Raw genomic sequence first — 144179 nt, forward strand, 5'->3', positions numbered from 1 at the left:
TTCATTTACGAATGTGATTGCACTTTAGTTTACATATTTAGAGGTTCAGATATTAAGATTTGAATGAGGCAAAATAACATTTTTCTCTCAAATATATTATAATCATTTGTTTCAGATGTACTGTAATTGTTTTCTGTATAAAAATTAATTTGGTGTTCAAAAAGTCTTTTTTCAAACGAGTTTTGAAAAAGAGGGGGTCGTCTTATAATCAGGGTCATCTTATATTCAGGCCAACACGGTAATAATGATAACCTGTAACCTGACAAACTGATAAAATGTCCACTGTCGTAAGCACTGTCCCTGAAAGGGTTAAAGGTGTCCTTTTTTAAAAAATTTATTTCATTTTGAAGTACTTTTTTGTGTGAAACTGATAGGATGTTTAGCGTGCAGTGTTCATTAACACAAAAATATATAATATTAATAACACGTGCAGACACACACACACGCACACACTCAAATATTTCTTTTTTTCCCATCAAATGTATGCGGGACATACTGTTCACTGTATATTTGTTGGTTATTGCACTTGATAAAGACCTATCAAGTATTGCCACATATCCGTAATATATTTGCATTGAGCGATATTTGTGTGTGATAGTCACGAGGTACTTGAAGTCAGAGCTGTGAGAGTTCTGGAGGTGAAACACAGGGCCTGTGTTGGACTGTAATTCCGAAACCCAAACAGATGGGCGGGCGGATTTCCGAGTGAAGTGGGCGGCAGAAGACACACGAATGCTGAAGATCAAGTGCTCTGTGTGTCGTCAAAGTGAGGCATCACCAATTCAGGAGTGCTACAGTCAAGGACTATCTGCAACCGCTGTAGTTGAATGCTTTAGTCGTATGAATCACAAGTAAGTAGTATCACCAAATATTTCATCACATAATAACAGTCTTAAATCCAGGACATCCATCATGCAGCATTACATCCGGATTCAAAAAGTCTGTTGCAGTTACCAGATGCATATGAAGCAAATATATTATTTTTAAAGCTCCAGAAACAGATTTATTTTTGCCTCTTCTGATTCTATAAATTCGATAACTCCCAATGCATGTACAGATACCAAGCTGATGTCTTTTTCCCATCCATGCATTTCTTCTCGATGGAGGTCACAGGTGATACTCACCGATCCCAGCTGACTTTGGGCAAAAGGTGGAGTGCACTCTGGACACGTCTCCACCCGACTATATAGACAAACTTCAAATGACTATTTAACATCATATTCAGAGATGCTATTGCAGAAGGTCATACCTGTCTGTGTATGGTAAGTTATTGACTCATACATAACTACAGTACTCTGAAATTGCACCCCCCACGCCCCTAAAAAAATTATTCTGGTTTGAAAAAAGCCACTCTGCAAAGCAGTGATGGTGCAAAAAGCCTCAGAAAGCCCAGTTTTTTCTTGAAAAGTACCCTTTGAAAATGAATTTTCAATAATGCTCCGATATAGTCCTCCAATCGTAATTCAAGCTTTGGCTGCACATTGAAATGAGCCAATCAGAAGCAATAATGTAGTAGTTGCACCAATGAAGGTACGGATAAACTCACTCGGCACAGGGCCTGCGGGATGGCTTTACGGAGGTGAATCTACAATCTGATTGGCTAAAAGAAGAACCAGCGATTTCAGTGGTGTTGGTGTGGTCGACCCCAGGCGGGGTATACCCTGAACTGGTTGCCAGCCAATTGCCTTGCACATATAGACAAACAACCAATTGTGCTCACAATCAAACCAAGAGACAATTTGAGAGTATTCAATCAACCAACCATGCATGTTTTTGGAACATAGGAGGAAACCGGAGTACCCGGAGAAAACCCACACAGGCTTTTTGGTTGGAGAACGTGCAAACTCCACACAGGAAGGCCGGAGCCGGGATCGAACCCACGACCTCTGCACTGTGAGGCAGACGTGCTAACCAGTCGATCACCGTGCCGCCCGATACAATACAATACTTATTTATTTATATAGCGCTTTCACAACAGCTGCAGCTGTAACAACATTTAACATAAAATAACAATATAATACAACAGAACACATAACATTAAACATGGATAATAATACAATCGTAACAGCTATCCCTGCTTCCCAAACATCCATCCATCCATTTTCCAACCCGTGAAACTGGAGTACCCGGAGAAAACCCACTCAGGCACGAGGAGAACATGGAAACTCCACACAGGAAGGCTGGAGCCATAATCAAACTCTCCAACTCTGCACTGTGAGGCGGACGAGCTAACCAGCTGTGCCGCCCAGATGAAGCATATCATATCAAAGTAATTTGATTTGGTTTAGTGGTGTTTGAGAGTGGTTTGTTTCAGGGAGTTTTATTAATTTTACAAGTTTTACAAATTTTACTTCTATGTACTCATGCATTGTTTTCACAAGACAAACTGCAATCAATACACCGCACAGCATATTTTGATCCTGTGTCAAAAATGAAAAGACAATGCTTCAAGTCATGATAATAAAGTAGAACAAGGCCAAGATCAGATTTCCACCGCATCTCATCGAAGTGTAGACGAAGGATTACCAAAGAATAGTGGAGAGAATTCAGTTAAAATGAACAGCCAATGACAACTCCCAGAATTCATCGAACAGGATTCTTGTGGCTGATGACAATGATAATATGGGGGGGAAGAATTTCTGAAGGATGATGGCGGTGGTAGCTATTAAAAGACAGACAAGAACGGAAATTAACCTCATCTCAAAGGTTTTTTCTTTTCTTCCTTTTCATCACAGTATGGGGTCACTTTTAAAAACGAGTTATGATATTAAAAATCTGTATGTGTGTGTTGCACTTATTGTGCACAATACTGAGAGGTGTACAACGAGCATTTCAGCGGAAACATAATCTGATACGACTCAGACAGAATGAAATACGCAGCATTCTGGAGAAATTAACAGAGGAATTACATGAAAAATCCAAGGCACTTGATGTTGTGACTACGAGTTGAAACCCTTCAAAAAGGATCCATGGTGTAACCATCCAGTGTAGCCTGGTGCTATACCCAATGCTGTCAATCAATCATCTGTAACTGTCAAGTCGGTGTTAAGGTTTGGATGTGACCCCAATTAGCACGACAACAGGCAGGGAGAGTTGAAGCCAACACTTGGCGTAGTTTATTAAAGAGTCTGAGCAAAGTCACTCAGGAGGAAGCACGAAGAAGCCACAGGGAAAATGTCCACAGAAAACGAAACCCTCACTCAGTGAGAAAACTGGGACTTACTGAAACGCTCAGGGGGAAGCACGAGGAGTCCACAAGGGAATGTCCACACATGGAGCAAGAAAACTGCAGGTGATGCCAACAGAGCTCACTGAGGTGGTGACGGCACGAACTGGCACTGAGGAATGGTTTGAGAGCCAATTTATACCAGTCCAAACGAGTAGATTGGCAACAGGTGGGTGATGAGCTGACGAGTATCAGGTGTGAGATGCAGAGCACCCTGGCTGAGGAGGCTGCCTGACTGGCCTCTTCCTATACAGTACCCCCTCCCTTACGGGAGCCACCTGGCGACTTGCCAGGTCTGCCGGGATGGTTGCGATGAAACTCAGTGATCAGGGCAGGGTCCATAATGAGCCGGGAAGAGACCCAGCTCCGATCCTCCACGCCGTAGCCCTCCCAGTCAACCAGATATTGGAATCCGCGTCCACGGCGCCGGACATCCATCAGTTTACGGACCTTCCACTGGGAGTGTCCGTCCACGAACTCAGGTGGAGGCGGGGCCGGGGTCGGAGGCAACAGGGGGCTGACGGAGACAGGTTTAACCCGGGACACATGAAAAACAGGATGGATCTTCATGGAGGGAGGCAGCTTCAGACGCACCGCTGCAGGACCGAGCACCTTTTGGATCCGATAGGGCCCAACAAACCGGGGGTTGAGTTTCTTGGCCCCGGCGGGGGACACCATGAACTGATCATAGGGCATACAGAGAATAACAACCAATCACACTCACAATCACATTTAGGGACAATTTCGAGTGTTGCATTAACCTGCCATGCATGTTTTTGGAATATGGGAGGAAACTGGAGTACCCGGAGAAAACCCACTCAGCCTGCAGCCTCTGCTCATCTGACGAGGGTTCTGATAGTGCGGCACACTGTCCATCACTGGAGCAGGGTCAAGATGTAGATGCAGGATGTCTGCTGCCAGAGATACATGGCAGGATAGTCCGGCGGGCAAGTCTTCAAGTGTTCGGGTAAAGGCCAGGCTTGATGTGGGTGGGGACTGGTGAGGGTTGGTCTGGCCATCAAGTCTGGATTTGGTTGGACAACTGTCACGGTGTGGTTGGAGCCACCCAGTCTTAATGCAATTGAGAGGCTGACTTGCAATGGGCCAGAGCTCGGGCCGCATCAGTCTGATCAGAAGGACACCAGAAACAAGAGAAAAATGAATGCGGGCACTAGAAAGGGAAAGCTTTGAATGACTTGGATGCAGGTTTGGAACGACATGAACTGGACACAGATGTAGATGATGATGAAACAAATGCAGAACAATGTGACAATTAGACATGTAGCAAAGAGATGGCGAGACGGGGTGGAACGATTTGTGGAAATGGTTACAGAAATTGTGACAGGACCTTTTATTTGTGCCTCTTTGTTGGCCAACTCACAGAGTTCCTGGATCAAGGCCATACTGTGAAGGGTTAGTGAGTAATGTTTCTCTGAATATACTGTAAGTTTTGACCTACTGTAGATGCTTGTGAGTGTTTCGATTTTGTATTTGTGTGGTTGACTGATTGTCCCATCCAATGTACTACTGAAAGAGCATTGGCGACTGTCGCTCCCCCCCCCCCCCCCCCCACTTTGCTCTAGCAGTAGCGTAGTTGGAGCTTGCTCTTCATCCAAATTTTGGCCTGCAACACAGGGCAAACAAATCAACTATGCGAAGGCTTGTAACATAAAAAAGGTGGGGAAACTCATAAGACAAGGCATCACTTTCCTGGGTTTGAGTGTAATTTCCAATTCTTGCCAGCTAACAGCTCTAATATGATTCCCAAGTTCAGGGATGGGCAACTGGTGCCCCCCAACCACACCTGGTTGTTTAATTATTTTTTAAATTAAAAAGTTTATTGTTGTTGTGCCGTTTTGAGTTGTGATATCAGTGTTCGCCACTAGGTGGCGTGCATCGCATACCCCATGCAGGACAAACATACGGGAGAACCAAAAATGCACCAAATGAACTCGTGCACGAATGTTGATTTGTTTTCAATACTTTTGTGACATCTTTGATTGGGAATTTTTATGCTCGAGCCCCGAAAACAAGTGCTGTTTCTTGACCCCCTTTAGATGGATGCCCCACTCTTTGCACGGCCCCCCGTAGTGACTTGTGTCTTTGGGTTGTGGTTGACTTTTTTGTTTATGCTACACAAATTCTTCCGAGCAGCAAGTGGCAGAACAAACACGCGGCGCAACCAGAAAAACGAATGCAGAACTTCATTATTGGCGTTATTACATTTTGCTTCCTCCGTTCGATACGTATGTTTTCGGTTGGAATGATAATGAAGGAATACCATTGTTTATAATGCACGACTTCTATTTTTGTTATTTAAACTCCACTGGTTTTCATTCGAATCGAAACGATGACGAGAAGAAATGTGGCGGCTGGAGAAGCCGAAAAAAAGGAGGAGGCGGAGGACGACGAGGAGGAGTAAGCAGCCTTCGGCAGACAGCGGAGCGCAAAAAGACGCAAGAGAAGGCTCATCCGTTCGCCTCCCCATTGACGTCAGTCCAGTATCACATGAACCGGCGGCGACCAATCGGCGCGGCGCTGCTGGAGAGAGCTGGCTCGTTTACAGCAAGATAGGGGGGAAAATACGGAATAAAAGGAAACCGAGCCAGCGAGCTTGTAATGAGCACAAAATCCCCGAGAGGAAGCGAGACCCGCCGCAATTGAAGCTTTCTTCCCCTTTCGTCCTTCTCCCCGCGTCTTTCTGTCGCTGGATTATTCGTTTTGGCTCGCTAGCGGACGGAATGGATAAGGCCATGGCCCTAACATACTGAATCGCTCTTTGGCAGCGGAGGGGAGTCGAGAGACGCGCACCGCGGACGCATTTCATGGGCCATTGTGCGGGGAGTAAAATGGTGGATTGTTTACAGTGTGTCATCAAAACCTTCCCCCGTGTGGATATCCTGCCATAAAAGTGCTCGGAGGCGTCTTAAACGCCCGTCTCGGCCTCGTCTCTCTCCAGTTATTCGTCGTGTTCGAGCACCACTAGGTAGGTACTGTAGGTACCCCCTCCCCCAGCGCGACCAGACACTGCTCATTTTTCATATACATGTAGGTGTCTTGCTGTGTGGGTGTTTTTGTGTCAAGCGATCGCGCCCCTCTCCTCATTTCGGGAAACACCGCTGGGTTACTGGATTATGGATTTCAACAGCGCCGGCGGAGGCAACGAGCTGCACAACAACCAGTTTTATCAGTGCGAGGAGAGCAAACCTTTACTGGGGGACATGTCGGAGGGGAATAATAACGCCAAAGTTGCCGCGGGGCCGTGTAAGAGGAGCCTGCAACACTGCGGCAGCAGCGGGATGCGCTACAAGCTGCTCCACGAGGGCGACATCCAGGTGTGCGTGGTGAAACACCCGCGCACCTTCCTCAGTAAGATCCTCACCTCCAAGTTCCTGCGCAGATGGGAGCCGCATCACCTCACGCTCACGGACAGCAGCCTGACCTCGGCCACCGTGAGAATCTTCATTTTCTTCCCTACGTGTGCGTGTGTCATTATAAATATGCTCGTTGCTGCGTCTGGCATTCCACAGGCAGCGTTGGTGTTTGTCTTTTCTTGTCTGGACGCAGCAGACGAGCGCCAAGATTGTGCACAATCTGTTTGACGCAGTTGGCGAGAAAGCAGTGTGTGTCAGCATGTTGATAGCAGTGACATTGTTGTTTGACAGGCGCCTTCGTCAGCCCACCTTCTGGTGTTAAACATACCTTGCCCATACCTGTAGCCCACAGGTATTAAGCTTTTCAAACCGGGCTGCATAGTACAATGTTGCCTTGGGTTGTCTTGGCAACCTTTGAGCAGTGTTCTTCCGATAGGTTGCTGCCATTTCCTTTATGGTCTGTGGGGTAGATGAGTGGCACATCCGCCTCACAATTCTGAGGTTGGGGGTCAAATCAGAGTTTGAAACGGTGCTCTGGCCTTTATTATTATTATTTTTTTTTTATTGTGGGCATTTTGTATGTTTGTGGATTTTCTTGGCATAGTCCTGCTTCACCCCCCCCCCCCGCCCCCACCCTCCTTCCAAACACAAGTATGTGAGGTTGATTGAAGACTCGTAAATTGTCCTTTGGTGTTTGTCTGTACACACTCTGCAATTGGCCGTTGACCAGGTCATGGCCAAAGTCAAATGGGGACTGCTCTAACAAATGAGGATACACAGAAAGGAAGACGGGTTGATGGTTCCTTCATATGAAACCACCTAACTAACTTAAAGTAGTTATTATACCTCTGACAGAGTTGCATTAATACCTCTATTGGACATTGTAAGACATTGGCGAGCATTGTGAAGAGATGTAAATGATATGTAAGTTAGCCATGTCTACTCCCTGTCATTCATTTCCATACCACATGTCTTGTTCAGGGAAACCAGCGCCGATGCCCCACTGACGAGTGACCATTATGGCCACAATTAAAATACAGAATTGAGTGAGTTTGAATGTCCATGAAAAATAATATCATTGAAAGTCCCTGTGACATTATACAAAGTTTGAACATCAACACTGCATTTAAATGTAGAAAAAAAGTATTAAAAAGTTAAATAAAACTGAACTGTCCAAGAGCAGTGATTCTTCCAAGTACCACGAGTGTAGCACTCGTGCTGCACCACTTGTGGTATGAGTGACACACTTTGAGAATCACTTGTCCTCATAAGTGTTGCAGGTAGCCTGAGGCCCGTCCCATTTGACTTTGGGGTTGAGTACGCCCTGGAATGGTTGCCAGTCAATCGCAGGGCACATGTTAAGGTTGGCCTTAAAATAAAGTCTCCACCCCTTCCCACCCCAACAAACAAAAAAAATCATATTTCCAACTTCAATCGTCCCTAAGTCGATTCATCCCCTCTGTTGCAAAATATAAAGGGTTTCTACGTTTCTACACCATCAATATTTGGATTAAGATCAAAGTTTCGGTTTCGGAATAACCTGTTCACATGCCTGAGTGGACAGTTACTCTTGTATACATGGTAATTGTGTTCAACTGGAAAACCGAGATCTAAAGCGCAATGTACGGATATCGTCATGACGCAAATAGAAGTCATATCCGCTCATTACTTTCTACCGTCAAGAAAACAGATTATAGTCATATATACAGATTTCTTCTGGTGGCACACGCCACCAGAATAAAGCAGTCAGTTTCCTCCTGGCTCCAAAAGTGTGCTGTGTCTGAGTGTCGCTGTCTTTGTTCATCTCAACTTGTGTATTTCCGGTGACTTGCGCAGCAGACGAACTGACTTATAGTTGTGTGTGTGTGTGTGTGTGTGTGTGTGTATACATTGTGTCATTGTGGCCAAAGAGACAGAAAATTACATGAAAATACCACAGAGAAATCAATGCGTTGAAATTTGGCTCACTGCACATGGCAACGTAAGATGGCCGCCAGTGGCATCACTTCTCACTATGGCAAGGAAGGGCCATCGCCGCACAGACAAGTGCTTACTGTATTCAGAACAAGATTCCTTGCGGCTAGAGCGTGCACAGATCACAAGCCGATGTTCGCCTCAAAGGCGGTATCACAATTGTGTTTGTATGACCAAATATTCAGGTTAGAAAAGGGGAATTTGCGTTTTTAAAAATTCAAATCTGCGCATATATCGGGTTTTTGGACATGTTTTGCGGGGCATTCCAAAAGCCAAATATTGCCAATATTTACTAATTTAATTTAATTCTACAGTAATTTGACTACAATGCTCTGTGTAAATATGACTAGTCTTTACCTTCGTGTTTCATCTGTGTGTGTGTGAGAGAGAGAGAGAGAGTGTGTATATATAATAATAATAATAATAAAACATTTTATTTATAAGCGCCTTTCAAGACACCCAAGGACACTTTACAATAACAAAATATATACATATATATATATATATTTAAAAAAAAATCCTTGTCTCACCCCCCCCTCGGGTGGTGTCCGTCCCTCATTCAGCTCGGGTCCTCTACCAGAGGCCAGGAAGCTTGAGGGTTCTGCGCAGTATCCTTGCTGTTCCCAGCACTGCACATTTCTGGACTGAGATGTCCGATGTTGTTCCCGGGATCTGTTGCAACCACTCATCTGATTTGGGGGTCACTGCCCCGAGTGCTCCGACCACCACAGGCACGACTGTCACCTTTACCTTCCAGGCTCTCTCCAGCTCCTCTCTGAGCCCTTGGTATTTCTCGAGTTTCTCGTGTTCCTTCTTTCTGATGTTTCCATCACTTGGGACCGCTACATCCACTACAACGGCTTTCCTCTGCCCTTTATCTATGATCACGATATCTGGTTGGTTCGCCATTACCATCTTGTCAGTCTGGATCTGGAAGTCCCACAGGATCTTCGCTCTGTCATTCTCCACCACCTTCGGAGGTGTTTCCGATTTTGACCTTGAGGTTTCCAGTCCATACTCCGCACAGATGTTTCGGTAGACTATGCCAGCCACCTGGTTATGGCGTTCCATGTAGGCTTTCCCTGCCAGCATCTTACACCCTGCAGTTATGTGTTGGATAGGCTCAGGTGCCTCTTTGCACAACCTACACCTTGGGTCTTGTCTGGTGTGGTATATCTGGGCCTCAATGGCTCTGGTGCTCAGGGCCTGCTCCTGAGCAGCCAGGATGAGTGCCTCTGTGCTGTCCTTCAGGCCAGCCCTCTCTAGCCACTGATAGGACTTCTTGAGATCAGCCACTTCAGTTATGGTCCGGTGGTACATCCCATGTAGGGGCTTGTCCTCCCATGATGGTCCCTCTTCCAGCGCCTCATCTTCTGTTCCCCATTGTCTGAGACATTCTCTGAGTACGTCATCCGTTGGAGCCTTCTCCTTGATGTATTCATGGAGCTTGGATGTTTCATCCTGGACAGTGGCTCTCACACTCACTAGTCCCCGGCCTCCTTCCTTTCGGCTTGCGTACAGTCTCAGGGTGCTGGATTTGGGATGGAACCCCCCATGAATGGTTAGGAGCTTTCGGGTCTTAACGTCCGTGGTCTGAATCTCTTCCTTTGGCCACCTTATTATTCCTGCAGGGTACCTGATCACTGGCAGGGCATAGCTGTTTATTGCCCGGGTCTTATTCTTGCCATTGAGCTGGCTTCTTAGGACTTGCCTCACTCGCTGGAGGTATTTGGCCGTAGCCGCTTTCCTTGTTGCCAGTTCGAGGTTGCCATTGGCTTGTGGTTTACCGAGGTACTTGTAGCTGTCCTCAATGTCTGCTATTGTTCCTTCAGGGAGTGAGACCCCTTCAGTGCGGACTACCTTTCCTCTCTTAGTCACCATCCGACTACATTTCTCAAGCCCGAATGACATCCCGATGTCGCTGCTGTAGATCCTGGTTGTGTGGATCAGTGAGTCTATATCCCTTTCGCTCTTAGCATACAGCTTTATGTCATCCATGTAGAGGAGGTGACTGATCGTAGCTCCATTTCTGAGGCGGTATCCATAGCCTGTCTTGGTGATTCCTTGGCTTAGGGGGTTCAGTCCTATGCAGAACAGCAGTGGGGAGAGTGCATCACCTTGGTATATGCCACATTTGATGGACACTTGGGTAAGTGGCTTGCCATTGGCTTCAAGTGTGGTTTTCCACATCCTCATCGAGTTCGCAACGAAGGCTCTTAGGGTCCTGTTCACCTTATACAACTCCAAGCATTCAGTGATCCATGTATGTGGCATCGAGTCATAGGCTTTCTTGTAATCAATCCAGGCTGTGCACAGGTTGGTACGTCGGGACCTGCAGTCTTGTGCGACTGTTCTGTCAGCCAGGAGCTGATGTTTGGCTCCTCTGGTATCTCTACCAATGCCCTTCTGTGCTTCGCTCATGTATTGATCCATGTGTCCACTTATCTTAGCCGCAATGATGCCTGACATGAGCTTCCATGTTGTGGATAGACAGGTTATTGGCCGATAGTTGGATGGGACTGCACCCTTTGGTAACTGGGTTCTGTTCAGGGAGGTTGCTGTGCTCTTCTCTCAGGGTCACCAGCCATTGTGCACTGCTGTTATGTGCAACCTCCTTCTCCCATATGCCTTTCCAGTACCTTTCAGTTTCCAGTTTTGGTGGGTCAGCTCTGTTGTTGTTAGGACCCTGCCACTGAGCGTACACTTTTGCAGGTTGTGTTGCGAACAGCCTGTTTATTCGTCTGGCCTCATTCTCTTTCGTGTACCGCTTTAGGCGGCTGGACAAGGCTTGGAGCCTTTGTTTGGCAGTTTCGAGTGCTTCAGGTATGGTCATCTGGATGTGCCTCTCGGGTATCGGCCTTTTCATCACACCTCTCTGGGCCTCCGTCAATCGACCCTCATCTTTCCGAGCCGCCTTGATCTTAGCCTCCAACCGTCTTTTCCATGGTGGGTAACGTATCTCATGGCTTCCATGGTTGCTCTTATAGCCAATCATCTCTAGGATCACTGATGCTGAAGCGTATATCAGCTCATTGGTTTCCGTGATCGTTACGGTAGGGATCGCCCTCAGTGCTGCATTCACACTTTCCATGAGACTTTCAGGTGGTACTTCACATAGCCGTTGTAATCGGTTTCTAGGTTGCCCACCTTTCATTCTCACCATGATCTTAGCTTTCAGGTCAGTTGCTGCCTCGCTCAGCATTTCATTCATTGGGGCTGGCCTCCCAATCTCATCATCTGCATTCATTGGGGCTTGCCTCCCAATCTCTGGTATGACCTCCTCCTCTGATCTGACAGCCTGGGGCCCTTCACCATGGAACCTGCGTTGTACCTCATCAATCTCAAGTTGTGACAGCAGTTGCCGTTTGTGGATGTTGGAACACTGAGCTACCAGTTGTTTTGTGGTCAACCGTGACTGTGGGTTTCGAAGTAACCATTTAGTCCACATTCTCTGCATGTAACCCCCCTGACTAGGGTTGCTTGAGTAGTAGCATTCCAACAGAGCCATGTTATCGCATCTCGCCCATCTCCGCTTTGTTCCAGTAGCCCATTTTTCAAGCAGACCTTGTTTGGCCGGGCGACGTATGAGCCAGCATGTCATTCGTTTTATTGTCTCTCATCATTGTATGAGGTTGGCATTTGCGTGAAGGACCTTGCCCAAGGACCCACACTGGATGGTGTTCTGTGATCATTTTTGCCCCAAGGGAGATTTGAACCACCGTCTCCCGTACGCCAAACCAATACCTTACCAACTGAGCTATCCAGCCGCTCTATATATATAAATATATATTCATCCGTGGGGCGGCCCGGTCGTCCAGTGGTTAGCACGTCGGCTTCACAGTGCAGAGGTACCGGGTTCGATTACAGCTCCGGCCTCCCTGTGTGGAGTTTGCATGTTCTCCCCGGGCCTGCGTGGGTTTTCTTCGGGTGCTCCGGTTTCCTCCCATATTCCAAAAACATGCGTGGCAGGCTGATTGAACACTCTAAATTGTCCCCGAGTGTGAGCGTGGATGGTTGTTCGTCTCTGTGTGCCCTGCGATTGGCTGCCAACCGATTCAGGGTGTCCCCCGCCTACTGCCCGGAGGCAGCTGGGATAGGCTCGAGCACCCCCCGCGACCCTAGTGAGGATCAAGCAGTTCGGAAGATGAATGAATGAATGAATGAATATTCATCCGTACATGCAAACAGCTATTTTACTTGGAGAAAATAATGATCCCATGTTTCCCTCTATTTTTTGACCCGTGACAGACCAAATTAGTAACAGAATCATAACTTGTGTGAGGTGAGTAAGTAGGACCCCCGAGCAAGAGTCACTCCAGTTTTACAAAAATATGCACCAAAAGCCAAAGATGATTCCAATAAACGTATGATTTTAACTGAATTAATTCACTTCGACACACTTGGTTCGTGGATGTCAGGCAGGTGCAGTCCCCAGAGTTTTGCTAATATTACCACTTTAACAATGAAGAATAAGCGTTGCTAAATCTGAAGTCTATTTGCAGAATGTATACTTGAGGGAATGGGAGCAGGGAGCTGCTATTCAGAGAAATTGGTACATTAAATTCTCTGCGTCATATCCTGGTAACATTTTGGAGAAAATAAAAGCCTGTCGCTTTGTTGTGAAGAAAGAATGTGGAATATACTGTGTTGCAAACACACGGAAGGGTGTCCATGTGATGGAACACAATTTCATATGGGGCCAGACAAAGAAGCATCAAGACTCCACCGTAGATTTGAAGGATTAGGAGACGGTTGACTGGTGGTCGCAGTACTCCGTTTTCCTTTTTCAGATTCTCTGGAATGTTTATAAGCTGAAGAGAAAAAAAATGCCCCTTCAAATCCAATACCACTTTGCTCTTTAGGGTCGGCGGTTCGCTGGCCAAGCCCAACTGACTTTGTACAAGTGGTGGGATACACCCTACAAGTGTCACCAGCCAATCGAGGGGCAAATATATAGACCAGGTATAAACAAATCACCCTTTACAGTTTTCACACCTGATTGACCATTTTTTAGTTTTCAAGTTAACCTAAGACCAACTTAGGCATGGAGAGAACATCCATACTTTGAAGCCTTGAGCAGAAATTTGAACCATGAACTTCAGAACCGTGAGGCAGATATATATATTTCTATTTATATTTATAAATTACAATGTCTGGAAAAAAAATGCCAACCAATGTCTCGAATGGGTACGACGTTAAACTGCATCCAACTGGTCCTCCAGGTTGGGGGTTGGGCGTGAGGTCAACAACCTCACCCTGTAAAACAAAACCTGTTACAGAAACGACGAGAGGAAGCCATTCCGGTAAACCACGGCGAAGAAGAGACGGCACATCCTTGGATGTATCTATGACGGGGCCGGGTGAAATCCAGCAGGAAGCCCGACCCCTGATGACCCCGATCTTTGGAACCAAAACCAACACCAGAGTAGGCACCTGGAATGTGCGCACAATGTTCCAGTCTGGTCGCATGGACCAGGTGCTGAAGAATATGAGGGACTATCGCCTGGACATCTTAGGCGTTAGTGAAATGAGGTGGACGGGGCAAGGGCGTCTCGTGGTTGATGGAGCAACTTTTCTGTACTCTGGAAAGCAAGACCACCATTCCCATGGAGTCGGCATCATCCTCTCCAATAGTGCAGCAAAAGCATTGATTGGATGGAAGCCGGTGAATGAACGGATTATTACAGCAAGGCTCTACACCAGATATGCCAAAGTAACCATCGTACAAGTCTATGCCCCAACCGAAGCTGCCTCAGCGGACGATAAAGACACCTTCTACAACCAGCTCCAGACCGTGCTTGAGGAGATCCCCAGACATGACATCAAAATGCTGATTGGAGACTTCAACGCAAAACTGGATAATGACAGAAGGGGCCTGAATGCCACAGTTGGACCACATGGGTCTGCAGGCTCTACGAACGACAACGGGGAGAGACTGTTGATGCTAACCAGTACCAACGGCCTCAGCATTGGCAACACCTTTTTTGAGCACAAGCGGATCCACAAAGTAACCTGGGTTTCACCTGGTGGCGGAACCCAGAACGAACTGGACTACATCTGCATCAACACAAGGTGGCGCTCGTCATTGCTCGACGTTCGCTCCCACAGAGGTGCAGATGTGGGTTCAGACCACTTCCTTGTGGTGAGTAAAATCAAGCTGAAGCTGAAGAAGGTGAAAAAGGTGCAGCCCAAGAGACCTTACGCAGTGGACAAGCTAAAGGATAACAACATCTCAGAAAGCTTCTGTGAGGAGTTGAGTAGGAAGCTCAAGGTATCACAACACCTTGCAAACATTGAGGAGCAGTGGAGTATGTTCTCTTGTGCCATTGCTGAAACTGCAGAAGCAGTTATCGGCAGAAAGAGGGGTACCAACAAAGAGAGATGGATAACAGACAACACCTGGAAGTTGATTGATGAAAGGAAAGTGGCCAAGATAAAAAGAGAACAAAAGAGGAGGCTCCGGAGCTGGAGGATGGAAGACGAGGAGTACAGGCGCTTGGACAGGGCAGTGAAGAAGAGTTGCAGGAAGGATAAAAGACAGTGGCTAGAAGAGAAAGCAAGAGAGGCACAGGAAGCAGCCGAGAACAACAACACGACGACCCTATACAAGATCGTGCGGGAGCTAACCAACTCCAGGAGCAGCTCTAGCGTGCCAATCAGGAGCAAGGATGGCAGGACACTTCTAAGCGACGAGGAGCAAGAAGCAAGATGGCTGGAACACTTCAGGGAGGTTCTCAACCAACCAATGCCTCCCGTGCTCTTCAATTTCGATCAAGAGACATCAGCTCCAGCTCTAAATATTACATCGAAAGAGATATCCGAGACTGAGGTTGCCAGAGCAATCAAGGGCCTTAAGAACAACAAGGCACCGGGACTCGATGAGGTAGCTGCCGAGATGTTGAAACACGGCCAAGACACTGTTGTGGAGAGACTTACCCACCTGTTCAACCTGATTTGGCATGCTGAAGAGGTTCCTGCCGACTGGAGACGTGGGGTCATTGTCACGCTTCCTAAGAAGGGAAACCTCGCAGACTGCAATAACTGGCGGGGCATTACACTGCTGTCAATCCCCAGCAAGGTATTCTGCAGTGTCCTGCTACATCGCCTTAAAGATGAAGTGGATAACATCTTGAGGGAAGAACAAGCCGGTTTCAGGAAGGGAAGGTCTTGCGCCGAACAGATCTTTACCCTTCGAAACATCATTGAGCAGTGCCAAGAAGTTCAGACACCACTCATGATCAACTATATCGATTTCAAGAAAGCCTTCGACAGCATCCACCGGGAGTCACTGTGGCAGATCGTCCAGCTGTATGGTGTACCCCTCAAGTACATCAACATCTTCAGGTCATTGTACCACAACTCAACCTGTTGTGTCAAAACCAACAGTGGCCCAACTGATGATTTTGACATTGTCACTGGTGTAAGACAGGGTTGCATTCTGTCACCCCTACTCTTCATCATCATAATTGACTTTGTGATGAGGAAGTCCATCACAGGGGAAAAAGTTGGTATCAAGTGGGGAGGGAGCAGACTAGCTGACCTGGAATTTGCAGATGATTTGGCTCTGTTAAGTCACACCCAGCCCGCACTCCAGGAGTTGACCAACAATCTGCATGAGCACGGAGTTAAGGTCGGTTTACGAATTAGCCAGGAAAAGACCAAGGCCATGGCCGTCGGACAGCACCAACACCTTCAACCACTCACTCTACACCAACATGACATAGAGTACATTGACAGCTTCACATATCTTGGGAGTAACATCTCAAATACAGGTGGTGTGGAGAAAGACGTCAACAGTAGACTTGGTAAAGCTGCGGGAGTGTTCCAACGCCTCCGCAACATCTGGTCATCGAAAGCCATCACTACGACCACCAAGCTACGCCTCTATATGTCAGTGGTTATCCCAACAGCGATTTACGCCTGTGAGACATGGATGAAGACAGCCAACATTACCAACAAGTTAGATGTCTTTCATCGGCGTTGCCTGAGATCCATCCTGAGGATCTCATGGAGAGACCACATCACCAACGAGGAGGTGATGAAGAGGGCAGGAGTGGCTGAACTGTCAGACATTGTCTCTGAAAGGAGAAGGAAAATGATCGGCCACGTACTCCGGCTGCCAAGAGAGAGACCGGCAAGTGTGGCCATGGACTGGATGCCAGAGGGTGGAAAGAGGAAGAGAGGTAGGCCAAAGAAGACGTGGAGACAGACTGCCAAAGAAGACCTCAGTGAGATGGGTGTCAGCTGGCATGGAGCAAGAAGGGTCGCCAGTGACCGGAACAAATGGAGGAGGCTCGTCGCCCAATGTTCCAAATAGGAGCGGGCGGAACTAACTAACTAACTAACTAACTAATGTCTCGAAAAAATATATTTCAGGAGTTTTGAGAAGTTGTTCCAATGAGTGGGCTATGCTTTAAACCTGTCACATTGCGCAGTGCCATGAACTAAACGGCACGTTTAAAACGCCACCAAGGCAAGATTGACATCAATGAAAGTCGGAGGGGCATAATGGAACACAAACATGTTCTTGAAAAAAATGAATGCAGGAACTTGGTCAATCTGATCACGTGATCTGAAGCCTGATGACATCTTTTTTTAGTGTCGTTTTAAAAACATCAGATTATTATTATTATTTGTTAAAAAAAATTGTGGGTCTCATTATATCGAAAAAATAAAAATATTCTTATGTACATAGAGCTTGCCAAACGGAACAGCAATAATTTAGTTTTTGGTTATTGTTGCTTTTTTTATTTTTTATTTTTTTTAACCAAAATTGTAAGAGTGACAGAAACTGCCACACAGCCTGCACTCTGCAGCACAGATGAGTGGCGAAGGCTGGTTAATGTTTGTGCATGGCTTGAAAGTTGTTTTTTTCATCAGCCTTGATTCAAACAGTTTCAACGGTTGCAAACCGTTTTTCTTGTCGGAAATAAATTTTTGAACATGTTCACAATTTGATGGCGACAAGAAAAAAAACTGTTGCGAACGTCTGCAACCTTGAACGAACCTTGACGGGAAAACCCCCCAACATTCGCTACATGAGCAAAGACTCGCAAACCTCCGCTCACTGAGATACGGGCTTGAGTTGGCAAGGCCTTTGTCCTCAAAATTTGCATCTGGAAGGAGAAAGAAATAAGCTTTTGCGCTGGTTAAGAAAAAAAAAGTATGGACTAAGATATGGAAACATTTTGCTTAACACGGCTGGCAGTCTGGGCAAGCCACAAGATCCGACAAACTAAGTCTACAAATCCTGGGAAGGGAAACGCTCCGGCCAACCTGCTTGCTGACTGGCATCATCAAAGACAAGTGACTAAGAGGTAATTGTTGTGAGCCGATACGGGCATAAACAACAGCGGTTTTCAATGAGAGGCATTATTATTCATCGTGATACATTTTTTTGGAATGTACTGTAATTCAACACCATTAATAGAAGACGTGCAAAGGTGTCTGCTAAGAATGGGCAAGTACTGACACCAAGAATCAGTATCGGTTTGATATTGGTCCTGCTTTAAGGTATCGAATATTCATGAAGTCTGCCGATACCAGCGACCATTGGGTGAAAGTTAAACAAAGAAAAAAAGAGAAAGTTGAATAAGTGCTCCTCCCTAGTTCGTTGTGCCACAGTTGCAAGCACCTAAGAAGAATTTTGTGTACAAAAGCTTGTAGGACGAGGAAAAAAGTTGGGAAAACTGCTTTGGGCTAGCGTCTTTACAATTGTCAGCAAATACACATTTATGTCACTCAAAGGGGAGCATGGATGTACCGTAAACAACATTGCACTTTCCACCACATTGCATTGTCCATGACCACAGTCTTCAATCTTTTAAAACCATTTTCGCTATCTGGTAATTTAAGATATTTTTCGTTGGATAGTTGTATTTTATGGGATTTTCTCTTTAACCCATTTTATGTTTTTTTTCTTATTTTGAAGAGTTAAAAAACAACAAGAATCAGCAAATCTGAGATACTTGAGAAAGATTTTTCAGCAATACACCATCTCCCATCTCAATTTTCCAACTTCTCATGCTTGACAGGTACATAGTGAATCAGTTTTGTTTTGCACTTCAATTTATTTTGAACAAACACTCAGCAAGTTGTTCCTTTTACTTTGTACTTTTGTTAATTTATTACAAATGAATAACACAATTCAGAGTCAGTTGTTAGTTTTTTATTTTGTGAGGAATGTCTTTAAAATTATCGGTTATTGGTTTAACTGTCATTTTACGTACCAAAAGTATTTACGTTATCGGTTACTTGGTATCCGTATTGGTAAGCGATCAGGAGGTATTCATACGGATATGGGTCTGAAAAAAGTGGTATTGAGCATCCCTAGTGTCCGATATAGGGACACATTAAATATTAATCTTAAATGCTTAAATGTAATTTGTTGAAAGTCACTGATGGTATCCGGTACTGTTTTTCAAGAGGTCCTCCAACATTTGTTCTAAGGTTGTTGTTTTTTTTTTTTTTTTGGTGGGGTTCTTTGCAGAACAATGCTGGCTGAATGGAGCATGAAAAAAACAAAAGCAAGTCATGTTTAGGAAGGAAGCGCAGTCAGAAGTGGACATCCTTCAAAGTAAATAGTCCGCAAGTTATTTATTTTGAAAAAAATCTGTGGCCTGGTTCCAATTGATCCTCGCAAGAGTTGACACCCACTGGTTGGGAATCGCTACTGTCGTCTGCCACGGGAGTGTACTTTTAGCACATGAGAGTTAACTGAACACATACATACCTTTTACACCTAACTAGCTCAAGCTTGAGATGTGAGCACAGTTCACAGGTAAACAGTACCTGTCCATTTCCAGGTTATGTTGAATTTATGTCAATTTATTATGTTAGGCATTTGTTGTAGTCCGTGGTCGAGTTGCAACTTTTACCATTGTGAATTTTCGAGTGCAATGAATCACATTATTTTTTTCGTTTATTTTGAGAGGGTCACATGTTCGATCTATATTGAAATTCCCGTGTGTGTGCGCGCTTTTTACCGTCGTTTCTCTTCGTGTTTGTATTTTGTGTCAGCCAGTCTGCACACAGTGATGATGTGCCTTTGTGTTGACTTATGAACGGCATCACTTATTCTTGGCTCAGCAATGGTTGAATTCTGTTGGAGATGATCGGATTTAGGGCGTCGAGTTGAATTGAGAGGCATGAATTTGTTTCTTGAGAGGTTGCTTTGTGGGCAGAAACACAACGTTGATCTGTTTGCTGTGGTATCTTGAGCAGTAGCTTGCAGTGAAGAGGTTGCACACTCGATTCTAAGCCAGGGAGTGTTATATCTTACCCGTCTCAAGTCATTGACACGGCTATCTAAAACCAAGGGAGCTTTCACAAGAACGAAAATGTTCATGCTTTTCACATTTAGCTAGCCACCAAACCAAGCACAGTGTTCATGTGAAAGCTGCACATGTGAAAAGCTTGTCAAGTCAGTCATCAAAAACCAAACGTGCATCACATTTACGTGAGCGTGATAAAGCGAGCACACACTTCCTGTGTTGCGAGTGACCCGGCTATGGCCTGAGATGAAAGGAAACGGGGTGCGGCACATGTTTAAGGGCCTCATTGTAGGCCTTTCACAAGGCCTTCACGGACATTTTTTTTCATTTCATCATTACATAGCACATTTTGTCAGTCAATATCATTTTTTAAAAATTGTTGTTTTTTTGTTGCTACTTGCAAATGTGTATCCACAATCAGGTGTTTTGCTTTCAATCAGATTTCTGCCTTTTTTTTGGCCACATCATTGACAAGAGGCTAATTGCATCTGAGTCTGTAGCCTCTACAGTAGTTGTACCATACACTGTAATGCTTGGTGTGTCCATTATGTAATTAACCCCCATAAAAATCAATGCAATGCAAAAACATTGGACCTTTCTCACAAAGCTGCAAAATGCCACCAATTTCGGCTTTTTAGGCTGCAATAATGAATAATTTAAAAAAACAGCTTGCAAATTCCTGGAGCGACTGACCATTTTTATTATTACTGAGCATTTCTTTTATGAGATGTCATAAAATTGTGCAGGTTTAAGTACCTACGGGTGTGTACTGATGTGGATATTCTCCGGGCACGTCCTCAGACATTTGAAAAACACGCATATTAGGTTCATTCAGTCCTTCTCAAATAATGGGGTGGCAAAATAATGTTTTTTTTTGTTTTGTTTTGTTTTTTGCCATAACAGAAAACAAGTGTAATTGTGCATCCACTACAGTAGGTGGCAATAGCGGACTCACTGTCAGTGTGTGCAGGAAGCATTAGCTCGAAGGCAAGGATAGGGAACTTCGGTTCCTCGATAGCCATATGCTGCCTGTCTTAGATCTCTCCCTACTCCAACACACCTGATTCAATTGATGATGATTGTTTCAGGCTTCAACAGAGCAACCTGATGAGCTGATCGTTTGTATCAGGTGTGTTTAAGTCCAGAGAGATCAAAAACAGGCATGAAATGGCTCTTGAGGAACGGAAGTTCTGCTCTAAGCTGTAGGTTATTATTATTATTTTTTTTTTGCATGCACACACATATATTAAGTGCCGGTCAACAAACCCTTGAGAGGCACCATCAAAAATATTTACCAGGGATGGTAAATGAGAAGCAGAAGGTGTATGTTTATATATATACTGTATATATAAACAGTGATCCCTCACTTATCGCAATTAATGGGGACTGGGACCCTGCCGCGATAAGTGAAAAATCGCGAAGGAGGGTTGGCTCCAAGGAATTTTTGTGTAAGTGTATGTGGTAGCAGCATGTTTAAAATATGCAAACAGTGATTATACTTTACATATTTGAGACAAAGACTACAGCAGTAAATGTACTGTATTTACTTAAATCTTCAATTATAAAACCTTATACAGTAATTAAAATTCATCAGCATTGCATTCTGAGAGAGACAAAGAGTCTTGTGTTACTCTCACATTACGGTCTGACGGTCTAACCGCCGTTAGCCTCCAGCTCCTGGCCAGCTATCCTTGCACAGCCGAGGTGTTTATGATAAGACAATTCATCGGTATCGATGAGGAGGAGGCGAATAGACATGTGCTGCTTTTTTCTACAAGGCCAATCTCTCTCTCTCTTTCTCTCTTTTTATTTCTTAAATTCACATTATGTATAGCAAAAAAACGTTTTTCTTATCTAAAAGCAAAGCTTGAATGATTTTAAAAAGCTCTATGTAATTTTAGAAAATAAAATGTATTATTCATTAAAAGTGCCTCTGCTTTGAGCAGCTGATCATGCATGGCGTACCCTGCCTCCGGCCCAAGGTCAGCTGGGATAAGCTCCAGCTCAGCCGGGGCTGACTAATGAGGGCAAGCAGTATACAAAATGAAAGACTGGAAGGTTTGACCGATGCTGCCACGCTGACGATAATCCATCCATCCATCCATCCATCCATCTATTTGTCCATCCACCCACCCACCCACCCACTCATCCATCTATCCGTCCATCCATATGTGTGGGTTTTCTCAGAGTACCCCGGTTTGGTTTTTGCGGGTAGTCCGGTTTCCTCTCGCCATTCCAAAAACATGCATGGGAGGTTAATGGGACGCACTAAATCAGGCATGTCCAGCTCCGGGCCTGGAGGGCCACTGTCCTGCCTGTTTTCCAGCTCTCCGGGCTGCAACACACCTGATTCAGATGATCAGCTCATCAGCCAGCTCTGAAGCAGCATTCGAACGATCTTGATTATTTGAATCAGGTGTGTTGCTCCTGGGAGAGCTGAAAACAGACAGTACAGCGGCCCTTGAGGACCGACTTTGGACACCCCTGCACTAAATTTTTTAATGGAACACACGATATATATTTTTTAATTACTCTGTATAAGGCAGGGCCTAATAATTTCTTATATTGATGGGTCCATGAGGCCTCATGAGGCGTGTCGACACAATGACACACTGTGTTGATACTGTACTGATACTGTGTCGCTGACCACTGCCACCTGCTGGACCTTCAAAATCCCTGCAGCCAACCCACTTGACAGACTGAACAAACTGATTTGATGATGACGTGTATACAATGCACTACCTCACTCTACCCACAATAGCCACAAGCGCCATTGTTTATGTTGTTGTTTATGCTGTTTATATTGTCTATACTGTTCAGATTACATGTCTTTTTTATACAGTGTAGCTGCTATCCTTTCTTAGCTGTGTGTGTTTAATGCACAGCATGTTTGCATGCATATATGCACTGAGGATTGAGAGGAAGAAATTTCATCTATGCTGCATGTCATACATAAAGCATATTTGACCATAAAGATGACATTAACCCTTGACAATATCATTCACATCCATGCATTCATATTGTATCATTCAAAGTGTTTCAATAATGTGAAAATCGTGTGAATGAGGATGCTTGTGGGCTTTGTCTTCACAAATTTTGATTTAGAAAAATAAGATGCTCCAGTGTTTTAAATTTCAGTCTGTTGCGTTTAATGCATGCTATTTCCCCTGTTGTGGAGAACACACACACACAATGGAATAAGACATATCAAAAATCCGGGAGGCACTTGGTGAGACAAGGAGATTTGAATAAGTACCTTATTCTCCAAAAGGAGATCAAAACTGCTCTACACGGCGGACAATTTGTATTTGTCCGGAAGCTGCTCCATAATATGCACGTACTGTAGCAACGTCACTTGAGTGAAGCGCGTCTCAGCAGTCGATAGTCTGCTGCTCTCTGCTGTGAGCGCGAGCACGTACTCGCGCCGCCGACCCAACCCACGCCACATATTAAGCTTTGAACTACGACAACAGCTAAGCTAGCCTAGCCGATGCAATGATGGTCAGCAGACAAGGTTTACGTTTTATGTGACTTTTAATAACAACGTGGCAAAGTCATCAAACATGCGGTGTGCTCACTCGCAGTCACTTTCTGGAACTCCCCCTTATAGGCGGGACCTCTCAATCAACTGGAGTATGACGTACAGTACAAACGTTCATAAAGCACTTCTCATATAATAATAGCCTATTATATGACAGCCGACATGACGCTCGAAGTCAGACGGACACATTTTTTTCTGATAATCATTGTGTTTTCCGTATTGCCCAAACATATATTTTTATTCGAGCGAAGGTGGGGTCTGGCTTGTTTCGGCAATCGGCATCGTGTCGCCAGACGCACTTCCTTAGATACACTGTGCAGGCTTTTGCTGCGACAACGCCCCCTGCACTGAGTCGACGCCCCCTGGACTAAGTGGCGCAGCCTGGACTGTGCCAAGCAGCCGATGCAGTCTAAACTGCGCCGGTGCAGTTCACGTGTCAATCAGCAGCCTGGACTGTGTCAACGCAGCCGATGCAGTCTAAACTGCGCCGGTGCAGTTCACGTGTCAATTAGCAGCCTGGACTGTGTCAACGCAGCCGATGCTGTCTAAACTGCGCCGGTGCAGTTCACGTGTCAATCACGTGACGTAATGAAGCAGCACATGCACCGACACGTGGTTTGCTGTGTGAGCCCGGCGCATGCGTCAACGCATCGGTGTCGCTGGACCCATCACTAATTTCTTAATAATATTTCTGTTGACTGTTGAGGATTGATTTTTGATCTCTCATGTAATTGAGGAGTGAACGACTTGCACTGTTTATTCAGTCTCGAGTAGCTTGTGCTCAAAAGAAGAAAAGTCCGCTGTGGAATGAGCTGTATCGATGCATCTGACCCGCATTATTCTGCTCATATTCTGCCCTCCCTGAGCACACTGACTACAATTTGGCAGATAGCAAACAGTCCCTGAAAAAGAGTTCTGGTTTCAGGTTGTTCATTACACCCCAGTTGATGTTACACTGTAAAATTAAACAGAAAACAAAGACAATGAAACATAGTGTACACTCAAATAGAGTTCACACTTCATTTTGCTTAGCTCCAAACGTACAGTGAAACTCCTCTAGAACGAAACCTACATGGGCGAAAATACCCCCTAATGTGAAAAAGTCTTCATGCATTAACACCATTCCCATACTCCTGCCCCCCATACGATGACAAAAAAACCCTGTTGCGTTATACGAAATCACTTTCTCTGCTCTAGCCTCGCGAACACATTCACTACGACGAAGTCTAATCCAACAGCGACTTCTACTGCTTCGTTCGGAAACGGCAACAGCAATCACCACACTGGTTTACGCAGCTCAGAGTTTCCTGAACGCAACATACTCATAGCTGCTCTGCCATTGGCTTACCGATCATCATCCTGGCCTCTGATTGGCCAAGAGGGACCTCGCTGTCTATGTGTGTAGATACTGCAGCTAGATCCGTGGAAGATTGAATGGAATGCATCCGATTAGCTGCTCAGAGTAAATTGCTTATGGCTCGACGGACATTCAAATAAACGAACGTTTCCTCGAATGCTTTACTTGTTATCATGCTAAAAACCTTACGCTAACTGGAGCGCTAATTAGAAAGAAGGGGAGTTCCATCGCGCTAACTATGGCCATAGAGGACTACGAAGCGTCTCGTGGCTGGCTTAAAAGTTCATTGCATGACATCAGCTGAGCAACGCTGTCTTGGGTGGCGATCGAGGGGAGGTCGAGTTAGAGACAGTGAGATTGTGGAAAGAAAAGCCACCGGGTCCAGGAAGTATCTGTTATTGTTAGATTCAGATGCAGCATGAACGTTGTATTGCTAAAATGGCTACAAAACGGACCTTTGGATGTCAAGCAGCTAAGACGAGAAGCGCTCTGACTTTGGAAGAGAGGGTAAAAGTGATCAAAATGAAAGACGGAGGAAGCAAAATAAAAAACATTATCTAAGAAATTGATGTAAGTGAAAGTGAATGCTGATCGTAAATTTCGCAATTTCTTTCCCTTTTTTCTTTCTACACTAACTATATGAAGTGTCAAATAAATGTGTGCTCATACTTATGCACTATTGGAATAAAAATAAAGAGTACACATACGATTGTGTGTGCGTGTGCACATACGTTTGTGTGTGTGTGTTTACATCTGAGATCAAATTTGCTACAGTGAAAAACCCCCTGTTGTGAAAAATGTCTTGCTGCAAACATGATTTCGTTGTAGAGGAGTTTCACTGTCTTTAGCACAAAGCTAAAAGACTAAAGAAAATGCCATTGACCCGGAACAAAAAATAGCACGTTAGTCATGGCACTCGTATCCCTCAAAACAACGGGTATTCATACACAAACGCTGCAGGAACGTCCACAGACAAGCAACCCAACAATATTCACAAGCTCTTCCTACTCTGCAGAAGCGTGTGTATTCACGAAACTCGATCCCAACACTCTTGTACTCCTTAACAAGGGTGTATTTCAATGCAAGGACACACTGCCTTTAAGTGGTCAAGGTGTGTACAGCATGAGCAGCGCTCCCCAACGAAGGCACATTCAATACATTCATCCACCCATCCTTTATCTGAACCACTTTCTCCTCCCGGGGGTCGTGGGCATGCTGGAGCCTGTCCCAGCTGTCCTCGGGTAGTAGGCAGGAAACACCCTGAATTGGTTGCTAGCCAATTGCAGGGCACATATCGACAAATAACCATTTGCGCCCACAATCACACCAAGGGACAATTGAATGTGTTCCATTAACCTGCCTGTTTTTGGATTGTGAGTACCCAGAGAAAACCCACACAGGCACAAGGAGAACATACAAGCTTCGCAGAGAGAGAGAGAGAGAGAGAGAGAGAGAGATAGAGAGAACGCTTACAAGGGCACTTACCACAACTATGTGTCCTGACGTGCTGCCTTTCCTTAACAACAATAATACTAACAAGAACAAAATGTCTGAGTCCGAGAAAGAAAAGAAAATGTTTGTGCTTTGAATCGTTTTGTATCCATTCTAAAATTTAGTGCACTAGAAAAGCTTATCTTTGTGGTATTTTATTCTGTTTGCTGATTATTGTCATTGTTTGAAGAAAAAATTAATAATATATATTTTTTTTACGTTCTCTTTTTATTTGAAAAAGTATCAAAACACATGTTGGTAACGTGACCGATACTAAATGTTGGTAACGTGGCAACCCTTTGATATACTATTCATACAAAATAAAGTGCAGATTACAATAATAATCCAAACAAATCTGCATCTTTACAAGATATCCAATTACAGAGGTACCTCTACTTACGAACGTCTCTTCATACGAAATGTTCAAGTTACGAAAGGCCTCAACAGGAAAATGTTGCCTCTTGTTTACGAAAGACATTTCAAGATATGAAAGGTGAAAATACAGTATGGGCTGCTACTCGTAGCTCTAAGTTTCCCGAATGCAACATACTGCTCTGCCATTGGCTGCTACTGAGCATCATCCTGCTACTGGCATCATCCACCATTGGCTAAGAGGGACCTCTACCGTATCTGTCTATGACTGCCGATAGATGCATCAACAGATCTGTGTTTATGCAGTGTCCTCGTCATTCGCCTCTCGGGCCATGAGGCGTTCCGTTTTACGTAAAAATGAATCACCCAGAAAAAGTGTTCACCAGTTGGGCGATCGCTCACTCTGCTGACATACTCTACGTCTCATGAGATGGAAACGTCTCACCGAAAATCACGCACACCTTGCATGTCGGGCTTTAATTATGGCATTGACATCTCTTCCTAGTCTGAAGCCCAATGATGAATCAAATCGCAGACTTTACAATTAGCAAATCACATTTGATCATGGTCAAACTTTTACCGCGAATGCTATTACGGTGATCGTTCAGCCATACTACAAAATAATATTATGTTGTTTTTTTTTACAGTTGATCAACGAAATGTAGTCAAATGCCCATCCTGACATGGCTCGCAGCACCCACACACACAACTCAGTCGAAAGTCAAGAGGGATAAACACATAAATTCTGGTGGTTAACATGAATCGCTGATGAAAGAAAACGAACTTTCGAGGAAATATTGTACTGTATATTTGTTCATGTGAAGCATGTTTAGGACCATAAACTTGAAAATTCTGTTTGAGGCACATTTTCCAGTACTTCCAGGACCGGATTATTACTGCTGTACCGGTTTTCTTTTGTTGTCCTTCTAATTTTAGTACTTTTTTTCCCAGTAGTTTTGTCTAAAATTATATATTTTTAAAAAAACTGTAAATTGATAGAGTTATTGGATAATAATAATAATAATAATAATAATACATTTTATTTATAAGCGCCTTTCACATCACTCAAGGACACTTTACAATCAAGAGCAAACAATAAAACCACAGATAAAATTATAAACAAAAGATGGATTTAAGTTGAATACGCAAATTTGAATAGGTGGGTTTTGAGCTGCGATTTGAATGTGGGAAGAGAGTCAATATTACGGATGATGGTGGGAGTGAGTTCCAGAGTTTGGGGGCAGAGCGGCTGAAAGCGCTGCACCCCATTGTGCTGAGGCGGGCAGGGGGTACACAGAGGTGGAGGGAGGATGAGGACCTGAGGGAATGAGACGGAATGGAAATTTGAAGCAGATCAGACAGATAGGCGGGGGCAAGGTTATGGATGGCTTTGAATGTATAGAGAAGTAATTTAAAGTTGATTCTAAGTTTGACCGGGAGCCAATGGAGCTCTCAGAGGATGGGGGTGATGTGATGAAAGGAGGTGGTTCTCGTGATGATCTGGACTGAGGAATTCTGAACAAGTTGAAGTTTATGGAGGAATTTGTGATGGATACAGAAAAGAAGTGAATTGCAAAAGTCGATACGCAGTGGTGTGAGGGGTGAGAGAGGGACGAAGACGATTGATATTGCGTAGGAGTTTTGTTATTGATGTGGGAGTGGAAAGATCTATCGAGGGTAACACCCAGGCTCTTAACCTGAAGGGAAGGAGACACAGTAGAGCTATCGATAGTGAGGGAAAAACTGTTGACTTTGTGTAGGGTGGATTTGGTACAGACGAGGAGGAGTTCTGTTTTATTGCTGTTAAGCTTGAGGAAGTTATGGGTGAACCAAGATTTGATTTCTGAGAGACACTGTGAGAGGGAGGAGGGTGGGAGGGAGGTGTCGGGTTTGCTGGAGAGGTAGAGCTGGGTGTCATCCGCGAAGCAGTGAAAGTGTATACCAAAATTACGGAAAATATTGCCAAGGGGGAGAAGGTAGATGATGAAGAGGAGGGGTCCCAGGACAGAACCCTGGGGTACACCAGAAGAGACGGGGAGGGATTGTGAAGTGAAGGAATTGAGTTGGATGAACTGAGAGTGGCCAGTGTGATAAGAGTGAAACCAGCGTAGGGGGTTGTGGGTGATACCTATGGTGGAGAGTCTATTAAGGAGGATGGGGTCAGAGATGGTGTCGAAAGCTGCACTCAGGTCGAGGAGGATGAGGATGGAGATTAAACCAGAGTCTGCTGCCATGAGAAGGTCATTCGTGATTTTTATGAGGGCTGTTTCTGTACTGTGATGGGGACGGAAACCAGACTGGAATTGTTCATAGAGACTGTTGTAGGTGAGGTGGGAGTGAAGCAGGAATTTTGGAGATGAAAGGAAGGTGAGAAACGGGGCGTAGGTTATTGAAATCATTGTGATCTGAACCAGGTTTTTTTCAGGATTGGGGTGACAGCTGCAGTTTTGAAGGGGATAGGAACAATTCCAGTGGACAGAGAGGAATGAATAATGCCTGAAATGAAGGGAAGCAGAGAGGGTAAGCAGAATTCGACCAGGACTGTGGGGAGAGGATCCAGCTGACAGGAAGAAGTCTTGGATTTGATAATGAGGTCTGAGATTATTGAGGGATGGGGGAGTTCAAAAGAGGATAACAGTTGACAAGGGGTAGTGGTGGTCGAAGGAGGGGAGGGGTACAGAAGAGCCCAGGTGCTTGTGGATTTTATTGAGTTTTTCATTGAAAAATAGGAGCAGAGCGTTGCAGGCGTCAGATGAATGAAGGGAGACAGGGGGTTGAATGATTTTGTTCCAGAGAGAAAAGAGAGTCTTCGTATTTCCAGTATTGGAGCAGATGGATCACATTGGTTACTCTTGGAATCATCTAAATGTGGGCATGTGAAATGAGATGATGCATGAAAAATTAAGAACTTGCGAGTGAAGTTTTCAGAAGTGCTCATTGTTCTAATTTCAACACTTTTTTTCATCTGGTCAGATGTTTAAAATTACTGAATGGTTTTCACTGTGGATATTGGAACCGCTAAGAATTTTGTGACGTGAATGATTCAAGAACTGAACATTGTTGGCTTACAGGCTCTCTTGACAGAAGCAACCATAGCAAAACCTCAGACCACAGTCAACAAACTCACAGCTCAGAAGCTGTTTTCTTGTTTTTAGGTCTTGCAGGTCACCAGCGTGTTTTCTTCTATGTTCACGAGCAGCAGTTTAGTTCCTCATCTAATGCAGAAGTATCATTCGGGGAAGTGACACATAAATGCCACACGGACGTCATATTAAGGAGTGCAGCAGCCACGCGCGTACCAATGTATAATCAAGTCTCGAAACATATCCCAACTCAACTCATCTTAACGTCACGTCCCGACCATGTCTGATCATTGTGTGCCTCATTGTGAGTGTCTAAACAATTTGAGACCATACTATGAAAATATCAGGTCGAGAGAGTTGCACTTGTGATTAATTGTAGATATGAAAACAAGGCAGCCAAGGTGTGGAATCATTATACTTGCTTGAGAACAGGAACGGGAAGAACGTTACCCATGAGGAAGATTGTGGTTTTTATTGTGTGTGTGTGTGTGTGTTGCAAAACACAGTGGCTGCAGAACAGCCCGTGTGTTTGATGTGTCAATACATGTGACATACAGTATATCACCTCAATTCAACGAATACTCAAAAAATATATATATACAGGATATATATATATATATTTATGTATAAAAGCAGTTGTGGAGAACATGTTCGAGATTACATTTCATGAAAAATGTCAAGGTCATGTGAGCCACAAGGTCAGTTTCAAGTTAAAAATCAACGTCAAGTTTCTAAAAAATTTCCCCAGTGTGGGACAAATAAAGGTTATCCTATCTTATCTTAAAATATGCATCAATCTGAATAAACATTGTATATTTGGAATCAATGTTGGATCCTTTTCCAACAATACCTTGTTTGTGGAAATTGACCCAGTAGTTTCTGAGATATAAGGGTTCAACGTCAGGTGGCCATAGAGGTAAGATCGGGCCGCTTGAGCCCGAGCCCGACCCAACCCGACCGGGCCTAAAATGTCAATCATTGCTTCGGGTTCGGGTCGGGTCGGGCTTCTCTCTCGCTGACTTTTCTTTTTTTAGTTTCGAGGCCGTGAATAGTTTTGGCCACGAGAGGCCGTGGTTCGCAAAAAAACAGAAGTCGCCTCATCACAACACGTATTGTACTAAATTCTTGCAATGACAATTCAAAGAACTCCTTCCAGTCTCTGTCGAGTATCCACCCGTCATTGTTCGTCTTTGTCTCTCTGCTTCTCTCTCTTAAAGTGCCGCGCTAGATTCTTAAGGACGTACTGCTGCTGTTGTTTACGGCCCAATTTTCAACCAGTCAAAATGACGGAGGCCTTAAGTTTTCCCCGTCCACTCTTAAAAAAAATCCATCAATGATGGAAAATTGTCGGTTAATCTAACCTCTTCAGAAACAGAAATATAAAATATGTTAATGTTTAGACAGTCTTGTTTAACTTAGATTTCGTTACAAAAGGCAGGCTTTGTTATCAGAAATCACCCCTCCTTCTCCCGAGTCCTCACAAATAACAGGAAATCTCGGGTTTGCTTCAGGCTCGGGCATACAAATCAAGTTAAGTGCTCGGGCCAGGTCGGGCTTAAATACCCTCGGGCCGGGTCGGGTCGGGCTCGATTTTTTTAGGACCGATCTTAGCTCTAGGTGGCCACGCCCCCTTTTGCCATCACTCCCAAACCCCTACGTCGATTGACTTAAAATTTGAGATTTTGTGTTGTGACGTCGCTATCAACAAGCTCAGCAAGTTTCACAAAAATTTTAATCAGCATGGTTAAACCCACTCTGTGATTTGCTCTGGAATGATAATATGAATGGTAGATTAAATGAACACTCTAAATTGTCCTTAGGTGCGATTGTGAGTGTGAATGGTTGTTTGTCTGTGTGTGCCTTGCGATTGGCTTCACAACCAGTTTAAGTTGTACCTCGCCCTTTGACCGCTGGAGTAGGCTGCAGCGCAACCCCAGCCCTCCTGAGGGTAAAGCGGTTCAGATAATGAATGAATGTACCTATGTATGAAATAGCAGAGCTTGTGGTAAAAATGTACATAAATGACAACTGTATCGCGCCAGTTACATTCAAGTGAATTGTTCGCGATTCCTTTGTCTTTTGCTAACAGCTATTGAAGAACATTCTATGGTGACTTTGTGGTTTAGCTGAAGGAAATATAGTCAGTACCTTCCCGTCCTCACTGTAGACAGGTGGAGCGTACCTACTTGCCTGTTCTCACCGGACGTCATCGTCTCAGTGTGTCGGGTTTAAGTGATGAGCTAGCAGGGGACAGTCTTAGCCAAGATACGATTTGTGGCAAAGCAAGACAATTGTATGGAAATTTGATAAAAAAGGATCCTAGCATTGCTCCTGAAGAGTTTGATTTTAAAGCAAGCAGAGGATGGTTTGAAAAGTTTAGGAAAAGAAGTCAAGTCAAGTCAGCTTTTATTGTCAAATATGCTCTATGTGTAAAATACAGCACAGATTAAATCACTTTCCTCTCTCAACCACAGTGCAAACATGTAGTGCATTGAACACACACAGCTAAAATTTACGTAAAATTACAAAAGACATCAGAAGTGGGTAACACTCTGTGATTCATCATGGGGAGGAAGCCAGTTCAGACAAGGAAACTGCCGAAAAGTTTAAAGTTGAGTTTGAAAGTCTCATCAAGGCCGAGGAATATCTTCCCCAGCAAACGTTTGTGGATAAAGCGGTTCAGAAAATGGATGGAGGGATGTTTCCTCGTACCGTAGCATAGGGTTGCAGAGAGAGTCCATAGTTGCAGCCATTGCGTTAGAGTTTATTAGTTCAAGGTGTAAAATAATAATCTACAATTGTCACGATGGGAGAGAGAGAGAGAGAGAGAGAGATGCTACTTAAATATTTATGTTACAATGTTAATGTTTATGTTAAAATTAGTAAAAAAATAAAACATACAAAATGTTTGTACAGCATTTTACAGATTACCTGCCCTCTTATTACATCTGTATACAGTTTATGGTGTAAAATAGTAAAAGAAATGCTTTAAAAAAAGTTGTTTTCCAGACTTGGAACGAATTAAAATTTATTACATTGATTGTGATGGAAACATGGTTGTGGTTTTCGGACAAATCGGTTTTCGAACAGCCTTCTAGAACGGATTATGGTCAAAAACCGAGGTATGGCTGTATATAGTAATAAGGTCTTCTTCTTTTTTTTTTAAGATTCATCATTTAGCCACCCAAGTGCAGCTCCTCAGTATCACCCTTCTAGTAAGCTGTCACGGGACAGATAAATCAATGTCTCGCAAATGTATCAAATTATCCAAATCTATTCAGTTTAGGGTGCACTAACCTTAGGTTGCAGTGAGATTGGCAAGAGCAAACTCTAATTAGAGTAAAGGGAAACCTCCAACAGAAATAATACACACTGGCATGAAATTCAGAAAAAAAGGACAGTCAAACCTCGATTTTTGACCATAATCCGTTCCAGAAGGTTGTTCGAAAACCGAACCATGTTTCCCATTATAATCAACGTAAAAATGTTTAATCTGTTCCAAGTCTAGATGATGACAATTCTGTGCAGTCATGGGACAGTTATATGGTTAAAAAAAAAACATTGTCTTTAAACTAACCATAACGTTACCAAAATGTTATTAACGTCCGTCAATACTTCCACCGAAATTCTTAATGGTGGCATTTGGGGAGGGAATACAGTTGTTGTTACAAGTTTTATTGGATGTGCACACGTAAATCATGCTGCTTCTTCACTGCTGAGTGCTGGCTTTGCTCAGTTCTGTTTTACTTGGCTTCGTTTGGAGTAGTCGGTTTTGCCAAAATATTTATAGTACCAGGGGAAACTGCGAAAACTAAATGGCCTTGAACGCATGAGTTGGAGCGAGGCACACCATCAACAGCAACAATAGAGGTCATTTAGGGTCTTCTGTATTTACTTCTCAGTGCGTGGATATGCCAGCAAGGACTAACTTGATTTGACGGGAGAATGAGGCCAGCATGAAAATGGATTGGCTGCATTCATTGTCATTACTAGCCTTTTTATTTTCATCATTATTTTTTTTCATCAAACGGTACAGTGTTGCAGCGATCTCTTAAGAATTCGATTCGGTGAGAAACCAGCAGTGGTTTATGTTAATCTTGGTATCCGCTCACCGTGCCCACAACCCTGATTGACAAGGTACTGGAAATATGTAATATAGTCATCCCTTGTTTACCGCGGGGCTTACATTCCAGAAAGTACTCTTGATAAGTGCAATCCGTGAAGTAGTCACCTTTTATTATTACGTATACAATACAATATAGTGGTGAATCAAGCCAAAGATTACACCTTTTTTCAGGCCCAAGCATTAAAAAAAATATATATATATATATAGAAGTTTTCTTTCAAACAACGGGCATTTTTGAGAAATACTGTCCACAACGCTTCGTCGATATTGTGGGTTTTGTCATGGAGAGAATTTATTTGGCAAGCTGTATACCGATAAGGTGTGGAGGCTGTTGACATCGGTTGACAGTCCCTTCGCCAATCAGGATGCAGAACACAATGCACTGTAAAAAAAAAAAAATAAATAACCTGCATGAAAAAAATCCGTGAAACAGCAACGCCATGAAAGGGATGACTGCCTGTTTTTAATTTTCATAGCTATAAAACTTAAACAGCTTCTTCCCTCTCGCCATTAACTCACTAAACGGTAACTCAAATCTACCTGTATAGTGGCTCTTTGCAATTTTGCACAAACCTTCGGAACAGCATCCCGTTATAGTTATTGTAGCTCCAGCTCTGTACTCACTTGAACCACTGTCACTGATCTATAGTCCACAGCACCAGACACTTTAAAGCGCTCAAGGACATCTGCATAATTGCACACTTGTTGTACTACAGATACTGCTACTGGTCACTTTAAAATGGTTCAATGATTTTCTGCACCAACTGTACAACTGTTATAGTATTTTATTCTACCACTGATCACTTTAGCTCTGCTTGATACTTTGCACATTGTCTCACAGTTGTCACTGGGTGGTACCACCGCACAACGGTTCACTCACATTACGGAATGTCCTTCCATACTTATTTGTCATGTCTTTGTTTATGATGATACTAGTGCAGCGTGTTCTACCAGAGACAAATTCTTTGTGTGTTCCACATACTTGGCCAATAAAGATGATTCTGAAAAAGATCTCAATCGAAACATCTTTTCAGTTATCTCATTAGTAATTGACTGTTTGTTTATAGCCATCCATGTAAACATACTAAATAATATGAGTGACCTTTTCATGGCGCAGGACAGAAGCAGCATAGTCTCAGGCAGCTCCCAAGAGTCTCTTTAACCCTCCTTCAGCTGTGTCTCTTATCTAGCTTCCTTTATGACCCCACTTCCGCTTTCCTTTGCATTTTCACTTGTTTTGTGTTCTGAGTTTGTCAGAGCATCCATCAATAAATTAAAATTGATGATTGGTTATGCTATGGATGAAGGCACATCCAAAGCTTTGACTTGAACTTTGCAGCGATGATGTTATATCAGGCTGGGACTTTTTAATACATCAATTTAATGTGATTAATTCTCAAGAAAAAAAAGGGCTTTAAAAAAAAAGTATACTTTCAATGGAGCTTTTTTGCTCTGCTTTAATTCTTCACATATGGATGCACAAAATGCATTGACTGATGCCAGAGTAACAAAACCTTCGGGTACATGCTGAAGGGAATGCCGCTTTTGTTTTGTTTTGTTTTTGCTTTATTTCCTTAAACTTCAAAGTGGGAGCATTGCATAACTTACAGCAAACCACTTTTGTACATTGCAGTCTGCTTGTTGTGAGGCCATTGGAGTTTGTTGTTATTAATCACACTCAAATGTTTAGCAAACTCTTATTGCCGATATTGCAACAGTGATTTTCGCACAGTACAGTTTTTTTTTTCACAACAATACGGTGCACATTATTAAAAGATGTAGTGTCAGTTACGGGTGCTATTTCTGTATTTAACACAAACACAAGAAGCATTGTATTGTTGGACGTAAAATGTACATACGTAAAATGTACGCTAGCTTAAAAAATACGGTGGCATGCATGCACACTAGTGTATGTTTTTAAAAAGGCAGCAGGAGGAAAACTGATTTTGGTTGTACTTTATTGAAGTATTCACCAATGTAGTCACATTATTTATTTATTTTTTTAAGCAATCCACATCCTCAAGTCCATCAAAGTCCGTCCTCATCTTCTGTACCCAAAATGAACAGCAGGGCAAGTTCACAATCAAATATGCCAGGTTCCCCCGCGTCATTGTCAGAGTGTGTCTTGTTGCCGTGAGACTTCTCAGAAAGCTCAAACAGCAGTGCAAGCAGACATGTTAGCCCAAGCATCCAGAATCCATTCACAAATTGTGGGCTAACTCGCCCGGCGCTGCCTCCCAGTCTTCGTAAAGCTGTGTTTGCCATCGCTCCCACGCCACTCGCGACTTCACTCTGGCCGTTTCTGTCCATTACCATGGCAACCAAGCACAACAGGGGATGGTTGAAAGAACAGTCTGTAACGGAAGCCAAGTGAGGCCAGCGGAATAAATGATTAAAATCTCCAAGAAAACATTTAATGTAACGCAGAACATGACACTTTTTACTGCAGTAGGAGTGGAAGATCACCCTTGATTTTCCTTGCAATCCGCTGGATATTGCTGCGCCACGGCCGTCCTTGCATGAATGGCTAGATGGCGCCGTTTCATAAAACGAAAGCACCAAGTCCCATGGATTAGTTGATTTTGAATTCTCCCGCAGCTGTTCGATTCCTGTGGTCCTCCGCGTAACTGATAGCTGGCAGTTCAAACTGTGCTTCTTAAGCGGGTCTCTTACTATGTGCCATTTTCGGAATGTTGTTTTGCACAGTGCCCATACTATGTACAAAATACACTTAGTGGGGGCGTGCCTTGAGCATCCGCTTCCCAGTTTAAGATCTGCATGCTGTACTCAGTTACGTCTGCCTTTCCTCTATATAAGCAACATGTCGGCACAACATCAGTCAGTCAAGCGGACCCAGGCCTGAGGATTTCACAGTAATGATCGTTACCGGTAGCGTGTCGTTTCCATGGGATCATTTTTACGGTACCGAAAAATCTTTCACCTAAAAATCACCACACACGAGTTGACTGTACGCGATCGAATCTCTCCTGTGTGATCAACGCGATTTTACTGTGCCTGTGTGTGTGTTTGTGGTGTGGTATGAGTGTTTTTCTTCGATTTTACTTTCGTTTTGTTAAATCGTGGGGGGGGGGGAACTTTGTGCGCATGCGGGTTGCTATTTAGCAATCTCTCTCTCTCTCTCTCTCTCATCGGGACAATTGTAGATTGCATTCTTTTACACCTTGAATTTATAAACCCTAAAGCAGTGGTGTCAAACATACGGCCTGCGGGCCGGAACCGGCCCGCAAGGAGGTTCGATCAGGCCCGCAGGAAAAAAAGTGAAAAAATGCACAAAAGAAACGGAATGAATATTTTTAATAAGGTGCAATTCATGGAGTATCCGCTAGGGGACACATTGTTTTGATCAGAGAAGACAACAGCAGCCTCAGTCCGTCACTGAGACTCGCCCAACACAGCAGATGCTATCAATAGCACTCTCACATTTACACATTTAATAGCACTCTCCTTAGTTTGTAATGTGTAGGCAGGGATTAGATTTAGATTTTATATGCACGTGTAAATGGTTTAAAACTTCCTTTCTTTATAAATCTCGTTTAATCTTAAAGTGCATTACTATATTTTTCAATACCAATTACTTGTTGAAGTTTGTACAATCAGTGGGATCAGTTGCAATGCATATATGTTAATGATAAAAGTAAATTGCACATTTGTCGAAGGAAATGTAAGGTGCCTCATAAAATGTTTTGTAAAAGACATGTTCATTAAATGTCAACATTTTCCGAATGTTCTTGTGCTTCTTTAGACCAAAACAAAGGAAAGACATTATTTTGGTTATTTACAGCTAAGTATCATTTTAATGGTCCGGCCCACTTGACATCTACCGAGGCCGTATGTGGCCCACCATGTGAAATGAGTTTGACACCCCTGCCCTAAAGCAATGGCTGTAACTATGGACGCTCTCTCTGCAATCCTACGCTATGGTCCCTCCATCCATTTTCTGAACTGCTTTCGCCACACAAGTCCAGTGTTGTCCATTTTAAAAGTTTGCTGGGGAAGACATTCCTCAGCCTTGATGAGATTTTCAAACTCAACTTTAAACTTTTCAGGAGCTTCCTTGTCTGAACTGGCTGCCTCCCCATGCCGAATCACTTCTTTTCCTCAACTTTTCGAACCATCCTCTGCTTGCTTTAAAATCAAACTTTTCAAGAGTAATGCTGGGATGTTTTTTTTTAATCAAATCTCCATACAATTGTCTTGCTTTGCCACAAATCATATCTTGGCTAAGACTGTCCCCTGATAGCGGTTTCTCATTTATGAAAATAAGCAAAGGTTTCTCCACTTCCTCTAATATTTGTGGCCTTTGTTTGCTAAACACACAAGATCCTTTAGCCACATCACTGACTTTAAGATGGTCTTTCTTTTTTAGGATGCTGCTGATTTCGACATGCCGAACTCCTTAGCCAACACAGACACACGCACACCTGATGAATATTTCACAATCAAATCTTTCTTCAATTCAGCAGTTTTGCTCTCTTTTTTCACCAGTTCTACTACTTCCACTTGCTTTCTTTGGTGCCATGCAGACATAACAGTCCAATTTGCGTACTCAACAAACATGTCAGCTTTTTTCTTGTCTTTCTTGCACACGTCTGCTCACAATGGACGCTCTTTTTTTCCATCTTTATTGAACACGTCTGCTCACAATGGAGGTGTCACTTCTTCGTCTACCCGAGGAAGCATCACTTCCTCATGTAAGGAAGTCGTGAGGAGTTGAGTGGAGCATTCAAGTGCGCTCAGTTTGGTCGAGAACCGGAAGCTGAGGGGAGTCGAGTGACGTATTCAGATTTGCTTAGTTTGGTCGAGAACCGATTTTCGGTCGGAATCCAAGGCATAAAAAACGAGAAATCTTTGGTCGAAAACCAAACAGAGACGTTCGAAAACCGAGGTTTGACTGTATATCGAGTAAATATTTACATAAAGGGTAATCAGGCAACAAAACTGAAGACACTCCGTTGGCACGAATTTTCGCCAACTCTGAACAAGAATTAAAAAAAGCAAGAAAAACGCGAGTTCAAGGTTAAATTGTTGTCTGTTCCTATCAGGGTTGGTATCAGATCTGACCCATGAAAAAAAAACGTCTGAGATCTCAGACAAAAAAAGATACTGGGTTCGTCCAAAAAAAATTGGGAATCCTTTTAAACTGTCCTACCACCCTCCAGGGAAACGGGTGGCCATGAAGTCCAAAGTGTCCTTTGTTGACGTCCCACGTGGCATCCAATCCACAGATGGTGCAGTTCAATCCTTTGATGATTCTATCAGTCCAAAAAAACAGCCTGCACGAAATGCCCAAGGCATTCACTCAATGTGGCGAATTCTCTTAAACAGCTTCTACTATGAAACAAACCAATGTGGCAATAATCGGTCAGGGAAAATAAACGATTTGGTAAACCGAGCTCGCGTGAAGGCCACAGCGTTATTCGCCGTAAGCATGGTAGCTTAGCTCGATGCTAATGCTCTTGCTATCAAGCACACATGTCGGAGTAATGGTTTACCCCCCTTTTTTTCTAACAACACGGTTATATTTTACTTCAACAAAAAAAAACAATCTCCCATTTCAACAACTTCATTCCTGACTGCTTTTTTATGTTACAAATCAAATGCTAGGAATGCAGATCGCACATATTTAACTAAAAAAAACTCACCAGGAACATTATCTCCTCTAAACGCTTCTCTCACCTTGGCAAAAAAAAAAAAGATTGCCACTTGATTCAACTCCACTACCTTGCACAGGTAAAGGTTCAAGGACCAGCTTTCGTTTATCCCTAACTGTTTTTCTTTCGACCCGCATGGGAAAGTGCTCTCTCCCTCACAAACTAAGTCTTGCTCCTCACACTGCGGTGTATTCAAGGTCCATCGGAAACATCAGTATCGCTAATAAACATCACCTTAACAGAAACTAACAATAAAATAACAGTATTAACAAGTCTGGGTTACAATCACGTGATTTTAATCATTCAATTGCTATTACATGCTTTTGCAGTAATAAAGGGGGTGAGTAGCCATTGATATGTTTATTGACATACATAGTACACACACGTATAATCATGTTAACGGTGTCAGGTTTACTTATGGCCCATGATATATAGCCAGGACTGAAGTATTGTGGACACATCTGTGTTTCTGATGGCCATAGTATTTCACAGTAATTGATATATTAATGATTACCGGTAAATTAATCTTTGCAGTGTGACACTGGAAAAAATACTCTGATATTCTGGTATGCTGTATTCATGATGCCATATGAGTACACCATATTTTGATCCATTTATTTTGTTGAATAAACCTGGAGTACACAGCTGCTGGTGTAATTATGTTCATTGTTAGTGCATAGTTTTCAAACATTTACCCTTTAAATATTATACTTTTGAATATCAGAATTCTTGAAGATGAATATCAGTCAAAATAGAATAATTGGTTCCCATGGTGAACATTTATGGAAACCAAAATTAGTTACCATGGTTTCCCATCTGGTGATCCAACGGAACTGAAAAATGGTTTCTGTGAGTAAATGAAATCCTCAGGCCTGGGACCCCTTGTCAAAGTCACACAACAGCATGTCAATGGTGCATTTCACTTTTTATTTTTCCCCATTTGCCCATCCATTCCATGTACCGCTTAATTTTTTTGGTTCATTTGGATCATGAAAAATGGGTCGAGATATTGAACTGTTGGGCCACTTAAGGTGTGTTCACACGTCAACTTTTTGCTGCGGTGCAGCAAAAAGGTACCGCAAGTCTACCCCCGTAGAAAAAAGAACCAACACGACAGCTCTTTGTTTTATTTCCGTATTAATACTGTGGTATTGCACGGCCGCAGAAACTGCCGTGTGAACGCAAGTGGGGCTGCACCGGGGTAAACACGCTTCTCTTTAGTCAACAGCTTTTTACGTGTTAACGCTCCACAAAATTTGCACCGGTGTAAGATATATCGCAACAAAATACATCGGTGCAGCACTGATGCAAATGTGTGCCGTGTGAACACCCCTTTAGTGAGCGCTGTTCGAGAAAGCCAATGTTTTACCTGACCAGAGTGCTACACAATCCAAGTTCCTTCTAAAGTGATATTAACACAGGTTACGATCCATCCATCCATCCAACCATCCATCCATTTTCTGAGCCGCTTTATCCTCACAAGGGTCGCGGGGCATGCTGGAGCCTATCCCAGCTGTTGGCGGGGGACACCCTGAACCGGTTGCCAGCCAATCGCAGGGCACACATAGAAAAACAACCATTCGCGCTCACAATCACACCTAAGGACACTTTGGAAAGCCCAATCAACCTGCCATGCATGTTTTTGGAATGTGGGAGGAAACCGGAGTGCCCGGATTAAACCCACGCAGGCACGGGGAGAACATGCAAACTCCACACAGGAAGGCAGGAGCCGGAATCGAACGCGGTACCTCTGCACTGTAAGGTCGATGCGCTCACCAGTCGACCACCGGGGCACCCGGTTACAATACAGTCTGGAAATATAGTTTCCTTACTTTAGCACATCAGTGCTTCTCTGCTCATGTTAATGTCTTTTTCTTTCTCGTCTTGACTGATTTTCTCCCGGGGGGGAGAAAACCCAACATACACACATCTCCATCCTCTTGTTTCTATGGAAACACATCACCAAGAAGAGCAGGCAGCAAGATTATGTTGCCTCTCCTTCTTTGATGGAAAGCCACAGGAAGAAATGGAAGGAAAACACGCGGCAAGCTGTGTCTTGAAGAAAAAGGTGGAAGAAAGGACAACATTGTGAAGGTGGTGATCCAGAGATGGAGAGGAGGAAATATCAGCAGACAATTGCCACATGTTGTTGTGCAAAACGGGGTATCTATGGTAACCTCCACTGGTTGTCAGAAAATTGAAACCTCATCTGTTTTCTTATTCCACTCTACCTCTTCTTGTGGACGAGCATATCTCTATTCATCTGACAATTTGATATGATACTCCATTGATTCATTTGAGATTGTGTTGCAGTACACTCCACAGTAAACACTGTAATTGTCTTGCTGTTCATGGGTATTATACATCCTCCGAAAAATGTAACAGGGTTTATACATTGGCTGATATACATTTTTGGTGATCAAATGTTTGCTTTTGAGAAAAAGTGCAATACACAATGACAAAAGAAACACACAAAACATTCATATCACCGACAAAGACCTGACCTGGCTTCACTCATATCTCACAGACAGGAAACAATTCATACACATCAACTGCTCTTCCTACACTGCCCCACTGTCCCAAGGTGTCCCCCAGGGTTCTGTGCTTGGTCCTCTTCTCTTCATTCTCTACCTTCTACCCCTCGGCCAAATCATTCGTCATCATGGTCTCCAGTTCCACTGCTACGCTGATGACGTCCAATTGTACATGTCCACCAAATCATTCACCCCAACAACCCACTCCACCCTGTCTAACTGTCTTTCAGATATCAAATCCTGGATGCAAACAAACTTTCTCACTCTTAACTGTTCTAAATCTCAACTGCTTATCATCGGTCCTCGGTCCCTCACCCAAACAACCTCCAACTTTAACCTCACTATTGACAACTGCACCCTGTCCCCCTCCTCTCACTGTCGCAACCTCGGTGTCCCTTTTGATAATAACCTCTCTTTCGACCAACACATCACCCAAATCACCAAAACTGCTTTCTTCCACCTCAAAAACATATCTCGTCTCCGCCCTTTCTTTCAACGCTGCTCAAACCCTCATCCATGCCTTCATCACCTCCCGCCTTGACTACTGCAATGGCATTCTCTACGGTACAACCTCCAAACTCCTCAATAAACTACAGTACATCCAGAATGCCACCGCCCGCCTACTCACCCACACCCGCACTCGTGATCACATCAACCCAGTCCTTAAAAACCTCCACTGGCTCCCCGTTCCCCAGCGTATTCAATTTAAACTGCTCCTACTCACCTATAAAGCCCTTCACAATCAGGCCCCCTCCTATCTTTCCGACCTTCTTTACCAATACACTCCTTCCCGCAATCACCACTCCTCAAACACAAACCTCCTCGCCATCCCCGTGACCAAGCTCAAAACTTGGGGGGACCGAGCCTTCTCTGTCGCCGCCCCCACCCTCTGGAACGCTTTACCACAACACATCTGCAACTGTACTGACCTCCAATCCTTCAAATCATCTCTTAAAACTCATCTGTTCTGCAATGCTTTTAACACCTTTTAATCTCTTTTACCCATTTAGCTTTTTGTTCATCTAAATGTGCTTTTGTAAATTATGTATGCTTGTTTTAAGTGCGCGGCCCGGTAGTCCAGTGGTTAGCACGTCGGCTTCACAGTGCAGAGGTACCGGGTTCGATTCCAGCTCCGGCCTCCCTGTGTGGAGTTTGCATGTTCTCCCCGGGCCTGCGTGGGTTTTCTCCGGGTGCTCCGGTTTCCTCCCACATTCCAAAAACATGCATGGCAGGCTGATTGGACGCTCTAAATTGTCCCTAGGTGTGAGTGTGAGCGTGGTTGGTTGTTCGTCTCTGTGTGCCCTGCGATTGGCTGGCAACTGATTCAGGGTGTCCCCCGCCTACTGCCCGAAGACGGCTGGGATAGGCTCCAGCACCCCCCGCGACCCTAGTGAGGATCAAGCGGTTCGGAAATTGGATGGATGGATGGATGTTTTAAGTGCACATTTTTATCCTGTGTTTTAAGCTCTTGTAAAGTGTTTTTGAGTGTGATGAAAAGCGCTTTTAAATAAAATGTATTATTATTATTATTATATCTAAACAAACATCAACAACACATACAAACACAACAACTTCCCCAACCGAACCCTTGGGCTGCAAAACCTTTTGAATGTGAACTATGAACTGCCATAAAATGTGCACAATAGACAACATCCCCCCCACCCACGAACCCCCCCCCCCCCACTTATAAGTCACACTGGAGTACAACCCGCATTTTGGGGGGGAAATTAATTTGTTAAAATCCAACACCAAGAACAGACATGTCATCTTGAAAGGCAAATAAAATTTAAAATAAAATAGAGAACAACTGGCTGGAATTAGTGTACGATATGCTAACGTTACATGACGCATAAACACCGAACTGAGAATGTGCCTCGAATGTTCACAAAACATATTAAGAGCTCAGTGTTACCAAACCATCAGTGTCACTCCAAATCACTAAATCCAATGAAATCTTCATCCTCAGTGTCACTTTTAATCAACTCCGCCAACTCCGGAGTTAGAAGATGCTGCGCTTCCTCTTCTATGTCGCTTACGTCAGACTCTTCGTGGATTTATCAACACATGCCTACTGCACCCTCTTGTGGTTTAATGTGAAAATAACATGGGAAATTACATAATCATGTTTTAATAATTTCACACATAAATCGCTCCAGAGTATAACTCGTTACCTAAAACTCTCAAAAGTACATTTTTTTTGTTCAGTCTTAAACTTAGCGAGTGCCGAAATGTCACACTGCACACGAGTGGGTTATGTTCTCACTGTGCTATTTTAGAAACCTGTCTTGGGACTAAGGCTGAAAACTAGCATTTATGCTAAGTTCGGCGCATTTACATTGTTTATTATTGTGTTGATTAATGTGCATTGTCCCAATGAAATAAATAAATAAATAAAATTAATACCAGAGTGGGCTTCAAAAGAGGCGATTTCTCACTTCACAGCAGTGAGAAATTCACTCATGCGCCAGCTAGCCACGATTACACCTGCACGTGCTGCACCAGCGGCCAGAGAGACTTTAAGACCGTTGAAGATGAATACCCACCATTACCCATCACTCCATCTAAACCCCCCACCCCCTGAAGTAGAAGGCGAGTGACACGATGATGAGCATGGCGAGCTCGGAAATGGATGCATATTTTGCAGAGCCGAAAGATTTGATTAACCTCAGATGTGACTCCACTGATTGCAAAATAACTGCACTGGAAGAAAAATATCTCTGGCGATTTGAAAGCTGTTTCTGCCAAAGTCACTCAACAGGAGCAGAGAGCCAAACAGTGCAGCTCCAACGAAGCAACAATGATTTGGAGACTCAGGGTAGGAAAATTAACCTCAGATTGATGATGGAAGGAGACCTGAGATGAACCAGGAGGATGTTCGCAGCAAAATGGTGGCGAACTGCCGAGAGGTGCTCCCTGATCTGAGGGTCTGTCGCCGCCCCCACCCTCTGGAACGCTCTACCACAACACATCCGCAACTGTACTGACCTCCAATCCTTCAAATCATTTCTTAAAACTCATCTGTTCCGCAATGCTTTTAACACCTTTTAATCTCTTACACCCATTTTTTCTTTTTGTTCATCTAAATGTGCTTTTGTAAATTATGTATGCTTGTTTTAAGTGCACATTTTTATCCTGTGTTTTAAGCTCTTGTAAAGTGTCTTTGAGTATGATGAAAAGCTCTTTCAAATAAAATTTATTGTTATTATTATTATAATTGACTTGACTTATTTCAAAACGAGTAATCTATTCATTTGTTGTGTACAAGTGATAATTTTGTGCTTTCACTGTCATAACAGCCCTCCGAGGGAAGGTGTAACTCCAAATTGGCCCGTGACTAAAATGAGTTTGACACCCCTTTTCTAGAGCTATGTAAGACCAACAAAAAGGCGCTGACTGCTTTTTCCAAATTGGCTTGTGTTGATTGGAGCTTTGTGTGTGGGTGTGTGTGTGTGTGTGCGTGCGTGCGTGCGTGCGCGTGTGTGTGCGTGCGTGCGCGCGTGTGTGTGTGTGTGTGTGTGTGTGTGTGTGTGTGTGCTGGAAGAGGTCAGAGATGGTATTGTTTGGAGAAGAAACAGAGGCACCGGAGTGATACCAAAACAACCCGTAGAGGCCTGTTTAACTAAAAAAAAAAAGACTACAATGACATTACTGCATCATACAATCAGAGTGCATAATTATTGCATTATTATTACTGTATTAATAGTATCTAAGCCTTTCTTCAAGGCCGTTTAAGAAAAATATTTACCTTTTGTCCTGCTCCCCGTGTGTAGTTGGAGTTCTGTGTTGCATTTGTTCAACGTGCATGCTTGAAGCTATTCTTCTGGTGATCTGATTGTGCTTGTTTATTTAGCTTTACTGTTTTCTTGCCAAGAAGTAATAGTTCAAGTCACACAATTTTTAAAGGCCACGTGCCATTCAAATATTTGTTTCTACTGTTTTGTGCACAATATCCACAAGGTCAAGGTTTGTCAATTGCATGCAATAGCCTTTGAAAGGCAAAGGTGTGCAGAAAGGGGCAGATCCAACTTCAGTGTAACTTGCAAAAAGATGACATTGTGCATCCCGATGAATGAGAGGGAAAGTCGGATGAAGCGGTCAATTGAAGGACTAAACAAATGCCTTCTCAAACATTAATATGCTTAGTGGGACTAGGCGAAATGGCTGACAGATGTTTCACAATAGTCACTCAATATATTATTTGTTTTTACCTGTTTAAAAAAATTAACTGTGTTAGTGTACATTGAAATGTGGTTTAATGAGCAATGTTGCTCCTTAAGCTGTGCACTTTAAATGCATTCGATGAGGGGCACCTAAGCTTTTTTGACCAAAGATCTACTTTTTAAGCAGCCAGTCTCCCACGTTCGACCCATTACCGCACAAACACACACACACACACACACACACATGCAAGCCCTCATAGCCTCGCACATACGCATGACATGATGAACAACAGTCATAACGGACTCTCACATGAACAAACAGAAAAATAAACTAGATGCAAGACCAGACTGAGTTTGTAAAAAGGGAACAACTGTCTACCTTAGTGGGAGGCAGGTGCATATACATCACTATTGGAGCTCAAGCCTGCCATTTTTAAAATGTCTCTACTGGTGCTCCAGATTACCATTCTTTGCCATCGGTGAATTGCAGATGAAACAAATTTGAATGAGCACAAAAAAAAAAAAAAAAAGATGTATTGTAATAGGTCTGATCGCAAGCTGCAATTGCTGACTCCTGGCCGCGAACAACTTCCGGTGATGGAGATCATGCGCCACTGTAGGTTAAAGGTGACCTGCTTTTTTATTTTATTTTATTTTTTAAAATACTGTTTTGTGAAAGGGTGCAGTGTACACTAACATAAAAATATATATTTATAATATGCACACCATTTTTTTATTTTGGTTGACATGGGACCCAGTCCAATGGTCGTGCACTCCTGCATTAGCTGCTACCCCAAAGCAGCATTGCTACCCCAAAGCAGTTACTTTTTTTTACATTGATAATAAGGACCTGGAGAAAAAAGACTGAATTTAGGTAACTTTATTTGACCATATATTAGTAAGGGCTGTTTCTGTAATGTGATGAGGTCGGAAACCTGATTGGAATTAATCAAAAAGTCTGTTTGAGTTCAAGAATTTGCATTGTTGATGAAAAGCCATTTTCTTGACAAATCTTGCATGAGAATGGAGGGTATAAGATGGGTTTATCTATAATTGGCTAACAAGGGGACTTAAAACGTTCACTTTTTGAGAAGGGCCTTGATGGCGTCTACTTTTGGAGGTTTCGGAAGCTCGCCATACTAAAGTGAGCTGTTGATTATTTGCTGTAACTCGGTTTGAACAGATTTCACAATCGTTTTGAAAAAGCCAGATGGTATTGAGTTAAGAAGGCTCGTCGATGGTTTCAACTGCTGAACCAAGTCCGTCAATAGTTTTTCAATCCACTGTATTGAATCTTGATTGTGGCAATTGAATTATTCCTGGGTGATTTACAGTGTTGCATTCTTTTGTAATTCATCATTTATCATCCAATGGCATGCTTGGTCGGAAAACTTAGAGTAGTTCAGTTATTGACAAAGTTTTATGACCTTTAAAGAAAGCATTCTCTATTGATTCCGGATTTCCTTGTGGGGGGGGGGGCACATTCTTATAAATGCCATAATGTTCTTCATTGCAAGCTAATTAGGGCGTAAATGACGTTCGCAGGGCCCATTCTTGCAGCCGTACAGTAAGTCTCCCTTCACACGGTGACGTGAAAGTCGAGGAAATCAAGTGATTCATGTATTGTACTTTCTGCATATATGAGAGGCACATGCCTTCCGGTGGAGCCTCTGTGGCATGAAGCATTTTTCCTCAAACCGCAATTGGGCCTCACAAGATGAAAAATGTCATTTTCTATTGTAGGGTCTCTCTGTCTTTTTACAGTATTTATCTGTTCAGATTTTCCTCACCCACGGTTGCTCTGTAACGAGTCCTATTGTCCACAGTTGGGAAACTTGGGGGAATGTGTCACTGTCTCAGGGAGAATTGGGAAACTACAGTGGTGAACAGGTTGTGAGCTTTTCCTCAGCCACCACTTCCAGCTGGCAAGACGACACGGCTACACACACAATGGTTTCATAAATAATGTGACCATAGTTGTGGGATGAATTCAATTGCTACATTTCTTCCAGCGTGAGATATTTCAGTGCTAAATTGCTCACTACATTTAACATGATCACAAGTGACGTAGACAAAACCGCATCAGGATGTTTTGTTTGTGTCTATTCAGAGCAAGTCAGCCCAGGGGACATTTGTTTTTTTGTTTTTCTTTTTTTTTTCCTTTTCAGATGACAGCCAGCAAGATTCTGTGTTTTCAATCCAGCTCCACATGTGTTGTAAAGTGTCCATTTTTCTCTTGTCCACAGCCTACCGGTTACATGGAGACATCGTTGTCCTACAGCTCCATAGAGGACTTGCAGCTGCTTTCATGGGACAATGCACCAAAGTACTGTGTCCAGCTCAGCTTCCCTGGTGGCACAGTCCTGCTGCAGGTAAAACAGGTCTTTAGAATGTGTGTGGCATGTAGCAGCATCCGCAAGGTTACATGATTTGAACACCTCTACAAAAACTGAAACCTCTAAAGCTAACCACAATCTGTTCCATGATGCATTTGACTTTTAATTATTTTTTTCAGATTGAAACTGTCTCTGTAATTGAATCTTTATAAACTACCGTATTTTCTCCACTATAAGGCACCTCGGATTATAAGGCGCACCTTCAATGAATGGCCTTTTTTACAACTTTTCAAATACAGGGCGCACTGTATTATCAGGCCCTGCGTGGGTTTTCTCCGGGTACTCCGGTTTCCTCCCACATTCCAAAAACATGCATGGCAGGCTAATTGAGCACTCAAAATTGTCCCTAGGTGTGAGTGTGAGCGCGGATGGTCGTTCGTCTCTGTGTACCCTGCGATTGGCTGGTAACCGCTTCAGGGTGTCCCCCGCCTACCGCCCGAAGACGGCTGGGATAGGCTCCAGCACGCCCCACGACCCTTGTGAGGATAAAGCAGTTCAGAAAATGGATGGATGGGTGCATTATCAGGTGCATAGAATAGAGGCTACAATAGCGGCTGCGGTTTGCATTCACTAGTGGAGCTACACTAAAGGGAATACAATACAGCTTTCTTTTTATCCATCCATCCATTCATCCATCCATCCATCCATGTCTATCGAGCCCTGGCTGCAGTTGCGCTATGCATCCAATAGGTCAGGGGGTCCCCAACCGCCGGTCCGCAGACCGGGACATTTGGTGCCGAGCCGCACAGAAAGAATAAATAACTTGCATTCCTTCCGTTTTATTCATTTCGGAATCTGAACAATGTTTTATTTTGAAAAATGACCAGATTCTCTGTTATATCAGTCTACAGTATGTCACTCTTGACGCAGGTGAATGCGCGCTTCTTGGTCACATGATAGTTTACCGCATAAAAAAACAAACGTCTCTGAAAATTCTTTCGGGAAGGGGAAAAGGCCCGCCAGACGCTCCCAACAAACCCTCACAATACGTTTGGGTCTGCCAGGACGGACCGGCATCTTCCCCCACCATCGGAGCATACTCACCACCAGGTGATGATCAGTTGACAGCTCCGCCCCTCTCTTCACCCGAGTGTCCAGAACATGCAGCCGCAAATCCGATGATACCACTACAAAGTCGATCATCGAACTGCGGCCTAGGGTGTCCTGGTGCCAAGTGCACATATGGACACCCTTATGTTTGAACAAGGTGTTCGTTATGGACAATCCGTGGCGAGCACAGAAGTCCAATAACAAAACACCACTCGAGTTCTGATCGGGGGGGCCGTTCCTCCCAATCACGCCCCTCCAGGTCTCACTGTCATTGCCCACGTGAGCATTGAAGTCCCCCAGCAGAACAAGGGAGTCCCCAGCAGGAGTACTCTCCAGCACACCCTTCAAGGACTCCAAAAAGGGTGGGTATGCTGAGCTGCTGTTTGGTGCATATGCACAAACAACAGTCAGGACCCGTCCACCCACCCGAAGGCGGAGGGAGGCAACCCTCTCATCTACCGGTGTGAACCCCAATGTACAGGCACTGAGCCGGGGGGCAATGAGTATGCCCACACCTGCTCTGCGCCTCTCACCGTGAGCAACTCCAGAGTGGAAGAGAGTCCAACCCCTCTCGAGAGAACTGGTACTAGAACCCAGGCTGTGTGTGGTCCGACTATATCCAGTCGGAAATTCTCTGCCTCACACACCAGCTCGAGCTCCTTCCCTGCCAGAGAGGTGACATTCCATGTCCCAAGAGCTAGCTTCTGCTGCCGAGGATCGGGTTTGTTGGGAGCGTCTGGCGGAATCCCCTGTCAGAAGGAGTTTCAACTCCCACCTCCGACAGAGCTTTTCCCATGTTACGGGGGAGGCGGGGGACATTGAGCCCGAGTGGACCATGTTCCGTGCCTCTATTGTTGAGGCGGCCAATCTGAGTTGTGGCCGTAAGGTGGTTGGTGCCTGTCGTGGCGGCAACCCCCGTACTCGCTGGTGGACACCAGCAGTAAGGGATGCCGTCAAGCTGAAGAAGGAGTCCTATCGAGCATTTATGGCCTGTGGGACCCCAGAGGCAGCTGACGGGTATCGACTGGCCAAGCGGAACGCAGCTTCGGTGGTCGCCGAGGCAAAAACCCAAGCGTGGGAAGAGTTCGGTGAGGCTATGGAAGCCGACTTCCGGACGGCTTCGAGGAAATTCTGGTCCACCATCCGACGTCTCAGGAGGGGGAAGCAGTGCACCACTAACACTGTGTACAGTGGGGATGGGGCGCTGCTGACTTCGACTCGGGACGTTGTGAACCGGTGGGCAGAGTACTTCGAAGACCTCCTCAACTCCACCAACACGCCTTCCTTGGAGGAAGCAGAGTCTGAGGACCCTGAGGTGGGCTCTCCTATCTCTGTGGTTGAAGTCACCGATGTGGTTAAAAAGCTCCTCGGTGGCAAGGCCCCAGGGGTGGATGAGATCCGCCCGGAGTTCCTCAAGGCTCTGGATGTTGTGGGGCTGTCCTGGTTGACACGCCTCTGCAACATCACGTGGTCAACAGGGAGAGTGTCTCTGGATTGGCAGACCGGGGTGGTAGTCCCTCTTTTTAAAAAGGGGGACCGGAGGGTGTGTTCCAACTACAGAGGGATCACACTCCTCAGCCTCCCTGGTAAGGTCTATTCAGGGGTGCTGGAGAGGAGGGTCCGTCAGGAAGTCGAGCCTCAGATTGAGGAGGAGCAGTGTGGTTTTCGTCCAGGCCGTGGAACAGTGGACCAGCTCTACACCCTTAGCAGGGTCCTCGAGGGTATGTGGGAATTCGCCCAACCAGTCTACATGTGTTTTGTGGACTTGGAGAAGGCGTTTGACCGTGTCCCTCGGGGAGTTCTGTGGGGGGTGCTTCGTGGGTATGGGGTACCAAACCCCCTGATACGGGCTGTTCGGTCACTATACCACCGATGTCAGAGTTTGGTTCGCATTGCCGGCAGTAAGTCGGAATCGTTTCCAGTGGGGGTAGGACTCCGCCAAGGCTGCCCTTTGTCGCCGATTCTGTTCATAACCTTTATGGACAGAATTTCTAGGCGCAACCGAAGCGTTGAGGGGGTCCGTTTTGGACATCATCTGCTTTTTGCAGATGATGTGGTGCTGTTGGCTCCTTCAGGGCTCTCCAACTCTCACTGGAGCGTTTCGCAGCCGAGTGTGAAGCGGTTGGGATGAAGATCAGCACCTCCAAATGTGAAACCATGGTCCTCAGTCGGAAAAGGGTGGAGTGTCTCCTCCGGGTCGGGGAGGAGACCTTGCCCCAAGTGGAGGAGTTCAAGTATCTTGGGGTCTTTTTCACGAGTGAGGGCAGGAGGGAGCGAGAGATCGACAGGCGGATCCGTGCAGCGTCTGCTGTGATGCGGACGTTGTATCGGTCTGTCGTGGTGAAGAAGGAGCTGAGCCAAAGGGCAAAGCTCTCAATTTACCGGTCGATCTACGTTCCAACCCTCATCTATGGTCACGAGTTATGGGTCGTGACCGAAAGAACGAGATCCCGGTTACAAGCGGCCGAAATGAGTTTTCTCCGCAGGGTGTCCGGGCTCTCCCTTAGAGATAAGGTGAGAAGCTCGGTCATCCGGGAGGGGCTCAGAGTCGAGCTGCTTCTCCTCCACATCGAGAGGAGCCAGATGAGGTGACTTGGGCATCTGATTCGGATGCCTCCTGAGCGCCTCCCTGGTGAGGTGTTCCGGGCATGTCCCACCGGGAGGAGATCCCGAGGAAGACCCAGGACACGCTGGAGAGACTATGTCACCCAGCTGGCCTGGGAACGTCTCGGGATCCCCCGGGGAGAGCTGGAAGAAGTAGCTAGGGAGAGGGAAGTCTGGGTTTCCCTGCTAAAGCTGTTGCCTCCGTTGGATGGATGGATGGATGGGAAAAGGCCCAGCCAGGAGACAGAAGAGGAGCCTATGACTTTCAAGAAACGAGAAGGCAACATTTAATAGACCGTATCGGGAGTCCTATTTCAAATACGGCTTTATCTCAACGGGAGATTCACACGCACCAAACCTACTCTGCATAATAAGCGGCGATGGTGAGTCGTATTTTTCATGCACTTTTTATTTGCGACGTATCTTATTTTGAAGGCACGTTTAAACGTTACCATAGTGACCACAGAATGTTGCGGCCAGATAGGACGTTCCTGCTTTCATGATTCGTGTTTATTGTTATGTTTCCAAAATACCACACTTTTCATACAGGTTAGATCATATTATATTGTTGCATCTATGCGGCCTTACAGGCGGTCCCTGAAAATATTGTCTGACATGAAACCGGTCCGTGGGGCAAAAAAGGTTGGGGACCTCTGCACTCGATGGAGCTATGCTAAAGGGGAATACAATACAGCATAATACAGCTTTTTTTAATATAGATCATTCACATCCACTGCAGCTATAACAAAGTGCTTTACAGAACTTTTAAAATACTACGTCCAAGAAATCAGAATATTGATCCATATGTAGTTCCCTCAGGATGTAGCATGAAGCACGACATGAAGTTCATAAAAATTCAGGGTTTATTCCTTGGCAAGCCATGAGAACGGGTCACAAACACGGATATGAAACATATAAATACAAACAGCATTACGAAACAATAAATGAAAGACAAACATTATGAAGACAATTGATTCACCAAAAAGGCACACAAACCTCGTGAGCTCACAGCCACAAGGGGCTAAATATCCTTAGAAATCTTGCTTGTTTCCTTTTTCCTTCCTTTAGTCAGTAGTTTACTGTATTTTTGGTATTAGTTTCGTTTCATGATGGCTACGCAGAGCTCACAATGTAGTTGTCTATTTGAGTGTGTGTTGGCGAATGCGCGTGTTAATTCGTGTTACTTTTACATTCGAATTGGTTACTGCTAATAATGACCACTCGATAGCATAGGAACACTAAGCGAAGGACTTCACTAGTTTGGGAGCATTTTGAACAGATATCTCCCAACACTGTGAGAGGGTTTTCTCAAAGGCAGGGGAAATCATTTCCAAAAAAAGGAATCAACTGAGCCCCAACACAGTCTAAATGATTTTATTCCTTAACAAAAATCAATAAAATACACCATTCCCTCTATCCAATGTGTGTCCCAGTTACACAAGCACATCAAGTAACTGAACATACAACTGACAAATATGCAGACAATATTTAATGGACAAAACTTCCATTATTTTGTGCAGATTTACTGGTTTGTTGCCTGTTAACCACATAACATCTGTGTTACATCAAATGACCAGCAGATGTCAGCACTACTGAATGAGCTATTAAATGGGGCCTCGTTTGATCAGCCTTTTGGTGAAGCAATTGGCCCAAATGACTCGATACATTCACGGGGCTTCATCCCGCCATCACTAGTACGAGGGAGACGTGGTTAAGATTGCACGGCTGTCAGTGTTTTTATGTCATGTGTTTTTAAAGCGCTTTGTTACAGCTGCAGCTGTTGTGAAAGCGCTATGTAAATCCGGATGTATTGTATTCTAGTTCGTTGCAACACAATATATAAGGCGCACCGGATTATAGGGTGCACTATGGGCTTTTGAGAAAATTGGATGCTTTTCGGTGCGCCTTATAGTGTAGAAAATAAGGTAGGTCTCCAGTCTATTTACCTAAACACTGAACATTCAAGGTAAAAACGTGATTTCTAAAAAAAAAAAAAAAAAATCATGATTTCGACAAAGTAACAAAGTAAGTTTTCAGTTGTTGCTTACTTTTATGTGCAAAGATGAAAGAATGATGTAAAGTCAATATAAGGGATAATCTGAGCCATGGTCTTGAACGAGTATAACATCCATTCCACGATTCCCCATAGAACCTTTCTCGATTATTTGGTTTGCTTTCCCTTTACTCTGTGGCTTTGCTTGTGTGTGATCCCGCAGGCTGCTAACAGCTACTTAAGAGACCAGTGGTTTCACTCCTTACAATGGAAGGTAAGCATTTCAGTTTCATCGATAAGCTAAAACATCCTGCTGCAGCCACCTGAAATCATTTTCTACTGTGTGATTATTTCCACTGCAGCTTTGAATATATGACACTGCTGAATATATGACACTGCGTGACACTGCAATGCTATGCTTGAAGTAGCTTGACCAGGAAGTGGGCTTGAAGGAGTTCTTTATGTGTTTCTCTCTATATTCATTCAGACTCAAAACGGTAAAAGTGAATATTCATTATTCATCAACTCTAATTCTTCAACAGTATTTATTGACAATTTTGCCAGCTGTGACAATGTGAAGTTTTTGTGAAAAAGTTCAAATCTAATATCTCATAACTCCTGAAAATGCAAATGAAGACAGCTTTCGATTAATTTGATCCGTGGTGTTTCATACACACATATAATTTATAAGACCACAGCCACCGATGGAATTCAGAGACCATCCAGTATTAGAATGTGGACTCTTTCATTTATAGTGAGCTTGACACGTTTTTCCATTTTAAACAGTAAAGTCAAACTGAATGCACTTTTTTTTCTTTTTTGTTCAATGGTAATTTAGAAAATTCGAGATTAACTGCAATCATTAAAACTGGCCCCTTTACCCAGTTTTTTACGGTGAACCCTCGAAATGACCACTCTGCCCATTTTAAATGCCATAGGCAAAAAACATTCGCATTATAAGGTCACCCATTCATTTAGGATACCTTCTGGGGTTCTTGAGGAGAAGTCCCTGTTGGAGCTGCTGAAAAATCAAAATGGGTGAATTTGTTCCATTTGAGATTTGGGTCCTTGAGACTTTATTGTGTCTTGTTGAGACCACATGTACAGCAAATGTTTCAGTTGATGGCTGTGGAGGAAAAATAAACTTTTCCGGGAGTGGTCGTGTGGGCGCTGTTGGCAAACCTTGTGCCTGCTCAGACCACGTCAAACAAAGACGCAGGGTAAACGGCTCGACCAATGCGTCATACTTCATTCAGAACTACTGGAAAGGAGTAGTGAGCATGAAATCCTCTGAATCATTGTTTTACATTTGGATTATATCTTTTTAAATAATCCCACTGGGCTGGGTGGCACAGCTATGGGGGGGGACAAATAAACTATCACTACACGGCACAGATGTGATTTTTGTACATATATATATATATATATATATATATATATGTGTGTGTGTGTGCGTGTGCGTGCGTGTATATATATTTAATAAAATATTTAGTATTAAGTATTTTTTTCTTTTTGTAATGCCATGGTTTTATTTATTAATTTAATGACATTTGACAATAAATTTGTAATCAATTCAGTTCACTTCAATTCAATGGTATCGACATGATCAACATATTGGGTTGATGCGTTCTATATTTGTGTATTAACAACCCTAAAAGAAAGAGTTTGGGGTTCATTTCAGGCACCTTTTTCATTGGGACAGCTGCTGGAGGTCTGTACTGTTTGCACACAAATTTGTATTTTAATTTTTTTCATGACTTATTTTTCACGTAGAAAAAGATCTACAAATACCGTAAGGTGTTGAACAATCCAAGCCGCTGGGATGTTGTGCTGAAGGAGATCAGAGCACTCGTGGACATGGCCCTGACCTCACCACTGCAGGACGAGTCCATCCATCAGGCCCCTCTACATATCATCTCTACTTTGCTGGCTGAGGTAGCGTTAATCTTGTTTGTCTGGTTGTATTTGTCATTTCCTCAGAGGCGGACTATTTAAGGGAAGGTGGCATATCTTGGCACAGTCACCACAATTCCTTCCTTCCTTTCTTTCATTCTTTCATGTCTGTCTGTCTTTTGTAAAATCTGTCATTCATTTATATCGTGTCATCTTTTTGCCCTCAGAACTCTAATCTCAGCACACAGGATCACGAGAACATCATCGTGGTAAGAGCGAAGGTCACACGTTCACATATTTTATTTTCTGGGGGTTGATTTCAGCTATTTATCAGATTTAGTTTGGAGGTTTCAAGATTGCAGTCCAAAATGCGTGACAGGTGTTTCATCCCATGCTACATTTCATGTCACTGGAAAATGATTCGTTGAGCGAATACTACAGGCACAGCTGAGTCATCGAACAAAGCTGAATTTATTGATGAATACAAAGCAACACTTTACTTTAACAACAAAAAGTCATGCAAAACATACTGATGTGTTTATCACTGAGTTATTGTACAGTAAGAAAAAAAAAGCATTTTGGGGAGGCGTGGGCGAAACCGTAACAAGCACTCGTCATTCCCATCAAACCCGTCTTGTGAATTGGGCCACAGGTTCTCTTCCACATCTGCAACAATGCTTTCCTTTGTCAAACAACAAACAAACAAAGTACCGTATTTTCACGACCATAGGGTGCACTTAAAAGTCTTAGATTTTCTCCAAAATGGAAGGGGCGCCTAATCTATGCACAGAGTTCCAAAATCTGTAATTGTTGCTGTTGAGCGCTCCGCTTGACTGTCTGATAATATGCGGACACGCTCTTTATGTTGAGGACAGGCGGACGTAACTGAAGACGGCATGCGGATGTTAAAGCGGAAGGACGCTAAAGGCACACCCAATGGTCGGTGAATATAATGCCAGTACGTTTGGGCAAAACAAAAGACCCTGGCGGCACCTATGAAGAGACACGCCTACAACGCACCGTTCAAACTTCAAGCGATCAGTTACGCGGAGGAACATGGCAATCGAGCGGCCGCAAGGAAATTTAAGATAAACGAATCCATGGTTTGCAAGTGGAGGAATCAGGAGAATGAGCTTTGCCAAGTCAAGAAGATGAAGCTGAGTTTTCGCGGAAACAAGGCGAGGCGGCATGTGTCACGTTTGCGAGGTGGTGGTGGACCCCAAAGAGCAGGCAGGAGGGAGGAGCAGGGTGAACTTGACGAATTATATTTAATAAAACAGAAAACTGAATCCAAAACAAACAAAGTGCTAACAACCAAAACTAATCCAAAGTAGCAAAGCAAAACCATGACTGCAGCAAAAAAAAATAACAGGAACAGAACCATGACAGTTGCAGGCGAACAGCAACAATGACCCGACAATGAGTGGTTGGGCTGGGAGTCCTTGTAAAGCCACTGATCTAACGACCAACAGGTGTGCAGCTGCAGGGAAAAGCCCCACAGTGCCACCTGTTGGTCACAAACCGAAACATGACAGTACCCCAACCTCAAGGGACGGATCCCAGACGTCCCAAAGTTGTCCAGAAGGCTTGCCCCGCCGGGGAACGGGAACTAAAAGCGACGGCGACCTTCGCCTCGCTGGAGAACAGGAACAAAAGCGACAGTGACCTTCACCTCGACAGGGAACAGGAACAAAAGCGACGGCAATCCTTTGGCTGGGCGTGGCCTGAGCTCGACGTAACGGGGGACATGGGACAGCCGGACGTGAACAGGGGCTCGGCCTGACGTGGCACGGCTCGTCGTCGACGTGAATGTGACTCTGCTTGAACAGACACGTGGCGAGCCTCGGCTCAACGTGGACGCGGACGGGGCTCGGCCCACCGTAGACGCGGCTTGACGAGACGAAAACAGGACAGCCGCATCACCAGCGCTGCCTGAAGGGGAAAAGGGTGTCGGCCGCAGACGTGCTCCGCCAGGCACATGGTGGAACAGGGACCAGTCCTTAGTACCTGCGGGGTCCAGGTGGTCGGGTCATTCTGTCACGTAGCGAGGTGGTGGTGGACCCCAAAGAGCAGGCAGGAGGGAGGAGCAGGGTGAACTTGAAAATTTATATTTAATAAAACAGAGAAAACTGAATCCAAAACAAACAAAGTGCTAACAACCATAACTAATCCAAAGTAGCAAAACAAAACCATGCCTGCAGCAAAAAAAAATAACAGGAACAGAACCATGACAGCAACAAACATGACAGTTGCAAGCAAACAGCAACAATGACCCGACAATGAGTGGTCGGGCTGGGAGTCCTTTTAAAGCCATTGATTATCTAACGACCAACAGGTGTGCAACTGCAGGGCAAAGCCCCACAGTGCCACCTGTTGGTCACAAACCGAGACATGACAGCATGAGTTGGAAGACCGACTAAAGCAATGGATTCACGTTTTACCATGCCTGCGTCCAATAATGCAGTGCGTGTTTTGTGTGTGCTAAACACAGAAATATCACCTGCAACTGACACTCTTAATGCAGTGTGCTGCATGGTCGTGAAAATACGGTACCTCCGCGCATGGCAAATCCAGGCCTGACATTGGTCTACTGTACACAATAATTACTAATTTGGGGGTTCTGACTTTGTGTGTCTATTCCTCTGGCCCTCTTTGGAATATTGTATTCTTTTTACCTATGCCTGTATCTGGGTATTTACAGGCAATCGCACCTCTTCTAGAAAACAACCACCCACCCCCAGATCTTTGTGAGTTCTTCTGTAAGGTGAGGTGATGAAATGTTCTGAAACTGTCACGGCATTGGACATACAGTAGTGTTTGATTACAGACATGAATGTCCATTCGGATGTGTCATTAGTAATCCCTGTTTTGATAACCTCCGTTGTCATTTGGCGCCCGATGAATGAAAATGGACTTGCCCTGACTTTTTGCAGCATTGTCGTGAGCGACCGCGTTCCATGGTTGTTATAGAAGTTTTCACGCCGGTGGTCCAGAGAATCCTCAAACACAACATGGTGAGTCATGATCCCCGCAGAGGCTGCAGGAATGATGGAGATCAGTTTCTGTTCCCTTACCGTCCGGGTCCGAATGGGTTCTATTCAGTCAGATTACCCAGGTTTTGTGTTCTGTGTGCTTTGCAGGATTTTGGAAAGTGCCCTCGACTGCGCCTCTTCACTCAGGAGTACATCCTGGCACTGAATGAACTGAATGCAGGAATGGAAGTTGTCAAGAAATTTGTTCACAGGTGAGTAATATGAATACTTGTACTCAATTTTACACTGCAGTGGGTTCAATAAATGAAATATTGACTGACTTTATCGAGAGCTGGGTCAAATTGACTTACACGCTATTCGGTATAAATAACAGAATCACGATAGAAATCTATATATGAATGAAAGCACCTAGCTTAGCGCACGAGGTTCAAAATAATTTACTGCCGAGCTGGTCTGGTGAAATGTCCCCAAAGGAAATGGTTTTGTTCCACGGTTTTTTTCCCTCTTTAACCCTTTCATGCACCCCATAACCCGATAACATGATTAGCTGTCCACCGTAGTAACCGATGTCCCTGAAAGGGTTATTGTACTGTACAGTGGTTAACTTCTCTTTTTATTTGTGTGACAGTGAATGGTAAAATGTTACTTAAAAAATGGCTTTTACTGCGTGATGGCGGCCGTTTGGGCCCTGAAATTTGAGCAATTTGGAATTCAGTCACTGTCACAGAGGGGAAAGTGTTTTAGAGATTTGAGCGTATTCATCTCATTTATCTGAAATTTGAGTAGATCATGACCATGTGTTGAACCTAACCTGTGTTGCAGCATGCACGGGCCAACAGGGCAGTGCCCTCACCCACGTGTCCTGCCAAACCTGGTTGCAGTCTGTCTTGCTGCCATTTACTCGTGTTATGAGGAATTCATTAACAGGTTAGTCAGACGTGCACACACGCACGCACGCACATTCACGAGTTTGTATCTCCTCTCCTCTGCATGGTTAGAGTTGCAGAGTTTCCGTCACTCTTTTTTATGGGTTTGGCTTTTGAGTTGCTCAGATATGATGAGCCTGAAGGTCAGTGTCATAAAAGATCAATAGCCTACAGCTCATACTTTTGAGGACCGTTCTCATAACACTTCAAGACAGCACCACATGCGGAAATAAAAATATTTTCTCGTCCTACATACACGAGACCGAAATTAAAATATACGCTCAACTTAATAACAACCTTCACTGACACCGACTTAGTAATTTCTCTCTTTCTCTCTCATTTCTCTCTGTGAATAATTCTACAGTCTATCCTACAGGTAATAATTTAAACTTGAATTATATTTACATATTCATTTTTTAATAACACTGGTCAACAAACTTACCATTTTTCTTCTTATTCAGAGCTATAAGTAAACTTTTCTTGATACATTTTTGGAACGGATTCCAAATTTGCCTTTGTTTTTTTCTCTATCACCTCAGGCTTTCATAATGTATTATTATTATTATTATTATTATTATGCGGTCCGCTGCTCCAGTGGTTAGCGCGTCGACCTCACAGTGCAGAGGGCAGGGTTCGATTTCAGCTCCGGCCTTCCTATGTGGAGTTTGCATGTTCTCCCCATGCCTGCGTGGGGTTTCTCCTGGTCCTCCGATTTCCTCCCACATTCCAAAAACATGCAAAAACTGTCTAAATTGTGGTGTGGGTGTGAGCGTGATGGTTGTTCGTCTCTGTGTGCCCTGCGATTGGCTGGCAACTAGTTCAGGGTGTCCCCCGCCTACTGCCCAAAGACAGCTGGGATCGGGTCTGGCACGTCTGCGATACTTACACTTGTGAGGATCAGCAGATTATTAAATGGATGGATGGGTAATTTAGAATTTCATCTACGCAAGACGACAACGGCGAGACGACCTGACTTGATTCTCGGGGATAAAGAAAAGATCTGTATTTGTGAGATGGCATGAGCTCAACAACGCAACATTGAGACCAAATGTGGAAAAGCCTGATGAAATACCAACAGCTGGCGATCGAAACGAGAAAAAGACGACCTGGTTACAAAATTTTTGTCGTACCTGTGATAATTTGTGCCTTCGGTCGTGGCATCAGATTAGCAATGAACGATTTGGGAAAAATGTTTGAAAAGGAGGACCTCTTGAAAAGGACTGTCTATGAAGTGGAGAAAACAGTATTAATGGACAGTGAGACAACCGCTCAATAGGTGCCAATCATTTTTGTTCTTTCTCATTTTTCTTGCACTAATCGTGGTTAGCACGTCGGCTTCACAGTGCAGAGGTACCGGGTTCGATTCCAGCTCCGGCCTCCCTGTGTGGAGTTTGCATGTTCTCCCCGGGCCTGCGTGGGTTTTCTCCGGGTGCTCCGGTTTCCTCCCACATTCCAAAAACATGCATGGCAGGCTGATTGGATGCTCTAAATTGTCCCTAGGTGTGAGTGTGGGCGTGGATGGTTGTTTGTCTCTGTGTGCCCTGCGATTGGCTGGCAACTGATTCAGGGTGTCCCCCGCCTACTGCCCGAAGACGGCTGGGATAGGCTCCAGCAACCCCCGCGACCCTAGTGAGGATCAAGCGGTTCGGAAAATGGATGGATGGATGGATAATCTAGTTTGTATCTGCCTTTCCGATGCACTACTGTATTTAAAGACACAAAATAAGTCAGCGCAATTCATCTCAGCTTTGGTAAGTCACATGACGCATGCTAAATTCAACTATTTGAAGATAGAACTTTGCCCGTTTTGTAGATTTGTGCCAGTTCCTACACATGTACTGTATGTCCTTAGTAACCAGGCTCTAAGTAGTGTCACTCAAGTATGTTCCATGAGGCACTGTGCTGATGAAAATCCAGCTCATATGCTGTAACCGCACAATCAGCGTCATCAGCATTGCCCCTGTCAACATCTTTCACCCCAGAGAACCCATCTTTGTTTTTTGTTTTGTTTTTTTCTTTTCCGTAACACCAACCCTCTAAGGTCCAGTACTTATGGCAGCCAATCTCCTGGCTCAATGGTGTCATCGCATCAAATCTGTTGTTAATACAGTACATGTGCTTATGTTCATTGTTGGAGGTTAATCCCTGTCACCTTTCCCTTTTTTCCCCTCCCATCGCCGTCCTACCCTCCAGCCGAGACAACTCTCCAAGCCTGAAGGAGATCAGAAACGGCTGTCAGCAGCAGAATGACCGCAAGCCTCCGATGCCTCTCCGCCTGCTGCGCCCGGAGCCGCCAATGCCACCTTCCGCCACCCTGCTCCCCCTCTCCCCCAACCCCGCTCCTCCTCAGCCACCTCCTCCCGCCCCCCCAAACCCGCCACCATCGATCCCCATATGCTCTCCAACACCGAGCCTGCCCCTCTCTCCCCCTCCATCTGTTGTCAACTCGAGTGAGATCCTAGTGGAGTTGGAGCGCAACAACAACTGCGCCAACACGAAGCGGAAGTCCGAGCACGACAGTGAACCCAACCTCATCGACTGTCTCCTGGTCAGCCCAGCCGTCAACACTCTGTCCATCCAGCTGCCCGCTCAGGCCGACCGTGTGCTTGGGTGCTTTGCTCTCATCCTAAAGATGCTGTGAGTCTTGCACTGATCTTGGTGAAAGTGACAGTTGCAAAAAACATGCATGCTCTCACTCATCAGGTAATCATTTAGCACATAGTCCAATGATATTAAAAGCTGTCAGAGGAAGTTGTCTACGACCTTATAAAACGCCATGTCAGATTCATAGCTGCAAAATATCTCGGGTGGTTTTTCATGTATTAAGTTGGTATTTTAACTTTTTGGGATAGATGTCTCAACCTTTAAATTTCTAGCTGTTTCATACACAACACAGTTCCGAGAGAAAGTACCGTATTGGCCCCGAATATAAGACGATGTTTTTTGCATTGAAATAAGACTGAAAAATTTGGGGTCGTCTTATATTCGGAGTCTAGACATTATACCTGTTCACGACGCTAGATGGCGCCAGAAAAAAATAAAAATAGCGGTAGCACGAAGAAGAAAAATAAAAAATAGCGGTAAGAAAGAAAAGAGAAGAAAATAATAGTTTACATATTTAAATGTTCAGATATTAAGATTTGAATGGGGCAAAATAACATGCTTTTTCTCTCAAATATATTGTTATAATAATTTGTTTCATATGTACTTTAATTATTTTCTGTATAAAAATTAATTTGGTGTTCAAAAAGTATTTTTTCAAACTTGAGTCTTGAAAAAGAGGGGGTCGTCTTATAATCAGGGCCGTCTTATATTGGGCCAATACGGTAGTACATTTAAATCTTGTTGTTTTGTCTCATGTTTTGTTTTTCACCTCTTTGCTGTCATTTCACAGCTAATCATAAAATTTAGCAATAAGACGAATAAACACATCTAATAAATAGGATCCGAGAACTGGAAAGTGTGAGGCGCACAAATTATCCCTTGATATGTAAGCTAGTTCAAGGGCTTCAAAAGTGTTTCAAAGTTTCTTCACGTGCAAAGATAATGCTCAGACAGTCCCAAAGCGGAGATAGCGGAGACGAACTGCAATTTAGCTATGACGGAAGTGCACTTGCAATAACGAGCGACGGGCTGACGATGATAGACTTTTGGCGGTAGCGAATGATGAATGACGGCCCGGCCTCTGCTTATCAATGTAGGTACAGTATATTCCCTACCCACAATATAGAGTTGCTTGTACTCAGTGAACGTGACATATTGGTTGATCGCACAATGCCAAAGCAGAGCTGCACTTCTGTGTGACTTTCTTTGAAGGTCTTGTTACCACATTGAAGAGATCGGCCTTAAAACGAGGCTTCATCACTTGTTAGCTAAAAAGAATCTTTTTCTTCACTCCCAGTAATGTGAAACACCTTCTGTGAAGTCAGCACTGTGAGCTTGCGTCATCTCAGCAGCTCATGTTTAGCCACACCTTTTGTCCTAGAGTCTTAGTCTTAGCGTCCAACCCACAGAACTCATTTATCTTTGTTCCTCTAATGACTGTGTGTGTGTGTGTGTGTGTGTGTGTGTGTGTGCGTGTGTGTGTGCGTGTGCGTGTGCGTGTGCGTGTGCGTGTGCGTGTGTCAGGTCTGATTATGACGACTGGAGACCTGCGTTGGCCAGCCTGTTGCAGCCCATCCCTTTTCCAAAAGAGTGAGTCGTCGCACACATTAAAAGTGACACGTCAGCATGTTGTTGTTGCCAATTTAGCAATTTAGCACTCAAGTTCATTTTTATGGTTATTGATGTGTCGCAATTTCAACTTTATGAACCGATTATTGAGAATTCTGGCCATGTTGTGGAATCGGTTGTAAATTGCATGAATAGAAACTGAGGAGACAATGGAATGTACTAGTTGGTGGCAATCACTGTTCATGGTAAGATGGTGAGGTGGAGCCTGTTTCAGCTGATTTGCAGAGTACACCAGAGTAGACGGAAGTCAATCACAGGCCTTATCTGGGCAGGCAACCATTTGCCCTTGCATTCACTAAGGGTGATTTACGGGCTTTAATTAACGTGGCATTCCTGTTTTTGAAATGTAGCAGAAATTCGAGAAGACCCAAGCAAGCACAAGGGGAACACAAAGACTTTATCTCCTGCTTATTGCCTCCCGTCTGAAATTTATTCTTCATGTTTAAAAATAAATAACAATTGACTCATTGATTTCTGATTTACCATAGTTGAAAAAAAAAGTCAAATGCCCAATGAGGTTACAATCCCAGAAATTTACAGAGATCTGTTGTTTTTTCCCTTCTGGGATTTTCAGTGGTGCCCTGAAATACGAGCAACCCAATTTTCGAGATATTAGCTGTTATTTTCCATTTTTTTTGCTCAGACCTGCGACCATAAACCTGAGGTACGAGTGTTGTCTGGTGGCTTTGAACTCAACTCACTTGACACTGAGCAGCCGTCTCGCAGATGGAAAACAATTCCTCAAAAAACAGGCTTCAAGTCAGGCTTCAAGACTTTATGTCACTCCCACTTGAAGGTTATTTTCAAAATAAACATAAAACAAAGAATTAGATGAAACAACCAAACTTTGCCTAAAGAATGCCCTTCCTATCATAAGCTAACATATAATAGAAAACACCATTGATGCATTACACTGTCACCTGGTGGCTAAGGCAGCAACACCGGAAGGAGCGACGCACTTCATTAAATTGAAGTATTCAATCATGACACAAACTGTTTAATTCTGTACATGCTATTTATGTTATTACTCTGGTTTTTATGGCGTGAAACAATTTTTTTTTGTGGGAAGGCTGGATCGGAATAATAGGCTTTGCCAGTTATTTCAATGAAAAACTATAAAGTGAGGTATGAATATTTTGATTTACAAGAATGGCCACTGAACAAATTGAACGTGTATCTGGAGGCACCACTGTACTTTATTTTTCTCCTGCTGTCAGACGAGCTGTAAAACCATTTTTCCCCAGCAAGATTTTTTTAACAACTTCCACAGAAATTATTATGAAAATAAGTGCATATCCTTGCAAAACATCCCTGTTGTCAAAACATGTTTGGAGACACGATAATTCATCAAATGAATGTTTTAATGTTTGACAATTTAACGTCATAAAATAATCCCCTTTGGTTCAGTCTAATAACCTGAGGCCAAAAATAATTGTAAAACCATCAACACAGGCTTGCTGCTAATATACTTTCTCGGTGTACCTTGGGAAGTTGAGACCGTTGTTTTTCTTTGGGGAACGAAATGCTGACGTGCGTTGAAGACCCTCGACAACAGGGTTGTGAACTGGAGATTTCAAGCCTTGTTCCCCCAGAGAGCCTGTTATAATGTGTTGAAGCTGCCCCAAGCCAGTTCTGGAAGTAGCTCAGGAGGTGTCAGACTGACGGGTTCATTAAGCAGTGGAGATAAGACGACATGTTGTCTGTAACACTGGGACTCACCTTTAACTCACCTGCACCATTGTTGCCTCGTGCTTGACTTAAAGATATCATTAGGAAAGGCAAAAACACTCCCCAGGTTACCTGTAGCTCAGGATACAATGAAGTCACATCAACGCACACACCAACAAGCACACATCAAGCTCATTGCGACAAACATTTTGTGATGGGGAAGTGCAAATCAAGCACAATGTCTGTTGCGAATTCCAAATTGTTCTCATCTCAAAACAATATTTCCCATAGCAAATGGGAAATGTAAAATGATTTGATTAGTTCCAGTCTCATCATGAACTCAACAGTTGTAACATTTTAAAGGCCCTCTAAAGGGAAAATAAAATGTCTTATCAATTTGATACACAGTAGAGAGGGTCGCTAACTAATCTGCCAAATTTGAATGAATAAAAAAACGTGAGTATTTGAAATCAGGCTCCAAAATCATGAAAACTAGAGCCTCTCAAACAAATGCTTTCAACCAGTGAACCGCCAACACATACTCAAACAGACAACAACTCTGTGAGCTCTGCGCAGCCATAATGAAACAAAGATAATACCCAAAGCGTAGTTAACTAAACGAAGGAAGAAGGAGACAAGCAAGACTTCGAAGGATATTTAGTCCCTTGTGGGTGTGAGCCCACGAGGTTTGTGTGCCTTTTTGTTGAATCAATGGTCTTCATAACATTTGTCTTTCATTAATTGTGTTTATATGCCATTTGCATTTATGTTTCATGTCCGTGTTTGTGACCAGTTCTCATTGTTACAGCTGCAGCGGTTGTGAAGGCTCAATATAAATGAGGCTGTAATGTATTGTATTGTATTGTATTCCCTTTAGCGCAGTGCCATCTAGTGGATGCATAGCACAAGCGCAGCCACTATTGTTATCTTTTCTATGAGCCTTATAATGCAGTGCGCCCTATATAGTATATGAAAACAGTTTAACAATACGTCTTTTGGGAACATTTAATGCTTTTAGGATCGCCTTATAGTGTGGAAAAAAGCTGTCATTGTAATAACCAGAAGAAGACTCCCTCTGACATCCTGTTGATCGTTTCTCCCGAGATAAAATCACAAAAAGGAGCTATGTCATTAGCGTCCACGTGCTGTCATAAAACACTCAGTTCTAACCAAATAGTGAGCTCAAATGATGTATGACTATGCACAGAACCATTCTAAATATTCAACAATGTTTTCATTGAGACACTGACATGTCATTTGTCCTCTTCTGCAGGGCCCTTGCACATGCCAAATTCACCAAGTAAGTATCACATAAAACACGACTGGATATCAAAATATTGATTTTTAGTTTCCCAACTTTATTCTTTACCTGCGTGTGAATAGGGAACTGAAATATGTTATTCAGAGGTTTGCAGAGGATCCAAGGCAAGAGGTGAGACTTTGTTCAAAAGCCCTTCAATACTCCAGAGGACACCCCTGAACTACTCCTTTGCACCTTCCAGGTCCATTCCTGTCTTCTCAGCGTTCGTTCAGGAAAAGATGGCTGGTTTCAGCTCTATAGTCCGGGAGGGGTGGCCTGTGACGATGATGGTGAACTTTTCGCCAGTATGGTGGGTCTACAAACTCTGACTAATACCTGTAAACCTTAATTGGTTGTGATGGTCATGATTGGTATTAACTGTCCCATCCCTCTCGCTTCTTCGAAACCAGGTTCATATCCTGATGGGTTCCTGTTATAAGACGAAGAAGTTCCTCTTCTCTTTGGCTGAGAACAAGCTCGGCCCCTGCATGCTATTAGCCTTGCGTGGGAACCAGACGATGGTTGAGGTACGTCATTGTTTATATTCAATTCTAAGGCAAGTATTTATTCACAAGCCACTTGGTTATGTTTTGATCAACATTTAGATTTATTTCTCGAGGGTCAACCAAGAGCCCATTGTGTTTTGGTGATGAGGATAGAAGTGGGAGCAGTTCGGTTTGGACCATCAAAGCCTGACTTAGTGAGGCCCCCCCGCGACCCTTGTAAAGATAGAGCGGATCAAAAAATGGATGGATGTAATAGTAGCTTCAGTTACTGGAGTCATTTGTTTTGCTCATAGTTCATCAGAATTGAAAAGATTTGGTTATAAACCAAAAATGTTGTTTTTATTTGAATGATACTGTCAATACGTATAGAAAATCCTAGAAACGTTCCCCCTTGTGGTTGTAATCAATACAGGGATGTCATGAGAGGAATTTGAATGAATGCCTCGTGTGTGATTTGACGTCATGTCATGGTGTCACTGCCGCGTTATAGCTGTGTCCACTTTTCTGTATGTCATTTCGATTTTGGTATTCATGTTGAAGACGTAAACTTGTTCAGAACCAATTTTGGTTTGGAGCTGGAAAAAAGTAGCTCACCAGCCAAAAACATAACGTAATGCAGGTTGAGCCATCAAAGCATACCACAGCACCACACTCCCCCCCCCCCCCCCCCCCCACACACACACACACACACACACCGTAATGATAACATGCCAATAGTGGTTGTGATGGATATCGGGAGCAGTTTGGTTTGGACCATCAAGGCCTGACTTAGTGAGGTTTTGAGTGTGCAAAAACGGGCACAAGCAAACGTGCAAGCTGATCTATTTACTGGGAGCAACCAAAATTGCGTCCGTCAAATGTGCTAAATTGTCACGCAGTACTTTTGGCGCAATCTACATTTCCGTGCATCTGGGTCATTTCAGCACACTGTGACAATGATGATGGCCTCTCCCAGAGTAGGCTGTTGCATAATAATAACAAAAGTGATTGAGACATAGGCTGGGAAACGTTTCAAGTAGAGCTGTGTTGGACAACCAAGTGCTTGCTGAACCCGAAGCGACAGAGGGGAAAAGATAAGCAGTGATGGCAACAAAAATAAATACCTAAATAATTAAATCAATCAAACACAGACTCACTGTCCATATTGATGCATAGTGCACACATTCTGGCAAATGAACTGAATTGGAGCATTTTCGCTCTCTTATGGTCAAAGTCTGCAAATCTCTTCGAGCTGATCTTCCAGAGTTTTAATTGCTGGTATTACGCAGGATGAACACATAGCTGTACAGCCGAGCACCAGTTGTTTACCTCCTCCACTAATACTTCAAATTCCATCACCTCAAACTTCATTTTGTAAATGTACAAATGGATCCAACTCCTGCGCTTCCACAATTTTCTTTCACTTGCAGTAACAATGGTGCACTCGTGAGATTTTTCTCGTCTAAACGTTTGATCGTTTGTGGCCAGATTTTATGTCTGATGTTGGAGTACAACATCATCGAGAACAAGGACACCCAGCTGCAGATCATTTCCACTCTGGAGAGCACCCAGGTGGGCATCCGCATGTACGAACAGCTCTGCGACCGACAGCGGGAACTTAAAGAACTGGTGAGTTACTTATTGCTTATGCACGTAAAGACTCAAATGCGCACATATCTGCATGTGCGCATGATTAACACTGTGCTGAGGCTTTTGGCGCAACGCTGAACTTAAAGTATACATACAGGTCTACAGGTAAGTATTCTCTCGTAAGGAATCATATTTGCATTGTCCAATCTTTCCTTAAAACCGAATTTCCTTTTGTGGGAAATGACTATGGTACATGTCCTTTATGAACATGCAAGTATGTAACAACACACACAATAAAATGCAAAAATATATGGTCCAAAAACTTCTTTAGAGCTCAAAACCTGCAGCATACAGGACAGGTATATGAACAAAATACAATATAACAAGACGCGTCACAAAATGAGGACTATTTGCGACAAAATGAGACTAGAACTCGCCTTCTCTCTAATTAGTGGCCCAGTTAGTGAAAGGTTTTTAGCGCGATAACAGGTAAAGCATTCCAGGAAACGTTCGTTTGCTTGACTGTCCGTCTAGCCACAAGCAATTTACTCTGAGCAACTAATCGGATGCTTTCCACTCTGTCTTCCACGGTCATTACCATTTGGATAATTTGGACGCCACCATCTACAGGGCGTAAATGTAAATGCATGAAATAGAAATTTGTTTGCGATTCCAGTAAAACTCATGCCAATAGAGTCACTTACATGTCGCCATTTTGGATCCAATGAGAGTAAATAGCGGCGCAGAAACAGTTATTCCGTAGCATACAGCAGGACTTGCTTGAGTTTGCGCTACTGCGGGCTTCCGTATGGCTTCCAGTTTCCGGGTACCAGAACTTCCGCTGTTATGAATCGATGGTTAATGTAATATCATCGTCAAAATTTTAATGCATAGGTTTTTATTCCGGGTGAGGGAATTTCCGTTTGATAGAAGTCCATAGGTGGGAATACTTACTGTATGTAGTATGGACTGACCTTGGTGTGAGAGTGTTTAATTGCAGGTAACCCTCACCAATACCGCCACGATGGCGCAACAGGAAGCATTATTCTGATCAATACGAGGACCGTCGCAAAGCATTATTTTGATAGTCGACTAATCGCCGATTAGTTTTTCATGCGCAAACTAAAAATAAAAACAATTAAGGTGAGCGTGCATTCAACTTTTAGTAAACTTTGCAGCTTGTACCAGCATTCCAGACATGTTTGTAAATGACGGTGCATATTAAATCGAAGGTGCAACTCGCATTAACAGTTTCAGCTGTAAATGTTTAGCGCGTTTTAAAATGGAACCCAAAACTTGGCACAATGAAAAGTTGCACTATAAATAATTTGTGACAATCTCTAAATACAAAAAGCAGTATTTCACTTATCTCAGTCACACAACATTTTTTTTAAATGCAGTCGACATTGCAAATAGTGAAGTTAGGAAAAGAAGGCACTGCGAAAATACATTTTTTTTAAAACTCTGAAATAAATACTAGGGATTAGTTTTTATTTTACGTATTTATTTAACCTGTGAAAAGGTTTGAAAAAGTTTAGGCATCAAAATGAATTCCCTCCTAAGATGAAGTATCTAGCTACCTAGCTCTCTCTCTCTCTCTCTCTTTCTCTCTCTGCAGCATGGTACAAAAGTGGTGAGTGGGTCTGCCTCACAGTTCTAGGTTGATTTTTGCAAACGGATTTTCAGGGTTCCTCGGGCATTCTGCCTGAATGCCATTGCTAACCCTGTTTTGAAGCAGTTATGCCAATAACAAATATTTCATCACCGGGTATACTTTCCATGTTTGTGACTGATTGCCAAAGAGACGTCTTAGCACCACCACTTTTCTGTATAATACACCCAATCACTCAAAAGTGTCAACTTCATGACTTAAAACATTGCTTGGAAAGTTAAGTCAAAGCTACTCGCGCACACCATCTGCTGTCTGGAAAGGTTCCTGCAAGGTCATGAGCACTGACGCCATCTTTTTTTTTTTCCTTGTCCTCACAGCAAAGAAAAGGAGGCCCCACCCGCTTGACTCTTCCTTCTAAGTCCACAGTGAGATAAGAATGATGAGCTCCACTGTCTTTCTTCTTCGCCCCACTGTCCTCATATGTGCATAAAGCTCAATTAATGTACACTTTGTTACGATTTAGGATGCAGACTTGGCTCGACTGTTGAGTTCAGGTTCTTTTGGGAACTTGGAGAATCTCAGCCTGGCCTTCACCAATGTCACCAGTGCCTGTGCCGAGCAGCTCATCAAGCTACCTTCGCTCAAACAACTTAACCTATGGTCCACTCAGGTACACACACACACACACACACACACAGAGTGATAGAATCTCAGAACTTCATAAAGTAACAAAAGACACATTTTGAACAGTACGCATAATTGTGGGAGTACAACTAAACATGATAGCTAAACACAGGTGGTAATTAAAGCACCTGTGTTTAGCTATCATGCCGATTCACAGCTCCTCTTTCTTTTCCTCACAAACTAAATTTTTTAAATGAAGTAGTCAGGAATGAGACTTTTCCACAGATCAGATTTACGACTTTTTCGGACCAAAATAACAATTCTCAACTGAAGAGAAATTTTCGGGGTGGGGTAAGTGGGTGCTCTTGGCTTTGTGGTCGAGCAAGAGGGGAGAGAGAGTGACCCACAACAAGCAAGTTGTTATCTTCTCTGTTATTTGTTTTGGAAGAGGTGTGATACTGGTTTGGCCGCCGCTTGCATGTCTCATGTTGCTTACCGTGGTCCAAGGAATCCTCAGGGATTTTGTGTTATTGCGCAGACTCATGTAAAATTTGACGGAATAATGGTCATAAGCATACTTTGATGGCTAACTACAAAATGGGCTACGTTTTTAAAAAAAAAAATTTTATTTTTTTTTTTTACTAATTTGCAATTGTGATGAATGGCCACGAATGAAATGACGGAGCTCAGCACGTCACCCCCAGCTGACATGCATCATTGAACTAACTTTTCGCCCCAACCAGAAAATCTGGACAACTGAGAAGGTGCAAAAACAACAATTCACTTCTAAATTGCTTTCAGTCTTTGCACATGTTGTCAGCATGTCAAACAAATCTTGAAAAATCAGGCCAATACGTACTGTAGTACCACAGACGTTTGGGAATCTTGTAGGTTTTTCTTTGTAGTGAGTGCATTGAATGTATGTTTGATAATTCCACTACAGCCTGAAGTGTAGACAATGCATATATTTTTATTTTCTTTCTTGAGTGATAGTGTATTGGTGCCTTAATTACCGTGTTTTCCGCACTATGAGGCGCTTCGGAGTATATGGCACACCTTCAATGAACGGCCTATTTTAGAACTGGTTTGATATATCAGGCGCACCGTGTTATGAGACACATAGAATAAAAGCTACAATAGTGGCTGTGGTTGCATTATACATCCACTTGATGGAGCGACGCTAAATGGAATACAATACAATATAGCTTTATTTATATCGAGCTTTTACAACCACTGCAGCTGTAACAAAGCGCTTTACAGAACCTTTAAAATACTACGTCCAAGAAATCAGAATATTGATCCATATATAAGGCACTTGTGAGAAAATTTAATGCTTTTAGGTGCGCCTTATTGTGCGGAAAATACGGTACTCTCTTCTTTTACAGTTGCTTATTTCACGTGTGCGAAGCATTATGTGCCACCTCAAATTATCCTCTGGTCTTACCCATTGCTCCCACTTAATCATATTCTCTGACTCTGCCCTCGGTGGCGCTATTAAAACTTTTTTGTTGGGGGGGGGGGGCAGATGCATTCCACAAATATACATCCTAATTATTATAGGCAGTTTATTTCATAACAACCATGAGTCAGCGTAATTCAGTTATTTCAGTATTAAATATTGCTGAGAATTAATGCTGAGATTCAGAAAAACATGTACATTCATATATATATATATATAGTGCTGTCAAGCGATTAAAACTTTGTGTGATTAATTAATTAGGGTCTGTAATTAATTAATCTATATTTTAATCCCATCTAAAAATTACTGCGAAAAACCCTATTTTCATTTTGAATTCGTTACATTATTGAGGCAGATCTAAAGATAAAAGAAGAAGTGGCATTATAAAGTATTTTTTTGTTTTTCAGCAGATTTGGACAGATGTAGTCGTAGCCAATTACTTTCTGCTGTATTTGAGACTAGTCAAAGTTCTACCTGCAACCTTTAGTTTCGACCACAAGGGGGAATACTGTATCACTGTTTTGACAAAATAAAGAATGACAAAATAAAAATAAAATAGAACATCGGGTCCTTAGAAAATGCTTAGGTTAACATATCAAAAACAGTAAGAACAATTTTCTGAGCAATACAAGTACTCAACACTGAACTTGCTTCAGATAATAAACAATAAATAAAACAGACCCTTAAATCACAGTGCTATAAGTTAGCACTTCAGAAATAACACTGTTCATCATGACAAACTAAAAGTGCTGAAATAAACATCAATCACTTCTAGTAGTCTACAGAGGACACATCAACTATGCCTCATACTGTACGTGGGGTGTTCTCGAGTTTAGTTTGCTGAAGAGCTTTGCTATGTATGGCTCACTCGTTATATTGCTAACGCTTTTGGTGCTAACGTTACCTGTGGCTGCACTCGTGACTGGGTGCTTTGCACTGATGTGGGATGCTAAATTTGAGCTGCTTTGGTGTTACGCAAACTCCTTACAAATTAGGCACAACACTTTACCTTTATCAAATGTGTCGTCAGGGCGTTTTTGGATGTAAATTTTCCATTCATTGTACCAAGAACTCTCACATGCTCCTCCATTTTCTCCTCACCGCTGCTTACTAAGCCCGCCCAACTCCAATGGGAGCCTATCAGCTTCGGCTAAACAAGCCCCAACATAATGGCAGCCAATCAATGTCCATTTCAGGCTGTGACTGACAGTTGTTTCCCCACCCTCAACAACTCGAACACAGGAAGCTAACACATGACAAAGGATATTAAAAGGCAAACCACCTACAGAAACAATAAAGGCAGAGATTAAAATTAAGATTAACGCGTTAAAAAAAACGCTCTAAATGTTCTATAATTAATTAATTGCAATTAACACAATAATTTGACACCTCTCTCTCTCTCTCTCTCTCCCTCTCTGTCTATTTATTTATTTATAGATATATATTTAATGTCTTTCCACAGTTTGGGGATGCAGGACTGCGACTGTTATCGGAGCACCTGGCCTGCCTTCAGGTGTTGAATCTGTGTGAGACTCCCGTCACTGATGCTGGATTACTGGCTCTGAGCTGTAAGAGAACACATACACATAGCGCTCGCACGTCATCCCAATCTGTTGTCCCAAGAATCCGATTATGTGTAAATACATGAATAAGCATTCCACAAATTGTATCCGTATGCTTGTTCCAGCCATGAAGAGTTTGTGTAGTCTGAACATGAACAGCACCAAGCTTACAGCCGACACATATGAGGACCTCAAGGTAAATACAAGACACGACACTGATAATGACAAATTGTTTGACTTTATGTCTCATTCTGCTTTAAATGCTTGACTTGTATTCACATTTGCTCATTTGGCATTAGAGAAAACGTCATTAATTTTACATGCGTGGCTTGATTGGCTGCGATTGGCCGGCAACCAGTTCAGGGTGTACAGCGCCTACTGCCCGAAGACAACCGGGACAGGCGCTAGCATGCCCGCAGCCCTCGCGAGGATAGACGGATTAGAAAATGAAGGGATGGATGGCTTGATTGGACGTAATTAATTCATTTATGCTTGAAAAATACACCTCTACATTGATACAGTTCACTTTTATGGTGACATTTTCAAAACACGGAAACGTCCATGTTAGGTCCAACGAGATGTAACGTGTGCAATATACTGCTTGCCAATAGGCACACAACTCTGAAGACACTAAGAAAAATGTCAATGCCACAAAGCACAGCAAAGATTTGCGAGGGTCAGCCAGAAGCAAGCATGTAATTCCACAATTTTTAATAAAAGTGTATTACACAAGTTTTGTGGAGGCTGCAAGTGAACGTTTCACTCTATGATGCGTGACTCTTTTAGTCTCGCCTAAATTCTTGAATGTAATTCATTGAAAGTTCGAAGGTCCGCTTGACGGGTTGTAATGTCTTTTGTGCCGTTTTCCATGCAGGCCAAACTGCCTAACCTGAAAGATGTGGATGTTCGGTACACAGAGGCCTGGTGATCGACTGTCCTCGCACCACCTGTATATGGGGAGACAGACTCCCAGAAGAAAGCCGAGCCACTCTGAAGACAGTTCACAAACAAGTTTTTTTCGTTGCATCGTCCGATATTTTCATCATCCAAGATGTCAGACAACAATCGTCAGGATCATCTTACTTCAGCGTATGTGTGAGGAGGATACAGCAGTGCCATGACCAGGAAGGACAGTTGCAATTTTCTCCCCCACAAAGAAAGCTTTATGGACCTTGTTACTCCCGTCGCTACTGCTGTCACTGTATAGTGGACGCTTTTTATTTTGGGTGGATTGGGGGGGTCCGCGGATGTTCAAGGACCTGCTACACTGTAAAAAAACGGCTTTTTTTGCTCCCAATATCCTTGTAATATCCATCCATCCATCCATTTTCCGAACCGCTTGATCCTCACTAGGGTCGCGGGGGGTGCTGGAGCCTATCCCAGCCGTCTCCGGGCAGTAGGCGGGGGACACCCTGAATCAGTTGCCAGCCAATCGCAGGGCACACAGAGACGAACAACCATCCACGCCCACACTCACACCTAGGGACAATTTAGAGCATCCAATCAGCCTGCCATGCATGTTTTTGGAATGTGGGAAGAAACCGGAGCACCCGGAGAAAACCCACGCAGGCCCGGGGAGAACATGCAAACTCCACACAGGGAGGCCGGAGCTGGAATTGAACCCGGTACCTCTGCACTGTGAAGCCGACGTGCTAACCACTGGACTACCGGGCCGCCATCCTTGTAATATGTTGTCAGATATGTCATCTGTTTCCCAGATAATCCAGCTGGGAATGTTTTATGGGAAAGAGTGATGCCCACTCAGAACCTTCCACTCGTTTTGTTTTGAATTGCTCATGGATCTCATGTGATGAAGTGCTTACATTCCAGCTCTTCTCTGCCCCAATCCGCAACGTTGCGAATCAAACGGATGTATTTTTCTCGTAATCAGACCCCCAATGTGTTGTCCAGATTGATTTGCGGGTCCCTCTTTTCCAAGACTGTGGTTGGGAACGGCACTACCTTTGTGAGTGGTAAGACTGTGCCCGCTCCTCATTTACCAACATATTCAAAGGCAAGACAAAAGGGGGGGTTTCAGTTTAAATCGACAATTTTTTCCAGGCGTCTGCAATTTCATATACTACTGTGTGTTTATATGAAGATGAATGTCGTCTGGAATGATGTTTGAGAACCAGTTTGGGGTCTCTGTAGGAGACTTGAACAGTGAGAGCAAAATAGGTCCCATTTTAATTCTTCAGTGTACATATACTGATCGGCTCCCGTTACTATTTAATAGGACTTTTGTGTAGCAGTAGCCTGGCGGTCTGGGATTGCCTCTTATTTATAATTCTCTTTTACTCTCTGGGATTTGATCCCAGCAGTATAGACGTACACGGACTCAATTCTTTTTCGCTGTTTTGAGTGCTTGTTTTTGACGCATAATACATGAAGCCAACCTAGACCGAACCCGTTCGTGGACCTCTCTCTAGATTATTCCAACTGGGGGGGGGTCACAATGATCTGTTCATGGATACCTGCACACGAGACCCATCACCAGCTCAGAGTTTGTGTGTTTTCATCGGCTCTGTCTTTTGGGCCTGATTGTTGACTGTTGGACATGGAGAAAGAACACTTGCCAAATATCTTTTTGCATCCAGCCAACATGAGCTTCTTCCGCCAGGCCGTTGACGCAGATCTTGTGGTGCGCTCCCTGTGCAAAGGTGCGGTCTGACCTCCCCTGCCAAGGTCACACTGCAGACTCTTCTTTTCTGCTGTATTTCAAGTGGTGGTAATCTTAAAGGTGATGTGTAAACAAGATGTCGGGACACAATTGATGTATATATTGTGGAGGTGGGCTATAAAGGTCGATGGGGGTGGTGGGAAAAGACAACTTTAGGCCACAATTGTCCCTCGACATTCCCTCAAAGCATTGCCTGTGTACTGTGGCAACACTGCATTCTCCAGTATATGGTAATCGCCCTGCCTCACTGCAAGTCAGCCACTTTTGTCTCGTGTATTTGGCTCCACATTGAGACAAAACATGATGGGTTCATTTTATTTCAGTCCGTTTTTGCTCCAAATGCATATATTTTCTCTCCACGTGCCAACCCGGAGAATGCTCCAGGCGGGTGAGAAAAATGAAAGGTAACCGCCGAGAATAGGATGCCGTCCACTGCGAGTTACTTTCCTATTTATTTGCTGAAATGCAGTTTTCTATTTGGTGAGTAGATTTTGGGCCATACGCATCCTTGCTCACTTTCGTATCCTGTGTAATGTACATACAATTGTATATAGACTCTCTTTTCTCTCTTGTATTGGAATCATTTTTAAACCCTTCTCGTTTTCTTTTCTCTCTTAATCTTGGCCTTCCTTTATCGGTGGGCTGGCGTTGCCTTCATTGAGCAAATCTGTGTGGTTGTTTTGTTGTTTCACACCAAGTGCACTGTAATCGAAATCATTGTTTTCATGGCATCGTATTTTTAATCCTACGTTTCCGGCTTGACTGATTTGATGACGTAGTTCTAATGTTTGGTTGGTCTAGTTTTCAGGGTTGTTTTGCATGTACATGTCTCGACATCATCTGATATTTTCACTCTCGGTTGTTTTCTATAAGGTTTGAAATTGTGATAAAGGGTTTGATCACTATCTGAGGTCAAGTGCTGAACTAGAACAATCACTTTTGTTTTTTCCACCGGCCTCTCATAAGCCGTGACGGATCTTGTCACGCACTGTAATTATTGTTGTCGTTATTATTATTGACAAAACCTAAAACAGTACAATTATGGGTGTGTAAATGTCCAAAGCTCAGAATTGACAAAACATAATGCCCACTTCAATAAAATGAATATTTCAACCAAAAAAAAGCACACACACACACATTTTAACTCTTTCAAGCACCCTGTCATCTGATAACATGATGAGCTGTTAACTGTAGTAACCGCTGTCCCTGAAAGGGTTCCAAAATAAATAAATAAAATAACTGGCCAAAATTGAATATATTTTTTTTTAATCTCAAGATTGCTTTTTTTTATTGCAAAGAATTAGATAACCACTCTCCCGTTTGAAAACATACTGCTGTGGATCCATTTACTGGTTGTGTGATGAAGGAATAAAATACGGCCAAAATCACGGTGGTCCCTCCTCCTGTGTCAGTTTTATTTAGTGTATATTTTATTTCATTTTTATTTTGATGACAGTCACTGAACTTTGCAGGTGTTGGTTATTCGAATCAAACCAAGCTATTTGTATTGCGGACTGCAGACTTGCATTGAACAACCTCCTCTTCGTCTGAAAGACATCAAACAGCATATTCTTCGTGGCTGAATAGGGGCGACTATTTTTTTTTCTTTTTTTTATCATGGTTGTAAATGAGGGGCGGCCCGCGTTTTGTTAAACGTTCACCTTCATGTTTGTACCTAAGAGATGAGATGTTTGGGGGGGTTTTTTGTTTGTTTTCCTTAACTCCCAACTCACAGCGAGTTTGTACTATTTAGAAATTTTCTGTGGTTTTGTCTGGGTCATACAATGTAAGGAGCCCATCAGATGAGGCAACTCTGACTGAAAACGCAAGAATTTGATTTAGCATAATTCCTTCCTTGTATTTGTTGGAGCGGGGGGGGGGGGGGGGGGGGCATCTGGAAAGAGTGCCGATACTTTTTTTTTGTCTCTGTCAGCATTGATCTGCTCCTACTGGGTTGTTGGACTTACTATTATTGCTATTATTATCATTCTTATTATTCTTGCTGCTACTGCTCCGTGGCTGTAATAAAACGAAAGATCTTCAACATGATGTAAAATAATTTGAAACAAAAATAAATTGTCCGTGAGTATCTTGTAGTTGGAAGTATTCGTTTTCAATCAAAAAGAAACTCAATTTTCTCATAGCGATGGGATTTTCACAGAGAGACCGCATGCATGCACAAAACATTTTATTGCACATACGTATCAAATGTGAATGCAACTTCTTGATGTACACTTTTCAGTGTGCATAATTCCATTTCATGCAAAGAAAGAGTTCCCATCTTGTGTTAATTCATCCATCCATCCATTTTCTGAACCGCTTTATCCTCACTGGGGTAGCAGGGGCTGCTGGAGCCTATCCCAGCTGCCTTCGGGACACCCTGAACCGGTTGCCAGCCCATCGCAGGGCACACACAGATGAAAAACCATCCACGCTCACACTCACACCTAGGGACAATTTGGAGATTTCAATCAGCCTGCCATGCATGCTTTTGGAATGTGGGAGGAAACCGCAGTACCCGGAAAAAAACCACGCAGGCCCGAGGACAACATGCAAACTCCACACAGGGAGGCCGGAGCCGGAATCAAACCCAGTACCTCTGCACTGTGAAGTTGACACGCTAACTACTGGTCCACCGGGCCGCCGTCGCTCTACAGCAGGGGTGTCAAAGTCAAATGGGCGGAGGGCCAGATAAAAAATTTTGCTCCAAGCCGAGGGCCGGACTGATCGAATGTTCATTGAAAATTTGAAAAATGATCACATATAGTTTATTGAACCAAAGTTAATTGAGTGAAAACCTAACAAATACATTCCAATATGATCAGATAAATAAAGCAACATTTTCTTATGGCTCTGTCAGTAAACTTTAATTTTCAACAGGCACAAAAAACAAATTTCCTTTGTATAAAAATACCCATAACATGAATGAAAGAAGCCGGTATTTTTCAAGGCACCATCAATAGCCCATATTTTCTCTTTTAGCAAAAGTGGGCTAAATTTACTTTCAAGAAAAACAAATAATTGCAATTTTCGATCATTTACTTGAATAAAATATTTCTAAAACATAATTGGATTTAAATACAATAAAATGCAAAAATTTATTAACCAAAATCAACACTTCAAGGAGAAGTAACATACAGTGAAAGCCAATATTATACATTAATTTTTAAACTTGAAGTGAGTAAAAACTCTTAATATGTGATTGCACAGTAATATTCACTTCTTTGAGGCTGAGGCTGATACTCGGTGGTGTCGTATCTTTTCTACAAGTTCATCAATATTTGGGGTCAGGCGCTGAGCTGAGCAAATCCTCAAAATTGAGTGAAGGTGTTCAGCAGTAAATCGACTTCTGTGTGATGTTTTGTTCAGCTTCATCAAAGAAAGTATGTGCTGCCAAACTTTCGACAACGTTTGATCAGCCTGGATGCGCAGCTGGGCCACTGTGTCGGGGAGGAACGGGCAAACTGCGCAGCACCCACTGCCGTATCTTTTTCATGCATAGGATGTAAAGCCAAAAACTCCTGTCACGCTTAGGCTGGAGTCCACTCCGCGGATGAAAATTGACAACTGGGCAACGTCAGAAACTTCAGCGTTCTCATCCACAGCCAAGGAATATGCGAGGACATCTTTTCCGTTTTTCACAAGCTGCTCTTTTTGATAAATGGACAACTGCTCTATTCGCCCAGCAATTGCGTTTCTGCTCATACTCAAGTTTAAAAAGAGTTGCTTTTTTTCGGGGCAAACTTCGTCACAAACTTTTAAGTATACAGTTTTTAATGAAATCCCCCTCCCCCTCCATGTCCATATTCTTGTTTTTGTTCGCGTGTTTCGTTTCATGATGTCGTCTCAGATTACACTCTTTCAATACCGCCACACTTTCTCCGCACAGAAGACACACAGGTTTTCCAGCTACGTTCATGAACATGTACTCCGACTCCCACCTTGTTTGAAACCCCCGGTTCTCAGTGTCCACCTTCCGTTTTGCCATTTTTGATGGGTAACTGCAAGCTAACGTCACTGCTATGCGAACGACTGCCGCACTAATATTGAAAAAAACGGCCACTGCTTGGCGCGTCACCGTTGCATTGTGGGAAATGTAGTATTTGTGCGTGTAAAACAGGGGCGTCCAAAGTCGGTCCTCAAGGGCCGCTGTCCTGCCTGTTTTCCAGCTCTCCCAGGAGCAACACACCTGATTCAAATCATCAGGATCGTTCTAATGCTGCTTTAGAGCTGGCTGATGAGCTGATCATCTGAATCAGGTGTGTTGCAGGCAGGAGAGCTGGAAAACAGGCAGGACAGTGGCCCTCCAGGCCCGGAGCTGGACATGTCTGGTGTAAAAGATCTGCGGGCTCCAGGCTTGCTGCGGTCCGCGGCCCGGTTCTAATAATAAATCAATATCATCCCAGGGGCCACTGAAAACAGATCCGGCCCGCGGGCCGGCACTTTGACATATGTGCTCTACAGTATGCATTGAAGATATTTAGTAATTCCGAAGGCGTGTGATAAGCTGCAAGGATGTTAGTTCATTTAAATTATTTATTCAGTCAAGAAAAGTGCTCAGATATCCAGTTAGAATTAACGGGTGGTAGTATTGCGGTGTAACACAACATTGACACGGCAGATACTAGAATAGCCTGGCAAGATCCATGATTAAAGATTAGTCACAGACAATGAACAGAACCATATTTCAAGTGTCAACTCTAAATTGTCCTGAGGTGTGATTGTGAGCGCTGATGGTTGTTCGTCCTTGTGTGCCCTCCGATTTGCTGGCAACCAGTTCGGGGTGTTCTGATAGAATAAATGTACACAACGTTATCCCATATTTAATCTTATATTACTACAGAGGATGTATTCAGCAATCTGGCCTTGCAAGGTTTCACAGAGCGAGAAACAGTGAAGAACAATGTTGAAGGGGGGTCAAATTTGGTCCGGTGTAAGCTGTTTTCCGGGGCTACGCCGGAGCTAATTTGCACGTGTGAACGCTCTACTGGGGCAGCCGCGGCGTAGCACCGGACCAAATCTTGCCGTGTGAACACCCCTTTTGATCCACCTCAGGGAGGTGGTTTAAAAATTTGCTCCGGAGCAAACGCTCGTTTGCGAAGCAGCACCGATGTAAATTTGCACGTGTGAACGCAACTGGGTTAAATTTGCTCCAGAGCAAATGCATGTGAAGAGTACTACGGCGAGAATGCGTTGGTTTCGTGCTCTGTCGGACTTCCGTCATGTGTTTGTTTAATAATGACACAAGACTTGGCTGGTAACATCTTTCCTTTTGTAGGAGACTGGACTGTCTCGGTGTTGTTTGTGTAGTTTGTTCCTATGTTGTGTGTTCACAACCCCCCCCCCCCCCCATATAATTTATTTAGTGATTTCCTCTCTTGATTTTCTGTTTGGCGCATGATGTGTTTGCTTTTCTGAGTGTCATTGAAGTCATCGTTGATTTACGTTTTCGGGGGCGGTCACTCTCGAGCAGAAGGCACGGAGACCGAGAAGGAGAAGGACGTGCCTGTCCAGTAGTCGCTTGAGTTGTGTATACGTTTTAAAAAGAACCAACACGACAGCTCATTTGTTTTCTGTCGTTTTGCTCCGCTGCAGAAACTGCCGTGTGAACGCAAGTGGGGCTGCACCGACGCTGTGCCAGTGCAGACACGCTCAGCGGCTTTGTACGTGTGAACGCTCCACACAATTTGCTGCGGTGCAAAATATATCGCAAAAAAATACATCGGTGCAGCGCCGGAGCAAATGTGTGCCGTGTGAACACCCCTAAGGAGTGGACCTTGTTACGCTGCACAGCTGTGTAAAAGAACTCTCATCCTTCCAAGCATACAAGAGTGCATTTACAGTATATACTTTGGATTGAAGACTTCACCAACACTCTCACACTGAAATCAGATAACAACCTCTGAGGAGTGGAAATAGCTCCCTTGAGATGGCGCGCTCATGACGAGCTTGCACAAATGAGCTCATGAACTCCTCTAAGCACAGGAGTGCATTGTTTCTGACCAGACGTCATCTTTCTGTGGACTTCATCAATGGTTCTGACGTATGTGTGTGCTTCCCCCTCCCTTGCCTTTAGAAGCTCGTGTATTCGGGATCTCTTTTTCAATAAATGGAGGACTCGGCAGGTTGCATCTCAGAGCGGGTCGGAGATTGTAACCGGGTACAACATGTTCGTTCTCTTGTCTTCCTTCCGTGTTTCTTCTTTCTTAAATGTTGTAGGTTGCCTAAACCAAACATGTACCCTGCCTACTACTTCAAAAACAGCTGGGATAGGCTCCAGCACCTCCCGCGACCCTTGTGAGGATAAAGCGAATCGGAAAATGGATGGATAGATTGATGGATTTCCAATAGCCAGTGGAAATGCCAAAGAGTTGAAGAATGTTGCCGATGCAACTTTTTACACCCGAAAGCAGACCAGATCGTTTGGATAAATGCCAAATGCAACTGTTGGCATTCCAGACCAGCGCCATTTGTTACACTTTGTGTGAAATCCATTGGTCTAATTTTTCTTAAGTAAATGTAACTCGAGACAACGTCATCACCGTGACTAGTAAAGTGAAAATTTGACATACAGTATGTCAAATAAAGGGTTAAGTGTTTGCCCCTAAAAATAAAAATGTGCCCTTCCTTTGGCAGCAATGATTTGAACACCAGCTCAGTGATATGTGGTTTTCTGTTCAGCCCGTGTATTTTCTGAGCGGGCATTAAATCCACCGTGAATGGAGAAAAAGTCCTTAAAAAATGGCTAAATTGGTTCCACAAAAGTTATTAAAAGGTCCATAAGTAAAAAGCAAGTGGAAGAGTGGGAACCCTGAACAGAACCACCCTAACGCACCACTTGCATCACAGGCTGTCTCACATTCAAACCATTGAATTGTGTATTCAAATCTAAAGGAAAGCTTGCACTCACAGAATCTGTTAGAGTTATACCCGGACAAGTTTAAACAGAAGAATTTGACTCAGGGAAGGTTTTTGGTGCAGCCCGATGGGAGTGGATCTCTCAAAGCGAACGGCGGGCAGTTGCTCACATTCCAAGTCCTCGTGTTCCTCGTCGGTTTTTTATTGTTTACATATGCAAAATACAAGAAATACACTGCCCCCGATATTTGCATACCACACCCCCCCAACCAGCCCCTCGGTCGGAGATGTGATTAACTTTTTTCAAGCTTTGAACCACAGATACTTTAACACCGTCTCCCACGAATAAACAAGTCGCAGACTTCGCAGATGACAAATGGTCGCCTGGGCCGCGACCAGTTCCCAGACAGTCTTTTGATGTTCGAAAACACTTCTGTCCTAAACTGTGTACTCCCAAACTGCAAGACAACTCCCTGTGGACTTCAAAGAACGCTCGGCCGACACCCTTGCGCACAGACATTTGGGGGCGCTAAATACACAACATGTCTTGACAGGCCCAAATAAAATAGAACTTTAAACATGATATAATTCTGTTCGAAGATTCCTCTAACAGAATCATTGGTTGAAACGACTCATTTATCATGAAAAAAACATTGGGGTACTTCTTTAGAAGTTTAGTTGTTTGGACAACCATGAAATATCTGATACATGTTTCATCCTGTGCTGCAACTAAATGTCAACATAGGTTGAATGAAAGCAAGCAATGACTGTTCAAAAATACATCTTGCAAAACAAACTGATGTGTTCCTCACCGAGACACTGTGCAGTAAGAAAAAAAAGGAGCTAAACATGAATTACTCATCCCCATCAAGCTGTCTTGTGGATTGGGCCACAGGTTCTCTTGCACATCCGCAACGATGGTTTCATCTACCAAACATCATGGCGAATCCAGGCCTGACACTGGTCTGCTGTAATGTTGATGCGGATGGGGATCATACATTTTCTAACTCCATGTGTAGAAAAAATCATCTCCGAGGGGGTTAAGAAAGGAGACTATGGAGGCTAGCAAACCGTGAGGAAATGTGGATGGGCCTGAAACCATGCCTGCACCTGACATTGTCCGCACACAATGATATTAATCACACCCACAGTTCAACAGACTATACAGTAGTTAGCTCATGCAACAATGAGCTCTGCATTGTATGTTCTTTTCAGAGATCTACACCCCACCGCACCATCTTTTCATATCGCTGCACACATTGCCCCCATGTCGTCCAGGTGCTTGTACAGTTGCCGACTGGCCAATTAAATTTCACCCTCTCCTCCTCATCTTGGCCAGATTGAATCCTGCGCCTCATCCCCAAAAAGAAATTTGTGATGATTTTCATCTGCATCCAGGGCCAACACACAATGTTTACGAAGACATGTTGGAAAAAAAAGTACTGTCCTGCAGGGGTGTCAAACCTATTTTTGTCACGAACCACATTTTAGTTACTGTTTCCTTGGGAGGGTTGTTGTGACTGAACGCCCATGAAGAAGTCAAGAATAATGTTTTATTCGGCTATTGTTTAATCGACTGTAATGACGGGGTTTTGAACCAGAAAATGCTTACAATGTATCTCCTATGTATTACATATGATGATTTGAAATTTTGTTACAGATTATAGCAAGTATCATGGAAGTTGACAAGTTTGATTTGCTTTCGCGGGCCACATTAAATGATGTGGCGGGCCAGATCTGGCCCCCCGGGCCTTGACTTTGACACTTCCTGTGCTGTACAGTATTTATTACAGTACAATGATGATGATGGACCTTTTCACAAATGGACGTCATAAAAGTGAACATGCTCAATCATCAGTCGCTTCACTCGGTCCGCATTTCTTTCAAAAGGTGAGTTTTTACTCACTTTAAAGACTTTTAAACTGTGCCTGTAAAGATTGAGAGCGTACAGTTAAGCATACACCTCTATCAATCAAAATGGTTCGTTTTGTAGCCTGCCCCACCCCCACCCTCGATTGGCACGCAGGCGCAGGAGAGATATGCAAGTGGTTCATAACGTCACTGATCATAACGAGGCAGGCTTATAGAAAGGAAAAGCAGCGCCATCTGCCGGATATCATATAGATGTGTCTCCAATGCAGTCACTGGAAATGTAAAGTGAATAATTTCGTAAGGAAACACAAAATGTGTGGAAAAGCTCAATTAATATTTACGTCCAGACTACTTCCACTCATTTTGGAGGCTTCACCGTTTAAGTAAATAATACAGTACAGTCTCCAAGCAGCTTCTTCATGAGGGGAAAAAAGCGTTGCATCCAGCCGCTTCCTCGTCATTAAAGCGAATTCGTACTCTTCCTCAGACTTTCCAAATAAAACCGAACCAGCTGTGTGCAGTGGTGCTCTCTGCGTCATCCGTCTCTGAGGGGCTCCGTGGGCTCACAACTAGGAAGAACAGAGGCAGAAATGTCCGGCCATGTGTTTTTATCTGTTACTTTCAGTCTATTTTTGTTGTGGGGGGCTTTTGGAGTCGTGCCGAGCCGGGCAATGATTATTCGAGACGGCCAGGAGCAAAGCTTTGCCAGCTTGGACGACATGTTCCGTGAAGTGGAGGAGTTGATGGAAGATACCCAAAACCTTCTGGAGGATGCCGTCGACCAGGTCTAATATAGTATAATTAATGGCCACTATTCTTTCCTTTAGAGCGATGTGATTTTTGTAAAACGAGTAAAGAACAAACATTGATACTGATCCACCCGAGTTCAAGACTGACACTTTCATGAGTGAACAAGTTTTTGTTGTTGGCGTTTATGTGCATGTTGTGAAATACCATTCTGAGAAGTATAATCAGTTATATTATTTGTTACATTATCTAACTAACGAGAGGGGCAAAAATAATTCGGGGAATGAAATGCAATTTTTTTCAGCAATGCAAATCAACCCCAGTAAAAATAAACACGCTGTTTATTTACAGCTGTGTGACAGAATGAATCAAATGAGTGCCACTGGGCCCCTTCTTTTGTTTTCAGTGAATATATTTGTTGTAACCCTCCACGTTTTCTGGCTTTTTATTTGTATGCACATTTTAAAGTGAATTCTAACTCACAGATAACAACGGAGAGTGCCAAGTCAATGGAAAATCACCATCATCACCACAGTAATACCAAGACTGTGAAAGATGGAGTCATAACCATTCAAACTGACAAGGTAGTTCTTACATGCTTGGGTGTCAGAAGTAGTAAAAAGTTAAATAAAGTATTATATTATTTTTATGAGTCATCAGAATTTTTGCTCGCCTTGTTTGTCTTTTTAAGGAAATTAATAGCACAGCAGGAGAGACAGAATCATCACATATCCATGTAGAGATCTCAGGCGAATGGAACAGTGTGTATCATGTAAGTATATTAGCGTTACCGACCGCTATCTCGAAAATGTAAACAAGTTCCAAAAGAAAAAAGGATAGTGAAATTGGAGTTCAATGGAGTTCAGCTAATGGTGTCTGACTAAATGTTAAGGAATCTTTTTTTGTTGTTTGTTTTTAGAGCAAACCCAAGGCCTAGAAAGTTATTTTAAATAATACAGACCTACATACAACCATTTAAAAATCCAAAATGTTATCTACTAGGAGGGGCTCATGGTTGGGCTGCTTTCAAACTGTGACGGTATTGTAAAGACTTGTTTTTACATACAGTTACAGCATGCAGCTAACACACAGCATGTTTTTCATTTCTCATCATTTGTCATCAGGCAACATGGCTGAGGTAAAGTGTTAGCTGTCTAGTTTTTATTAAGCACAATAAAATCCCTCCGGGGGAAATTGAACTCACACACTGCTGCACATTTTATGTGGCACACCTTACAGAGAACAAGATCACACACATGCAGGAATGCAAAATACAGATACAAATACTTATATGTCGAAGAGAGAGGTGATAGTTATGCTGAGCTGTACCAGTCACTCCTTATGGAGTTTTCCCTTTTAGTTTTTGTTTGCAGTGTGTGTGCGTGTGCGTGTGCTTGTGTTGTGTGTGTGTGCGTGTGCGCATGTGTGTGTGTGTGTGTGTGTGTGTGTGTGTGTGCGCGTGTGTGTGGGGGGGTGTATAGTTTACACTAGTAAAATAGGGTGTTGTCAAATGAATTAAAAAGCTGAACTTGGAGCAAACTTCTTGAGCTGAACTAGCAAACAAAAATGCTGTGAGCCGTCATCTTTTCGGCTTTCGGAGCGTGTAGCGGAGCCTTGACCTGAATTGAAAAATACAATAGAAATGCATCACTCTGACTTTGTGCACAATTTCAGTCTTGTTTTTAAAGTCCGCGAATAGGTCTAGTGAAATCTTAATGAGTGACTCTTTCATGTATTCTGCATCTGTGAACAGCTTCCTATGTCTGACTATTTCCCGAACGGCCACAAAACTTGCTTACGTCGTTGAATTTGCAGACTACATCCACTTCTTGAATTGATTTTTCCTCAGATCAGCCTCCTGCCCCAGTTCTAAAACAGCTTTTTTTCTCTCTTCTCCCTCTGGATATTTTTCAGCAAAGTCTGTGTGTTTATTTTGGAATTGTCTTCCGATTTTCGAGCTTTTATTATTGGCCAGTTTTTCACCAAAAATTAGGCATATGACCAGCTCTTGTCAGAGGAAAATGCAAATGAATCTGCCCAGGCTTCATTAAATGTTCTATTTTCTTCAGATATTTTTCTTTTCTTACATTTCTCCATCTTTGCCCTACCTAGGGTTGAAAGTCTCGATAAATGTACGTCGTTTTGCCAGGCTGTTGGAGATTCTGACATATATTTTGAGCGACGAAAAATAGTACACAATATAAATTATTTTTAATATTTCAAATCACAATCTTAAAATTTACATCTACAATTAACAAATGAACAAAAGCAAATAAAATGCTTTGCTCAAATACTGTGCAGTTTTGATGTTGCTGGGCTTTCCGCGCGTGCCGCCTGTCAAATCTGATTGCTGACATGACACGTGTTCACAAACGTCTCTGAAGTTGGCGAATGCTGATCACCGAAAAGGTCTGAAGAAAGAAGTTGTGGTGTCAGGAGGCAAAATGACAAGGCCAGACTGTAGACAAACACTGTATTTTCTTAACAGGTTATCAACAGCACAACACTCATTCATACAATTTACTATCATCGCCATTACCGAACTCCTCTCCTTCCCTTTTCCTCTCGACACTGTTTTTATAGCAACACTGCCACCTAATGTACAATCAGAGAACGTAACAGAAGTGATGCACGTTTTTGAGACAAATAACATACACTTCAATCAGCCACTTATCATTTATTTTTCAAAGCCACGCAGAGCCACAACATAAGGATGAAAGAGCTGCATGTAGCTCCGGAGCCGCGGGTTGCCAACCCCTGGACTTGACTGATCAGTGCTACTGTGCACATGACTAACAGCAGCAGTATTTGTCTGGAACATATTAAGATAATTACAGGGTTGTCTGGCCCCTACTTGCAGTTTCCAGTATGTTTTTTTATTACTTCAGGAAGATCTCATGACAAAGGCTGTAGGGGGAAAAAAGTGAGAGAAACTCTACTTAGAACATGAACAGTGGATGGGATGAGTCTTTTAAAATGATCTTGTCTTTTGGTAGAATGTAATTTATTCTCAATTTATTCCGTGCATGTGATTTTAACTGCAGGTCTGGCCGTACATGAGCTAAGCAAATGATGACAATCTACTATAAAACTCAACAAACTAAATGAACACAACATTTAAAGACTAAACCACATAATCATCAACTTTTTGTTTGAAATGGTTAAGATTGGTTGGTTTTCATTCACGTTAGGTGTGCCCCCTACTGACAATGGCCAATAGTACGGGGGGCTTTTTAACACCGCCGTTTTTGAGGGGTTTTCCATTGGTTCAAAATGTGAGGAGGTCCAAATACGAATTTATTTCAATAATTTTCTCAAATGAACAATCACACGAACAACATTGCTTCATTTGGCGAGTCCACTGTTTGGCGAGTCTAGCCTGTTTCAAGGAAAAGTTCAATGCCCTCTGGTGGTCATTAGCTCTAGGCTCCCGCACTTCATACTTGACATAAAACATGACATTCGAGAATGTTTTTAATTATGCTTCGCTAGATTTACACTGCTAGCACCTACTGTACGTTTATGGGAAGAGAAACGAAAACAACAAAGGGTCATGAAGTGGTGCTGTTTTGTGAAAAAACATGGGCATAGATTCACGTGCACTGTATTTACTGTAAACTGACTGTTATGCAATACAAAGTACATCATTATACGTTCATCATTATAAGTGTTTAATTCTTCAATATATTAGGAACATTTTACCCCAAAAGCCTGTGCAGGGTTCAGAAATGTTTTTTTTATTACCCTGCAAAATTGTTCACTCCACAGTATCCATCCATCCATTTTCCGATCCACTTTATCCTCACAAGGGTCGCGGGGGGTGCTGCAGCCTATCCCAGCTGTCTTTGGGCAATGGGCGGGGGACACACTGAACCGGTTGCCAGCCAATCGCAAGGCACACCCATACAAACAACCATCTACGTTCACACTCACACCTAGAGACAATTTGGAGTGCTCAATCAGCCTAATGTGCATGTTTTTGGAATGTGGGAGGAAACCGGAGTACCCGGAGAAAACCCAAGCAGGCCCGGGGAGAACATGCAAACTCCACACAGGGAGGCCGGAACTGGAATTGAACCCTGCACCTCTGCACTGTGAGATCGACGGTCCAACCACTGGACCACCGGGCCACCCTCACTCGACAGTATGCATTGGATAGATTTAGTAATTCCGAAGGAGTGTGATCAGCTGCAAGGATGTTTTATGTAGAAGTATCAGTGGACACACAAGAACAAATTCAGATGTGGGTGATGAAATGGTGAGTGACATCCATCGGTCCATCTTTTATCTGAACCACTTATCCTCATGAAGGTCACTGGCATGCTCAAATCGATCCCAGCGGTCTTAGGGCAGTGGGCGCGATCACCAGCCAATTGCAGGGCACACATAGATGAACAATCATTGCCACTCACAATCACACTTAAGGACAATTTCGAGTGTTCCATTCACCTACCATGCATGTTTTTGGAATGTGGGAGAACACCAGAGCACCCGGGGAAAAACCACAAAGGCACGGGAGAACATGCAAACTCCACACAGGAAGGCCATGGCCCGGAATGGAGCCCAAAAACCCTGGTTTAGACACAAAAGGAAGGCGGTTGTAAGAAGGGAAGAATAAGAGGAGATTTTAAGTTTATGTGCTGAAAAAGCTCCACAGACACAGTCAGTCTAGTAATGCAAAGTTGACGTTTAATGCCATGCTCATACGTAACGTATATCTCATGCCACAGGAGTGCCTGGTGGACGAGGACTGTGGCGCGCGGAAGTATTGCCTGTATCGGATTGACAGCTCCAAGTGCCTCCCCTGCATACCAACTGATATGGTGGGAAGTCCGTCCTGTTATTGTTATTGTTAAACAAGCCAGTTTTTATGTGAGCAATGAAATAAATGACTGCCGGTGTAATGAATGCTGAGGTTTATACTGTCAATTAAGAAACTTTCTAAATGCTCACATTTTACACATGATCAAATCAGTCATCAAAAGCCTAGTTACAGCTGGATGGACTTGTAATGTCTTAACTTACAAGTCATAACTTCAAATTAATTCCAATATCCCAGCCATCGTGGTAATGTAGTCCCTCCCAATGGCCCTGTAAAAGTCTAATTAAGCTGATCAATACTGCTTGCAAAACACAATTCTTTGAATCATCAGTAAAAATCTCACTGTGACTTCTACATGGTATGAGTTGGGTCATGTAAACTATTTGAAGGGCCGTGACACATAGAGAGCGGGTTATCTAGAAACCAAAGGGTTGACCGATTCTATTCCCGTTCTGTCCGTGTCATGTGTCGTTGCGTCCTCGGGCATGATACGTCACCCTACTTGCCTCCAGTGCCACTCACACTGGTGTATGGCTGGGTGTGAACGTTTGGTGGTGGTCAGAGGGGCCTTAGGCGCACACTGGCAGCCATGCTTCCATCAGCCCGCCCAGGACATCTGTGGCTACAGATCATAGTTTACCACCACCAGAGCGTGAATCTGCTTGCACATAAAAAATGCCCATTGTTAGTGATTTGAGTGTACAGAAAAAGCACCATATACATAAATTGGATGCATTCTTCTTCTTAATATCGTTGACAGTAAAAATTATCATTACAGTTTGTACATCTGAATGTCTTTCCATTTTTAGCCCTGCACAAAGAATGAGGAGTGCTGCTCAAGTCAGTTGTGTGTTTGGGGCCAGTGTACAGTTAATACCACTGAGGGAACAGAGGGAACAATATGTCAGGGCCAGAATGACTGCAAACGAGACCTCTGCTGTGCCTTCCAACGAGGTAACCTCTTTTCTGTCACACTTCCTCGAAGACTAACATGAAGGATTCAACCCATTGTATTCATACACTTTCTGCCAGAGATGGGGGTGAGATGGGTACACGACTTGACTCGAGTGAGATTCAATTTGATAATTTTTGCCAAAAAGATGGGAATGACTTGACTTGACTTGGGACTTGGTATCGAATTGGCTTATCCTCACAAGGGTCGCAAGCATGCTGGAGGTTATCCCATCTGTCTTCAGGAAGTCGGCAGGGTACCCCCTATACTGGTTGGCAGCCAATCACATAGACAAACAACCATCCGCGCTCACACTCAAACCGAGATGTTCAATGAACCTGCCATGCATGTTTAGGGAACGTGGGAGGAAACTAGAGTACCCGGACAAAACCCACGCAGGCACGGGGAGAACATGCAAACTCCACACAGGGAGGCCAGAGCACCGGAATCGGTGCAGCGGTGCAGCCGGAATCGAACCCTGCACCGCTGCACAATGAGGCAAACGTGCTAACCAGTGGTCCATCGTGCCACCCTGAGAGGATCATTGATTTTAATTCACGGATTATTTTGCCAACGACGTTAGCCAAAAAAGGATGGAAAAACGCATCGTTGACGTCTCACAGAATAAACTCACAGCAAGGTCAACGTCTTACTTTATATGACATAACCTACAGACAGGCAAGCTAACCATACAATTTAACTTGCGATACGAACACTGGTTTGGGACCAGTAAAAAAAATATAATTAAAAATTTTTAAAAAAAGGTGATTGGGAACATCTTAAGTTCAGCTAAATAATGTAACTAGGGCTGGGATGGTTTGTGAAAACTCTCCGAACCCTTGGTTTCGACTGTTGCATTACCATTTGTGTAGTCTTGCAAACCTCCCTTCTGCCCGAACATGATGAAGAGATGTGCACTTCAAAAGTAGCTTCTATGCACCAAAACATAACTACCATAGACACCGGTGGTTCTGTCATGATGCTTGTGGTCAGTTGTGGAGAGAAAAAAAAGATGTGGAGACAACTTTGGAATCAAGGATGATGGTTTTGATGAAACCGGGAAAAACACAATAGCAGCATGCGGATTTTGACACTCGAAGATCAAAGAGACAACATCTCTAAGTTTAGTTTTATCTGTCTTATAGAAGATAGCACTGTGAACGTAAGCTATTAGGTTAGCTCGACAGTTTAGCTCACCAATCGCTGGTCAACTACTTCATGCATTTAAAAGAAGCCCATGAAGAGATGGATTAGACACCAAGGACAGTTTAATCTTGAATCTATACCATTTAAAACAGCGATCGTTACTTATAGACATTGATTCATAAAGTATAACATAGACTACCGGATCATTAAATAGAGTTTAGCAGTAGTTTTCTGCTCGTGAAGCTGTCCGCCATATTTGAAGGGGCTCAACTAATGCACCTCAATTTAAAAAACAGTGGCGACCTACAAATTCCACAAAGTTGTTGCATTTCAGTCGCCCATTTACACACATTAAATAGATTTGGCTAACAGATTGGCACCAGAAACAACGTATGTAATTTTTAAACGGGATGATCATACTGTACATGTTTATGTCCTCATTGTGCATATTTTCAGTATCTATCTCCACATTAAGAGTGAGCCACTCATATAAATGTTAGTATGGAAAAAAATAACATGCGTTCTTCTAAATAATTTCCATGTAGACATTCATTTCATTCGTTCATTGTTCCTGATTTCACTTTAGGAGTTACAGAAACATAAATGTTTTTAATTTTTTTTTGGAGATAATGTATTTTTTATTGTGGGATCAGTCCAAAAAAAGACAGTATTTTACCACTCCAACATGTTTTACTGAAGAAGATTTTATGATTTGACTTGTGACTTGCTAGAAATGTGGAGGTGACTTGATTTGTTTGATTTTTTTTTTCCGATACAGTAGTCCCTTGGGACTTGCTTGAGACTTGAAGGTTACAACTTGAGACTTGTGACTTGCACATATGAGACTTACTCCCACCTCTGCTTTCTACCACATATTTTGTTCAGGGTCACAGGTGTGCTGGAGCTTTCCCCAGTTAACACTGGGCACGAGGCAGGGTGCACCACAGAAAGACAGCCATTCACCCTCACATTCACAGCTAGGGGCAATTTAGAGTTTCAAAAAAATCTAGCATTCATGCCTTCGGACTGAACGGAGAAAAGTGGACATGAAAACTTCCAAAAGATTCAAAGAAGACCTTTGACCATAAGGCAGGCGTGCTTTCAGGATGCACTACTCTCATGACAATAAACGTTTTGAAATCCATGTGCTTGTCTAGCCTGGCTCTGTTTAGTCTGCCCCCTTCCCTATTCTCTCCAGAGCTTTTATTTCCTGTGTGCAACCCTAAACCGGGACAGGGAGAGGCCTGTCTGAACCAACCCAATTTATTGATGGACATGCTTGCCTGGGACCAGGAGGGCCCTCGCGACTACTGCCCCTGTGCCAATGGCCTTCAGTGCCAACCTAAAGGGTAAGAACAACTATTAGTACGCAATTAATATGATATATTGTTTTGTGTTTTTTGTTATTGTCAAGTGTCCTTGGGTGTCTTGAAAGGCGCTTATAAATAAAATGTATTATTATTATTATTATATATGTCCTAAATTATGCTCCCCAATTTTTTGGAAGCACAGTAATAGAGTGCAGTATAGTTATCTCTTAACTCACTTCTTTGCTGCATTACCTGTATTTTTTTCCTCTTACAGACGTGGATCTGTTTGTGTGCTGTCAGACCGGAAATAAGGAGCTAAGTGCCGTATCGAAAATACACAAGTACGCCTGAAGCTAAGGTGAAGTCGTGATTGATGATTCACCAAAGAACAGCCAACCTGCTACAACTATAAGTTTTTCAATTTTGTTTGTGTTTTTTTTTTTTGGAATGTATTCTTTGTAATAAAAGATACAAAGTCCCATGATAAGATTCTTGTTTTTTTTTTTTTACTGGAAACAACGGAACACTAGGGGCCCCACTTATGTTTTATCGATATGCAAGGCAGTGTGCTAAGAAATTAATACGGAGCTAATTTTTTTTAGTGTGTGAGTTGTCCATTTTTCAAACTTTAAGCTTTGAATCGCATTAACCGGTTTTAGGATCACATTACTGCTTTTTTAAATGATGTCTTAATTGTTTTTACACCGGTTTGTTCTGGTCTTGACCGACCACACTAATTGCCTCCACTTGCGTCGAACAAAAACGTACAATAAAATGTTGCTTTCAAATTGTATTTTAGCAAAAACGTCATCTCTTAGTGCGATGCCAAATTATTGCCGTTAATGGTACAGTCAGTCAATTGACTTGATGGGATTTCAAAAACACCCAAATGCTGTTTTTGTACATGCGCATTGAGGCATAAGGAGTTCTTCGTTTGCAAGATGGAGACTTCCTTTTTGTCTCTGCTCTGCTGTGCAGCCCGTCGTTCCTATGACGTCGTGACGTCACACTACCCGCCCCACGACCAGCTTCCTCGTGAGTGACCACCGTTGAATTTCGCGTTCCCTGCCGATTGCTTCCCTACTATCGGGACGCTGTGCAACAGGCTAACAAGTTCGCAAGCCCGGAAATATCCACACTTAGGTACGTAGAACCGCGGTACGACATCCGTGCCATTGTAATGCTATCCGTAATATTCTGCCCAGTAACTGAATTGTTCCTTTTCACCGGTGGTTTTCTCAGCGCCAACTTCTGCGCCAGGCGGCTCGAGATGCTTAAAACGCAAAAATCGTGTTTTTTGCGACCACACGGGTTCGCTTCCCTTGTCTACCACAAGAACCTTCATGTCCCTAGCAATCTCCAAGCCACTTTAGAAGCCGTCGCGGGACTCTCGTGTTAAACAGTAATTTGAATTATTCTCGGTGGTCAGCCAGCTGTTGAACTTTCTCCGTGTGCCGCGGCTCAGACGAAAGCAGAAAATACACGAAGCGTTTGTGGGAAGCGCGTTTCTGTTTGGCTCTTTGTGGTATTGCGGTCTCCAATAGTTGCTGCGCTGTGTGAAACGCCTGCTGTAAAAGTGGAACTCCACAAGCTTCATGGTGTGGTAATGATGCGAGGCATCAGTGAGGAATTGGAATCACGGGATCCAGTGGCCTCGGGTTTGCCTGCGGTGATCTTTCTGTTCAATGCAAATGTCTGTTTTGATGGGTTGAGAATTTCATGTGTACTGAATACATTTATATGGTTGTATAAAACTCAAATATCGTTCTCATTACCTCAAAGTGGTCCATGAAAACGTGTTTGTTAAGGCTGAACAATTAATGTCCATGAAAACATGTTTGTTAGGGCTGAACAATTAATCCGGCGGTGTCGAACTCATTTTTTGTCTCGCGGCCACATTGTACAGAGAGTTATGGTTTGCCTTGGTGGTGCCATTATGACTGGGGATGATTCCCAATTTAAATAAAAGAGGCATTGGTAACAAAAAATGCTCGAACATCTCAATGTTATTAAAAGTGAAGACAATACGTTTCGGTATTTTAGCAAGAAACATGCAGTAGACACATGATTTGTCTTTGTGGGCCACATAAAATGATATAGCTGGCCGGATTTGGCCCCCGGGCCTTAAATTTGACACACGTAATTAATCAGCTGCCCAGGGCCACTCGAAGTTTACTGATGTTGTCCCGTTTGCGCCTGTATAAAAGTAATCAATAAATATGATGAAGCCAAGATTTTCTTGCTTTTTAAATATTTAATATTTTGAGGGGAGGGGGTAGGGTTTTCGACTTCAAATGGTCAATCATTATCGATGTATTTACTGTGCTACACATCATTTTGCTAGTCCGGTTAAATTCTTACATAAGGATGACTTGAACAAGATATAAAGTCAAGACAAGGTAAAATGTCAAATGCTCAATTGAATTTTATTTTATACTGCAAAAAAGAAAACAGAAGATGCAAACAAATAACTACACAGAAGCAATATTTTCTGAAAGGCTAAAATAAAACAGTATAAAAATGTAAAATATGAAATAATCATTGCTACTTGACATATTCTATTAAGATTATCCGGGCACAGTGCTGGTTTTATCAGAGTCACCATAATATGGTCAGGCCACCACCCAAAAAGGTTTACTGTAGGACGATGCTATAAGATCAAAACATTTATGTCTAATAAATCTGATATTGTTTCTTGTAATTCCGATTGGTTTATTGTTTGTGTTTGTTAAAATATATATATACATCTTGACAAAGAAATCACATTTAAAAATTAATTGAGCCCTAATGTTTGTGATGTACATAATTATACATAATATTGACATACAGTAAGTGGCCTCTTTTGGGATTGACAAGTGGCCTTTAATTTCGAGCTGTTGGTCTTTGTTAAACTGGAGGAGATCATTTGACATATAACTCAAGTATCTACAAGTCACATGCAATTAGAGCCTTGTGACAATACCTGTTTACTCTCAATAGGCAAATTGTTCTGGACTTTTTGCTCAGAGTGTGATATTGAATCCTCACTTCATGCGAATGTGCCCTGGCACTGGTTGCTTTTGTTGAATCTTCAGCCAACTCTTTATGTGTTCTCTTCCTACTTTTCGTCCTGACAGATTAAAATAAGTGAGGTGATTTATCAGCGCATAACCACCCTAAAAAGAAACTTGAGCCTTCTTGTTCTCACCCAAGCACAGCAATGTGCCTCTGAGACCAAAACTTTCCTCTGCCTGTCATGCATGCCGCTGTGCCTGGATAGCTTAATATACAATCTAAAGTGATGAATTATTGATCGTGTGAACGTCGCATCAAAGATCAGCTTGCTGCCTGTCTGTCGAACTGTAAGCTGCATTAGCTCTAGAATAGACGTCTCATTAAAGGTCACAGTAGTTCAGACCTAAGATTATCCTGCTTTCTATGACACATCTGGTTTGTTTTTAGCCTGTGCACTAGCTAGACATGACTGGGTCTTCGAAAGCCAACTTTTTGATCCTAACAGACGGTTTATCCGTAAGAATGTCTCTTTTGTGCTGGATAACAAAGGTTACACAATATGAATGTCTCTTTTGTGCTGGATAACGAAGGATACACAATATGAATGTCTCTTTTGTGCTGGATAACATAGGATACACATACACATGTTGGCGCTGTTAAATTCACATTGACACCATTTCTTGAAAGATTGCACACATAATGCAGTGTGCAAACAGCATTTTATGTGCCATTCTTTTTTTTTTTTAATGTCAATTAACCTAAATTTTAGATGAATTGATGGTAATGTTTTCGGACTTAAAGCATTACCGTCAATTCAGATGACTTTTCTCAGCCCATTTTACAAACTGTAGGCATTTTGGAGTGAACTGGCGACATTGCCATTCTCTTTATTTGTAGACCTTTTTAAAATGTTGCCGTGGCTCCTGCCTGCCTTGTACCTGCAAAGGTCACGTTTACTATTTGCCTCATCTCAACTCGTTAGCTGTCACAGAAATGCTAATGACACCCACAAGGGACAGAAAGCCTGCAGCCAAAGACGAGCTGCTATCGTTACTCAAATGAATGGAAAGTCCGGTTTTATTTTTGCTGCAATGAAAGCAATTGTAATGTGTTTAGTCGAATGTGTTATTTCTCTTCGCTCTCTTGTCGAAGCTCTCACTCATGTACAAACGGAACTTTAAATATTCCTTCCCTTTTTCATATCCGCTTAGATTGTCTTTTGCAATAACAATGATTTCCACAAATCCATTTTGAATCGTGACTGACTCGGTACAGTGCTATATACAGAGCAAATAAAGATGTCTGAACTGTCATGCTGGACTGTCCATTAAAATTGCCTTGCAGTATGGTGTCAGAGCTAAGAATGTACCAGAATTTTGGGCAACATATATCCCTGGATTTCCCAGCAATGCATATTATTATATAATATAATAATTATAATAATAACAACAATAATAACATAAACAAATAACAAAAATATTAAATAAACAATGTGCCTTATTTTAAGCCCGTATCAAACTGACTGACAAAGGTTTGCAAGTGTGTGCCCACGGAGCATATTTCTTTTGTTTTGGGGGGGTTTTTTTCAATGTTGCAAACTGTTGCAAAGACATTCCCAAGCAGTTATAACGGCCACACACATTTTTTCTTGTCACCATCAAATTTTGAACATGTTCAAAATTTCAGGCAACAAAAAAACGTAAACGGTTTGAGATCATTAAAATCGTCGGTGAAACGGCTTTGTGGCGGAAAAAAATTGCTGCATGCGCGCACACTTTGCCGCTCAATGAGATACGGGCTTAATCTTAAACCTGTTTACTCTTTCAAATACAGAAATAAAGTCTATAATATGTTAAAAATGTAATGTATTCCAGTATAATAACATGTTTCCTCAGTCATCACCTTTCTTCACCATATGGTGTCCATTTCGACTTAATGTTAAGTATCCTTCCATGCCCTCAAAAGCATTACAATTTATTAATAGAAACAAGAAAGCTTTCATATTTTATTTTCCCTAACCCTTGATGATACTCATGGTTGTCTACAGTCCTTCACTAGTGAATATGTGTGTATTTGTGGAGAAAAGAGATAATGCTGTGTCAATATTGATTTAAGGTATCTAAATGGCTTGTTATCAGTTGGACAGTGTCTGTCTTCTTGAAAAGCCAACATGATTTCACTGATAAGACCCTACCTTAGAAAGAATAAACACATCCCTCATAACCACACAAATGCTAATCAGTCCTTGTGTTGTGTACACAAACTTTATTAACCCAACTGCTGGCAGTCAGGCTGCCTCCTGGCTCTATACTGCATGTGCCAAGTTTCGATTCGCAACAAGACACATGTATGTTTCAAACTGCTGATGATTCTCTAGTGCTTCTCCACATTGGGGGTAAAAAAAAAAATGTAAAAAAAATCTGGGCAAAGCTCTAAAGATGTTGTCGATGCTCTAATACTTTTTGTTGTTCTTTTTGAACAGGAGGAGTGGTGATGAGGAGTTCAGCAAACACATTTGCAGACATGATGAACATACCGGAATACTATGCAGGGAAAAATGTGCTGATCACTGGAGCAACTGGCTTCATGGGAAAGGTACAATAGTAATTGACTTGGCAGCGAGTCAGTAGGTCTGGCTCAACCAATGTGTGGATCAAGCATAAGCAGATTTCGGTGTCAGCATGGTATTACTATATGTACTTTATGAAATTCATTTCTTCCTTTTGAAATATGTGATATTTTATAAATCACGTAGCATAATTTAGACCTACAAAATAGTTTGCGCGCAAAACAAAACGTATTCTGAGTCTTAATTAATAAAATCTATTAATTTTATACCCTGTGGATGTGTGCAAATGAAAATATTTGATAATTTTAGTGTGTTTTTGTTAAATGTAAGGCAGAAATCTTAAAAATCATTCTGACTTGGTTCTACTGCCTCTCAGTGAGGAGGGCCTTTATGAGCCGCCACTTATGTTACTAAATATAATTTGTGCAATAAAATGGCAACGTTGGAGCTAGGAATTCCTCGTGTAATTTTTCTTGTTCACGAAACTCCTTAGTTTTTGCACTCTTAAACTTCATCGTGTTAAACTGACAAAGATCATTTATTTATCCTTACTTTAATCCAGGAAAGGCAAGACATTCTCTGCAATGCCGACATTCCAACCGCAGACAGCAGAGTAAAATAAGGCAAAATAAAAACCAAATACTGTATTTTTGGACCATAAGGTTTACTGACAATCCTTAAATTTTCTTAAAAAGTGTGCCTTTTAATGTGGTGCGCCTTGTACAGGATATGGATGAAAGTCGGCTCTTCAGTTTGTCATTCTTATCCGCACCTAATCACGAGCAGACGTTTCTGTGTTTACATGAACTAGGACAGGGGTGCCCATTACGTCGATCCTGATCTACCGGTAGATCTATGACAGGTCCCAAGTAGATCCGAGGAGTGTCGAGGAGAAAAACCAAAAAGAACCATTTGTGTGTCTTTGTACATGTTAGTAATATATTTTTTGTGTTAATGTACACTGCACCCTAATCATCCTATCAGTCTCATTTTCACCAAAAAATAAATAAATAAATAAATAAAAATAAAATGAAGCAGGTAAATCTTGAATTTACGGTGGCGCGTAATTACGTCACCGGAAGTTGTTCGCGCTCAGCAGTCTGCAACTGCAGCTTGTGATCAGAGCTGTTGCGCTCTATCTTTTATCGTAATTTTTCTCATTCAGAGTTTGCTTTGTGTACAATTCACAGAGGGCACAGGCAAAGAATAGGAGGGCCCAGGGAAGCACTTTAAAACGGTACGTGTGAGCTACGATAGTCAACAGGCTGCAAAAGTGCATCACATGCTTCAGTTTCAGGCTGTTTCTCATCATGGTGCATGCGCGTGCGCGTGCGCGTGCTGATAAGGGTAGATCCTGGGAGGTTATTTGATCGAAAAGTAGATCGTCGGTCCAAAAGGTTTGGGCACCCCTGAACTAGGACTTACTTCCTGCTTCTGTGTCGAAGAAGCATGGAAAATATAGTCCGACTATAATAATAATAATAATAATGCATTTTATTTAAAAGCGCCTTTCATGCCACCCAAGGACACTGTACAGACAATAAGAAAATACAATGTAAAAATTAGTAAACGAGATATTATATAAAAACAGGACATAAAATCATAAAAACATAGGAAATGGAAGAGCTATGTGTTGTAGGCAATCCTGAACAGGTGTGTTTTTAGACGGGACTTGAAAGTGGAAAGAGGTGTGCAGTTTTGGAGGTCCGGAGGTAGGTTGTTCCAGAGCTTTGGAGCAGCGTGACTGAAGGCTCTGGCTCCCATGGTGCTCAGTCGGGCAGGGGGCACTGACAGGCGGAGGGAGGACGAGGATCTGAGGGAGCGAGAGGGGATATGCACCTGGAGAAGGTCGGATAGGTAAGGAGGGGCCTGGTTGTGGATGGCCATATATGTATATAGAAGCAGTTTGTAATTGATGCGATGTTGAACAGGGAGCCAGTGAAGCTGTTGGAGAACGGGGGTGATGTGCTGCTGGGAAGATGTTTTTGTGATGATGCGAGCAGAGGCGTTTTGAACCAGCTGGATTTTATGAAGGGACTTTTGAGGTAGGCCGAAGAGGAGAGCGTTGCAGTAATCAAGGCGGGATGTGACAAGACTGTGGACAAGAATAGCAGTGGTGCGGGGGGTGAGGGAAGGGTGAAGTCTGGTAATATTGCGGAGGTGGAAATAAGCAGTGCGGGTGATGGTGTTGATATGTGAGTGGAAGGTGAGCATGCTATCCAGGATGACACCCAGACTCTTAACCTGGGGGGAGGGGGACACTAGGGAGCTGTCAATGTTGAAGGAAAAACTGTTTACTTTGGATAAAGTGGATTTGGTGCCAAGAAGGAGGACTTCAGTTTTATTAGTATTTAATTTAAGAAAGTTTGTTGTGAACCATGTTTTGAGTTCGGAGAGGCAAGAGGTGAGGGAGGGGGGTGGGAGTATGGAGTTTGGCTTGCAGGAGAGGTAGAGCTGGGTGTCATCAGCAAAGCAGTGAAAGTGGATATTAAATTTGCGGAGGATATGGCCAAGAGGCAGGAGGTAGATGATGAAGAGAAGGGGACCTAGGACAGATCCCTGTGGTACACCTGTGGTGACTGGGGAGGGCTTTGAGGTGAAGGATTTGAGCTGGACAAACTGAGTGCGGCCAGTGAGGTAGGAGTGGAACCAACTGAGGGGAGTGTGGGAGAGACCAATGGAGGAGAGTCTATTGAGGAGGATAGGGTGAGAGATTGTGTCAAAGGCAGCGCTCAAGTCTAAGAGGATGAGGATGGAGACTAAACCGGAATCGGATGCTATGAGGAGATCATTTACAATACGGATTAGGGCAGTCTCTGTGCTGTGGCAGGGGCGGAAACCGGACTGAAAGGGTTCATAGAGAGAGTGAAGGGACAGGTGGGAGTGGAGTTGAGCAGCAACAGTTTTTTCAAGGATTTTCGAGATAAATGGAAGGTTGGAGATGGGGCGGAGGTTATCAAAGTTGTTGGGGTCAGAGCCATGTTTTTTCAGTGTGGGGGTGATAGCAGCAGTTTTGAGGAGTGATGGGACAATACCAGAAGAGAGTGAGGAGTGGATAATAGCAGATATGAGAGGAAGCACAGAAGGAAGGCAGGATTTAACAAGGGATGAAGGGAGGGGATCAAGCTGGCAAGTGGTGGGCTTGGATTTGAGTATGAGGTTGGATAATTCAGCAGTCGTTGGTGGAACAAAACTGGAGAAGAAATGACAAGGAGAAGAAGGTTCAGATGGGGGGGGAGCAGGCAGGTTTTGATGGAGTTGGTGATGGATCTTAAGGATTTTGTGATTGAAGTGTTCCATTATGGAGTTGCAGGTTGCTGTGGAGTACAGGTGGAGGGGGAGAGAGTTTGGTGGCCGGAGGATTTTGTTCATGACGGAGAAGAGAGTTCTTGAATTTCCTTCGTTGGAGAGGATGAGGCCGGAGTAGTAGCTGGATTTGGTTTGTGCAATTTGGTCCTTGTATTTAGTGATATGGGTAGTGTACATGTCCTTATGGATGGTGAGACCGGTTTTCTTATAGAGTCGCTCAAGTTGGCGGTTTTTTGATTTCAATGATCTAAGAGCGGGTGTAAACCAGGGGGCAGATGTAGAGAATGAAGCAGTCCTGGTCTTCAGGGGGGCGAGAGAATTTAGAATATTTGTGAGGCAGGCATTGTAGTGAGCGGTGAGGTCATCCGGGTTTGAAAGGGCGTCTGGGGGCGGGGAACGGTCGATAATGGAGCAGAAGGTGTCAATGTTGATATTTTTGGTATTACGAAAAGAAATGAGGCGGGAGGTTTTGATTGTAGAGAGACGGAGTACGATGTTAAAAGTGAGGAGGAAATGATCGGTTTCAGGAAAAACATCAGCAGTGGGCTTGGAGGGGGAGAAGCCAGAGCAGCAAACCAAGTCCAATGTGTGGCCTTTGATGTGGGTGGGGAAGTCAGTAAGACAGTGTATCGCGAGGCTCTCCAGGTAGGATGTGAAGTCTCTTGTGAGTGGCAGGTCGGGGTTGTCCATGTGAATATTAAAATCTCCCAGCAAAATTAAATTTGGCGAGAGAGTGGATAAGTGTGTGATTAAACTGGAAAATTCATTGATGAAATCGCTATGTGGCTTCGGGGGGCGATAAACTGTGGCAATGATGGTTGGCGTGGGTCCAGGGAGTTTAAACACCATGCATTCAAAAGAGCTTGATGCAGGAACGGAGACTGGTAAGACTTTCCACTTCTCGCGGTGGATTACCGCGAGGCCTCCTCCACGGCCGTTGCCACGGGGACGGCAGATGTAAACAAAGCCGGGAGGAGTGGAGTCATTCAGAGCAGCGAAGTCGTTTGTTTGTTGCCAGGTTTCTGTTAAAACGAGGAAGTCAAGTTTGCGTTCAAATGCAGCCTAATGCAAGCTATTTCTGGTGGCACGTTGCCAGTGTTACAATGTGGGACAATATCATTGCGGTCTGTGGGACTGAGAGGTAAACATGAAGTTTAATTCCTTCTTAATTACCAAAGCATTCATGTTTGCATTCTAATTTTCATCTGCATCGAATTACTAGCAGACATCTGTTTTTTGTCATGCTGGAACAAGAGCTACTTCCTGCTTTTGTGTCGAACAATCATGGGAAATGTAGTCCTACTAGCCAAATGCCAGCAGTCGCTAGTTAGGACTGACGTAAACTGGGCTTTTCTGGCAGCATATTTCCATTGTTACAATGTGAGATGAGACCGGCGCAAGGTAAACGACTCAGCCAGTTTCCAATAGTTGTTGGTACAGAGGGGGGGAAAAAAGTTTGGATAATGGTGAGTGCATTGACTTGTTTACAGATGTTGAACTGTCAACCCAAATTGCATTTAGCATGAATCAAAGTAAAAACACAAACACCCATCACCAGATTAACAAGAGATTCCCAAACCTTTTTATTTTATTTTATTTTTTTAAACATCTGTCAGAGGATGCCCTCCTCTTCTCCACTCGAAGCATCCCCAAGCGTAGTAGCACAGCGAACAAAAGCAAGCCAGGCACGTGGCAATATTGGATATTTTGTGACCTGTCTAAATGTAGCATAATAAATACACATTTGTTGCATTTAGAATAAAATATTCAAAATACAGACTTCACAAAAGTAATGTGCCAATTAACCCGGTGCAACTTGTGTAGTATACATCTTTTCTAGTGTGTGTGTCTGTGTCTGTGTGTCTGTGTAAAAAAAAAATCCTCGTCTCAACCCTCAGGTGGTGTCCGTCCCCCATTCAGCTCGGGTCCTCTACTAGAGGCCAGGAAGCTTGAGGGTTCTGCGCAGTATCCTTGCTGTTCCCAGCACTGCACATTTCTGGACTGAGATGTCCGATGTTGTTCCCAGGATCTGTTGCAACCACTCATCTAGTCTACCGAAACATCTGTGCGGAGTATGGACTGGAAACCCCAAGGTCAAAAATGGAAACACCTCCGAAGGTGGTGGAGAATGACAGAGCGAAGATCCTGTGGGACTTCCAGATCCAGACTGACAAGATGGTAATGGCGAACCAACCAGATGTCGTGATCATAGATCAAGGGCAGAGGAAAGCCGTTGTAGTGGATGTAGCGGTCCCAAGTGATGGAAACATCAGAAAGAAGGAACACGAGAAACTCGAGAAATACCAAGGGCTCAGAGAGGAGCTGGAGAGAGCCTGGAAGGTAAAGGTGACAGTCGTGCCTGTGGTGGTCGGAGCACTCGGGGCAGTGACCCCCAAACTAGATGAGTGGTTGCAACAGATCCCGGGAACAACATCGGACATCTCAGTCCAGAAATGTGCAGTGCTGGGAACAGCAAGGATACTGCGCAGAACCCTCAAGCTTCCTGGCCTCTGGTAGAGGACCCGAGCTGAATGAGGGACAGACACCACCCGAGGGGTGAGACGAGGAATTTTATATACATTTACCCAACAATCAAACACGATAACTGTACTGTGATCACCTGGGACTGCTTTTTTTATTCAGGACCTGGATTACTTGGGATGGATGAAACCATGAATTCTGCTCTTCACCCAAAAATCATGAGAGAAAATATTTGGCCATCGGTTCATGACCTCAAGCTAAAGCACACTTGGGTTCAGCAGCAGTACAATAATCCAAAACACAAGCAAGTCAACTTCTGAAATGGTTAAAAAAAAAAATTAGTGGCTGAGTCAAAGTCTGGACCTGAATTCGATTAAAATGCTGTTGCATGACTTTAAAAAGGCCATTCATGCTCAAAGCCCTCCAGTGTTGTTGAATTCGTCATTATGCAAGGAAGTGTGGGCCAAAATATCTCCACAGAAATGTAAACCGCCAGTTAGAGTAAACGTTTGATTTCAGCGATAGATGCTGAGGGTAGCCCAACCAGTTCCTAGGTTTCGGGAGCAAGTATCTCTCCACACAGGACCAATTCGCTTTGAATAGTTTGCCCCCCCCCCCCCCCCCCATAAATAATGTAGCCATTTACAAACCACTTTTTGTTACTCAGGTTATCGTTGTCACATAATAAAATTCATGTGATGGTCTTAAACATTGAAGTGGGGTAACTATGCAAAAGTGTAAGAATTTGAGAAAAGGGCAAATACTTTTGCACAGCACTTTTTGACAGCGCTTTCCAGTTCCTGCCAATATCCAGTAACTTCGCATAACGAGGGGTAACCAGCATTCCACAGGCTACAACCAAGAATCCTGATCAACTCTATGTACAAGCTGTGATATATATAAATTGTGATCACACTGGCTCCTGACTGGATTTCAAACCCAAAGGACCCTCACAGTACAACAAAACATGTTATTGTGAGCAGCATTACGCACACCTGTGCAATAATTTTTAATATGCCGCACCTGTGAGGTAGATTGTTTATCTTGGCAAAGGAGAAGTGTTCACTAACTCAAATTTAGACAAATTATAGAAAAATATTTAAGGGAAATAGACCTTTTTGTGTAAATAGAAATAGTCTTCAGATGTTAGAGTACAGTTCATGAAAAATGAGAGTAAAGACCAGTGGTGTAAATTTAGAGGAGAGGCAAGTGTTCAAAGTTAAAAGGGAGCACAAAGAACAAACATTAACATAAACACTTTTAACCTTTTAGAAACTGAGAGCTACTCCTTATGTACTAATTAATGCTGTGGTTCTTAACCGGGGTTCGATCGAACCCCAGGGGTTCGCTAAATCGGTCTCCGGGGTTCGACGGAGCGTCTGCCATTGAGGTTAACAAAATCCTGCCTTATAACAAAATCCACACTTTTTTTTTTGCCATATCATGTTGTTTTAGATATTTGTCGTATTCCATTTATAAGCATTATTACCAGATTCATGTAACATAAAGAATGAGTTACATTATGAGAATGCATGTATCAAATATGATACAAGTGGCATTATAGCATGTATGAAAACATTAAAAAAAAAATTTTTTTTAATCACACGAAGGTCACACGTTGACTACTGAGCGAACTAAATTTCGCACAGCACTGATTAGACAAGCAATGTAATGTGATTATCTGCTGCTAGTGATGGCTAAGGAGGTGTGTCATAACTAACTGACATGTTGAGTCGGGTGTGTCTTAATGAACATCTCAGTTCCCAAAAATCTGATTTTTCTGGCTATTCCTTAATGGGTCAGGCATTAAAGAGCTAACTATGTCGAGCAAAAAAAAAATCCTAAAGTGGACTCAGCACCCTATCTGCATCATTTGTCATGCCAAGTTGAGCAACTCTAGTCTCGCACCGGCAAAACTGAAGGAATACTTCTTTCCAAACTGCTTTTCATTTCCAAAATTCTGGAAAAAGTGGTGCACATGCAGTTGAAAATTTTCTTGAACATAACATCTTGGAGGTCTTCCAGTCAGGTTTCAAGACGATGCATAGCACGGAGTCAGCCCTGTTACGCGTTTGTAATGACATCCTCCTGGCAAATGACGCTGGAGACCACGTGTGTCTAGTTTTATTGGACTTTACTGCAGCATTTGATACAGTGGATCACAGTATTCTGCTGACTCGTTTGCAGCACTTGGTGGGCATTGGCGGCAGTGCTCTTGAGTGGTTTAGGTCCTATTTAGCTGACAGAACCTTTTGTGTCAGCCTTGGCTGCTCTGAGTCACGCGCTGCTCCCCTGTCATGTGGTGTTCCACAGGGCTCAATACTGGGGCCTCTGCTGTTTTCATTGTATCTGCTCCCATTGGGTTCCATCTTAAGGAAACATGGTATTCCCTTCCACTGCTATGCAGATGACTGCCAGATCTATGTCCCACTGAGCAAGAAAGACGCCTTCTCATTAAGGCCACTCCTATCCTGTCTGGAAGAAATCAAAACCTGGATGGCACAAAATTTCTTGAAATTCAATGAAAAGAAGACAGAGGTGATATTGTTTGGTCCCACTGGCCCTTGTACATCCCATCCTGTAGAATTGGGCCCCCTGTCTCCTTATCCTAAGTCTACAGTCTCAAACTTGGGCCTTAAACTGGACAGTGATTTCAAACTTGATCGGCAAATTGGTGCCGTTGTTAAATCCAGCTTCTTTCACCTTAGACAGCTGGCCAAAATAAAACCTCTCCTCTCACATGAACACTTTGAGACAGTAGTTCATGCCTTTGTCACATCCCGGCTCGGTTACTGCAATGCCCTTTACTTTGGAGTCCGCCAGTCCTCCATTAAGCGCCTTCAGCTGGTCCAGAATGCCGCTGCTCGCCTCTTGACTGGTACTCGTAAGAGGGAGCACATAACTCCTACTCTGGCATCCCTTCACTGGCTCCACATACATTTTAGAGTTATTTTCAAGATCCTCTTATTTGTTTTCAAATCTCTGAATAATCTAGCGCCACCTTACCTCTCTGAGCTCATCCGCCCCCACACACCTGCCCGGCGCCTCAGGTCTGTGGACCAGACATTATTAGAAGTACCAAGAACTAAACTGAGGCTCAGAGGGGATCGAGCCTTTTCTGATGCTGGTCCCTCTCTCTGGAATGACCTCCCACTGAACATTCGGCAAGCCTCCTCGCTGCCCATCTTCAAAACCCTCCTCAAAACTCACTTGTATTCTTTGGCATTCGACTCAACATGACTTAGATTTGTTCTTGGTTTTTCTGTTTGGTGCTTTCTACCGCCTTTATTGCCGATTTGTCTTACTGTTTATTGTGCATGTTGAATTGCTCCATGTACAGCGCTTTGTATGCAGCGATGGCTGTTTGAAAGTGCTCTATAAATACAGTTGACTTGACTTGACTTGACTTGACTTGACTTGACTTGATTTTTTTTTTTTCCAGTAATGAATGGTTTGATGAATGTGCATAGGAATTGGTTGGGTTCGGTACCGCTAATAAGGTTAAGAATCACTGAATTAGTGCAAAGGTTTAGTAGTTTGGTAAACAATTGCGAAATAACAAATTTGCTAACATTTTTTGGAGGTAAATCGTTTCCTCATTGTGCTTACTACGGAAGCATGGAGCTGCCAATGTGGAGAAAAAATATTTTGAGGGGCAAATACGTTGGAACGTACTTGCAGCATAAATGCTACAAATGTACCTTTTTCCCCACAATGCCAAGGGGGTATTGAGTTGTGCTTGTATTTTGGGGAAAAAAAAGCAGAACGTAAATCATGCAAACCAGCCATAATAAAACCATTACTAATACACAGTAAATAAACAGTGTTGATTTACTGAATTTTCAAACGTATTGTATTTGTTTGATTAGAAAAGGTTTGTTTGTTTTTTCCCATAATGCTATGGAGTTTGCACATGCGGAGGTCAAAAGCCTGTGACATTATGGGGGTTTACCCCATAATGTCACGAAATGCTGAATGTAAATCAAGCACCACACACATAATAAAAACAAATTTTTTTTAACTCGCGGTACAAAAATCGAAATGTATTCTTCCTATCAATCAATAAAAGCTTACATGTAACAAGAACGATGGTGTGAAATTACTTCTATTTTACTTACCGCATTTTCCGCATTAAAAGACGCACTGAATTATGAGGCGCACTTTCAATGAATGGCTATTTTGTAAAATATTTTCATACATTAGACGCTTTGCATTAAAAGGCGCAATCTACAATGTCTCCACTAAATGGTGCTACGCTCCTTCCATTCAACTCGAGAGGCGTCCGTTCAACTTGAGAGGCGTTCATGATCACCTCTGAAAAATGTAAATGAACTATTTCTGTACTTAAATGAAACTACAAAAATTGAAAATAATGCATCAAAACAGAAAATCAAGCGAAGAAATCACAAAATAAATTCTATATCCCCCCCTACAGAATTAATTTTGTGATTTCCTCGCTTGATTTTCTTCGTGGTTTCATTGAAGTAAGAATTAATTTACGTTTTTCAGAGGTGGCCATGAACGCCTTTCGAGTGGAACGGAAGAAGGCACGGAGACGGACAAAGACGTACAGTGACTCACAAGCTTTTATAGATTGATAGGAAGAATAGAATAGTGAGACTGTGAAAACCATTAATAAAGTCTGCGTTTAAAAAATAAAATAAAATCACAACCACAGCTCTCCTCTTTTCAACAAATACAGGTGCATCTTTGTTCGTCTCCTTCCCTTCTTTTCTTCCGGTCAACTCGAGAGGCGTTCACGACCGCCTCCGAAAAACGCATTGGCATTTCCTTTATCGTCGCTCCAACAGCACGATCATATAAGATAAGAAAAACTTTAATAGTCTCACAATGGAGAAATTCCCACTTCACAGCAGCAAAGTTATGAGAGGAAGAAGTAGAACAGGGGTGGCCAACCAGTCAGAGACTACGAGCCATTTTTTTACTGTGTGACTGCAAAGAGCCACATACACATGGGCATCCCGTCCTCGCGCGCACGCACACACGTACACACTTTTTTGCCCAAAGATCGACTTTTGAAACGCCCAACCTCCCACGATCCGATCGTGCACGTGCAAGAACACACACACACACACACACACACACATGCACGCGTGTGCCCAACCAAGCACTCACGCACATATGCACGTACGCCATGATGGGCAACCGCCGGAACGGCCCGAACATGAACGAAAGCTACAGACAAACACACAAATGTACCCCCCTCCATTTCCTCCTCCCACCCCTTGCGGTCGACTTGTAGCCAGTCTGCTGGCTCCCGGTCGATTGCGATCGACGTATTGGGCACCCCTGCCTTAAAAACTGAGGTAATTCGCTGACTAGCTTAGCGCTTAGTGCCATTGTTTGCGCATGAGCGGTGATTCAGTCATCTGATTGGTTGCCCTCTATGTCAATCAAGTAACGTGCTTGATGATAGGCTGACGTGGTACGTTCTGTGTATTTAATGCCGTAGTTTGAATGACATCGCCATCGCCGAGGCGTTTTCGACGCTTATTGTGTAAATGCCCGGGAGCCGCATTGAACCAGCCAAAGAGCCGCATGCGGCTCGCGAGCCGCGGGTTGGCCACCCCTGAAGTAGAAGAACAAAATAAATAGGAGCTGCTGGAAAGGCAGCCACTCTCACGGCGCCATCTTGAAGTCAAAATAACACAACAAGATGTCAGTAGTCGTAGTTATTTATTCCTTTGTTGTGTATTCACAAATGATGAAATCACAATATAAATTCTGGAGGGGGCGGGCTTTTGAATTTATTTTGTGATATCCTCGCTTGCTTTTCAGTCTTGATGTATTATTTTCAATTTTTGTAGTTTCATTGAACGGAGACAGACAAAGACGTTCCTGTATTTGTTGAGACTGTTTTAAAAAATGAACACCACAGCTCTCCTTTTTTCGGAGCTGCAACACAAACTTTTTTAATAAAGCAGTGTCTCCAGGAAGGAGCCATCTTGGAGTCGATGTATTATCGTAATGACCATACAAAAGACGCACCGGATTTTAAGGCGCTCGGTGAGCTTTTAAGAAAATGGAAGACTTTTTGGTGCGCCCTATATTGCGGAAAATACGGTAATTGCAACCTTTTTTTCTATTCTTCCTATCAATCTATAAAAGCTTATATATAACAAGAATGATAGTGTGTAATCACTTTTCTATTTTACTTAATTGCAATCAATGGTAAAATAGAAAATGGCATTCCTTCTCTTGAACAATCCTCGTCAAATCTGGCTTGTATTCCGTTTTTGCCACTCGAAGCAGGCACTGTCTGCATGCGAGCTGCAGCGGTTTCTTATTACTTGGGTCAGCATGCCACATTGTGAAAACGTTTTTGACCAAAGATTGACTTTTGAAGTGACCAACCTCCCACGATAGACCCGATCGCGTACGTGCAAGCATACACACGCCACCACTTATCGAGTCACTTATGCTCTAATACCTAATCAAGTTACTAGGCTTCCATTCTTAAGTCCAGTGGTTGGGATGTCAAAGGTTAAATGTTAAATGAGACTTTGTACTCCCCAAAGACTTGTACAGAAATATAAAAAACAAATATTTTGGTGCCCCTAGGGCTTTAAGTCCTGGATATAAATAAAACATCAGTAGAATGTCAACACATTTTTAATGTTTATCTTTTTCAATTGTTTAAAAGTGTTCAAAATGTTTTTTGTTTGTTGTTATTGACAACATTCTAATTGTATTAATCGTAATTTATTGAACTGATCCAAATAAAACACGTGACGTTGTTTAGCTGTCAGCTATTATTTCACACACTAGATGTTTTTTTCTTTTTAAATCCAGCCCTAGTTACAGTAAAATATTTTGCAAATATATCTTCAGTCACTGTCAATCTCTACATCATATGAAATGCCTGCATGCCAGTTGAGACATCTATACAATAGCAGGCTATGCCACCCCCCAAAAAAGGGTGCAACCAAATCTGTGCTGGTGCGACCAAATAAAAAAGTTGGACGCACCAGTGCTACCAGCGCAAAAGTTAAAAAAAATAAAATAAAAAGCCAGTTCTTTAAAAGAAAAGAAATGAAAGAAAAAACCTTATCTACCGCTTATCAATATAAAACGAATGGCATCTACAATGAAGGCATACTCATAAATCAAATTTTTATGAGTATGCCTTTATGAGTATGGAATTTTTTCAATCCCCTAATTTGTAATTTTAATTTATCATTTCTGCTGCTAAATAGCAGTATCAAATATTTTTTCTAGTACTGTATTTTCCGCATTGTAAGGCGCTTCAGAGTATAAGGCGCACCTTCAATGAATGGCCAATTTCAAAACTGTTTTCATATATAGGGCGCACCGCATTACAAGACGCAGAAAATAGAAGCTACAGTAGTGGCTGCGGTTGCGTTATGCATTCACTAGATGGAGCTACGCTAAAGGGAATACAATACAGCATTATTTATATAGAGCATTCACAACCGCTGCAGCTGCAAAAGAGAACATTTAAAATACTACGTCCAAGAAATCATATTAATCGATACATAAGGCGCATAGGATTATAAAATGCACTATCAGAAAATGTAATGCTTTCAGGCGCGCCTTCCAGTGCTGAAAATACCGTAATTACACTTTTAACCATTTCTTTATTCCTCTTTTTAAATCTATTTTGCAAGCTATTTAGTATGAGTTGGTCATGAGCTTAAAACATAACATATGGAAGTTATATTCCACCAATTCATTGAATTTTAAAGATTTGAACTGCATAAATATTGGAAAGGTCCCTATATCCGCTTTTATGAACAATTTTCTATAAAGGAAAGAGTGCTTCGGTGTACTTATCTCTTAAATGACTCTTTGACCTTATGTATTACAGCACTAGTTTGGGATACCTATGATTTAATGTGTTCTATATGGGTTTTCCATGTAAATGTTCATCATAACAACGTCTAAAAAATGTATTTCATTAGTCCTTTCAGTCTCTGTTCCCTGACAGTCAAGCATTTCTACGGCGGTGCATGAGAAGCATAAGTGTTTTTGTGTTTTGATGAATTGATTGGTTGAATTCTTTTTTTCAAACATGACATAAGAAAATGACCAACAAAACCGATTTAAATTCAAATGTAATGAAGTAGTAAGAAAAAATGTTGCAACCCAGTTCGTAAGTACTAAGTGATTTTTAAGAAATCTAGGAACATACTGCACCACAAATAATGATGTGGTCGAGACAAGAACAATATGTTCCATTTCATTGTCTGTATTCGTGACTTATGTAGCGACAGGAAAGAAATGTTTATACCCCTTCCCTGTTGACTATTACAGGTAATGCTGGAGAAGCTGCTGAGGTCGTGCCCAGGAGTTAATACTGTCTATGTGATGGTCAGGTCAAAATCTGGCCAGAGCCCTCAGGCCCGTATTACTGACATGATCAGCAGCAAGGTAAGAGCTTTTGAGATCCAATGATACCATGGATTACTTTTGGGGGACGGGAGTATAGTCGGATCGGAGCATATTAAGAAACATTAATTAGATTTACTGGTGTGTTACTTGGTCATGTTGTATAGTGAAACTTCCAAAGACAATTGAGAAATATGCAGATGACAAACTATCTACCGTATATTCCGCACTAAAAGGCATAAAAGCTTTCCATTTTCTTAAAGGCTCACAGCGCGCCTTAAAATCCGATGCACCTTGTGAATGGTTATTACGGTAATATGTAACATTTTCGCGATTCTTTTGCATGCTAATTAGCTTGTTAGCACTGATTTAGCAGGTATCAGCACATCAGCTAAGCTGAGGAGAAGTCGTCTCAGGTGCAAGTGGCTTTCGTTTTTTTCGTGATTCTGTGAGAGGCTATGAACAGAGATTTGATACACTTACTAGATGGATTTCATCAAGACTGTACTGCTGAACCGTTGGTGTAAAGATAATTTTACTGTAGCTGGCTCAATATTCACAAATATCTGCATATGCTTCCAGGTACCAGAAAAGGTTTGACAAAGGTCATTGCACACACAACGCCTGCGCACTCCCCACATAGCTACATCATACACATTGAGTTCTCATTAAAGGGACGGTTTACACAACAGTATTGCAAAATTTCACCACAGATTCGCGTATAGCCCTCGTAATGAGACCAGTTTTACTTGTGTAACACTGCGGTAAATGGTTACAGTACAGTGGTACCTCTACTTATGAACGCCTCTTCATACAAAATGTTCACGTTACGAAACGCCTCAACAGGAAAATATTGCCTCCTGTTACAAAAGAAATTTCAAGATTTGAAAGGTAGAAATACTGTACAGTATGGGCTGCTACTCGCAGCTCCGAGTTTCCTGAACGCAACATACTTTTAACTGCTCTGCCATTGGCTATTACTGAGCATCTTCCTGGCATCCCATTGGCAAAGAGGGACAGGACAGCCTTCTGGAACGGATTATGGTCGAAAACCGAGGTATGACTGTACATGGAAAACACATCTCAATTTACAAAATTTTCTAGTTAAGAAATTTCAAACAGAACCAATTAATTTCGTAAGTAGATGTACCATTGTATGTAAATGTAAAAATAACCGGCAAACGTCCACTTCGCCGATGTTTCAAGGGCTATAATCGGCCAACTTAATTAGTCGGGCCAAATTCAGGACCCAGCTTTTTGTGCACAAACAATAAAAAGTCAAATTTCCTTTTGTTTTTCATTTTGGTTCTCGAAACTGTTTGTACACAAAAATGTAGAAGGTTTTTTGAAAAAAAAAAAAAACTTTACAGGTCGGCATTTTCGACGTAGAAATTCTCGGTCGGTCGCGTTACCGGAACCACACAATTTCTTTTTCTGCGCCTAATGCAGTCAAAAATGTGTAACTAATGTTTGCTCTTAGTTGTTCGAAAGGTTACAAGGTGAACAGCCATGCTTTGCAGAGAAGATTATTGCAGTGAGCAGTGACCTCACAAAGCCAGAACTGGATCTTAGTAAGGAGAATCAGACATTACTCGCTGAAAGCGTCAACATTATCTTCCACTGTGCCGCCACCATCCGTTTCAATGAGCCACTGAAGTGAGTATTTTAATTGTAAGCGTTTTTCTTTCTTGGAATGGATTCCCAACTGTGTGTGTCTTAGGCAAGAGTATTAAATAAGCTTGTACAACACTTTCAGCCAAATGAATGATTGTTTAAAGCGTCTTGAGTATGAAGTGCTATGGATGCTGATAGATGTTTGCTCAACTTCTCATCAAGCATGGCATGTCGGTATGAGTCAGAGTGGTTTGGAGTACACAGAGATATTTGACACCTTACTTACTTGCCTCAACTACTGATAAAAAGGCACTACCTCATTTTGTCCAGGACAAAAACAGGAGAAAAAAAAAACCTTGGTTATTTTAAGGGCAGAGGTTGCTGTTTAAGAGTGAGAAAGCAGATTAATTTTAACTTTTGGTGTTTAAACAGGTATGGCTGCCTGCTGTTTGTATCACATCTACCAGTTTTCTTTTGTCTTGAAAGATTCATGTTACGAACTTAATTTGTTGTCGAGAGATACAGACTTACTGTATATACCGTATTTTCCGCACTATAGGGCGCACCAAAAAGTCTTCCATTTTCTTAAAAGCTCACCGAGCGCCTGAAAATCTGGTGCGTCTTGCGTATGGTCATTACGGTAATATGTCGAACCCCAAGATGGCTCCTTCCTGGAAAGATGCTTCCAATGTTATAACTTGAACTGTGTCGCTGCTTTATTAAATACGTTTTTGTTGCAGCTCCGAAAAAAGGAGAGCTGTGGTGTTAAATTTTAAAACGCACACTTTATGAATGTCTTTCACAGTCTCAACAAATACAGTTACGTCTGTCAGTCTCCTGCCTTTTCTTCTTACTTCTACTCGAGAGGCGTTCATGACCGCCTAGGAAAAACGTTAATGAATGATTCCTTCATTGAAACTACAAAAATTGAAAATAATGCATCAAAACAGAAAATCAAGCGAGGAAATCACAAAATAAATTCTATAAAGAAATTATTTTTCTTTCAGAATGAATTTAATTTATTTATTTATTCATTTGTGAATACAGTACACAACAAAGCAATAAATAACAAACACTTCTGAGACAGTCCAGTCTCCTACATTTTACTAACAGCTGATATTTCTATTGGAGCTATGCTCAAGGAAATGCCAAAATAAATCCTCTAGGGGGGCTATAGAAGTTATTTTGTGATTTCCTCGCTTGATTTTCTGTTTTGATGCATTACTGTGTTTTTGATTTTCGTAGTTTCATTGAAATAATCGTTAATTTATTTTTTTTGGAGGCGGTCGTGAACGCCTCTCGAGTCAAATGAAGAGCTGTGGCTCCATCTAGTGGATGTATTGTAGATTGCGCCTTATAATGTGGTGCGTTTAATATCTGAAAAAAAAATACAAAATAGACAATTCATTGAAGGTGCGCCTCATAATCCAGTATGCCTTTTCGTGCGGAAAATACGGTCATTGAATTATGTTGCATGCCTTGAAGCACTAGCTCCATTTAATGCCATAGTTCTGTCCTGATCAGCTCTGTGAGACAGCAGTCGCTTACCTTGTTCTAATTGTCATCTTCGAATTATTATTAATTTTTAAACTTTGTATCCTTTCTAAAACTTTCCTCTTAGAGATGCAATGCAGTTGAATGTCTTGGCTACTCAGAAGATGCTCACTCTGGCCCATAAGATGAAGTATCTAGAAATCTTCATCCATGTATCCACAGCCTACGCCAACTGTGATCGGGAGCTCATTGAGGAAATGGTCTATCCTCCCCCAGTGGAGTATGTCAAACTCATTGATGCACTGGAGTAAGTTCGATTTGACTTTTACCAAATAATGTACAGTAGCTCGTCAATGTTAGCAGATGACACACATGTTTTTGGAGAATTTTAATGTAACCCCCCCCCCCCCCCCCCCAACTAATAGAAGTGATAGACTTAGTATCATAGTAACGGCAAATGGGTGCTCAATGGCGGCTCTTCTGGTGTACATTATAGTTAGTTTCTTGTATATAAAAGTTGGATCTCTGGAGTACCAGCTTATCCACCCGGCGTGAAATAAACTATCAAGGAAATGTTCCAGCTTTAAACTGTTCAGGTTAATGTTTCTAGGCCTGCCTAGTGGTGCGGCCATCTTGGCCAGAACATTAAGGACACCCCGGATTTCCGCCCCCAGGCCTTCAATGGTGCAGCCATTTTCGCCAGAATATTAGGGACATGCCTGTTGGCGTCCCGATGGGGCTATAAGGTTCACCCCGGATTCTCTTGTGAAGCCATCCCCAATGGGGTGGCCCATATTAGCCTTGTTTGCTTGCTTGCTTACGGTTTCTTTGTTTCTTTGCTTCCTTCCTTCCTTGCATCCTTGTTTCTTTGCTTTCTTCTTTCTTTGCTTCATAGATTCCTTGTTTCCTAGCTTTCTTGCTTCCTTGCAATATTTTAAAATAAATGCAAAAAAATCTTGTCTTTCTTCCATGTTTTTTGACTGATTCAAACCAACTTTAAACTGTTCAGCTTATTTCTACCACATTTTTAAAATGTCAAAATAAAAGCCAGAAATTAATATTTTTTGTTTTATCCTCTACTTTCTGCATTTTCCTGAACAATTCAAACCATTCCACTTTTCGACCTGCTCTGCTCATTCCAGGTCATTGTATACCATTCTGTCATTCTATATCATTCAATTTTCATTGAGCCTCTTTGCCTTTAAACACAATTTCTCCAGAAATTGCATTCTCCTGTTGATGAAATGATGTATTGTTAAAGGTAATTTGAGCACATTTATTTTTCAGAATTGTGTATAACATTTATTACCTTCACATTAGTACCCAAGAAGTATGTCTCACTTTCAAACAGCTTGATGAACCCTAGATTATCAGTTCATATTGAACTTATATGCACGATAAATTAAATGAATGATGAATTTGCATTAATAATAAGACTTGCATCTTCTCAGTAAAATATTTGCTGTGTCTTGAGTAATCTTATGAAGAATACAATCATTTTGTGATTTCTTTCATGCTAAGTTAAAATAAAGAGAACAGGTATTAAGTCATAATGTATTCTTTGTGAGTGATAAATATCAATAACGAACATGATAAATATTGAACTGTTGCGATATTTTAAATTTCTAATTTTGATTCAGTTGGACGAAATAAAATTTAAGGTGCTTATGCATATACCACTTCAACAACTGCCTGTAACTTAATATGTTAAACTGGTTAAACTTGGTGCTCTGGACTTAATCAAAAATTGAAAAAAAGTTGCTAACGGTTCATAAAAATGTCTTCAGGTTTGCACGATCTTCAGGCAAGGGTTTGTCAGTGTTATGAAAGACTATCACCGGGACGGTGTCACAACTTCAGGCATCTATTGCATCAAGGAGAACAGTATAGCACCAAACTTTATAAAAGCACACATTATAAGTAAGTGCATACCAAATTTCAGCTAAATTCATCAAGGATTGTGAAATTCCATAACTAATGTTGTGAAAAATTGCTGTGACTGACAAATTCATTTCAAAATGTCTGTATTACAAAAACTACATTGTGGGTTTATATACTATGTCCAAATATGAAGAGCTTAGCTTGATTGTTTTGCTTTTGGGGGGAAAAACAACCAAAACCACCCCCTTCTTTTTTTTTAAACAGTTTTGTGGGGAGGGGGTAGTGGGGATCATAATTAGGCCCCTTAAATTGTCATCATAAGAAATACGTTCAAAATGCTATTCGGCATGGCCAATTACAAAAATGTGTGACGTTTTGTTGTGATATGTTAATAAATAGTGCAGTTACACTGTTTTATTGTAATTTGTGCTCTTTGAAGCACTTAGACTGATAGATAGGCAATATAACACAAAAGCGTTACCCAACGAGGTCAATGTTTACACACAAAAAGCTTGGTATATTTGGAACACTTTCAAAATTTGTACTCCGTTGTACTATGCTTGAAATGGCCATTCCAACCGTATTCATCATTCTGTCAGACTGCCAGTGTCATTTTAGGGAACTCTTGTCATGTTGCTACTCTGAGCAAGCTGCTCAGAAATTTCCCAAATTGTGATGTCACAATGTGGATAATGCTAGCCCACGACGTGGCGACTAGGCTGGGCAAAGAATTGCCACTTTCTAATCATGACTGTACGACACCGTTCATAGGACTTCTGTCTGTCAAAGCCCAACGTTACAAAGAGCTGCATTGAGTTTTGTGGGATACGCGTTAACCATTAGTTTTAGGTCCTGGTTGGTAATATATGCCTGATTGCTTCGTGAAATTGTTGACACCAGATAGTGAGGCTGGATGATAAGAACATTCAAGATGATAAATATTGAAAATTAAGATGAGGTCAGTCATGGACTTTCCACTCTCGTGGACTTTGCACATGCGCTCTCATGTACAGCACATTCCAACCAACCACATTAACTCATTTGGAACGTCTACGCCGTATTCGTATTCGTGGCATGATGACCGTACGTAAACCTCTGATGGTAAGTAGAAACCCTTTCATGTCTTAATTCTGTTCCCAGTTGGATGGACGATGAACTGGTGTCGGTTCTGACCCCCAAACTGATTGGTCAACGACCCAACACTTATACCTACACAAAAGCATTAGCCGAGTATCTGGTGCAGCAGGAGGCTGGCGACCTCAACGTTGCTATTGTAAGACCCTCCATCGTTGGTGCCAGCTGGAAAGAACCTTTTCCCGTGAGTTTTTGTTGAAATATTTTCCTCCCAATTCAAAGCCCATATACTGTAGAAGGTCAATATTGTATTGTGTATTCCTCTGTAATTCAGTATCTACAATAATAATAATAATGTGTTACTTCTCTGCACTGTTTCAGGGTTGGATTGATAATTTTAATGGACCTAGCGGAATATTCATTGCAGTAAGTGCTGGGAGGAATATGGTAACGGTTTGTTTAATCATTCATCGGTGGAACAAACACATTGCAGATTTTGGAGAAAGTGCTTTGAATGGGAGCAATGTTTTTACCACTCTTAATAGACAGAACTAGGGGTGTAACAAAAAATGGTTTGAATTGGAAAATTGGTTTTGATTTAATCGAACCGGAATGAAATCGTTCCATTTTAAAATGCACCAGTCTTGAAGCCAACCGTACCCTCCTTTGTATGTATACCTAAATATCTATTGCATCGTCTTTTACTGGAGATATGCGCTCTCCTTGACAGAACATTTTCTAAATTTAAAGCTTTGGGTTTTTTTCAAGCAATATACAATAAATCAAATAATATTTGCCTCCATTCTGATTTTTATTTCTATATTTTGGTTATTTACTGCTGCACCAGTTTCGAATCATTGAACCACTTTTCATACTGTGGCTCACACAAAGACATCCTAATTAAATAGAAACTGTAGTTTAAAAATACAGATTTTATTCATCAAAGGAAGCCAAAATCCAAACACCTACTGTGGTTTGCTGGAACCCCAAATCCTTCCAAATGGCTTTGTAACCATTCCTTGACATATAAATTACACTCACTTTTTGTCATTTGTTCTTGAATTTCTTTTGATCATTGCACGGTGCCTTTATTAAATTTTCTTTTTTTTTTTAAATTAGATCTTGTAGCATACTCCACTTTGTCTAACAGGTACTATTTCAATGATTTTTTGAATTTGGCTTTTCCAAAAAAGAAAAACCACCCTGTAACCTGATATCATGGTAGGCTGTCCACTGTAGTAACCACTGTCCCTCAAAGGGTTCATTCAACACAGTTGACTGATGATTTAATAAGGGGATTTCCAAAGACGGACAGATTTTCGTGTAAATTGTTTTCCCCTTCCTAAATACAATTAAGAAAAATATAATAAACGAAATCATTCTTTAGAAAATGGCATTTCGTATTGACTTGCATTTCTTTGAGAGATATTAAAATCCATTATCGGAAGCATTTAAGTGTGACAAGAATTTTTTTAAACTAAATCCTTTGGTAGTTAAGAGAACATCTTAACTACAGGCCTTACGTAGCCTGTATTTGAATTTTGAGATCAATAGATGTTTTCATAAATTTTTATCTCTCCTTAGGCAGGTAAAGGGATCCTACGTACAATGAGAGCATCTAATGACGCAGTGGCTGACTTGGTACCTGTAGATGTCGTCATCAATGCGACACTGGCTGCTGCCTGGTATTCTGGATCACAACAAAAGAACAGGTTGGTAACTCAGCAATTGGGTTGGATTTACTGAAGGATTGCACCGGCCAAAAAAAAAAAACTGCTGCAAACTTGATTGCTCACCCGATTAGATGTGGAAGCAAATGTATGAACAGAGGAGGGAGTCTGCCAAATGTGGAACATTGCGACAGTTCATTTTGCATGCTTTTTGACTACAAGTGAATTTTTCAAGGGTTAAAAACACGCAATGTGATTTATCAACCCTGAGACAAATTGCAATGGTTTATTTTGCATCTTGAAATTAAAAATGTAAATATTTCAGACTGGTGCAAACTGCATCGTTGTCCAGAATTATTACAGGAATTGAAAAGCTGCAAAATGAGCGGCGGTAGGAAAAATGGATGTTTTCCGCTCATGTAAACATTTTTGAAACGCTACAATCAAAAATTTTACATCACAGTCTAGTCAAAGATGCAACTTTGGAGCTTCTGAATGATTTACGGCAGGGATATCCAGAGTCGATCCTCAAGGGCCGCTGTCCTGCCTGTTTTCCGTCTTTCCCTTCTGAAACACACCTGATTCAAAGGATCAACTCATCAGCAAGCTCTGAAGAAGCAAGAAAACAATCCTGACCACTTGAATCAGCAGAGGGAGATGGCAGCCAGGCAGGACATCGGTCCTTGCGGACCTATATTTGACACCCCTGAATTTAGGGCTGACTTGAAGCCAGTCACAGGAAGGAGTCATGCATTATCACCTATGATGAAACTCCTCTCATGTCTGGGTCATTCCAGCGCTCCGTGAAAATCAGAAATCAAAATACACACAACAAGGTGTCAGGCTAACCTGGGATTTCGGGATTGTATTTTGTGCCAAATTTCGTGGAAATGGGTATGACAAGAAAAAAAAAAATGTTTGTATCCTCAAATTTTGAGCAAAAGAAAATTATTTGAATTCTTAAACTCAAATTTGAATTTATTTAGAAAAGAGACCAAGGGGAAAAATGAGCAAGAAGTAAAATAAGAATATACTGAAATAATCGCAATTAAAAAAACAGAACCTCGAGTTCGTTAGGGTATTTTCCCAACGTCGGGAACTTGTAAAGGCACCACTCCGTGGTGCACCTTAATTGCTTTTCTTCGATTATTACATTTTAAGGAATGAGAGAAGCCAAACTCGAGCTCATCATTTAAATTTGATTAATCGTCCAACCCTAGTGGACTACCACTGGTTTCTCAGAGATCATTTTTGTGGTGTTTTAACCACACAGGATGGACAGTAGTATCCTATTGCCATGAACTTGGGGCAAGTTCAATCAAACAAACAACATGGCTCTTATGCGGTTGCTGGCTTGTCCCAAATTATCAGGGTGATTTTTTTTGTCTATCATTTGTTTTTTCTCACTTCCACTAACCACTTGCATTACTTCAAACTTCATTTTATATTTTCTATGCTCTCCCGAGTTCTCCATTGTGAAAATCATTAGAGCAACCTACGTGCACATTTTGTTCGTGAGTTAACCCAGAATTGAACTCTCACTATGTAGGATCGTAGTAAAAAAACGCAATCATTATTGAGCGCATGCAAAATGCACACTTACCGTGCACACTGTCTGTGCGAGTGAATACGGAATTTAGTATCTGAACTTGGGATCTTAGTAAATCAGGCCTGTTGTGAACCTGGTTGTATATTCAGATTTTTGGAAAGGTGTACAAAAAAATGTTCACAGAGTGCTTGTAATTAAAGTTGCTGTCTCGTTGTAGGCCCAAATCCATCCTGGTTTACAACTGCACGACTGGTGGCATCAACCCATTTCGCTGGGGAGAAGTTGGTATGTCTCTCTAATGTTATCTAAATAGCCTAAAACAGCCCCGGGCAGCGGTGTTGTCGATCTAGATGAGAGAAACTTGTCATGGATTTTCAAATTGTGCACAATATCTTCTCCACTGGCCTCACCCAACCTGGGAACATTTGTTTGCCTGTTTCCTGTGGATTCTGGCTGAATTAATTAATTAGTCATTGTTAAATGTTGTAAAGTTGAAATCTTCGTCTGAAACGTGTCCAGGGTTACTTCCATGGCTTTAAATATTACATTAACATTGTTTTGGTTTACACATAGCAGTTAGTGGTGTCATTAAACTATCCTGCCATCTGGACGCATGAATTAAGTGCGACACATTTGCATGTATGCAGTGTTTTAGTAAGTCTTATTTAAGTCTTTTCGGTCTTTATTGTGAATTCTTAAAAATCATTCCAAAAAGCTTCTTAACAGTAAATGCAATTATTGAAAGCAGGATACAACTTTGAGTTTTACTGAAAACATTCAAAATGCTAGTGTTAAAGAAAAGTGATTTTTTTTTTTAATAATTCATAAGAACAATTCTCCCATCATGTAAGACGGGACCACCATAAAATCAAACATAATCAAAACGGCATCCATTATCCACATTTTCATTTTCATTGAAAAGACAGTCCAATGACCTCTGACAAAATTCATAAGATCCTCGAGGCAGTAACAGCGAGTCCTATATTTTGTCCGAGCATCCACTATGTTGAGAATTTAAAATAACAGTTGTATCCAGAACTGAAGCAATAGTCCTGGAATATTTTAATTGAAACTGGAACAAAACAAAGTGCTGAAATGCTTGGCCTTGCAAATGCTGGGTGGAAACTTGTTACATCTCCATCTTACAAATTGGTTAAATTGAAAGTAAAAAGTGAATTTGCATTTTTGAAAAAAACCCCAGACTAATTCAATATGCAGGGATGGCAATTTTCCGCGGATACGCGGAAATCCGCCGTTTTATTTCTTAAATTGATCATTTTTGTGAAACGTCTAAATCTGTTGAGAAAATTTTAGGGGGGGTCAGGTACCTTATCGTAGAGTTTTCACGAGCTCTCCCAATCAGTCTTTCCATCTTCCGATTGTAAACAGCCCTGCGATTGGACGTGTATGATGTCTTACTTGTTGTGATTGGTCGCCCCGTCCAGGCCACGCCCCTTTCCGCTTTTTTCATCACTAGCCATTGCCATCCCTGCATATGGCACAGCTCCAGACAAAACTCGAAAAATGATACAACACATCTTACACTCCTTGTCGATTACTTTTGTTTTTTAGAATACCATGTAATATCTACTTTCAAGAGGAACCCTCTCGATCAGGCGTTCCGTCGGCCCAATGTTAATCTCACATCCAATCACCTAATCAATCAGTACTGGATCGCTGTGAGCCACAAGGCTCCAGCCTTCTTGTACGACGTGTACCTCAGGCTGATTGGACGAGAACCCAGGTAACCTCATTCTCTCGCCGTATCGGGCTTTCCTGGCCAACTCCTTTTTTCCAAAATGCCCAGAAACCCCCCTCCACACACACAGACCTTTCTGCTGCTTAACATCCTTGTCAATGTAGTATCATCTTAAAGCTGTGCTGTTCATGTGTAATGCAATGCTTGTCATTTCAAGAATGTATAACCCAGGTGCTCCTCTGCTTACGTGGGGGTTCTCACTGGTTTATGCACGCTTTACATTCTACCACGAGCAATGGTTAAGTCCTGGTTGAGTTTCCAAATAGAATGGACACCAATCTAGGTCATCTCAGTTCAGCCTCAATAAATGGTTGAAAGTTGGCCTATACATGTGGCTTTGCCTTTGGAAACCCAACCGAGGTTTTGATGCTTTTTTTTCAACCGTCTTGCTTCGCTCCTGGATTTGTCACAGTGACTTTAGGAGCATTTCATTCACCCTGTTTTCATTTCAGAAATCATCTGAGCTTCAGATGTTCACTGCATGATGCTCTTAACAAGCTAACATTGTTAATAGCGTGACGCAATTCGGTGTATCCTTCAGGAACCACGGGAGTAGAGATTACGGATTATAAATGGCCTCCTATTTTTCTCCTTCCTGTTTGTCATGTCTTTCTCCTACAGAGAACTGTATAAACATGACCTTCAAGACCAATCCTTTAGAGCAAGCCTTCAGAAGGCCCAATGTCAATCTCCGCTCCAACCCCTTTACTAATCAGTACTGGACACTTGTCAGCCACACGCTGCCAGCTCTCCTCTATGACTTCTATCTCGGGCTGAAAGGCCAAAAGCCTCGGTAAGGTTGTGTGTCCACTTTTTCCTCTCCTCTATAGTCTGGCCCAGTTTTTGCACAAAAACCGCGTCACACATCCAGTCAGATAGACTTGGTACAGTGTGTCCCTTGGCTAATATTAATATGGTGTATTCAGCGTGTATTCAAGTACTCTTGAATTTGTTGAATATTAGTTATGTTGGAAACCTATGCTAAAAGAATTCACTTTATTTGGAGTGCAAGATGAGTTATTGAAACTGGGGTATGACACGATCTAAATCTGCAATGCGCCACGGTGTTTTTTCCGGGGGAAAAAAAGGTTTCACACTTGTTAATATGGACCTGTTCAAGTAAATTAGGGGCATATTCACCCATTAGCGCTTATGTCAATTCCTTGTGCGCCTTTCAAGGTGCTGCGATTCTCCCGTCCAGACTTCTGACACACCCGCTATGCATGAACTGGAAATGTGTGTGCAACCACCATCGTGGAGTGATTCAATCAACTCTCATGTGGCCCCAATTCCCAGGTCATTGTTTTCATGAGACATGAATTCCATAGAGATCCATTTTGAAAATATCTCAACACGTTGATTGTGAAGTTGAATTTCCATCGTGGATCTGAAGGTTATCGCCAGTGTCGTGTGTGTGGCTCAATTACAGACTACTTAGAACAGTGGTTCTTAACCTGTGTTCGTGGTACCGAACCCAACCAGTTCATATGCACGTTCACCGAACCCTTCATTAGTGAAGAAAGAAATAATTTTTTACAAATTCAAGAAAAAACACATTTCTTAAAAACAGAAAAACCTAAAATAAAATTACATGGCCTAAGTATATCCATCCATCCATTTTCCAATTGGCTTTATCCTCACAAGGGTCGCGGGGGGTGCTAGAGCTGTCTTCGGGCAGTAGGCAGGGGACAACCAAAGTATAGTTTTTTAAAAATTGTATGACGTACTATCACGACAGTCACACGGTGACGACTGAGCAAACTAAATTTCCCACTGCACTGATTGGACAAGCAATGTAATGTGATCAACTGCAGCCAGTGATGGCCAAGTGGGCGTGTCATAACTAATTGACATGTTGAGTCACTTTGTCTTAACCTCCATGGCAGAGGCTCCATCGAACCCCTGAGACCAATTCACTGAACCCCTGGGGTTTGATCAAACCCATGTTAAGAACCACTGACTTAGAAGAAGTGTGTGTTTTTGCATTTACTATTTAAAAAAATAAAATACAAGCAGTTCAATCTGAATGCCCAGCTCACTCCTACTACTACTATTACTGATCCTACTGTATTTTCCGGACTATAAGTCGCTCCCGAGTATAAGTCGCAGCAGCCATAAAAATGCATAATAAAGAAGAAGAAAAAAACATATCGGTCGCACTGGAGTATAAGTCGCATTATGGGGGTAAATTTACGTGATAAAATCCAACAGAACAGGCATGTCATCTTGAAAGGCAAATAAAAATAGAGAACATCAGGCTGAATAAGTGTACGACGCGTAAACAACAAACTGAGAACGTCCCTGGTATGTTCACGTAACATATTAAGAGTTATTCAGATAACATAAAGAACATGCTAACAAGTTTACCAAACCGTGAGTGTCACTCCAAATCACTAAATCCAATGAAATCTTCATCCTCTGTATCACTTTTAAAGAACTCCGGAGGTAGAAGATGCGGCGCCCCCTCTTCTACGTCGCTTACGCCCAAGTCATCGTCAGTTGTTTTTATCAGTTGCCGCCGATGTGGAACGTATCAACAGGCCTAGAGCACCCTCTTATGGTTTAATGTGAAAATATCGTGAAATGATAATGTGTTAATCCTTTCACACATCAATCGCTCCAGAGTCTAAATCTCACCACCGGCCAAACTATGAAAACCCCCCCCCCCTGTGATTTGTAATCTGGAAAATATGGTACTTTTTCACAAAGTAATATGATACAATGTCAACATTAGGCTGTCACTGTAACGCAGGGGTGTCTAAAGTCGGTCCTGGAGGGCCGCTGTCCTGCCTGTTTTGCAGCTCTCCCAGCTGTAACACACCTGATTCAAATGATCAGCTCATCAACCAGCTCTGGAGCAGCATTAGAACAACCCTGATGATGTGAATCAGGCGTTTTTCTCCTGGGAGAGCTGGAAAACAGGCAGGACAGCGGCCCTCCAGGACCGACTTTGGACAACCCTGTTGTAACGTATTAGGGACTCACATAGACAGTTGCCGCGCACTCTTGGTGTGAGCGTACATGAGCTCTGCGGCACATCACAAGTCATCCCAGTCGGCCTGTGTGAGTCATCATTCGCAGTCAGCGGCTGTGAAATGACTCGCAACCGAACTAATGAGGGTGATATTTTGCCTTTGAGAGGCGATAGACCATTGTACACCCTCGGAGCACGCTCGACAAAAGATGCTTAAGCATATGGAAGAATGCACGCACTGACAGATTTTGTCAGGGAACACCCTGATTTTAAGGTCACTCCACCTCGAGTGCGTACATTTCATGGCGGCATGGAAGCACACTTCAGTCGATGAGAGGATCTGCACAGCCAAAAAGAAGCGCAGCAGCGCACCCTTTTTGACTTAAGCGCATGGAAAAATATGCCCTTAATGAATCCAAGCATTTTGTACTTAAGAAATCCATAAAATGCACACATGGACAAAGTTAGTGTTACAAAAAAGAAATGAATAGACACAATGCCCGAACCTGACACTGTTCGGTGCCAAACACAACAACAAGCCTCATCTTCTGGGAATGTGTTCTTTGAACATCCATCCATCCATCCATTTTCCGAACCGCTTGATCCTCACTAGGGTCGCGGGGGTGCTGGAGCCTATCCCAGCTGTCTTCGGGCAGTAGGCGGGGGACACCCTGAATCGGTTGCCAGCCAATCGCAGGGCACACAGAGACGAACAACCATCCACGCTCACATTCACACCTAGGGACAATTTAGAGCGTTCAATCAGCCTGCCATGCATGTTTTTGGAATGTGGGAGGAAACCGGAGTACCCGGAGAAAACCCACGCAGGCCCGGGGAGAACATGCAAACTCCACACAGGGAGGCCGGAGCTGGAATCGAACCCGGTACCTCTGCACTGTGAAGTCGACGTGCTAACCACCGGACTACCGGGCCGCTGTTCTTTGAACAGTTGAGTCAAAACATATTGGCTTGTTGTTTACAGATGCAAAAATGAAGCACACAAAGCAAAAAAAAGTGAAGCAAGGAGGTTGTTTTGGGGCTGCTTTTCTGACATAGGAACTCTCAAGAAAATTAAAGTCATCTGGAGTGAATTGTGTGGCCCAGTGTCAGGAAGTCTTAGCTGTAAGTCACATGTCCTCCAAAACATATTTCAGCCAAACGTACCCCAAATGGTTGAGAACAAAACTGCGCTATTATGAAGAGTCCAGGCCGAAATTCTATTGAACTATCTGTGGAATAACCCAAGACATTGAAAATGTCAGTTTTTGTCACACTTTTATTTCTTTTTCCTGAAGTATCAATCAGGGCTTTTTAACAGAACCACCTGCTAGATGATCTGATGACACCAAGATTCAACTCTTTGGCTTTAGTTCTCGGGTGTACACAGTAGTTGCTGGAACCGAGGCAGCAATCTCTGCTTGCCCAATCTGGGTCTGGACCTTTCACAAAGCTCCCCAGAGGAACTCAATAGTGAGTTCTTGGTTCCTTCTCCCACCAAGGCTCTTCTCTCCAATTTTGTCACTTTTGCTGATGTTCAGATTTTGACATAGGCTTGCAACATAACAAAATGATTTATCCAAAATGCAGTTTTTATTGGATTTTTTTTTTTGTGTGTGGAGTTATTATTACAAGTGGCATTTTGAATCGTGAATTTTGCAAATAAGTGAAGTAAATCTCCACACTAAAAATATCAAATTGGATTCAGGTGAATGAAACGAGTTTGGTTAAAATGTTTCCGGTTTAGGCTTGTCAGCAACAGCAATCTTTGCCTCAACGTGCTGCTTGAAAATGCATATACAGCTCATCGCATTGGACTCATTTGCTTCACCAGATGGAATCTGAGTCTTCATCATGTCAATTTTGAAGCACTTAAACTGAATTAGTTCCTAAGTGATTAGAAGGCTCAGATCATTCCATTTTTGTTTTTCTCGCCACAAGTAGTTTTGCTGTTATATTTTCAACACTGTGATTTATTGCAACATGCATACGTCCTTAAAACAACTCACATACTGTATATCTTTCATATGAATTGGATTCTCTTCATGGGTGACGTTTTCTGCAAATAGAAAATGCGCAAAAGTTTGACCGCTATTGTTTGACATCATCATACTTTATATAACTTGTTGTAGTTTGATGAGAACAGTGGTATACAAAAAACGATGCCCGAAATGTCATGGCAGCTTCAAAACTACTAACTTCTGAATCCGCACTTAAGTGGCAATAAAATGTCAACCAACTGTGTCCTAATTTGCCATACACGCTTTAACCAATGAACCAATTGGATTGTCTGATGTACCAAAGAGGATTGGGGACAATTTGAATTGAAGGTGAAGATAGCTTGAGGCTATTTAGGGCATACAGATGCGTACCACTGTCTAGTTGAAATGACCTTCTTTCAAAATAAATCACTCCTCGCACCCTGGAAGTCATTGCCATTGTACGCAAATAATCCGAAAGTAGATTCAAAACAATGATTCTGCGTGCACATACTCATGATCCTCTCTCAACTGGATCTCATCTACAAGTAACAGCAATCCTACTAAAACACTTTTCTGATCCTCGCTGGCAACAACTGACCTCCCGTTATTTTCCTTTCTTCACGATCGCGCTTTTGTTCACACTCCAGACGCCTTATTACACAGCTTGCTGTCTTTCTTCACGCTGCCTCGCATTCACTCTCTGACCCCTCACTGAATTATGTCAACAATCTGCTCCCTGCTCTGTATCCCATAATCAATCCTTTCGAATCTTAATTCTACACCTCACCTCACTTTCTTACTAAAAGGATGATGAAGACAATCACTCGCCTTCATAGAGCCATGATGGTTCTGGAATATTTTACGAGTCACTCTTGGGTGTGGAGCACCGACAACGTAGCCATGTTGATGGCCCACATGACCCCAGAGGATAAAAAGGTAAGAGAATCATAGACGGACAGACAGATATCCACCCACTGTCACGTGTATCCTGACACCACTCTTGGAGCAAAGTACGCTAGTTGGCAGACAGTAATCTACCGTGTGGTTATGTTTTCATCAGGTACAATTTGACAAAATCATTTCGAAGTGCTTGCCATTCAACAAACATCCATTCGTGAAAAGGAATTATGAGGGGATCTTATTTACTGGAATGCTTATTTGAGTCCTCAAAGTAAGGCAGAAGAATGAATCAAATTCAAATAAACATTGCAATGCCGTCGAATGCAATTTCCAAATCCCAATCACCTTTATTTTTTTTACATACTGTAAATGTGTATTTTATCCATTTATTTATTTATGTTGTATCGGGATGAATTCAGTGCTGCAGAAGCGCAGTCCACGTTAACATATTGATCCTTGCCTGTGACTTTCCTGCCATTTTCACCTGGATGTAGGATTCTTAAATCCTTGATACTGTACTGCAGTTTATCCACCCATCCATTTTCTGATCTGCTTCTCCTCACGAGGGTCACCTACGTGCTGGAGCCTATCCCAGCTGTCTTCGGCAGCAGGTGGGGGACACCCTCAACTGGTTACCAGCCAATCGTGGGGCACATGTAGATAACAACCATTCACGCTTGTTAGCAGTTTAAAGTCAAAGCCAGATCTGGCCCCAAAGCCGTCTTCAGCCGAAACACCCACATCATTGAGAGTGGTGACAATGGCTTGATTTTTTTCATCATTTTGAAGCCTCATTTTGTATCCTTTTTTACTCATTCAAATTTGACAGAGTTATTAGCAAAACTCTTTTTTTTTTTTCTTTTCTTTTTTTGTTTGTCAAATTGACGACATTTTAATTTCACTTGACAGGCACTTTAAGAAATGAGGAGTTACTTCAATAAGAAGTTACGACCCCAATCAATGTCATGCACATTCGGCATTGCAGATAATTTGATGTAAAAGCCACTACATTGAGTCAAAGGGAGTCTTTCTAAAAGAACTAAAGCAAGTATGTGAATTCCCTTGTCCCTGTCAATTTGACAGTACACAGTGTGAGATAACATCCTAGGATGGACTGGGACACATAATCAGTGATGTTGCTGAGATCAACAGGGATTTCAGGTCTTCCGACATCATACCCCGTCATTCAGATGACCCAGCCAGGATTGATCAGAGCCCGCCCGGCTTGTGTTCCAGTAGCATTGGCACGCATTTTTGACATCAACTCGCTCCTGGTTCTTTAACCGCTTCCACTCATTGGCCTCCTCGATGCGATCGTCCCAAGAACCGTCAGTTCAGTCAATCGCACCTGCCTTGAAGATATTGCGTTGTTGTGACGTGGACTGGGAACTTGAGCTTCTTGCACAAGTCCACTTGTAGCTCGTAGTCCACTGCTGAGGTGAGGAGCTGCTGGTTTGGCCTGTGACTGTGGCCGCTCTCCGGCCCTGACAAAGGCGATTCTCCTTTTCCCAGATTATGCTTCCTGTACCACATATCCATATCGAAGCATAAATTCATTTTCGAAGCTTATATTTTAGATTTGCAAAGTTGACTTTGCATTTTTTAAATGTTGCTTCTTCCACTGCATCTATACATATACACCGCAATATATCTCCATTTCGTTGCTGTAGGTGTTTAATTTCGACGTGCGGCAGCTGAACTGGGCAGAGTACATGGAAAATTACTGCATGGGCACTAAAAAATATGTCCTCAATGAAGAGCTGTCGGGCCTGCCTGCCGCACGCAAGCACCTCAACAAGTAAGTGTGCTTTGCATTGAACATGCATTTCTGCCACCAAACACAAAATGGATGACAGATTAGTAGACTGGTTTTACTTGTAAATTTTATTCAGTGTTTTGGAAAATACATTCCAGTGATTTATTTCAGCAACTTCTACTAACAGCATTGGGATAACAAATGATCTTTTTTTTTTTTTTTTGGTCTTTTTTGTTTTTTCGTCATGCATACTAATTCTAAAAGTGTTTGTCTTTTTTTTTTCCTAGGCTGAGGAATATCCGCTACAGTTTCAACACCATCCTAGTGGTGCTCATCTGGCGCATTTTCATTGCCCGATCTCAGATGGCTAGAAACATCTGGTACTTTGTAGTGAGCCTCTGCTTTAAGTTTCTCTCCTACTTCCGAGCCTCTTCCACCATGAAATAATGACCCAGAGTCCCAGTAGAGGGAGGCAGGGTGGAACGACACAGAAATGAAGAATACTGAATCCTGGCTGTGGTTCTTGAAAGAGAATATGCAAATCTATTCCTTTGGTTCTGTGTGAAAAAGAGAGTGCAGCCTTCAAAGCAGTTGTACTCATTGGTCAGCGATTCAATAGCATTCAAAAACATAAATGTTGCAAATGTTTGATTTTTATAGACCGTATTGATCTCTGACAAGCTTTTCAACTCCAATTAGACATTAGGCTTAAGAAAGAACCTAAATTAAAAGGAGTCTGCTGGTTTCAGTCAGACCTAACACACCAGGGATATCAAAATCCGGCCCTCGAACCCCCACCCGAACCCCCCAGGCCCCTGTCCAGGATGTTTTCGACGTGTCCCTCCTCCAACACACCGGATTCAAATGATCAGGATCGTTGTCAAGATTCTCAAAGCTTGCCGATGAGCTGATCATTTGAATCCGGTATGTTGGAGGAGGGAGACATCGAAAACATCTTGGGTAGGGGCTCACATGGACCGGGGTTGGACACCCCTATACTACACTGTCTTTTGTTACTTGAAGCATTGCGTTTGTATTCAATGTGAGTGTGTGAATGTGTGTGCATGCGCGGTTGCATAGGTGTATATATACACAATGTGTGTCCGGTATACATAGACATGAATACGGTATACATAGAGATGTCGATATTAGTCTACAGTAGTGGCTTTCCGATCAAGGTTTTATGCCATTGATTCCGATACCCCTCATCCATGGTGAGATTGACCAAGTACAATGCTGATCACACGGATGAGCTGCACGGTTTTCAATTTCAGAGCTGCTTCACTAAGTTATTTTAAAAATTGATTACCGGCAACAAATTGATTAATTAAATTTTAAAAAACAATTCTATCCGAATTTCCATCCCTTTATTATTCAGAACCAGAGCATTATTTTAAAATGATTATGATTGCATTTCTGATACGGTCTGCAATGCGCAATATTAAGGAAAATTGGAGTAGGCTGCAAAATACAAGTTGCAGTTGATCAGTTTATGCGATGGCATTGATCGAAATGACGATCATGGACTTTTCCACGGAAAGTGGCCAATCACGAAAGGTCGATCGGCGCACCACTAGTATACATTATATCATCACACTGTATAAGAATATATACATATTTATATAGAGAGTGTATGTATACAGTGGACCACCACATACTGTACCTACGGTTCAGCACCTGCAGATTCACCTATTCGCAAAGTTTTTTTGGGGGGTGCAGGGGTACTTAAAAAGAAAATATTTTGGGGGGGAGCCACCCCTGTTTTCCCTGAAATGCTTATTGGAGGTTTATCCCTGTTTTCCAGTGCAATTTATATTGGGCCACAATTATACACGTATTTTCGCTCTGCGAGATAGAAGGGGTCCTTTGTGTTTGTATACAGTATACATGTACTACTACATACTAATATATACATATCTATGTATACTGTATCCATGTGAATACAGTACAGTATATGGATAAATATTGACTTGAGATGCCTTAACAATTAGCCCATACAAGCAGAAAATTTGTACCTGTTGAGAAAGTTGCACACCAGCGAATCTAGTCGTTTTAAGAGCCAGTGTTTAGTCAGACCACCACCACCAAATCTGTTAAGACTAAAGCCATGTGATTCATATTAAACATAAATCTACAACTGCTGACATGACAGTACATCTGCTTTAAAGACAGCTTCTAAATGACCTCTAAATAACAATTTCGATACCTTCTCGGCCAAAGTTCACACCATAGCTGTTTATTTCTAGTTGCAATGCAAGCTACCTTACGTACAATGTGCAGTAGCTACCAGTGCCTGTTGCTTGCTAGCTAAGCTAATTTTCAATGTTGGTCTTTTTTTTTTTTTGGGCCAAATCCAGTGACTAATTTGAGTGAGTGTTTATGTAGCATTTGTTTTGTGGAAGTTTGAAAAGGTAAAGTTCCCTGTTCATCATGTTCAAGAGGCATTTGCCTCCGCAAGGGCACTTTGACACCAAACCTTTGTCTAACACCCATTGACTTCATGAGGCTTCACTGAACGGTTGACATGTCAGAAGTGTGCGTGTGCGTCTGTCTTGTTTTCCTAAGAACGCTACAATGTTTGAATAATCTGGGCGTGACCTTGCCAATGTTTGCTCATGTTGATTTTGTCTTCTCTTTGGTTTAGGTCCTATGAATGTCTTGTAATAAAAAAAAAAAATATATATATATATATATATACTGTATGTATATATATATATATATATATATAATATGTTAGTTCCGCACTTTTGTCTTTAGTGCCTGAACGTTTGGAACAAAGTGAAAACTGAGGAGAGCTATGTTTTCAAACTATTTTGTGAGTACGGTCGCTCTCTTTAGGTAGATTTCTAATGAAATTGTATTTTTGTAATTATATTGTGAAGGTCTTTGAACTCCCAAACAACACTATCTGCTTAATTTCTGGAGACGATAAATCATTCAAATTCTTGCACCTCAAGCCCATAGTGATTTTTGTTTGACTATAATATTCTGTTTTTCATTGAATGTAATCGCATAAGATAGCCTAACCTCCTGTCAGCTTCAAACCGTCTGTTGATACGTTTTCTTTTAAACTGAGTGAAATATAAGCACATGGAATCTGGGGGAAATTACATAGAAATGCCATTGACAAGCTTTGTTCGTGTATATGTGTGTGATTAGGCCAGTTTTGTTGATTAGATTTTTTTAATTCTTTTTTTTTTTTTCTGAGAAAATAAGATCTTGCATTTCTACTCCAGCATTTTTGTTTGGCGTTGCACTGAGTGAGACAGATTAACTGAATCATGCCAAAAAATGGTAATTCATTAGCAATGCACAAATAACCAAAGCATCATATTGACTTTGAAAGTAATTTGGGGTAATTGCAGATCCAAACCTGCTGATAAAAATCATACCAGAGTTCCAGCTGTTATTATAGGTTAAACTGTGTTGCTTAAATTCCAAGAAATGCAATCCCAAAGATATCTGAATTCAGAAATTGAAGTTTGCATCCCGGAAACATTGAATTGATACGGCAAGCGTCGGTGAATCCTCTCTGATGCACAGACTGCACATTTGGTCTTATTTTGATCTGATCTGACCTGGCCATGATCATACATTTCAGGACCTTTCAACACAATAATGTCCTTAGAAGTACATGTCGTTCGGTATTTTCCGGCTAATCAAATTCTAAGGGCCCGTGTGTGTTTTTTCTTTTTCCCTCCTCTTTGTGTTTCTTATGCTCTGATCAAGTTTTGACTGGCACATCCAACTGATAGAATGTGTGGGGTGTAGCTTTTGACATTCCTTCTCCTACTGATGTGGAAAACACGAATGTCTGTGATGTTTATCTGACGTTTAAATGTTGACCAGGAAAAGATGGCTCGTATTTTATACCTTCTCATCTTTGTTTGGAAGCTGATCGATCGATTCATCGCTCCTAACTCAGTCAGAGCTACTGTATTTATGTATTCACCTTAAAAACAGAATACATCAACTGGTGCCTGTTATGGTGGGGTTGTGAACCAAAAAATAAGAAATAAAAGTTTGTTTGATACATTTGTGTGCCTTGATGTGTGTGCTTTGCCTCTGTAGTATTCGTCAACACGACTGATAAAGAGGGAGTGACGGCATGATGGAAACAAACCATTCATCTCAATCTGTACATCCATGACCGATTCCCATCAGTGCGTAACAGGTCAATCGTCCACATTCTCCTGGTGTACTTTGCAGAGGTCAGATTAAAGAGGCCCTTGAGCTGCTACATTCAAATTTAATGCTGCCATTGGGATTCATTTCCTCTTCTCTGTGAATGCTTTTGCATTGCATGGGGTGTGTTGAATATCGGAACTTTTTCATCGTTAAAGCTGAGTTGATCTTCACCCTTTCATCCACCCTGTAACCTGATAACATGATCAGCTGTCCCTGAAAGGGTTAAATCGCGTGAGCATTTCGTCGCATGTCGTGACACTCGTGTACGTAAACTGCTTCAGTCGCCATACGCAAATACTCGTGATGCTTTTCAAAGCCAGGTGATGATGCTCACAATTTTACATCAGCCAAACTGATTCCTTCGTGCTGGTGAGATTTGTGAACTATTACACGAATGGCCCAGATTTTATTTTAAATCATTTAAATTGATTTAATATTTGTCAAACCTGTTCGATTAGACTGGGGCCCCATAAATGTTGACGGTTGATCATTGCAGACATTAGTGTTTTGATCACCAGTTGTTCATTCGGTACTTTCCAGGACTTCCGAAATGAGATACATTCATTGCTGACTATGAAACTTTGTTGATCCGTTTTACGTGGGCCAAAGCACCATGAATTTGGATTGTCGTATTTACATCTTGGGGCTTCAAAGAAAACATGACATGTATTTTGTGCTCTTTTATGCAGCACTTATCAACAGCTGCCTGGAAACCAGGACCCAGCAGCCGCTATAATCCCACTGAGAAATGGGCCGGCCCACAGTGCTGCATAAACAGGAACCATGGCTTAGACTAGAGGGAGACCTCTCAGGCAGAAAATATACTCACATTGACGTGAAGTTCCAATCAAACCACTGGTCAGGGCCTGTTGAGGTGCTCAGACGGTTTGCGGCAAACGACAGATGCAACTGATTCCCAAGGCTGCACTTTTACGTTTACTGGGGACTGTTGGATTCATTTAGTGCAGGGGGGGGGGGGGGGGTGCCCATTACGCCAATCGTGATCGACCAGTAGATCAGGGACTGGTCCCAAATCGATCCGAGGGGTGGAGAGGAAAAACAAAAAACATTTGTGTCTATGTGCATGTTTGTAATATGTTTTTGTGTTCATGCACACTGCACCCTAATAATTTTATCAGTCTCATTCACAAAGTCTTTAAAAAAGAAACTAAAATAAAGTTAACCTACGATGGCGTGTGACTGTGTCACCGGGAGTTGTTAGCACTCAGCAGTCTTCAGTTGCAGCTTGTGGTCAGAGTTGTTGCGCTAATCTTTTATCGTTATCACTATTCTCATTCAGAATTTGTTTTGTACAATTCACCGAGGGCATGGGCAAAGAATGGGAATCTAGGAGGGCCCAGGGAAGCATTTTAAAACAGTACGCGTGAGCTATGGTCGTTAACAGGCTGCAAAAGTGCGTCACATGGCTCAGCGTCAGGCTGTTGCTCATGATGGCATGCGTGTGTACACAATGTATGTCCATATACAGTACATGCCTGCACTGTATATGCAGTGGGCACTCATTCAAGGCGCATTATTGTTTCCTGCTGCGACATCGACCAATGACAGCGCGAGTGGATTTTCCCCATGAGCTGATTGGCTGCGCATCTTCGCAGCCCCGCCCAGAACCTTGAGTCTCATCACGCTGGTGACTCTCTGGCATATTGTCTCTTCTGTTGTTTCCTATTAACCTATTAATTGTCTGACCATTAACGCATTGGCTGCGCGGGGATAGCTGGCCAGGAGCTAGCTGGAGGCTAACGGCCGCTACACCGTCAGAGCGTCAAATGAGAGCCGCCTTCTATGCCACCAGCACAAGTCTCTTCGTTTCTCTCAGAAGGCAATGCTGATGAATGTTAATTACGGTATACGGTTTTATAATTAAAGATATAAGTAAATACGTGTACTGCTGGGTGGTCCGGGGGTTAGCGCATCGACTTCACAGTGCAGAGGTCGTGGGTTCGATCTCGGCTCCGGCCTTCCTGTGTAGAGTTTGTATGTTCGCCCCGTGCTTGCGTGGGTTTTCTCCGGGTCCTCCGATTTCCTCCCACATTCCAAAAACATGCATGGCAGGCTGATTGAACACTCTCAATTGTCCCTCGGTGTGAGTGTGAGTGCAGATGGTTGTTCGTCTGTGTGTGTCCTGCGATTGGCTGGCAACCGGTTCAGGGTGTCCCCTGCTTACTGCCCAAAAACAGCTGGAATAGGCTCCAGCACCCCCATCCCCCAACCCCCGCAACCCTTGTGAGGATAAAGCGGATCCGAAAATGGATGGATGAATGGACGTGTACTGCTGTAGTCTTTGTCTCAAATAAGTATAAATACTGTTTACATATTTTAAACATGCTGGTATCCACAAACCCTTACACAAAAATTCTTAAGGGGGCAAACCCTACTTCGCGGTTTTCACTTCGCGGCAGGGTTCCCATTAACCTCGATGAGTGAAGGATCACTGTATTGTGTGTACACTTATTTATTTACTGGTCTATGGAATAGTTATGATGGAGTCCAATAAAAGTAGTGCAAATGTGGCCTGATCACGAAAAAAACATCCAGGAAATTCTTTACATCGGTTGTGAAATTTAACATGGATTATTTTTCTTGGCTGCCTGTCGGCGTCAAGTTTAAGTCGTAAGGTCATGCTCACATTTTTCCACGAGCCTTGAGAAACAGAACCCACCTTCTTTTATTTGTGTGTGTGACTGATTAACTCATGCCTGTGGTACATTTATAGGTTGGATTTTATGCAGCTGTCAGGGACCAAATAGTGCCTTCCTCAGCAACATCTCGTAAGTGACCCAGTGTTCCGACATGTTACAACCCTCCTTCTATTCCATCCTTTGTCTTGCTGTTCTAGGTTTAATGTTCACGTATAGACTGAATTTCTTGGTTCTCATCTTGGAAAGCTTTTACCTGAAAGGGCACGCTCGTCATTGTGGGCCGCATTATATTGTCGAGCACTAACAATCAGCTTATTGACTCATGGGAACAGTGGCAGAAGCAAGAACATTGCAAAACATCACAAATATATATATTTTTTCTTTCCAAACGGCACTAATATTTGTGAAGCCTTAAATGAAACCATGTACATGGATACATCCCCTTCCAAATACAGTAAATTAAAAACAGTGGCCTCTGCATTCAGTGTTTTAGCATGTTTTATTCCCTTTTTCACCAATTCTTTCATCACATCCTGACTTGTGTTTTTAAACCATCCGTGACCTTGATGCCGCATATATTTTCACTCAGCAGAAAATCAGGTCTTTATTTGTGGGTTTGACGTCTGAACTAGGAACCGCTTGCTGTCCGTGTTGTCTCTCTTTTTGAGAGTGTATGCCTTCTCACATTCACCAATTCAGATATGGAGAAGCTCTGTCTTACTGATAGAATCAAGGAATGAATCATTCTTGTGGATTCATTTACTAACCCATTCTTTGACTCACCAGGAAATGAGCCATGCTGTTCCAGTTGCAATTCAGGGGTGACTAGGTGTCATGGACTCAGAGGGCTTGGCTCCGCTGAGATTTAAAGGTGTAAATTTACCATTGGATTCAAAGTGTCATTTCAGTGTTTTCTAATACGGTACACAAGCACAGGAAGTATGTTTACAAACGTGACCACAAGACAACAAAACGCATTGTGTACAGTGTACACAAAACTTTCTGCAAAAAAAAAAAAAAAAAAGTCACTGGATATAACCTTTGCTTTTCCTTGTGCCTGCCTCGACATGATACATTGAAACACATGTACCGTACTGGCCCAAATATAAGACGGTGTTTTTTGCATTGAAATGAGAGTGAAAAAGTGGGGGTCGTCTTATACTTGGGGTCTAGACATTATACCCATTCACAACGCTAGATGGCGCCATATATCAATGAAGCGAATGCTGAACTTGACTCCCCAGGCCAAAGTGAACCCCTGCCACGAAGAATAAAAATAAAAATAGCGGTAGCACGAAGAAGAAAAATAAACAATAGCGGTAAAAAGGAAAAGAGAAGAAAATAATAAGAGATAACAGAAAATGGAGAAACGTAGTGACAATCTGGAGAAATGTGGGTAGAAGATTGGCCAGGTTAACCAGCAGCTGAGGAGAAGTTATGATGTCATTTACATTTCAAAAACCAGAAGCCATTCATTTACGAATGTGATTGCACTTTAGATTTGAATGAGGCAAAATAACATGCTTTTTCTCTCAAATATATTGTTATAATCATTTGTTTCAGATGTACTGTAATTATTTTCTCATCAAAAAGTCTTTTTTTCAAACTTGAGTCTTGAAAAAGAGGGGGTTGTCTTATAATCAGGGCCGTCTTATATTCGGGCCAATACGGTATGTAATTATTAACCGATCAACAGCGAGGCAAATAACGTGACTTTATTTTAGTATTACCGGTAATTTGTTAATACTCTATGTGGTGACACTTCATTTCTATCTAACAATAGCATTATCATTTTCAGAAAAGCTAACTTTGGGACAAGTTGCTAGTGTAGTGATTCTCAACCTTTACTGAGCCAAGGCACATCACCAAACAAAAAGTGACATTCGTTTGACAAGTTCCCGCTGCATACCGTTAGAGCTCTCATGGCACACTAATGCGCCCCGGGCACATTGGTTGGGAATCACTGCACTAGTGACATACTTTATCCATTAATATGAAACTAAGTTTCAATCCTGCTTTTGCTTCAGTTGTAACTTCTTTCACTTTGAAGTGCGATAATGTGATTCTCCCTATTGAGAACCAACCAAGTCTACTGCTTCGACCACTAGCAGCTTTAAAGTATGTAATGACTCTTGTACCCACTTGATCTCAGGTGAACCTAAAAGCTCTTATGACAGCCAGGAGCACAAATAGCCCAAGTGGCCCTGTTGCCATTTTACTCCTGTGCTACAAGCGTGTATGGATAATGTTGGGGGCGAGAGAGGCCTTTCTCTTTCTCCGCGTGCTCGTTGAATTTCGGATGGCGAGCATGGTTGGTTATCCAAATACTGTACAGGCTTGAGACAATGAACATTACTCAACTCAACTCCCAACTCAGCTGTATTTATAGAGCACTTTCAAACAGCCATCGCTGCATACAAAGTGCTGTACATGGAGCAATTGAACATATACAATAAACAGTAAAACAAATCAGTAATAAAGACGGTAGAAAGCACCAAACAGTAAAACCAAGAACAAATCTAAGTCATGTTGAGTCGAATGCCAAAGAATACAAGTGAGTTTTGAGGAGGGTTTTGAAGATGGGCAGCGAGGAGGCTTGCCGAATGTTCAGTGGGAGGTCATTCCAGAGAGAGGGACCAGCAACAGAAAAGGCTCGATCCCCTCTGAGCCTCAGTTTCGTTCTTGGTACTTTTGTAGGGGCGGATGAGCTCAGAGAGGTAAGTTGGCGCGAGGTCAGTTAGAGATTTGAAAACAAATAAGAGGATCTTGAAAATAACTCTAAAATGTATGGGGAGCCAGTGAAGGGATGCCAGAGTAGGAGTTATGTGCTCCCTCTTACGAGTACCAGTCAAGAGGCGAGCAGCGGCATTCTGGACCAGCTGGAGGCGCTTAATGGAGGACTGGCTGACTCCAAAGTAAAGGGTATTGCAGTAATCGAGCCGGGATGTGACAAAGGCATGAATTACTGTCTCAAAGTGTTCATGAGAGAGGAGAGGTTTTACTTTGGCCAGCTGTCTAAGGTGAAAGAAGCTGGATTTAACAATGGCACCAATTTGCCGGTCAAGTTTGAAATCACTGTCCAGTTTAAGGCCCAAGTTTGAGACATTACCTTCGAAGGGTTTAATCTAATTGATTTTACCGCAGTTTACGAATCAATTCGGGCTCCTGAGGGTTTCAGATTTCAGTCAGGCAGCCTCGAAGAAACACAGTCATGAGGTTATATAGATTCAATATGATAATGAGAGGCGGGCAGTTACACCTCCATGCAAATCCCGGAAACAAAGAAAGGTTGATGCAATTTGATCTTGGCATGATAACAAAGTCCAGACCTACCCTACCTAATCTCGAGATAACAGTGACAGCCATCAGGAACTTTGCCGAGATGGGGGTGCGAAAGAAGACACTTGGGGGCTGTTAAACCCTTAAAGAGGATGTAACCTTAACAGTACATTCTTTGTTTTAAGTGTTTAAACAGATGTTCATGAGACTGGTACTGGCACCCACAGCAAGGCCAAACTCCTCAACAACATATTACATTGTTTCTTTCAAATGTTTGAACAGATACAACTAACAGAGAGGAATAATTCCTTAACAATAACCAAAGTAAAGGCAGCTGTGGACCCAAAAGCAAACGGGAGACACTTGGCAGAGCTTAAAGCGACTGTTTAATTAAAGTGAGAGTCTGATGATCCAGCTTGGGAAACCATGATGGCTCGCAAACAAGAAGGTGAAGTTCCAGCTTAGTGTTGGAGAAATGATGACGAGGTGAAGGAATGACACGAAGGATAAGTGAAGAATTAAGTAAGTACTCCGTGGAGGAAACGCCGAACCGGGCTGTGCAAGGGCGGCACTGGTACAATGCCAATGAAAATCAAAAGGTTATGCACCAAAGATGAAAATGGAGAGGCCGTGCACTAATAACGGCCGAAAGACCACTCATAATATGTGAATCATCTGGCACTTGCTTGTAGATCAGCAGAGGTCTTTTATACCCAGGTGG

At 42.6% G+C, this 144179-nt stretch overlaps 3 protein-coding genes and 1 long non-coding RNA gene across 4 annotated transcripts; 3 read left to right on the forward strand and 1 right to left on the reverse strand.

The window, feature by feature from the left end:
• Window positions 1-5740: 5740 nt before the first annotated feature.
• On the forward strand, window positions 5741-78175 carry cmip (c-Maf inducing protein). Its single transcript, XM_086108573.1, has 22 exons — window positions 5741-6212; window positions 6279-6678; window positions 48430-48555; window positions 54450-54500; window positions 56000-56161; window positions 56347-56388; window positions 58821-58883; window positions 59053-59133; window positions 59260-59363; window positions 59935-60039; window positions 62232-62675; window positions 64167-64232; window positions 67213-67239; window positions 67323-67371; window positions 67442-67549; window positions 67650-67766; window positions 69213-69353; window positions 71304-71351; window positions 71450-71596; window positions 74472-74577; window positions 74697-74767; window positions 75446-78175. Exons 2-22 carry the CDS (start codon window positions 6361-6363, stop codon window positions 75497-75499), a joined length of 2430 nt encoding a protein of 809 aa, XP_085964699.1. The 5' UTR covers window positions 5741-6212; window positions 6279-6360; the 3' UTR covers window positions 75500-78175.
• LOC147205699 (uncharacterized) lies at window positions 35759-36618 on the reverse strand. The gene is made up of 2 exons (XR_015100730.1): window positions 36284-36618; window positions 35759-36171 (listed from the first exon to the last, which is right to left on the reverse strand). It is a non-coding gene; the product is annotated as an uncharacterized LOC147205699 (long non-coding RNA).
• Window positions 78176-86521: 8346 nt separating the features above from the next.
• Window positions 86522-95613, forward strand: dkk3b (dickkopf WNT signaling pathway inhibitor 3b). The gene is made up of 7 exons (XM_086109263.1): window positions 86522-86766; window positions 87214-87312; window positions 87420-87500; window positions 91459-91551; window positions 92360-92504; window positions 94847-94997; window positions 95233-95613. Exons 1-7 carry the CDS (start codon window positions 86572-86574, stop codon window positions 95267-95269), a joined length of 801 nt encoding a protein of 266 aa, XP_085965389.1. The 5' UTR covers window positions 86522-86571; the 3' UTR covers window positions 95270-95613.
• A 343-nt stretch (window positions 95614-95956) lies between these two features.
• Window positions 95957-137366, forward strand: far1 (fatty acyl CoA reductase 1). The gene is made up of 13 exons (XM_086108937.1): window positions 95957-96101; window positions 100435-100547; window positions 114607-114723; window positions 116162-116337; window positions 117917-118096; window positions 120811-120988; window positions 121126-121170; window positions 122329-122456; window positions 124181-124248; window positions 125536-125707; window positions 131482-131611; window positions 133246-133373; window positions 133619-137366. Exons 2-13 carry the CDS (start codon window positions 100446-100448, stop codon window positions 133776-133778), a joined length of 1584 nt encoding a protein of 527 aa, XP_085965063.1. The 5' UTR covers window positions 95957-96101; window positions 100435-100445; the 3' UTR covers window positions 133779-137366.
• The last annotated feature ends 6813 nt before the right edge of the window (window positions 137367-144179 follow it).

The sequence above is a fragment of the Hippocampus guttulatus genome, chromosome 4 (assembly GCF_054856545.1).
Source record: "Hippocampus guttulatus isolate MCC_2025c chromosome 4, RoL_Hgut_1.0, whole genome shotgun sequence".
Taxonomy (NCBI): Eukaryota; Metazoa; Chordata; class Actinopteri; order Syngnathiformes; family Syngnathidae; genus Hippocampus; species Hippocampus guttulatus.

Bases quoted from the DNA above. Each gene is read 5' to 3' on its own strand.
- dkk3b (XM_086109263.1), top strand. From the start codon at position 86,572: ATGTCCGGCCATGTGTTTTTATCTGTTACTTTCAGTCTATTTTTGTTG. The intron at 86,767-87,213 runs GTCTAATATAGT...TCTAACTCACAG, and splicing joins TGGAGGATGCCGTCGACCAG to ATAACAACGGAGAGTGCCAA. The intron at 87,501-91,458 runs GTAAGTATATTA...CTCATGCCACAG, and splicing joins AATGGAACAGTGTGTATCAT to GAGTGCCTGGTGGACGAGGA.
- far1 (XM_086108937.1), top strand. From the start codon at position 100,446: ATGAGGAGTTCAGCAAACACATTTGCAGACATGATGAACATACCGGAA. The intron at 120,989-121,125 runs GTGAGTTTTTGT...GCACTGTTTCAG, and splicing joins GCTGGAAAGAACCTTTTCCC to GGTTGGATTGATAATTTTAA. The intron at 121,171-122,328 runs GTAAGTGCTGGG...ATCTCTCCTTAG, and splicing joins CTAGCGGAATATTCATTGCA to GCAGGTAAAGGGATCCTACG.
- cmip (XM_086108573.1), top strand. From the start codon at position 6,361: ATGGATTTCAACAGCGCCGGCGGAGGCAACGAGCTGCACAACAACCAG. The intron at 58,884-59,052 runs GTGAGGTGATGA...GACTTTTTGCAG, and splicing joins TTTGTGAGTTCTTCTGTAAG to CATTGTCGTGAGCGACCGCG. The intron at 67,550-67,649 runs GTGGGTCTACAA...CTTCGAAACCAG, and splicing joins GTGAACTTTTCGCCAGTATG to GTTCATATCCTGATGGGTTC.